The sequence below is a fragment of the Hetaerina americana genome, unplaced genomic scaffold (genome assembly GCF_022747635.1).
Source record: "Hetaerina americana unplaced genomic scaffold, ioHetAmer1.1.p SCAF_6, whole genome shotgun sequence".
Taxonomy (NCBI): Eukaryota; Metazoa; Arthropoda; class Insecta; order Odonata; family Calopterygidae; genus Hetaerina; species Hetaerina americana.
The window spans coordinates 17,709,268-17,853,446 of record NW_027287205.1 but is presented as its reverse complement, the minus strand read 5'-3'; the positions used below and the strand labels follow the sequence as shown (position 1 = coordinate 17,853,446).

The window sequence follows — 144,179 nt, the reverse complement described above, 5'->3', positions numbered from 1 at the left end:
TAGAAGGGAGCACTGGTGTTGGTTGCGGTGACCATTGTACTGGATTCATTCCTGCCCGCGGTCCAGTGCCACCGGTGTCGAATTTGGCGGTGGAACTCCTTCATGGGGATGGGCGATTTTCATTCTCGTCTCCACCGCTTAAAAAAATAAATATTGAAGTAGTGAGTACATAATTTGGGATAAATCGGTATTTCAGGTTAAAGATGTCAATAACAGATCGATACATTCACGAATAGATGATAATTGTATGATATATCACTAAATATCAGAGATTGCCAATGTCTCATATCATTGATTACTCAATGTTTAGTACTTGCTAATCATCATTGTATTAGTAAAATAATTTAAATAATATTATTTTGCTCCCCTTCATACATGCACTGCAAAAACTTCCGATCTGCATGTATTCCGGCGGTATCTTTTTTAAATGCAAGATTTCAGAGGGAAGAGAAGCTGCACTCTTAACCAAAGACCTATTTTTCCTTTTAATGCCCCGTTCATTAACTCTGTCCCCAGGATCGTAATTCTTCTCCTATTTTGCTCTTTTTACGGCAATTTTTCTTAGATAATGGCTGTATTTTTCGTGTTATGGCGTGGTATCCTAGTTTGTAAATCGTTCGGATGCTTGATCAGAGGGTCTCGAGTTCAAACTCCCAAGTGTCGCTGTCTCTGGTCCACCTCATGTAAAAATCCAAGTGCTGAGTTTTCTGGATACCAGAACATGGTGGAAAACCAGGCGGTGGTACAAAGAAAAGAACTGTAGGCTTGAATTGTTTGCACTTTAAGGCATAGTTTGGGATGAAATCTAACCTCACTTGTCAAATCAACCTACGGGTTGATCTCTGTTGCATCTTAAGAGCAAAATATACTTATAATTTATGTCATCCTCTTCCCTCTACCTACACCCATGATGTTTGATTCTAGAATACCAGATTTTCCTGGTCAAACAGAGGTGGCACACTGAGAAACGAACTGGTTCCCCGATCCTGATTTGCGGATTTCACAAGCCGCAGATCGTGAAGCAAGTTGCAACTCTTAACAATGCCGAAATTCTAGTTGATCACTGTGGTAATGTTTTTTATTGAGAATCTCGTCATTTTCGTGCTCGTATAATTTGATTTCATACCATACTCAAAATTCCGCGAACGATTGAGCAGGAGTACGCCATCAAATTTTGCCTTGGACCGAAGAAATCGGATACGGGGACGTTAGGTTGAATCGCCAAGTGTTCAAGAATGAAATCAAGTCACAAACTGCAGTATTTAGGTGGCGCAAGCTATTCAAAGATAGCCGAGAGCTGGACGGCCGTCGATGAGAAGAACCGACGACAGCATGCAACGTGTGCGTGAATTGCTATATGGAGAACGTCGATTAAGTGTGCGCATGATCGTATTGGCATTAATAAGATGATAGTGCTCACCATTATCACTGAAAATTTGGCGATGCGAAAGCTCTACGCTGAACTCTTCCCAAAGGCTTTGACGGAAGACCAAAAGTGGCAAGAAAAAAATAAAAACGGCATCGCGACGATTTCCCAACCCCCTTGCAGTCCCGACTTGGCACCAACAGATTATTTACTTTTTCCAAAAGTGAAATATTCCTCAAAGGACACCAAAATGGGACCCTAAGTGCTGCCAAAGAAGCTTGCACGCGTACCCTTAGGGACCTTCCGGGATCCGCCTACCAGGGAGCCTTGGAGTCGTTGAAAAGCCGCTGGCAAAAAGTGTCGACGCTCAAGGGATGTACTTTGAAGAATTTTGAGGCCTTGTAGCAATATCTGAAATAAATCTATTTTTCTGAGACTTTTCCAGATTTTTTTTACAATCTTTGTATAAAATGCACCCGCACTAGAAAATTCTCTCGCTCCGGAGCTCCTCCCTCACCTCTTCATTTTTTTGTCGACCGGTCAACTGCCCACTTCAACTGACTTGCTCGAGGAGAATTCCTCCAACCCTTGGTTACCCGCCTCCTCTCCCCATCCCTCCTCTGGAGTCCAGGTGAATAATCTCTCAACCAGACTTCTCTTTTTGAAAACCTCATCGTCAGCTAATCAAGTAGAATAACTGCATTTCAGGATTTTTACTTAAATATGTTTGCCCGGATTTGTTACAAGGAGATTTATTTTTATTAATTATTTTCACATGTTTCAGTTAAGATATTTTGAATTTTGGAATTATTCTAATTTGGCGATTTGGAATTCGAAGATCTTTCCTCTTTCTTGTATTTGCCAAACGTTTACTCGTGCCGTTAAATCATTAAATTCGTATCAAAATATGATGTCACGCAGTAAAGGTTGTCTTCTATGGTTGGCATTTGCTTAATATGTACCATAGGCACCAAGTTTAATTCCAAGTTACTCAAAATGAAAATGCCTGTCTCTTTTATCCTCTCGGCCCAGAAATGGCTTTGTAGAGCAACAACATAAGGATGTCCATAAGTAAACACCCCTCAAGAGCACTCTTCTTCCAAATCTCCAAGAAACATAAAATCGCTATTGTCATTATCGACTAGGATAATGTGACGAAAGGGATAAGCTCCACATTGCACGGGTGACTAAGACATTTCGTAATTAGGCATTAGAAATAGTAGTGGTTCTTGGATAACGAAGGTGATTCATCATTGATGGCCAAATCTATCTTTAGACAAGACTCACCGAAGTAGTTTTTACTCAGTCCTGTCGATACTGTGCATCGGATCCGTTATTTACATCTTTAATATATTAGGGGCAGTCAAATGGAAATCGAACACCCGCTACAACGTGACCGTGGAATGGTTCTATTCAAAAGTGATGATAAAAAGCGTTGATACATTTATCCCACTGGAGTACGAGTCGATCAATTCCAGTTTTGTAGAAAGAGGTAGGTCGCTGATGGATCCACCACCGCCCGAATGAAAACAATGTCGACGAATGTCTTCCTGTAGGTCGCCATAGATGTGAAAACACAAGATGAAAGATCCGGGCTGTGCGGAGGATGTTGAAGTGTTTCCCAACCAAATCGCTGAAGCATAGCCTTTGTCAGATTGGTAGTATGGGTGCGAGCATTATCATGCAACAGGATGATCCCGTCCAACAGCATTCCTGGACATTTTGACTTCTGCATCTACATCTATCGACATCTACATTATACCCCGCAAACCGCCGCAAGGGCGTGTGGCGGGGGATGTTAGGTCACCACCTGTAGAAGGGAACAAAACCATATTGCAAAATCAACCTATACCCACAGTGGCGTGTACATTCATGCAAAAATCCGTTCATTTTACACCTATGCAAATACAAATACATGGCGCATCCCAGTTTCAGCACAGTGTCTTCATAGCGCAGCGTATTGATTGTGGCTCCACTCTAGAGGAAGTCAACAAGCAGAGGGCCCCTTCAGTCAAAGAAGAAGGTCATCATCGCTTGACCGGAACTTGTGGGAACAGCTTTGGGTTCCTTTGGCGGGGGAGAATTGGGATTTTTCCATTTCTGGCTTTGCAGTTTGCTCTCGGGCTCGAAATCGCGGCACCACGTATCGTCTTCTGTGAAGATTCGGGACAGAAACGCATAACCGTCCTCGTGGCACCGCTGCAGATGACTCAGGCATGACGCCATTCTGTCAATCTTTTGTCCCTCTTTGATCATGACAGGCACGAAACCACGGCTGATTCCGACCTGATCATGAATTTCTGCCTCCGTGATTCATCGATTTTCCCGTAGAAGGACATCAAATCCGCCCTATTACATCAGGGATAATGAATGGCTTGATGGAATTGTTCTGGATGCGATACACAGCAGACATGCGACGAATTTCGCATACTTAGGTACCCTTAGCCACCAGAAAACGAACCACACCTCTCTGCTCTTCTTTGCTTGCCTCCATTTCCACAGCTGGACGAACACACTCGACCAGTCCGCGCACCAACACGGATATAACCCAGCAACTGCGTGCGCCTGAGAGTTGTCACAATGTAGTTCTCCTACCACAGCAATGGCAGTATGAATACATCAACAGTGTTGCCACCTTTCGTGCGGACTGAGTGTTATGGCGGGTGTTTGATTTAAATTTGACTGCCCCTCATAGCATTGCGAATACCTCATTGAAGCGGGAATTAACACACGTGTCTCGAAATATGAATATTTTCCAATCTCACTGATAAATGCGGGGATAATTTTTTTCTATCCTTTGTTTTTTTAATTTTATTTAAGAATTTCTATCGTTGCAATTTGGCACTTGTCCTGGTGGCAACGATCAAGTCTCGTCACCGGTCACTCTTACAGTGCACATGCATACACATACACAAGAAGAACAGATATGAGACGAAATGCTCGTATATGCAATGATACTTTTAGATTACCGCCCGCACTTTTACCGTCACACAAGGGCTAGGTTCACACCATGCGTACAACATTTCATCCATCGCCGCACTCCGTCCATAATCACGCACTCTTCAATTTCATATATCGTTCAAAATCGCGCACCGTTAACACATCATTCACTTTGGCAATACAACTTCTCATGCCGTGCACATCACATACAAGCAATATTTTTATTAGTATAATAATCACTGATCAATGAATTTATCACCCAGTGGCTGCTTTACATTTATACTTAAAACTCCTAAAATTGAATGGAAAGGGCTCAAACAAACCTCCAGACAGCTGGTTCCATTCAACAATAGTTCTGTTTAAAAAAGGAATATTTTTTCTTTCTTGTTTTTGCATTATTATTTTTATTTTAAAACGGTGGTCGTTTTTTCCCTTAAAGTTTGGTTTTTCTGTCTCTTTCCATAAATCTTCCCACGCTTCGTCATTTTTTTAGTTCCTCTAAGCTAAGAAAAGTGCCCAAACGTAACTTAAACGCTAAACCATTTATAATTGTTTCTCTGGAATGTTCCGAGTCGCATTCTGTGACAGTATCTTCCACAATGTAACTGTTCCATGGGAGAATTCCAGGAAATGCGCAAAAAAATTATTTTATTCTGTACTTTGAGAAATAGGTTCTCTTGTGACTAGGGAATCACTCGCCTCGACGATGAACCGTCGCTCTGAGGGTCATGAATGGAGCACGTTGGGAATTTTGCGTCTTCTTATTGATATAATATCTAATGGGGATTATTTGATGGGGCAAAATAGATATTCATGTATAAATAAATAATTTTTGAAAAAACACAAAAGCCGTGATACGTTTTTAACAGACTTAGTATATACCTGTGTACTTTAATATGATCGTAAAAATCAGAGCATTTCCATTTCTCCGGTTCCTGTTCAAGCGGACGAAATCCGATAAAATACCTACACCCTTGGCACCATATTATTTTGGCGTAAAATTATTTCCTTTTTGTTCTTAATGAAGGGCGTACCAGTAATGGTCAAAGCCACCAATTTATTTAATCTCTTTCATCTACTTTCCCTGCCCTCTTCGATTTCTCTCACCAACATATTCTCTTCCCCAATAAATATACGTATGAGGAATTTCCATATTCTTGGCCAATACGTCCAATTGCAGTATTCCTGCTTAGGTTCAAATCCGAGGGACTCTTGGCAAAATAAATTTGACTCGTACTGCGTGATTTTAAGGGGTACTTGGATCTTCCTCGGGGACCCCAGGTGTAAAGATACGGAAAGAACTGTTCCCCATCATTACCCTGCTTAGTGTGTGGTTTTCACTCGCTGTAGGCATTTGGCCTGCTGAACCCTCACCCATCGAGCAAACTTCAGGTTGTTTATGAGGATATTCTGGGATGGTGTTGAAAGATGCCAGTAAGTTCTCTTCTAATTGGTCCATCAATTAACCTCCACATGAGGACATGGGAAATTATCCATTCCCTTTTTCGTCTGAAACCTGTTCGTCCTTCTGTGTTATCCCCCACTCCTGTGCATATACAGTAATAATGGGATTTCACACTAGTCTGTTTGTAATCAGTTAATTGAAAAAAATAGTTCCAGAATGAACATGTCGAGATGACAAGCTTTCAAGCGGTCATAAAAATTGTTTGCTTTTAACTCCATCATGTTGCCAAAAAAGTTCGTTTTTTTCAACATCATAAACTCTTTTGTCACAAAACCATAACTGTGTTATATCAACCACGGTAATCAACTCGAAGATTGATTTTATGAGTGAGAGTAGAGCTCAATTAATTCTAAGTCCAACGGCGTGTGGAAATCACGCACCATGTGATTCCTTTCCTTGTGGCGCTTATGGTTTCCCATGAAGTTCTGGAACCCGAAAATTCTCACAGCTTGGGTAAAGCTGAGGATACCCAGTGGCGTCACCTGGAGTCGAACCCGAGCTCTACGGTCAGCAGTCAAGAGATCTATCCAATTGACTGACTAAGGTCGGTTTGGTAGGTGATGATAAAATTGACTCAGGAATAAGTCCGGCGTGTGAAATTCACACATCAGCGAATGGGGGCCGGTTCCTTTCCCTGTGCCGGTTATGGTTGCCCTGGAATATCTGGTACCCGAAAAATCACATAGCTTGGGTGGAGCTGCAGGTGCCCAGAGAGACTTGCCCGGGAATCAAACCCGGACCCTCCGTTCAGTAATCCAACGCTCTACCCCAAAATTACCGCGACCCAAAAATGTATTATGTATTGCAAAATAATTATCTTCGATAAAGAGAGACAGTACGCATATTAAAGTATTAAACCTTTTGTAATATTATCTTTTCTCATTAGCGCGTAAATTATTACTCAACTCGAAGATGCAGTGCCCCGCCTGCTGGATTTTTAAAATCCAAATGAATCGGGTTCAACTTGATGGAAGGTTGCGGAAGTCATGATCTATCACCAAATGAAAGGAGGAGTGGGAGGTTTGTCCCTTGGATTTTTCTCAGCGCAGCAGACGAGGGAGAAGGCGGCCTGGAGTGGCTTTATCGGATCCCCGCAAATCCTCGTCGGCCGCCCATGAACATTTAAACGCACCCCTTCTCATTCTCGAAAGGGAGCGGGCCTACATCTCTTATTTAGGGCCCGAAAAACTTTTTACGATGCCGACCGCCCCTGCCGCGGCTCTCCCAGAGAATTGCTTGACGCGTTAAGGCGATCGCCTCCCCTCCCCATCCCCTCATAACCCCTCCCCGCCCCCCTTTCAATCGCTCCGCCCCGGAATCGGCGGGGGATCTCCATGGGAACGTGGGCCACTCTCAGCAAATCTTGCCGCTCCGAAGACGGAGGACGGGATCCCCTTCCAGCCGAGAGTCCGGGGGTCGATAAAGTGGAATCGGAAAGTTTCCTATCCCGAACGTCGATGCATTCTCGTAATTATCATTGGGAAAATATGGAGCTCTGCCCGCTCCCTGGTCACCTTGTGCCTAGATTCGCGATTTCTCTTCGGTTGAGTGCAAGTTTAATTTCAATATTCTAGGTATAGTCTTTCATGCTTTCATGATTTATTATTATTATCATTTAAATCACTTCAAATGAAACTGAACCAATGTCCAGTTTATTTGACCCAGGGAATCGTTTTTGCATACGTTTTGCGTGGGTCGGTCATTCTTCATCAGTCATTCCTGGTGATCTCGTAATTTGAAAAATTTAAGCTATAAAGCGAGCAAATTATTTTATTTTTTCCTGTGAATGGCCTCTAGAATTTCGATGAAATCAGTTTGACCAACCGTCTTCCGGTGTAAGAAATAGATAGGCCTCCTATCTGTGAAAACTCATCGACGGGGGAATGAATATTCACTTGGAAAGCGTCGTTTTGTTTCGCGTTAAATAAACGAATAATTTGAAGAATGCCATTCATGACGCTATTATTGATTGATTTGTGTTTAGGAAGGAACAGCATTTGTGTCAAAGATTCTTACTCTCTTGCAAACAAAATGAAACTAATCATTCGTCTTTAATGACTTTTGTCTCGGATTCTTCCAACAATATTGATCGAAATTATTTCAAATTTTATTGCATTATTTTGGGATAGTGTAACTACAAAAAATCTAGTATGTAAAGTATATTTAGCATTGCCCTAATCTACCGAGTAAATTTTGGCCTTCCAGGTTCGCTAGTAAACAATCAATAATAATATTACCGTAAAGCGTTCAATATTGTGTATGTCACGCTATCGAGTGTCGTATTCCCTGTTGCAATACGGGAAGATTCACTGAGGATACATCTACATAATACCCCGCAAGCCGCCGCAAGGGCGTGTGGCGAGGGGTGTTAGGTCACCAAACGTAAAAAGGAATAATACCACATGCAAAACAACAACATGGAAAATTACACCCACAGCAAACAACAAAGGGTAACAAACGGTGTGATGCTCTTTTATCATGAAGGCGATTAAATATTTCAACATTTGCATATGAACGTTTATTCATTAATATGCAAAGAATGAGCCATGTCTCTCAGACTATTTATTTGCAAATTAATGAGTAAAATAAAATGATTCTATAAATGTTAGAAAATAGTTTCCCATATTAGTTGAACGTAATGAATTTCAATAGCTGCAAAGTTATAATTCCCCAGGAAGAAAATCGAAAATCCACCACGGGTGTGGATTAGGCAAAAAAATACGTTGGTCGTATTTTTAAACGAATCGCTTCCGGTAAACAAGTACGGTTTGCTTATATCTTTCGCACACTTGGCGATGTACGTACAGGTCGCACATGCGTAGTTAGTGTCTACCGCTTGCAAATGAAGTATACCAGCCAATTTTTTGTTTATTTCCCAGTTGAGAATCACTACGCGTTGGATCTCATGGTTAAAGGAATCCATCGGCCTGCGATTCGCGTCAAAAGGCTTGGTCTACATTTACCAAGATACATTTTACTTGGTCTACATTTTTTGGTGCCAAGATATGGTACAGGTATGTCTTCAATATTTGTTTCGTTCACGTTGAGAAATAGATGGAAATAGTAATAACATTTTTTTTTCGACTTTCTGATTTTTTAATTAGCCAAACTTTTCGCATTTTCTGGACGCGCATCTTGTTTTAAGTTAGCTAATTGTCAGTCTCAGTGACGTCGAGGCTTCGTAATAGCCTCGTCATTCCGAGGTCTCTGAGATGTGGCTGTGAGAAATGATGATGATAAAATGGACGGAAATGAATACAATCGAGGAATTCCAAGAAACTGCGGGAGATGCCGCAACAGTAACTTTTAATGGAGTCAATGGAGTTAATATTCATTCAAATGCAACAATTTCAGAGTGTAAAAATAATTCACCTTGACTGGGATTCGAACCCAGATCCCTCAATGTCCGGTCGATTGCTTTAGACAGTTAGGCTATCGATGCGTCTTCAAGTGTCTAAGTTTAAGAGGGTGCCTCGATAGCTGAACTGGCCAAAGCGATAGGCCGGACATCGAGGGATCCGGGTTTGAATCCCGGTCAAGGTGAATGATATTAATACTCTGAAATTGTTACAATCGAAGAATTCCCAGACATGGTAAGGGAAGAGAGATGGCTGTTGGGAGAAATTAGAAGAATGGAGGCGAAGTAGATGCAAGAGTTACCGAGAGACAATCAGATCCTGAAGACAAATAATAGGGGAAAGAATGCTGGGAAATCGAGGTAGGGTGAGGAACAGAATATTCATATTGAATGGAATTACGGGAGGTATAAAGTATGCAGAGCGAAAAAATGAGTTGTTGTATTAAGAATTTTAAGAATAGTTTGTATCCTGTTAGTTTCGGTTTAAGAGTACAATAATATTGTAGTACCAGCATCCATGAAAAACCACCCAAAGCCGGCTGACATTCGCTAATAAGAGTCATACTACGTCTGACCCGAATTTCAACAATATTACCGGGGACTCCGTGTTATCGATTGCAAATTTCACTATATCCATCCAACGGTCCCTATCATTAGTAACTTGAGAGATACAATGGACAAAATAGCTGGAACAACAACCTCCAATTCAGGCGCCGTGTTGAAGTTATCCACGAAGTAATGTTACGTACCCTAGGTCCCGATATGTTGGCACGGTGATAGGGTAATCTCCACATGCTCTCTGTTTTTCTTTGTTCGCCTTTGTTTTCCCATAGGTAATTAACTGTTTAAACATGCGCTATTGTTGACATGCAATTGGGTTACGCAATCATATAAACTCCAGGATAAATATTTACTCATATTGTCAACCACTTAATTACGCTTAGCTTGCGCTTGCCAAAAAACTCTAATGTGAATTATCATTTCATTTGCAAACATTTTCCATGCACCGAAATAAGAAGCTTTTTCACCATGTGAATCAAAGCAAACCTTAGTTACGGCTCCTCGTAAAGTGAATGACGTTTCAACCTCCAGGTATCTGTTTGCACAGCAGTGTGAGTTTTCTTTAGAACAGTTCTATTTCCATCTCAATCAAAAAGATATATTCTCCATTCCACTCTAATTCAAGTAATTATTCATTTTTTTCGTTTGTTCGCCGCTAGTTTATTTTCCTCCTTCCATCAAATGCGAAAATTATGACTGCATGATTTAAAACTGACTTTTGTAGCCCTGGCAGCAATTCTGCCTCCTCTACTAGAAGGAGCATATGGCAGTGGTGTCTCTGAATACGGATTTTCAGGCGAAGCAACCCTACGGCTCGCTACTCCTATTATGCATGTCCTTCCTTAATGCTGGCCTAAACTCTAATATCTCCCGGTGTAGCCCGGTAAGTCAAATATAACTATCTCAGAACACTAGAATCAGATTATTTTGTTTAGTGTTCGTTTTCTGTATAAAATGATATTAAAAAATAATTTATAAATTATTAATAAATAATATTTAAAATGATATATTCCTTGACTTGTATAAGGTCAGTTTATTTCATTAGTGATATCAGCATCGTCTATTAGAGACCACATTTAACATAAATAAGAACGAATAACAGGGAAGGTGGGCCATTTTATTAAAACCACCGGTGAATATATCTAACTTCACGGATATTCCATGATGCACGTATCAAGGAGCAATCGCCATATTGCATAATTAGTTGTTATTAAACTTCTCCTGTTAGATTAATGAATTTTGGCTAAGTATACAAGATTGGACTTAGGATAAGTATACATGTAGATATGTGAACGAGAAATTTTTATGACTAACATGATTAGTGACTCATTGGGCTGATTAAATCGAAGATGTTATGAATCAAAACAGTTCCATTAATATTAACGAAGGTTAACAAAACATTTGCTAACCTTCAAAGTCAACTTTGATGACAAAAACAAGACATTACATCAAAGAATTATACCGAATGAAATTAGAGTCATTACACAGTCTATTTGAGTCACTTAAAAAAAACGGAACTATCCCTTAGTAATATCAATTTTTTCATACTCTCTTTATGGTGGTATCAAAACATACATCTTATGTTTCCAAATATAACAGTATGGTTTAATAAAAAATTATTTGCATCGAGCAGAAAACGTATAATATGTTTACGTATATAAGTTTAATATGAACAGGACCTTAATTGGCCTAAATTAATTTGTTAGCACTGAAGGGGTATCCTTCTACGCTAGTGGACGTTAGGAAAAATTACACTCGAGCGTTAAACTCAACGGGTTTATTATCGAAACGGATTTACAGAGGGCGATCGTACAGCTTGCTTCTTCATTCGCGGCAGACTGACTCTCCCGCCCGACGTCCACCTTTCTCCGTCGTAGCGACGCCGTGTCCCCCTGGTGGTACTTTCCGGAACTCGGAACAAATAAATTCCGCCGTGCGTTCCGTCTGCTCTCCTTGCGCCGCCACATCACCCCCTCTGTAGACTTTAGGCCACTAAAGAACGAAAAAGGAAGGATTAGCGAAAAGAAGTGAGATGCTATGGAACAAAATCTTCCAGGTGCTTTGGGAAATGGACCCTCCTCCCAAAGCGGGTCTCTCTCGGCTCTTCGGCAGGTGCAGCAGTGGTGGTTCTTGGGTGTGTTTTGTCCCGCAGAGATGCGGGTGCTGCGCTGCTCGTCCCGTCGTTCTCCTCAAGAGTGTAGGCAGGTTTTATGCGGTCGATTGAAATTGTTTTCTCACTACCTCGGACGTTGACCACGAAAAATTTTGGCTCTCTTCGGATGACCGGGAAGGGACCCTCGTACGGTGGTTGAAGATTAACCTTTGTCGCGTCGTTTCTCACGAAAACGTGGGATGAGGACGACAGGTCTTGATGCAAGAAGACAGACTTCTTGCCGTGGCGTGACGCAGGAACTGGTCGTATGGTGGAGAAATGTTGCCGTAGCTGCGCGGCGAAATTAAGGTCGTCGTCCGCCGGCCGCTCGCTAGGGACGAAAAACTCTCCTGGTAGACGGAGTGGTTGACCATAAACCATCTCCGCCGGCGACGCCCCAATGTCTGCTTTCCAGGCGGCTCGTATACCGAGCAGCACTACTGGCAGGACGTCCGGCCAACCATCCGACTGGTGGCACATTATGGCTGCCTTCAGTTGGCGGTGGAACCTCTCCACCATGCCATTTGCTGCGGGGTGATAAGCCGTGGTTCTCAGGTGCCTCGAACCGGTGAGCCCCGCCAACTGCTTGAACAGATGAGATTCAAACTGTCGGCCTTGGTCCGTCGTAATCCGGAGTGGAGTGCCGAAGCGAGCCACCCAATTCCGAAATAATTCCTTGGCGACCGTGTCAGCTACTAAAAGAATGTCGTAGTAAGACGAAAAGTATTATGCGCACAGCACTACACTCTTTTAAATCTAAAATGCTAAGCGAATATCTTGAGGAAAATCCAAAGTCATTCTGGTCCTATGTTAGGGAAATACAGGGTAAACGTCCCACTGTTCACTCTTTGAAGACGGAAAATGGAGAAATCATTACAGATAGCGTGAAAAAGGCAAATATTTTAAACCATTTTTTCCAGAGCGTCTACAACAAAAACACAAACGCACCAAACGATCCTCCACACCCACCCGGGGAACACATGAGCGATCTTACACTGACCAAGCAGGGAATAGTACATCTGCTCCGTAGTATCAAAGCACACAAGGCACCTGGTCCGGAAGAAATACCTGCTAGAATATTAAAGGAATTAGCTGACGACATTGCCCCATTTTTACATATTGTTTTTCTAAAATCGATAGAAGAAGGCTCAGTGCCTCGCGACTGGAAGCTAGCCCATATAACTCCCATCTATAAAGGCGGCGATAGGGATAAACCAACCAATTACCGACCCATTTCTTTAACATCGATCTCTTGTAAAATATTGGAACACGTTATTGTCACTAACATTATGAAATTTCTTGATAGTAGGAAAATACTAATCCACAACCAGCACGGATTTAGGAAAAGCAGATCTTGCGAAACACAACTTGGTCTCTTCATTCACGATATACTTAGATCGGGAGAAAACAACACCCAAGTCGATGCAGTATTCCTGGATTTCAAAAAAGCCTTCGACAAAGTCCCACACAATAAATTGTTACACAAACTTAAATACTATGGGATCAATGAGAAAATAATTAATTGGATTAGGGACTTCTTGTCAAACCGCAAACAAATAGTAGTCATAGATGGGTTGTGCTCAACGGAGAGAGATGTTACTTCGGGCGTCCCCCAGGGAAGTGTAATAGGGCCTCTTCTGTTCTTAATATACATAAATGACTTAAGCACACACGTTAGTAGCAATCTAAGGTTATTTGCTGACGACACGGTGATATACAGGGAAATAAGGAGCCAACTAGATCGCGAGCTACTCTCTAGAGACTTAGACAATATCTCGGGATGGTGCAATAAATGGGGATTAACACTTAATATAGATAAATGTGCAGTTTTGAAATTTTGGAATAAAGGAAGCGAGGAACAGGATATAAACTACAAAATAGAGGGTTCAGTATTGACTACGGCAAATCAAGTTAAATATTTGGGGGTTGTTCTAACACCACGCCTTTCATGGGGAGCACATATCAGGACAATATGCGGATCAGCTTTAAAGAAACTTGGCTTCATAAAACGGGTGGTGGGGAAATGTAATGAAAAAGTTAAAGAGAGGTGTTATTTTGCTCTAGTTAGACCTCATTTGGAATATGCCGCAAGTATTTGGGATCCGTGGGAGAAAATTTGGCAAAAAGAATTAGATAAAGTCCAGAAAAAATCCGCTAGATTTGTTAAAAATTGTTATGATAAAAACACAAGTGTGACAGGTCTCTTAGGGGATTTAGGCTGGGAACCACTTGAAGTGCGGAGAGAACAAGCGAGGCTTAGACTTTTAGAAAGGTTCAGAACAAACGAGTTTAAATATGACACTGAAGGAATTATAATGGCCCCACACTACTTAGGTAGATCAGACCACAAAGATAAACTAAGGGAGATAGATTCCAAGACAGATAGGTACAAATACTCATTCTTTCCCCGAACAATCAGTAATCATAATAGCAAGAAACCGAAGTCACTTTAGAAATATTAAAAACTTTGAATTTACAAGTCGGAACAAAATTAAACACTATAGAGATGTTAGGTATACTTTCAGGTGCATGTGTATGTTAGTTGGTAGTTTGAGTGTTTGCATGTGTGTTGGGTGTAAGTGTTCATGCATGAATGTATGCCATGTTTTTTTTTATATATGATTTTGTCGTTATTGCATGCGATTTTTTTTTATTATTTTTCTTTTCTAAATTATGGGTGGTGTCCTAGCACCCCCCACCACACGCCCTTGCGGCGGCTTGCGGGGTATTGAGTAGATGTAGATGTAGATGTCAGCTGATGCGTCCCTAACCGGGAACGCCTCTGGCCATCTTGAAAAACGATCGACACACGTCAGGCAATACCGATATCCCGCGGAAACCGGCAAGGGGCCTACAATGTCGATATGAACATGTTCAAAACGCTGGGTGGGCGGCGCAAAGCCTCCCACAGGGGACACTGTGTGGCGATGAATCTTCGCTCGCTGGCAGACTGACTCTCCCGCCCGACGTCCACCTTTCTCCGTCGTAGCGACGCCGTGTCCCCCTGGTGGTACTTTCCGGAACTCGGAACAAATAAATTCCGCCGTGCGTTCCGTCTGCTCTCCTTGCGCCGCCACAGCACTAATATTGTTTTCTTTATATAGTATATATAGAATGTATAGTATATATAGTGTATAGAATATAGTATTACGAGGGGCATGTTTCTTTTTAGTAAAAAATACATAATGTGAAACATTGCTCACGCGATTTCCGAGAGAGAAGTGGTGGCTTATGAGACTGACAGGGAGTCACTTCCCAGAGGCCGAAGTCTTTGTATTTTGGCAATAATTAGGATATACATGCCGAGAAATATGTTTGCGTCTCGATAAATAATAAATAAAGATTAATAGAACTTCCACAGAGATGCTATTAGAACAGGATACTACGTGCAGAAATATTTCACGACATATATCACGGATATGTAAAGAGACGAATTTCTGAGATATTCTTTGCTCCGATATCCGCGCCAGTCATTTGACCGCGTGAGAATCACGATAGCTCAGCACAGGTCAAGTCAAATTCATGACGTCGACCTTTGACGTTATCATCCGATACCACCTTTCGTTCAAAGGCAACGATCTTCTATTATTGCCAAATCATCACAGAATACCTTCAGGTCATATCGAAAGGAGGTAACGAGTAAGAAGGAAAAACAGAAATAGAAACGCCCAAAGCATATTTAGCAGGGCAAAATATTTCACTTAATTTCCTTCAAGGAATCTAGTGTCTACAATAATTATATTTATATAATTATTTAAATAAAACTGTATGAAGTGTATTTATTCTCGTAATCGCGATCATGTTTTTTCTGGAATTTACTATCCAAGTACTTACCCGTGGTAAAGTAGTAGTGGTTTTAGGGGAGGCGACCGCCATTTGGACCAATTGGGATGGATGGGAATGGAAGGAGGGAAACCCGGTGTCGGCATTAGCCTACTTTTGTTGAATGGCGCCAAGGGGTCCACAGTTTAACATCCCATCCGATGTCCATCCGTCGTACTTACTCAAAGTGCCTCCCAAAAAGCACCTCAAGCAATAAAAATATTTGTCGTCAAACCCGGGCCCTCTCGGTGGGAAGCCTGTACGTTAGACACTGCACCATTCCGATTCCGCAACTTTGACTGAGAAAAATCTCGGTTCCATGATTCGATTGAATTTATACAACCAATGAGAGCTCACGATGGCAAAGCATTCAGCTTCAACAATGGCATCGACCGTTGTTCAGTACGTGTACTGCATTGGAACTATTCGCGACGACTGTAAAATATTTCTGGTGTATTTAAATAGTCATTTTAGTATGAATCGTCTTTGTTCGCTTTTGTTCAGATCCCTCTACAAAAATGAAATTGTTTATCGAGGTCGTTACCTGTCACGCTAATGTGACCAAACAGGTTACTCTTCTATTTAAACACTCATGTAAAAGATTTATCAAGGTCAATATTTATTCATTCTGTAGTTTAATCACACGGCAAGTAATGCGAAAACTTCAGTATTCTATTTAATTTTTCTTACCTTCCCAACATTTTATCGTGTGAAGGAGACTTGAGCACAAATTCATAGGTTCGAGATTATTGGTCGTTCAACTCTGATGCCCTTAAACATTACGACAAGAAAGAAGAAAAACAATGGAACGTCTCTTTTAATAAGCGGTCTTAGAGGTCGTTTAAATGGAGTTACTGAAGTTCACTGAATTTTGACAGATAATGCAGTTGGTCATTGCATTATTGGCATAAGTACGCTAACCTGATTAGCTGATGACTTCCTTTTTTAAAGGGGTTTTGCTTTATAACAAAGGAAGTTAGGTTGTATATATTATTTTCCTTTTGGAAGAAAACGAAGAATTTTTTCAAATATTGTTTCACTTTGGTCTATATATAATCTTGCGACTCAGCAAAAAATAAACTTGCCTATATCTGCAGATATTTTTTGAGGTTATAACTACTTATTATAATAATTTATCATCTACCCTGAGGACGATGTTACGAGTCGGAAATCGAAACATCGGCCAATATGGAACCCCTGACCCGGTGGAAGACCCGGGAAAACTTCATGAAAAAAAATTATAATTACTTAATTGAAAATTTTCATGGAAAAATGACATAAAATTATGAACTCGTTCATTATTCAGATTGGCAACAACCAGGCTTGTTTAAGGGAACGAGAAGAATGAAATAAAAAATGAATGGATTGGTAAAACCCATAGAATTTTCAGTCAAGTGAAAAGACACCACCACATGACTATTACGAGGAACATACGCTCGCCGCCTGTTTGAATAAGTAACAGGATATCTTGGATATTTCTGTTCAAATTTAACAGTTATTTTTATTTCATTCCGCATCGTTTCCCGGTTGTGCGCTTAAGTTTTGAATCGCATAAAGCAGTTTCTGATTTTGGATTTAGTTTAAAGGGGTACGTTCAGTTAAACAAAGCGCTCTTTGGTGCTCTTTGAATTTATTTCTCTTCATCCCATTTGATCCTATCACCCATACATTTAACACTTAGGTTTTTCAATGATTCCCATTATTTCTTCATTCTTATGTGCATTGCTATTAATATACATGTTTAAAGGCAAAGTTTATATTTTATAACACTTTTCTCTTTCACTAATTGAGCTTATGACATCTTTATATTTAGTTTCATTTACTGCATGATTAATCGATTCCCAATAATGTCTTCCCCTTACTTTGGGGCTTCTTGTAACATCGCGTATTACTTATTTTATTGTAAAGGTCAGGTTGAAATTGTTTGGTTTTCTGTAATTTTCCTTGTATATCTTCCTTTCGACGGTTTTCAAACTGTTTTCCGCAGTTTTCCGCAGTATTATTTTTTTCCTTTCCTTCTACACTTAAGTAGACAATTTCTACTTCTTCATCCAACCTGACGTTGGAATTCATTATACGATCATTTAGTTTTTTACCACTACACTTCTGGAGGGGATCGAGATGGTGCGGGGGCTGACGTACTGGCTTCCCACCCTGAGGGCGCGGGTTCAAATCCCGGCGGTGTTGAATATTTTTCAGAGGTATCTCGATCCCTACTTGAGGTGCTTTGTGAGGAGGGCACTTTGAGTGAGTACGCCGTCCGTCGGATGGGACGTTAAACTGCGGACTCCTTGGCGCCTTTCGTAAAATGTAGGCTAATGCCGACGCCGGGTTTCTCTCCACCCTTCACCCTTTCCTGTCCATCCCCTATGGCGCAAATGATCTTAGCTGTCTGTCGCCTCCCCTAAAAACTACTACTACTACTACCACTTCCGGACTAATATCCCCACTCCAACGTCCTTAACGTCGATGTTGTGTGTGTGTTATCTTTCAAATCCCCACCCCCTAAATTCTCACACTTCTGGCCTTACTTAGTTTCACTCATTCTCATATCATAAACATTTTAGTCTGAGTCTAAAAGGACGTTTTTTCTAGCTATATCCAGTTTTTGGTTCTCCAGCCTTCCGCAGGTCAGAATTATGATCCAAAATTACTCACCACGTTTTAATGATATCATTTATAAATTAATCATAACTTGAAGATGGAGATTGGAAGAGTTAACGGAAGCTCCTTTTTTGAATTGGTCCGACCTCAACTTGAATACTGATCGAGTACTTTTATCTTAGGAATTACAACCACATTTAAAATTTTTAACAAAATATAGGATGGAATAAAGACCGGTGCCCTTTCCTGAACACAAACTGATCATCCACTAAGTAATCATTTATCGTACTCTTTATTACTGCGTGAAGAATCAAAGTTATTGTTCTATAGTTCTCACTACTCTAGGGGTCATCAGATCGTATCAGCTCTTCCATCACGTAAATGTTTTAGTCCATGAGGAGGTTTCTTTTCGATAAGTACTGAAAATGAGCACTGAACAAAACATTCTGCTGCAACTCTTCGGGAGTATTACGTAATGTTATCCCGTTGTCGTTCACGTCGTAGAGATGAAACTGTTGAGGTAAATTTTACCACGCCTGTATCTTGATTAGTATTACTCTATCAAGCCCCGCGGTCTACGCCTTCACTCTAAACCGTCACTCATATGAAGAGGGGCTGCTGCCCACTTCGGTAGTGGGAGGCATATTTGTTACCGACTTAAGTAATTCAATTCGACTCTCCAAACCTGTATATCATACCTCCAAAAGTATACCAGAAGGGCGAAAATCTTTGTTTGCGTGTTGGCGAATCATCATGGGCTTCCCCTTCGTCGCTCACAATTCGAGATACAAGGTCGGTACAATAAGTATCGAGACTGGTTCGCTGTAGCCTCAACGGAGCGGTGGATGGGGGTCCGATCGGTCGGCTCGGTAGAAGGGTCCACCACCACTCAGGCGCACTTTAGTTCAGACGCCTCCGGGCATGTATTGAGACAGGAGGAGGATTTTTGTGACGTGTGATAGTTTGTGGCGGCGCCAGCATGGAGCGCACCGTCGAGCAACGCTATCTGGCTCTTGCGCTCCAATAGCTTGAGATGGTTACAACAATCCTGTTTGCGTTGGCTTCTTTAAGGAAAAGTTGAAGGACTGCGGTAAAATAATCGTTTTTCATGTCGTTACTAAAAATCGCGCTAAAAACTAAGATTCAGAAATAGACATATTATTCAACTTCAAGCCGATGCAAATATAAAGAGAGTTCAACCGTCATTGCTCAACTTTAGTACCGGTAAAATAAATACGCTTTTGGATATTTAACAATAGCTCGTTAAATATCGTAGATAAAGTTTGAAATATTCACATTTATAATTAAATCCACTTATGCATACAGTTTTACGCTAAATAAAAATATGTTTTCAAGCAATAACTTCGGGAATAGAAGCAGTAAAAATAGTTCAGATCGACAAGGAGTTCGGAAAGGATGTTTTGTGACGCTCCCTTCCCAAAATTGTATTCTCCAATTGATGATAATTTAGAAATATTGGTGAAAATTCAACTTCCAATAGCGACACTAAACAAGGGACAAGTTAAATGGAGACGTGATTCAACGTTTAAGTTAGCTGTTGGGGGATCCCGAGATAAACCTTTAATCTTGAGTATGAACTACTTTTGCTCTGACAATAGGCTCATTCGTGCTTGTTTTATTCCGTCATTTGAAAGTATTCTTTCGGCGTTCGCTGTAATCTGGATGGCGCGTTAGAGTGAATCAATGTTACGTTTATTCTAATAATTTTACACCAGAGGTTTTATAAGACTGGTAAATTCTTTTCTCTTTGAATCAAAATCTTTTAAATGCAAGCGACTAAGCGATCGAGTAGTCGATACATTCGTTCGCCATGACATTCTCTACAAGAAATTATGACAGCATTGAAAAAGAAGAAGGAAATATTCTTCCCTGAAAGATTCGAAAACTCAAATAGTAGACATAAATGCACCACTTTCATTCCATGTTAATAGTATGGGGACTTCTTATTTATTTTAAATGGGGACTTCTTAATTTATAGGAATATTCGTATTGGGGATTCTTTCGTGCGTAGTTGATTACAAGGGAAAGTCTGAAATAAATGTATTGTCTATGGTCCGTGAGTGGCGCAAAGAATTGAAACATTTAAATGCTAAAAATTCACCAAAAATTGAACCTGAAAACATGTAAATATCGTTGTTAATTGACAGCTAAGATGAAAACGTCATCCATCTTTTATCAAAACCCAAAAAACTTTTCGTACACTTCGGTCACACTTGTAGGACCAGCGCTATAGAATTATACTCACAGAAATCTAAATGTTTTTGAAAAAGGCTTTATTTAGAGGCAATGAATAAAATGACTAATGTAGCTTACTAAATAAATTTTTACTGTCAAATTTTTTCAAGAACTTTGCCTCAAAGGTAAAAGTAAATGAGGTTTTTGAGATTTGCTGTCATCAGTACAGGTCACTCTGCCGCGTATTTGTTGGATTAACTATTTAATCCAAACGCGGTATTTATTTTTGCGAAAAGCTCATAATTCAGATTAAATGGCATTACATGGTGTGATAGGTCAGCAGAACAGTGAAGCAAGAGATTATTTTTGTATGATAACTTGACTATCCGCCTATGTGCAACTCCCTTGGGAAAAGGCGTCATATTCGAGTCCATAGCTCACAATTACATGCATGGGTAAAACCGCTATGGACACACGAATGGGCGCTCTGTATTGTTCCTTATTATTATATGATTCGATAATACTATATATTTTGCTTATAGCCATACTTACAGGACAATTTTGGCCATAACGCAATTACATAGTCTCATAAAAGGGTCAAACCTTTTTCCCAGCCAAGATGGGGTGTACTTGAAGCGTTTTTTTTTAATCATCCGGGATGGGCGATCGCTATTATTGAAGTGATTTCAACGCATGTACCAAATGCATCTCGATGTTGATTTATGGCGTTAAAATAATTTCATCCATCTCTGATACTTACTTGCTGTTAAATAAATAAATAAGTCTAGGGGTGGGCGGACGGCCATTTGCGCCAAGGTTTCTTTTTATTAGTTGCCAGCAAGTATGTCTTCAAATTTTCCCGAGATTCGTTTTCGTTCATACTTTCTAAGTCAAAAGGCAAGTATGATATTCTCTAGTTGAAACTAAAGGACATTGAGTTTTGTTGCGAGTAGATTCCAAAATATTATTTTCCGGGGAAGAGATATGTTGTCGTTACCGATTGGTCAAAAATGTAAAAATTCGGAAAATGATTTTGAAATGGCGAGAGAGATGCAAATATTGGAATGGCGTGAGAAAAACATTAATCTCCGTGTGTTCATTAGTCGTCGTCAATTACACCCGGAAGCAACAGAGACTATATCTACTCAGATTTACTGTAATTGAAAATTTGGACACATTACATCTTTTCCAATTTGAGAAACGTATGGTTGGTTCTATGGCCTTCCAAAGGAGTTCGTTCCCAAAGGTGGGTTCCAGGGGTTAGTAAAATCAAATGCGTACCAAGGTCGATTGCATCAGGTTGGTTCAGGGTTCGTTTTGTGAAATAAATATAATCTTGGGAGATCAATTCTCTTTTCATTGTCTAAACTTCTATCAGATCGAAATTGATTCATGATCAATAATATTAAAGTAGTCTGTCGTAGTAGTAGTAGTGCTTAACGATATCGCCAACAAATGGAGGAGAAGGTAATCTATCAAATACGATCATGTCACTGGCGCATTGTGAAACTGGGCACTACCACGGTGCTAATGAAGTCTTACTTGATTGAAAAGAAGGCGATTTTCATTACTTGCTGCAAATAAATTTTCTAATTATATTTTAGAATACTCGTAACGCGAAATTTAAAAAATGTACCTTTTGCCACATTAATTAATGAATATACAGTGGTAGGTGTCTAATAACCAATAGAACACGTTTAATGTAAGCTTAGAAACACATAAAAAATGCGAAGTATTTTTTTTAATTAAGGCGACATGTTCCCTTGCAAAACAACAAGTTTTCAAATCTGGAGATAAATTGGAGATAATCTGAAGGTATAATATCATTCAAGGAAACATGAGAAGACAAAACGTAATTTTGCAGAAAACCATAATTAAGCATCGATCAGTTAAAAATCATTTTTTTAAATCGGAGATTCTCTCCTTATTTTAAATGATGTTTTCACTGTATAAACGACCATCGGCCCATACTAGTTAATGTTAAGTATCATTTTTTAAGGAGGAATAACGCGAAAATTAGCGTGAAAAGAGAAATTTTAGGAATATCAGGGATTATTCGTCTTAATGGGAGAAAGAATCACCTTAAATTTTAAAAACTGATATCTCGATACTTAAGCTGAACCTCTCCAAATCATCTTACCTCCATGAGTTTTATCAATAAATACGAAACGCTGCGTCTGAGAATTCATATCTAAGGAAAAAAATGTCTTGCTGGATTGATATTGAACATTGAAGCAACTATCGTGTCGGCTGGAGAAAGACTTTCGTCTGAAAGAACGAAAAACAGATATCCATGGCAGGACGCTTAGTTGAAGGGAAGTCTTCCTCGCCGTAGTTATCAACGCTATTGGAGAGTAGTTTCTGATTTTTTAACGAATGAATTCAGTAATGTACATTTTTATGGAGGAAACTCTAAGATCGAACTACAAAATGAGTTTAACTGTAATCATGCTTATTTTCTGCGTCCTTAGGATACTGGTGTAAGTTTTTGGTCAAATCATAGCGCATGTTAACATTTGGTAAAATTTATTAATTCAAGAATTAATCACATAAAATGTCAATATGGCAATTTTGATATTTTTAATATTGTGTCGTTCTTGCCCTATTGGTGTAATGAATACTCTTTGCTGTAAATCTAAAAACATTAGTATGCTCGTAAATGTATTGCTGTGAAAACCTTCAATCAAATAGTTTTAAGCCTATCTGTAAGCAAACTATGAAATTAACTGATTTTCTTTCATTATATTCATTATATACATTCTTTCATCATTTCAATACATACATATTAAATTAGGAGTATTTTCTCATAATACTGTGACAATCCTATAGGATCCTTTTTGGTGGCCAAAGTGCAGTTTTTCATTTCATTATTCTTTACATGATTCTGTGAATGATGAGGAGAGCATTGATATAAATATTATCTGTACAGCAAACAGGCAACCGTTCGTATTGAAGCATCACTCCACTTGCCAACTGCTGATTGCTTGACCTTTGCCCTCTCAGATGAGGTTACTTGCTCTAGGATTTGAATGGCTCTTGCCAGCACTTTATTTTCTATATTAATTCCGATTTTCTTTTATCTCTGAAACATTGTTTGTCTACCTACCTCAAGAACATATTAATATATCAACATATCCTCTTTAATATTCCTCATGGCCTCTTCAAATATCATGAAATAATATAATTATTGAATCACTGAACTAATCTTCTTCCATCTGATTATCTTCATCATAAATTCAAGAGTTGCACAGGTGCCTTTACCTTCAATAGGAATACACAATTTGATCTAACTGTACATAGTGGCAACTCCAACAGCTATGAAAGCAATAACAGAGAAAGCAAACAGATAATCAAATGTGGGATTTACTGTGTTTGATATGAATTACGAGGACCAGAATGTGAACAGATCTAATATTTCTGACTGTGAACTTAAAATAGAAATGTTCATGCCTGTATTAACATACATGTACCTTTATAGGTAGTTAATTACCAGCTTGAAGAGTCTATTAGGTGTCACTCATGCATTATAATATGATATCCTATGGCTGGGAGTTCCTGAAAAGCCTGCTATTTTAAAATCACATTAGAAATTTTGGCAGAGGGTAATCTTTAGGCACTTTCATAGGCAGGAGGGAGATGGCTATTAATATGAGCCTAAGACATCATATCTTTCTGGGCATAGTAGGTAACCAAATCAATTACTTAATTACTATCCAAACAACAAAATGAGAGAGTATATATTTCACACAATATCACTGCTAGATATTGGTACAGAAATTGGGTGAAATGTCACTGATAGTCTATATGTTATGTACATTATTCTATGTGATGTTAAAACTGCAGAACTCATGCCTCCCAGTGATGCATGTGTATTTATATTGAAATTTTCATGCTCATTTCTTGATTTTTGTTATCTCAGTGGGATACAAAAATTCTTTGTTTATAGCTGGTCTAGTAAGATATCAAAAACTCTTTTATTAGGTGAAATACTTTATTTTGGGATATGCAATCTAAAGACTTCATAAACTAGAATTCCTTACATTCCACAACAGCTTAAGAATGCAGGTGAATAGCTCATTTTCTGGGGAATCGGTATTTCAATGATATTCAAAATGTACACTTTTTGAAACTGAGAGAAATCTGCTTTCAATAAACCTCCGAAAGTCATGGATACTGTAAAATCATCCTGATTTAATTGAAGCAAATATTGCACTTTATAATTGCATTTGATGTGGATGTTGTAATCCAGGTGGCTCAGGTTCAATTCCTGGGGATTCCATGGGGCACCCTCAGCTTCACCCAAGCTTAGTGATATTTCCGTCCCAGATCGTCCTGAAAAACCACAGGTGACAAAAGGATATGAACTAGCGCTTCTACCCTGATGCATGATTTAAACATACCATAGGGATCAGTACTAGGTAAGCGTTACCCTCACCTATCAAACTGCTTTTGGTTGATGACTTAGGATTTGGTTCATGTATTGCATTGAATAAATCTCCATTGGTGGGCCATATTTTCAATATTTGTTGCAATTATATCATATGAATAAATTCTTTTTCCTAATTATATGAAGGATGTTCTAATCATATCAATTATAACTGGTATTCCAGAATGTTTTTGTTCCTTTGATGATAACATAATTAGTGGTGCTACCAAAGAGACATTAAAAAAAATTTGAATTTTTTTCCCATTTATGCTGGAAGTAAATGTGAAAAAATATGTTCTCATCTGAATTTTGTGGGATTATCATTGATGAAAAATAATTATAAAAGACAGAAAAACCAATTAAGATAATGCTAGAGTTCCAAATACTGTGATACATAGGAAGTAAAAGCTCTTAATCGGTTTGTAAATGAATGCAATCACTTCATTCAGGATTCTGCAACAACCTTGTATCCCTTATATATATGTTGCTGAGCAAAAATAAAAATTCAAGTAGAAAACTAAATCTGAAAGAATTTTATGTACTAAAAGAATAATAATTTTAATAATTACAGATGCATCAGGCACAGTTCTTTCTCATTTTAGTCAAGAAAAATACTATCACACATATATGAAACTGGGGATGAAAGGCATACTTGCATTTATGCCTAATATTATCAAAGTACGTATTGGTGGTGGTACTAGATTGGTGAAATTTTCTACAGGGTGTGGCAACATAACTTCTTTTTTATAAAGCAAAACCCCTTTCAAATAGGAAGTTATGTTGCCGCACCCTGTACTATCACCAAGATCAGCACCGACCGCGGATCCAGGCAGGCTCAAGCCCAGACCCTTCTGCACACACCACCACGACCCTCCCACTCTCCAGAGGATAATTATCTACAACCACCAAGATTTGCACCAATGCACTACTACCACCATGATCTGCAATGGAAAGTTGGAATATGCTTACAAATGTTAGGTAGAGGGGTTTGCAACCACTTTATCCAGACATAAATTGATTCAGGGTTTGAAAAAAGTTCTTCATTTTAATTTCAGATTGTTAGCCTTTAAATATGGATCTTTGACCCTAAGACATCTGCTTTCAATACCAGTCTAGATCTGTCACAACAATTGACCTTATTTTTAAGAGGTTATTATTTTTAGAATTGAGTATAAGAAATTAGAAATGTTGATGTATGCTGGTAAATGAGGACAAAGTTTTATCTGTGAATTTATCAATAATATTGAATAGAAAGTTAGGCAAGTATAGTAAACATTGTGCACATGACTGATAGACTATTATTAGTCAAAGTTGAGCCAATGAACTTGGTCATAGTTCAGGTATACATGCCAGCAAGCAATTATAGGAAGGAAGAAGTCAATTGGGTAAACGATCAGTTAAGAGGACATAATTGTAGGTGTTCCTGAAGGGAAAATTTGGAATGGTAAAGTGAGAGTAGGTGAAGGAAGTGATGATGGTGAAGTGGAGCCATATGGTTTGGGAGCAAGGAATGGCCATGGAGATAAAGCAATAGATTTCCATGGTTGACAGGGCTTAATCATGGCAAACACTTGGTTTAAACACTGCAAAAAGATTAGGCATGCATGGAAAATGCCTGGGGATTCAGAAAGATGTCGGTTAGACGATATTATGGTTAGGCATAGATTTAGGTACAGAATGATTAATTCGCACAATTTCTCAGGAGCAGATGCAGACTCTGACTATTATTAAGTAATAATAAAGTGCAGTGTTGGATTCAGAAAAATAAAGCAGAGAAGATGAATGCAGAAATGTATTACTGATGCATTGAAAGGTATAACAAGAAAGGAGTATCAACTGTATTTGGGGGAAATCGAAATTAAATAGGGAAAGGAGTTGAAATAAAATAAGGGCAAATAGTAAACGAATATAAGGCAGGAAAAATTTTTGTTGAATCAGAGAAAGTCCAAGAGAGATGGAAGGATTATATAGAAGAGCTGTAGCATAAAGATATTTGGCCAGTAAGTTTAGAAATGGAAAGAGAATATGAGGTATATGAGGATAGCTTAGGTCTAGGCTTATTTGATGGTGAGAAAGAAAGGGCATTAAGGGAAATTAAATCAAATAAGGCTAGGATGGGCAACATTCCCAAAAAGGGAATACTTAAAGGTTTTATAAAACTTGGGAGGAAGATTTTTTTATGAACTAATTCATAGCATGTATCAGGAAGGAATTTGGTCACTAGCATTTCAGATCATATGCTCCCAGCTCCCATCCCAAAAAGGCAAAGGTATCCATATGAGAGGACTACAGAATAATAAGTTTGATTTCACATGCAGCCAAGGTGGTACTTAGTATTATTCTGAAGAGCATGGAGGAGAGGGCAAATGATTACTTAGGGGATGATTAGCCTGGGTTCAGAAAAGGGAGAGATATGCATGGTACCATAGAATTAATAAGGCCATGAATAGAGAGGAACATAAAAGTTTTATCAGGGTATATTTCTTTGCTCTGTAGATTTTAAGAAGGTATTCAATAAATTAAATGAGGTAGAATAAGTGAATACATTTCAGAATGTAAGGATAGATAGAAGGGATGGGCTACTTACCTGCAACCTGTGCATGTGTTAAACTTCTCTGTTGCATACGACTGATGGAAAGTTGGGACAGGATAGTTAGGAAGAGGACTAAAACAGGGATATCCATTATCGCTCATGTTTTTCATCTTACATTTGAGGGAAATGGTGAAAATGGAAACTGGAGGTAAGAATAAAAACTAGCAGAGAAACATATGCAGTAGAACCTTGCTTAGTGAGTAAAGTCCATAATAACCAAAAATTGTGCCCAAAATGACTTTCACAATGGACACATTTTGGCATACTTAGTGATGAGGAGAGGGGAATACCTGGAATGATTGTGTGCTTCCTACTTCAGTTTGTGTGTAGCACTTGCTCAGCTAGCAACTTAATATCACTAGTGATCACACATTTTTCCAAACTTGTGTTCAGACATATTATTTGCGATTTTTTTGTTCAAAGTTCAATAATATTTTGTGAATATTTTAAAAAATCTCCCTGATGAAAAAGCCACAAAGAGAAAGCCATGAGAGAAAAATATAACAGTAGAAATGAAAAGTACGTAACATCATTGAGAAGCAAGAACAAGGTATGAGTGTGAATGCATTGCTTGCCCACAAGCCTCTGAAAAGCAATCTCATGTTGTTATTTTCAGCCAATGAAGTGGGCAATTAGGAAACAATACTCCTGCTTGCTTATCATTCAGAAACTCCACAAGCCTTCAAAGGAGTGAAAAGTCCAGAAGAACTGGCAAAATGTGACGTAGAGGTCATGGGAAACTGTTGCATCATACAATGCAGAAAGTTTTTTTTGCATATGAGCAATCACCTTAATAAATAAATCACCCATTAAATAAATTTATAGTGATATGCATGCTAGATTATATTTAATGATTACGCTGTTGCATGTTTGCAAAATTTTGAAGCATTATATAAAACAAATATCTCCAGGCAGCTTAATAGTAAAAAAGAATAAGGGGTGTATCATAAATAAAACTAACTTTTTTGAATCATTTTTGTTTTTACTAATCAAATTCACATTCCGGGTTGGTTCATATTGCAATAAAAAAAGATGAAGATGATCCATGATCTTAAAACATATATACATAATGTTCTTAAAATAAAACTTGTAGATAATACTTCTTTTTGGCATAGAACCCACTATCATAGTTCGCGATAATTTATATGGAAAAATTTATTTCACTTAATGAGTGGTTTGCTTTGTGAGAAATCCCAGATTGAATTATGCTTATTGTATGAGAAATTACAGAACTCTGCCTTATAAATGCAATTAGCAGCCACCGAAAATGTTCATTGCTAAATAAGATCTTCCAGATATGTCTTAAAGAAGTAATGTGGTAGTTTGAAGTTGGGAAAATGAACACTTAGAAGTTAGGCAAGCAGAGGAAGGAGACATGACTCAACTTCTCATATCTTTGATTAATACCAATCCTCCCTATCTTCAAAGCAGATGGAATATCTAAATTGTATGCTACATCATTTTCATGTTTCACCCTCAAACAAAACTGAGACTGGATAAAGCATTAGTAGGTAGGTAGTTTGGCTGAAGTATTGGGTAGTTATATGAGATGGTATAAGCAAGGGAACTCTCTTCCTGAATGTTCCCCTTTATTTCATATAAATTCAGTCAATTGTTCCAAAAGTATCTCTTGCATTGCACAATGTCTAAAATTTATGTATTCAAATATTCCTACATGTCTTTCAATGGTATTTACTCAGAAGAGACCCGAATTTTACTTTATTAAAGGAAATAATTGCTGAATTGAAATTATTTATTCAAAGAGAACGAACATTCAACAAGAACTCTTTGGACAACACAATAGGGACTGTTCTTCAGAAAAAACTTGTTTATTAAATAATGAAGCACAACTATTGAGTATAATTCATTTTATATGCTTTGAGAAAAACAATATTATTGTTATTATTGGTTATCTACCATTTAGGATGGATTTTGGATGAACACAGACTATATAATTGTATGGTACAATTCATTTACTTGCCTCTCCCAACAAAATGCAACCTAACACTTGGCATCAAAATAAACCCTTCTTTAATTCTGCATATGCACTCCCTCCCTTCACTCTGTCCAACACTCCAATCATACTATGACACCTTCCTTGCTGGCCTTGCTAGGGGCATTTCCGGTCAAATTATGTCTTGGGGATTTGCAGGTTACCATGTGGATGTAGTGTGCAAAGGGTAAATAGTAAACCAGGTAGGCAACAATAATTTTACTTAAATGTTATCTACCAATCAAAGTTTCACAGTTTAGATGCATGTTTGTTTGGAAATACAAAGTAATCACTGTTATATTTCTAAGCACCACCAAAAACTATTGAATATGACACATTCATTCCACCTCACTTCATTCCATCCAACATCTCAATCCTCTTCCTTCCCCTTCCTCCCATGCCTAACATTATCACCTCTATCACAGTCATCACTCTCCATACCCATTCAAAATGCTCTGTATCCATCTTTCCTGCCTCCTTTGGAAGCCTCCCAACAGTCACCTCTCTCCTCCCCATTCAGCATTCCTAGCACTGTTGCATTTGTTTTCCTTTCTGTCCATTCACCTTCTCCATCCTTCTCCACAACAACATTTCAAAAGCCACCAATCTACACCTATAATCCTGCTTCAATAGCCATGTTTCTACAGCACTGTAAAAAACCATGTTCTATATCAAAGTTGTGAGGAGCCATTTCTTTACGTCCCTAATCAATTCCCCTGTCATTAATAACCTCCCCTTGTGAAAGCTTCTTTCCCTAACCCAATTCTTCTTCTTATGTCCCTACAACATTGTCCATTTCAGTCCTAAACACTTTGGAGATAGATAAACTGTTCCATCTGTCCCAGTTACATTGAATACATCTTATTCATTCAGGAAGAAGCGTAATCAACATAGAACAAGCAACGGATATAATATTACTACTCGTAGTAGAGAGAAAAGCAGAACCGACGAACTTCATAATTGTTCAGGTATACATGCCACCGAGCAATCATAAGGAGGAAGAGGTTGACAGGATATATGATCAGTTAGAAGACATTGTCACGTGTGTTCCTGCAGGGAAACATTTGATAGTGATGGGGGATTGGAATGTGACGTTAGGCGAAGGAAGAGATGGTGATGAGGTGAGGGACTCTGGTTTGGGTACAATGGAATGACCGTGGAGAGAAAGCAATGAGTTCTGCAGGAGACAGGCGCTAGTCATCACCAAAACTAGGTTTACACTCCACAAAAGGCATAGGTATACATGGAAAATGCCAGGTGACTCAGAAAGGTATCAGTTAGATTATATTCTGGTTAGGCACAGGTTTAGGAACAGTGTGATCAATTCGAACAGTCTTCCAGGAGCAGATCAGACTCTGATCAAAAGTAATTAATGATGAATTGTAGCATCCCATTCAATAAGATAAGGCAGGGGATGCAGGTGAAGGAATGAAATGTAGAAGCATTAACTCGATTGAGGAAGGAGGAAACTCAGCTGGCTGTAGAGAAAATCATGAGTCAGGGAAAGGAGCTGAGTACGAGCAATTGAGGAAAAATGGGAATACATCATAAAAGGGATATCAAAGGCTGCAAAAGAAACTATAGGAACCATAAATAAAACAAAGGTTATGCGATTTTCTAGAAAGAAAAAGGCTGAGCTAAACATTAAAATAGGAGGGCAAAAACTAGAGAAAGTGGAACAGTTTACACATCTAGGAAGTGTTTTATCCAAAATGGTCGAATTAGTAGGGACATGAGGGGAAGAGTTGTGTTAGGCAAAGAAACTTTCACTAGGATAAGAGAATTGTTGATAGGCGTACGAAGTAAGGATATTCAGAAAAGGCTCGTGAAAACATTGATAAGGAGCATAGTTATATACGGCACGCAAACATGATCATTGAAGCTGGATGATAGCTGTAGATTGGAGGCTTTTGAGATGAGAGTGTGGAGAAGACGAAGTGGACTGAACGGAAGTTCTAGGTATGGTCGGGGAGGAGAGGGGATTGTTGGGAGGAATCATAAAGAGACAGGAAAAATGGATACAAAGCATACTGATTGCCAGTGGGTTGTTGAAGACTGTATGGAGTATATAAATGGAGTGTAAGAGGGTCATATTAAAGAGTAGTGTGTTGGGTTAATTTCATTGGGAGAGACAAGAGAATGGTTTGGTAACTTTTGTCCATCTAAAGCCTATCTAAACATGTGAATTACCTTTAAATATATAATCTATCAAATGTTTTTTTGAAATCTAAGAAACAGGCTAGTACATCCTGACTGTAATTTAAATTTGTCTCTATTAATGACCTCATTACTTCAATCCCATTACATGTACCTCTCTCCTTCCTGAACCCAAACTGATCATCCCCTAAGTAATCATATGCCCTGCTCTCCATCCTTTCGTTCATTATCCTGAGAAACGTTTTGCCTACATGCGAAATCTAACTTATTTTTCTGTTGTCCTCACATGAAATAGCCTTTAGCTTTTTAGGAATAGGACCTAACAATGATCTCACGAAGTCCTCCGGTCAGATTTCTTTCTCATAGATGCTACAAATCAGTCCAAAAAGACTCTTCCGCCTACTTCTTCCTAAACCATAAAGTAGTTCTGTAGGAATGTTATCTACCTCCACGGCCTTATTTGATTTCATCTCCTTAATGCCCTTTCTATTTCATCATCGAGTATGCCTGGACCTAAGCTAAACTCATCTACTTTATATTGTGTTTCTATGTCTAACTTTGCTGACCTAAGTTCTTTACCATGCAGTTCTTTTATATATAGTATTCCTTCTATCTCTCTTGGATCTTTTCTGTTTCAACTAAATATTATTTTACCTGATTTATCTCTAACTGTTCACACAGATTTTGCCTTCTTACTTCCCAATAGTGTTTTACCCATCTTGTTTAGAGCACCAATTTCACATTTCCTCTGCAGACTTTCCACATTCTGCACTCCATCTTCCACCATGCTTCTTTTGCTCTATTTGCTACACGTCTCTTTTTATTATTTGGCTCTTTATACTTACTGCTACCTGACTCAGTATTTACATTCTTTCATTTCCTTCTTTCATCTGTCATGCATTTCAAATGGAAATCCATATCATTCATTCAATCCACGTACGTAAACCATAATCCCCCACCTCATCACCATCTCTTCCACCATGACAAAGTTGTAGTCCATGGGAAGGAAAAAATTTTGTAGGCATGGCATTTAAAATTAGCCCTCTACCTATTTTAGAGCTTTCCTTGGAGGCTACAAATTTCTGACTCTTATAAAATTTCTATCCACATCCAATTATATTAGTGACCAATTAAGAGGAAAGAAGATGGGATAAAACTCTCCCACTCCCTCCTAAGATGAGTGAGTAAACATTTAATACAATGAAAGATTGGTCTCTTTTCCAGGTTGACTCCAGTCCTTTTAATTATTTTTCATTTTCCAACCAACAAAAGACATGGAAAACTATGTCTTTTCAATCACAATTAGGGATAATAGACACGAATTTGCAATTTATAGGAAAGCCACATATACAGACCATATAATTTCTAATGATTCCGCACACCACTTTTCTCACAAACACGCAGCCCTCCACTCCATGATCCACCGCCTCCTACACATCCCCCTTTCCAAAAACTTCAAAATTGAACTCGTGAATATCACTAATATAGCTACCAACAATGGTTTCAACCCCAAACTAGTTGACACATTACTACGGAAAAAACAAAAAGCAATGGCCATAAAAAGCATTTTCGTATCTCAGCTCGCAGTATCTAAAGATTTTAAGTGGTGCTCGATCCCGTTTCTGGGAGATCTTTCATATAGGATTTCCAACTGACTACCCACCTCACTCAAAGCAGCCTTCTACCCACCCATAACCCTCTCCAAACTTCTAGCCAATGGAAAAGACACCCAGGATAGCCTTCTCAAATCAGGCATTTATAAACTGAAATGCGAGGATTGCAACAGCGTTTATGTCGGTCAGACCGGCAGGAATATCAAGTTACGAGTCAAGGAACACGCTAGGTGTCACAAAAATCAGAATAACAACTCTCTCTTCGCCAAGCATTTACTAGAATTCAACCACAGCAGTGACTTTGTCCCAGAGATATTACACACACTCCCAAAAGGATTAAAAATGGACGCTCTCGAGCAATTAGAGATTAGAAGGCACTTGGTGAACCCCAACACGACACTTTGTAATGAGCAATTATTCCCATACCCCTCCCCACTCCTCTCCGAGAAATTAGCCTGGAAATGGTCAAAACAATCCATCAACGCACCTGCGAGCCCCCACCCCCCTCAAATCCTTCCAACCCTCCCCGTCCCCACTCTGTCCTGAGGGTATATATGCTTGCTCTGTCTGTTTTGCAAATTTGTACCTGATGATGCCGCAAGTCGGTGAAACGCGTTGTACCGTATAATAAAATCTGTGGAAAAGTACGAGTCTTTCTTTCTATTTCAATAATGGATATCAATTACTTCCACGAAGTGAAGCCTGAAACAATAGAATATATGTCTTTTTAAGTTTGGGCATTTCAATAGAGTTGACTCGATATATATACATATGTAATATAGATATATATATATATATCTTGAAGAAAATTCTCATGGATGAAACTCACTTTGCTTTTTTGATTCAGGAGGACCTGGAGATGTTACTTCAGTAATGAAACCTCCATTGGGGGGTGAGGAAGAAGCAGGGAATTGGTGGGAGAGAGTTAAAAAGCAGATTCTGTAATCCATGAAATCCAGTAATGGTTTAGATGAAATTTGTTTCATTCATTTAATAAATGGAACAAAGAGTATTTCTTTATGTCATACTGGTACTTGTAGGATATATCACGTCTTATTTTAGCTATTTTAGAACACTGTAAGCCACCGTTTTGGAGTGTGGCAAGGGGTGAATACACACCAGACTAATTTTGACCCAAATATGGCCCTACTGAGGTCGGATAATATTATTCTGGTCCCTCATTGTTCGTGGAAAAAATGACATCTTAAATTTATCTGCTCTTTGCTTAATCTCTCTAATTTTATAAGCATGATCTTGTCTACTGCAGTTCGATTGGGGCCAATAGTGCATTTTCAGCATCACTGTTGAAGAGAGGTCCTTCCAATGTATGCAAGAGATTTAATCTGTAATTTAACCTTCACTCCGTGAGTGATTCCCAGCCCAGCGCCTCTAATATTTTGGATATGCTACTAAGTTTATCATAACAATATTTTACAAATCTAGCTCATCTACGCTGCATGCAGTCAACTTCGACAATCAATCAAACTTCACGACGACCCCATATGCTAGCAGCATATGGGGTCCTCGGGAAGCACGCCTCTCGAAGACAATGCCTCCCGAGAACAACGCCTCCCACCGCATAGTGTGCCCCCGCCCGAGAGAAAGAATTGTGGAGGAGTAGAGACACACGCACGCAATGAGGTAAGCAAAGTAAGGCATAGGAAATGGTTGCCTTTATTACTAATTTCTATAGTATGGCTGTTTTTTGGCATTTGTAAGCAATAGAGTTTTACCATTTCATTGGCAGCATTTCCTGAAAAAAATCCACAAATGAATCGTAAATGTATACAATGCACTGCGTTTAGTTGCATCTCACAATGGTGGTGCTGTAAAAGCTGTACACATTGGGCTATTAGGAAAGCAAGGGGTGCTGTATTTTTTAGTATTTCCTTCAGAGTCACCATGCTAGTCATTTTGCTATTGAATAATGCTAATTTTATATTCGATTTTTTTAAATGTGAGAATTATGATTTTGCAGATTTCCATTATTTTGCTTCTTAAATGGTAATTGCTTTTAATAAATAACATTTACCCTTTCCAAGTAACACTTGCACATTCTTGCTCAATGAGGAGGAGAAAAAAAGGTTTTTCGCTATTAATTCAAGGGTCTCGCGAACGCGCGCCTCTCGAGGACAACGCCTCCCGAGAATAACGCCTCCCACCGCATAGTGTGCCCCCGCCTGAGGGAAAGACTTGTGGAGGGGTAGACACGCACGCACGCAACGCCACCTCTCGCCAGACGGGTGAAACATTCACTCTATCGGTAACTGGTCTGTTAGACACCTATAGAGAGTCGGAAGGTTAACTTCTTGAAGCAATGGAACGGTAAGAGAATATTAGATGTCTTCACGAGTTCGAGAACTTGGAATTCTAATTCTGAACGACTGGTGAAATCATTTCAGCGATTTGTAGGCGAGCCCAATTCTCATTCGACCTAATATTTGTTCTCCTTCATTTTCACAGGTTTTAGTCGAAAGAGCCGACCGAGCATGACTTCACAAGTGATTTGGATGATAAGTTCAGATGAATGAAATCGGAGGTCTCCGTTGGACAACGGTGAGTACATTGTACTCTTTACTAATTGTGCTACTTAATCAAAAGTTTTTATTAAAAAAGTTGCGCGTGTTTAACAAATCTTGGTAGTTGGCTGGGGGCAGGGAAAAGTATGCATTGCGAAACCGATTAACTGATCAGAGGCACACTCCACCTTAAGTGGGATTATCTTTCCCTAGTACTGAACTTAAGTTGATCTCGTCGATTCCTCTCTCCCCCTCCCCATCGGAAAGTAGAGCGGTAGTCACGTGTTTCTAACTAGTGTTTCTCCTAGAGCAGATTTATCTCGATTGCAATTTACTTAGCCCACAAGGGGCACTTATTCTACAATAACAGAATAACTTAAAGCTGATCTGCCAACCAGTAAGATGATTGACTTAATTAATGTGTGCATTTAAAAATTTTTAAATCATTATATGGGCAACCAAGGTGAGGATAATGTTGTACGAAGATATTCTCGGTGGTGCGAAGAATCGGACGTCAGGTTACTGCTTAAAATGCGAGAACAGATGGAAGTAGTTAGGCTCACAATACTCTTCCACCTCGCCGTCAAGTTGGGCCTTGACTGATAATAGGGAAGGGGTGGGGCGATCCCGCATGCCTAATCTCGCTACCCTCGTCTCCGTTTATGAAGCGGTGGGGCCTGCTTATCGGTGTCCGCCTTAACTCCTCGTCCCTCATAAGCCTTTCTTTGTTCGCCATACGATTTTGCAAAAGGGTGCGATGGAGATCAAGTAGGGCATCACGAAGGTTAAATTGAGACAGCACTCTGCCACCCGAGTTGATCTAATTACAAGTTAAGCCCGCCGCAGTTACATCGAATGCTATTTAGACATCAACGGCGAACAATTCGTAATAAATACAAATGTTAAATGTTGAGTCTTTCAAATTATTTGGCAGACTTGGCCGATGTATAGCCGCTCGGTCGAAACACGCCACCAACCCATTCTCTAATTGCCGGGGGGGGGGGAATGACAGTAAGAGGGGCTCGAACCCCAGTCCAAAGGGTCCGACTGCACTCTCGATGATACCCAATTGAGACCCGACCGTGGCGTATCAGGCTGGCACGTGTGCAGGCGAAACCAATCAGATTAATGAGATGCGCCACAGTTCATGCAATATAGCTGCGAGAGTAAAGAGATGGAAAGACGATATGGATGTCTCATACTAGTCATTAACAGATTTAGTATGGGAAAACATGCTTTTGTGCAATAGGGAATAAGAAATCTATAAAATTGATTATATTTACTCCCAGGTATAAGGAAGGAGAAAGTTTGTTCTTTTGATGCCTTAAAGCGATTGTAGACAATGTTGCTTCCAGCGTTAAAGTCTTCTTATATCATCTTTTAGTGCATTTTTAATTTCTTTATCTTAATGCACACAATTCCAATTTATTCCATCACTTTAAAAGATTTCACATGGGGAACGATGTGTAGTTATTAAATGGATTAAAATCAGCCAAAGAAGCATTATTTCCCATCATCGCGTGCAATATAATACCAATTCGGGTGTGTATACTAAGTGGAACCTCGCTACGAAGCACTTCACTGGCGGATATCCCATCGCACGCTTTCCATGACACCAAGGTCGAGCTGTGATGTTTACCCGAGTCTGTGCGATCTCGGGTTAGCTGCTAGGCCAACGAAATAGGCCCGGTCAGCTAGACTCGGTAACGCAAACGCCGATACAGTGGTGTTTAAAGGCCAGGCTATTATTCCTAGACACAAGGTCATGATCATAAATTGGAACGTTACTAAACACGGTTCGGCAAATTTGTATTACGAAGTATGATTTTCGTTTCAATTATACATCGATTTTTATTGAATATTATGGATAAACGGTAACTATTATTTGAATAACCCTAAATATTTTTAGAAATCACATCAAGTGGAACCAATTGTCCTCATGTAATGTCTATTTTTATGTAGCCACTATAACAAGTTCAAGCTACATCCGTGTTAACTGGAATAATTTTTTTATCATCACAGATTGGTTTTTCTAATGGTGAAAATAGCCATGCCATTCATAATGGTAAGAAAAAAATTGGATTATCCAAATTTAAGTAGAGAGAGAGTGGGTGAGGTGGGCGAGTACCCTTTACCAATGTGGGGTTATCATGGATTGCCATCTCCCGATTATATGTGTGATAGGTAATCATTTTAGATGTATTTTGACACTCTGGCCATTATTTAATATTTCTTGAATCACTTCCAATGGAAATGTAGTTTTTCCTACATAATTTCAGTCTGATGCTCTTAATATTTTCTGCCAGCCTGTGCACAGACCTAGAACCCTAATATTCTCCTTCCTCTCCGTTGCTTCCCTGACATTCCCACTGCAGACCCCTTGCCACTTCCTGCCCTCTTCAGATTGAACCAAGCAATTCCCTCCCTTTCGCTGCCATTTGTGCAACTTTATCCTTGATCTTCTCCATTTAATTGTCAAACATGCATAGGAAATCTTCAAATGTACTGCCATGCCTAACCACATGGACTGACTGATATATGTTGGGTCAATGAAGAGGTCTCCTCTGTTGTGGATTGGGTCGGTTTTTCTTCTGAACAGTAACAAAACTTGAGCTATCCTAGGAATTAACCTAACTTTTCAAGCTATCCTACTCAGGAGCTCAAAATAAATCAAGAAATTTGATCCTAATTTTATGCCCAAATTCAAAGTTGGTCATACTGAGCTACCCTACTCCAAAACTATACATAGCCTTGGCATAATCCTGAATGATATCTTGTCATAGAAAAAACTAATTTTGCATAATTCAAATCAAACCAATATGGTATTATACCCACTTAAGGGGAATAAAAAGAGCATGACCTTAAGCTGCAGAGCCTACAAAATGTTTAATGTATTTTTACTCTTTGCAAAGATGAGCAAGATCTCACTCCCTTATTGTCAAAAATCAGTTTGGTTAAATACCTGCAAGCATTTGAAATGACTTCTTAAAACATCTCCTTTTGTTGCCAACAATGAATCTTCCTACCTAATTGATGATTTCCAAAATTATTCAAAAACGTTCTATGATTACTAGAACAGAACCAAGCAACCTTGTATTTCTGACCCACCATCCTTCCATAAGTCATTTACTGTGGCAGCTTTGTAACTAATCCCATTCATTCCAACCTGTGCAAAGAAATCTTGTTCTGTAGAAATTTTAAAATATAAATAATATGATATTTTAGTTTTCCTTAATATTGAAGCGTGCATCAGTATCTCTGTTACTTCCCAAATTACCATTTTTAATCTTATGGTTCATTGATGTCCTTTGTTTGCTCTTTGTGGCTTATTCCAGAGCATGATAAACATTTATTTTATTCAAAGGGATTTTCTCCATTCTTTGTAATACCCATCTCTTTAAGGCCGCTGATCTAAGTTCATAGACTTCAACTCATAGATAATTTGAATAGTCTTCTCCAGTGAAAATAATTCTCTTTCTCCTCTTTCTACTCTTATGTTGGCATATCCTAGGAGTCGTGATAGATTGGAAATCACAAATTGGAGAGAACAACACCTGAAATATGCTGAATGTCCACTGACCAACCTTCATCAATGTGGCCAAAAGAAATTCCTTTTCCACAGTGTAAGTACTTATTATTGGTAATTGGTTGTATATCTAGTTTACATGAATGATTTTTGGAACTGGTTGAAATTGTGGATGGCTGAGATGATTTTGAATTTTCATTAACAAGTCACTACAGCTTTGATGACATAGTGACAGTAATGGCTTCCTGTGTGATTGGTTTTCATAACAAAGTAAAACTCGTTGCCTCTCTGTGTACCAAGGTGACCTTCAATTTCGAGTTCTCTGTCAACACATTGCCCAAATGGTCACTTCAAAACCTCAGATTGCAGTAGATATTGGAAGAGTAAGATGAACCCTCCAGAGAATTGAATTTATTCTAAACAAATTTTTTTAATAATTATTATTATTGTTATTAGCTTGTTTAATGTTTAGAATTTAGGATTGCTCATACAAAAATATGAAAGGCACATCAATAATTGAAAATATGATCGAGTTTAACCCATGCGTACCCAAATGCATATGCCCAAAAAGCTAGTTTGGGCATCAAAATGAATAATTGTTTTTGTAATTACTAATTTTCATTATTGCAAACAAAAGTAACTGAGAAAAGTTGAAAAACGGAAGCTCTTCACTAGAATTTTCAAGAGCTAAAGTTCATATTTCATAGAGGCTTTTAAGTAAAGATTTTAAGGACAGGTATTATGGTATTTTACCTAATTCCAGGATACATTTCTGTGCTCCTGAGGTCTTCTCTCTCTGGTCATAAATACTATTCTAACATAATGATATTTTTAAAGCATACAACCCTAGAGAACTTTTTGTTCCAATACAGTGTTGTAGTGTGCTCAAATATAAAAGGTATTTTAAGAAAGTTTCATGATAGTTTGTGACCATTCATCAGTGAAGACAATTTTATTTTTGAAGACTTGTAAATGAGATTCGTTATTTTTGTGTTGAAAGAAAATCTTGGGGTCATTGTCCCAATTTTGTAAAAATCTGTATCCCAATTGAATTGCATCAATTTTACTGAGCCAATATGTGGTAGGTATCTGTAATCTCTGGATGAGCGACCACCATTTTAACATTTCTAGTTGTTGTTGTTCCAACAAAAATCATGCAAAATGACCTCAGCCTACTACGTTCAACTAATATTCAAGTATACCAGATTCCATTTGCTGTGATCACATGGGGGTTGGCATCAGAGTTAAGCATATGAAAATGAGGGAAAGAAATGTTTGCCAAATTTGCTGAAATTGTGATGTCTCAGTGGAAAGCTTTAATTTTATTTTATTCTGATAATATAACTTAAGTTAAGCATTGAAATAATTCCTTTTATAATCTTGCGTACCAAAGTGACATCAGCTGTAATGAATGATTATCATCCTCGTTTGTTAAAAGTCCCAAGGATTGGTTTGTAGCAGCTCTTTCTTGTTCTCCTACCAATCTCTTCATTATCCTACACAGCTCCTTGCACTGAGATTTCCATCACCTGATTCTCATTGTTCATCCAAGGCCTCTGCTATTCTTCCTTTTTCTATGCATTTTTCAGTAAAGGTCTTAAATAAAGCATCTTGCCTCAGGATATATCAATCAATTTACATTTCTGTAAGTGCCCTCCTCTGTAGGCCTCTCTCTTCACCCACTGTTCAAAGTATTTCATTTGGTACTCTTAACCTTTTTTTTTTGCCATTCTTCTATAGCATCACATCCATTACCCCAAAATCTTCTCTCCTTTACTTCTTCTGTAAGTTCATAGATTCTGCATTTATCTTTCAATGCATCTCTTCCTTTTGTCTAATTTTAAATGGTTTGCCATAGGTACCTGTCTCTTCTGATGGAATACTTCTTTCATTGCATGTGATCTTACCCGTCTAAATAGTCAAATTCTTCCATTTCCTCCTGTGTGTCTTTCCCTGCTCTCATTTAAAGATAGTCTTCCTTGAGATGACTATAAACCATTGACTAATTGGTATTCATTCCCTCAGGAGTTAGACTTGATAATTCCCACCCCACACTGACTGTTAGTGTTCTGGTTGGATCTCCTTTCCTCTCTGCAAGAACATAAAACAATGTCATCCACTAATCCAAAGAATGCTTATCCTTTCGCTGCACATTGTATTTTATTTCTTCCTCAAAATTGTTCAATGCCTTGTCATTGTCTGTGTGAAAGATCAAGGTTGACATCATAAAGGGCCTAAGTCTATATTTTACCTTTTGTTTTACTGTATCTGAATTTACTTAATGCTTACGATGTTACCTACTGCTTAGTCAAGTTCAATTCGGGTAATTGGTTCAAGATCAAAAAGTGAATTATTTCGATGAATTTGCCTTTGAACTAATGATAATAAACTGCAAGTAAAATTGCATTATGATTACGGAAGAACCTTTTTTACTTTCCTTAATTTTCTTTTGTAAGCCATTTATTGACAGAACTAATCTGTGATCACATTAAGTGGAGCCTAATGTGAGTGTGTGTGTGTGTGTGTTTTCTGCCAGTAGTGCAAGTCTATTGCCTTGTCTACACTAGCCATTTAAATGTTACTTTCATTGACCCCTAAGTTGAAGTACTCATGTAAACCCCAATTAAGTATCCAATTAGAACTATTCAATTGCTCCCGGCTCAACCTGATGGAAATTCATTTAATCCAATTAGAACATTAAAATTGTGGGTCCACTTGAAATAATGCCAATTATTCACTTCAAAAGAGAGGGCCATCAATTCTTTCAACTATATGACAGTCCAGTATTTTTTTTTTAAGAATGCTGGTTTTGTGATTAGTTCCTTGTGGTTCTCATGTATTTTAGTGTGCCCAAGTGCAATAAACATTTCAAATGATGACCATAAGAAGAGTTATTTTTCTATGTTTCTTTTAAGTAAAAATATTTATTTAGTAAAATATGTATAATAATACTATCGGAAGTAATAATCTGAATAATGTTAAAAACTCTCCAGTTGCACATAAAGTGTTCTGACTGTAAATAGCTACTTAAATTTATATAAAACTGCTGTAATTAAAAATATTTTCATGAATACAAGAGATTCAGGGCCTTAAGTGGGTGTAGTCATGCAATTAATATGCATCAATTGTTTTTACATTTTTAATGCTTTTAAACTTGGGGGATAGATAGAACCACTGTAATTTAAATATATATTAAAATAAATAATGCATTTAAAAAGGGATTTAATGTAGACAAGGCATATGGGCATGACATAAACTGTATTCAACATCTCAGTATGACTTTTTATGGAGTACAGCATACTAATGAGTCATTGCTATGTTTGAAAAATGTTAAGCTAATTTTATGGTGTGTTTTTTGACTGTTGTCCCCAAAAATAGCTTTGCATGTTAGAAATTCTTGAAGACAAGGAGCTGCCAGTATACTGCATTGCTTAGGCAACCTTGAAAAATTTTTTTTTAAGTCATTTAAAGGTTCCCAAGGCCTAACCATAATGCCTAAACTGTTGTATGCCTAACCTTTTGAAATGGTAAATGCTGACTCTTGAACGTAAGAGTTTTGATGACCATTATAAATGTTGAAAGAAAAAATCATGTCAATTTTGCTAATTAACCGTGAATTCCTATCTGTCATTACATGTGTACACTCACAAAGTTTAGTTGCAAATTAGCTAGGAATTACTGCGATAATTATTATTAGTGATATAACTTTTAGCCTTTAGATAAATCACCAGTTAGGATGCAAGGAATGGGGTTCCAATTTGCACCTGACACTACCTTATAGTGCAATAAATTGATTGATAACATACATTTGATGACACACCTTCATTTAGTTATTCTGTAGAAATGTATTTCAATCTGTAATAATTTTAAATGAGCTTTGCCATCATCAGTAAAATCATTGAGTAGAAGAGAATCCTTAATGCAATTCATAGTCAATCCATCTGATGAACTTGGCTTTTCAGCATTTATTAATTTGTCATAAAATAAGAGAGAATGAAATTTTTCCAATTTAAACTCTATTTAGCGATTGCACACAGCTTGAAGTTAGAGAGTTTTGACAGACCATAAAAAGTTTTGAATTAGTTTCTTTTTTTACTGGACAAAAAAGACCTGAATTTAAAATAAAGCAAAATGAAAAGTAACTCATCAAAAAGAAATTATTCTTTGCCAAACTTTGTTTTTTTATTTTTCCTCAAAAATGGCGTTGTTGGAAAACCACCATAAGGGTCATGAGGGTAAAAAGAAACTAAACATTTCCATCAAAAAATAATTAATATTTCACAACCATGGTTTCGATGCAGCGCATCATCATCAGGTGATTATGATGCAAGCATTGAAACCATGGTCGTGAAATATTAAATCTTTTTTGGTGGAAATGGTAAGTTTCTTCTTGACCTCGTAATGAAGGAATTCAACAAAGTTAAACCTGAAACTGTTATGTTCACCATGAGGATCTTTTAAGTTTTTTTGTTATATGAATAAATATTGTAATGTCATTTTTGTTTACTTATGCTGATAAGCATAGCAAAATTCATAATTTAGAATAATTATAAACAAAGATACAACTCTGCTTAAACATTTTCATTGTTAAAGATTCTAAAGAATTTAGGTAATTCTTCCATTTTCCGGTGAGAGAAATAAATATACTTTTCTCTTGTTATTTGCAAAATGCTGTGAAAGAGGATATAAGAGGATCATAATGTTTTCTGAATAATAAACAAAAGAATATTGTGTAGCTGCTGCATACAAAGCCTCAGCCCATGAAGTATTCTTCGTCCAATTAAAGTACTTGTAGTTCAGTTACCTTTTGTTAAAGCTTCGCAAAGATAGTCGTAGCAAAGAATTAATCCTTAATAACTATAAATTGGAAAAACTAAGAGAGAGAGAGAGTGAACATGCAATGGGGTATATTAGAGAGCACAGTCCCATTAATAGAATGTGTGGGAGTCAGCGTAGATAGTTAGCTAAAATTCACCCGTCACATGAGGACTTAGACCAGTAAACTCAAAGCATCCATGGGAGCAAGAACTCTTGCTCCCTTATTATCTAGGGTAAGCAACCTGTCATCAGTCTCACTGTCATTTGCACCAATTCAACTTGGGTGTTCCCTCCTTGAAACTTGTAACCTCACTCAATAAGAGGATCAGCACAACCCTAACCTCTGCTACATTCATAGTGCTCGTGACTTTCACAGAAATAAAAACTCCATGGCAAGCTGGATACTTTGCCTGTTTCTGTTTGTCTCTTAGAGCAACACAGCAAGGGTCAATACAATATGGAGGTGGAGGGAATGTTTTAGAATTGTGCCACATAGCTATCTATACAAATATTTCGAGGGCAGTTTGAACTTGAACGGGAATTTTCAAGGATTAATTAAGTACACCCAATTTGAATTGAATGCTTGAAGAATGAATTAAACCTCGGATTTTCAAATTGTAGTCAAATCAATAAATAAGGATTTCCAATGGGAGTTAAACCATAAAAAAGGAACCTCATTAGAACATCTTCATCATAAGTAATTTATATGTTCTGATTACCACCTCATTATTAAATGTAAAAAAATAGTCTATACACTTATTGATGAGGGAGAACAATCCTTTACTTCAGTATAATATTTTTATCCTTCAAATAGATTGTAATAAATCAAGCATGGTGTAAATAAAATTTTACATCAAAATTCGAAGTAGAGAGAAAAATACAGACATGAATAATGGGACATATTTAAAAAGAAATTTCCTTTCATGGCGTAACTGACCAAAAGCAAGGCATGACATAAAAATAACTCTCTGTTCATCGTTTCCTAGCTCTTTTTTTATATAAATGGAATAAAGAAACCTTGTTCATTCAGGCAACAAAACAATGTTTCATGAGATATTATACATTTGGCTATAATATGCAATCAATGGACACTGCAAAGAACTAAACATTATTATTTTTTCCTTTTTCAATAACTATTTCATCAAATATAGAGTAATATGCTCAAACGATTTGAAACGCTGGAAATACTCCCATACAGGAATAGGTACACAAAAAACCCTGCACGAATGTTGTCTAGCCATTTATTTAAGGTTACTCAAAACTAGTTATTGGGAATTAGTGGAAATTACGCGAAAGTATTGTGCAAGACATAATTCTGATGAAAACTAGTTTCACTTGCCTCATTTTAGGCAGCCCAATTTTGAGTAATTGATTGGTCAGGAATCACCTATTATGGAAGTTGAGAGAAAATAGGTGATGATTGGAAAAGTAGCATTCCTTTTTGAAATTCTTCTTATGCTACAATTTCAAGAAGTGTGAGGGCTAAGGGATTAACTTCTCCATTTGTGTGTCCCACATAGACAACTTCAATGGAAAATTAGTCATAATTCGAGATTGGAGATATTCCATCACACCTCAAAATAAATATCTTAGAAATGTTTTCTAATTTCAAGAGCAGAATATGACAGAGCTTAGTGTTTTCATTTGATTTTTGCTTCATTTCTGAAATAAACTTTTTCTCCTACTTCACAGTTATAGGCATACATGCATTTCACCTCATTGCTCCTTACAATTTGATTTTTGATTTGTCGGAAATGTAATAGTTCTAGCTAGTAGGTTAATTTTATTTAAAATAAGATGCCAATACCATCAGTTATGCCACAGTATCACACAAACAACTGATTGTCCAGCATCACACCACCTCCAAAATCACGCACCATCGAACATCAGGCACTCTCACAGTCCAACTTCGCACAGCCTGCATCATTTTCAAATCATTACCTCTCACAGTGATTGTAAAGTTTATTACCCAATCCTTTGTCCAGTGGCTGCTGTTCTCCTATTCTAAAAACTCCTGGCATTTGATGTGAAGTGCTCAAACAGCCCTCGTTAGGTGTCTAAATATTAGCCATTGTTACTAATTGGGATTCTATCTCCAAAAAGTGTAAATATTTCCTTATTCTCGGGAACAATTTTCCAGGTAGCACGTTGTCAATTGAGGACTGTCTACTATCAGACAGCACGTTTACCCATACCTCTCAAATGAGTACACATTTGTAACATTTTTTCCTAAGCGAGACATGGAATTTTATTTTTTAAATATAGCACTGGCTCATTGATACGTACATTTTTCTAATTTAATAAGCGTTTTAATGGTCAAAATAATATATTTTGGATTAAGATGACATTAAATGTGATTAGTGAAAAATTATGGATGTTGAAGTTTTTACCAATGGTATTGATTTGTATTATTTGTAATCGTTTGCATGTTGTTTATATGTATAGTTGTGTGTGTGTATGTTTTAATTATATATATTTGCATTACATTGTTCCGCATGTGTGTATTGATTGTGTGTGTTTATAGTAGGTTAAAATGCTGTCACCCTAAATTCTCTGCTGGTACACATAAACAACACCAACATTTCTGGTTGCCAAGAACATCTCGTCCCGCCATTCTTGGGCATCATCCTAAGGGGCATACATAGTTGCATTGAACTGAAAGAGTCATCATTCCTAGTAACAAAGCATTGCTTTTTTATGTAGAAATCTTAATTACTCCACTTCTTCTACATTAGCTCACAGATTCTTCAGTCATTCCATTTCCATTCAACTTCATTCCTTTATAGAACTTTTCACTCCTATTCTTATGATAGGAAATGTTATTAATTTGTCTCTTAGCCTTTCTCCGACTAGACCTGTCTGTCAAGTGCATTAATTTAATGTTTCCCTGACAAGTCTGCCCCTTAATTTCATCAAATTTCTCAGACTAATTTTGTTATCGTCTTCTTAAACTTTCATCCTTAAGAATCCTGGTTTCCAACCTCCATCCATCTACTCTACGATAGCTCAAGTTTCATAATATCAAATGTGAATCTTTCGTTAAAATTGCACAATCATCGCATGTATAATAATGCAGTCAGGCCTTAACTTGTATGACAAATATTTCTAATACATGTTCTGGCTCATGTCACTTACATGTATTAATCCCTTCAGGTTCAAAATATATCTCGTTTTTTGCCTTCCCAACCAATGTATTGAAAAGAGCATTAACATTATTTCCTAATGCTTTTAATATTAGAATTCACTTATTTGTACCGTGTTGATTTTGTAAGAAATATAAAATTCAAGATGTCATTAGGCATTTAGACATTTGAGGAATTGAGTGAAAATTGAATTACCAAATTCATCAAACCTTTTCATTTTCTGTAACGTATGGGGCCTGAAGTTTCAAATGTAATTACTATTCTAATTCCATAGAATCCACAGATTTCTATTATTGTCCCATATAACTGGGGAATTAGGCAGTCGCGTGGAACTGATGAGTCTGGATTAGTGAAATACATATATGGAAGGTTAGTTTGTTCATTTCATTTGTTTTGAGCAAAAAATATATCTTAATGTAGTATTTAATAATGAAATTCTTAATTTTCACACCAATACTTTTCGAGGAGTGTTCACATCGTTTCCTATTTTTGGGAAGATATTTTCAAGCTAGTGCAGAATTTTTGTTTTGCAACAAAGTGGTTCTAACACTGGGAATTATTGATCGTGGATACTGGCAAGGAATTAATATGATAGTTTTGTCAGAATTTATAAACCTCAAGGAAAAAATTTGTTCAGCTTCAGGAGAATTTTCATTAAATTATCTTCAAATATTTAATCGAATAACCTTTTTGGGTGATCATATGATCGGCAACCATACTGCTTCTAGCTTAGGATAATTTCTAGTTAATGAACGTGCACATATGATTTTATCTATATTTTTCCAATTGTTTCTAAATTCATCGGGTATGATGTAATCACATAGGCACACTCTTCATTATTTTGTTGCATTGTACCTTTACAAAGGGCTAATTATGCATTTCGTTTTCACAGATATCTATTCTATCATCCTCTTATCACTATTTATGTCATCTTCTTGTGTATCGTTACCATAGGAGTGTGTCCACATTAAACCAGACCTCTACGAGTTCAACTTGAGGAAAACATGCTATTTCCATTATCTGTCACCTCCTTTCCCATAAAGGTTGTAGTTTGTGTCATATTCCTTAATTTTAAATTGTTTCTCTTCACGAGCACCATACTCTTCCAATCATAAGTCTGTTGTTGCATCTGCCTTCCCAGAGGATTCATTCACAATAGTTTTACCGGGGCATCTTTCTTTTGTATTCCTCTAGCCCATCATGCTTAGAAAGAGTATAAAAAAGTTCTTCCTTAAAAATCTTCATCAACAACATCGCGTAAGATTTATATCTTGACAATGTGACACTAATGGCAAAGAACTTACAGGTGATGACATTTTTCTCAAATAACAAAAAATGCCCACAAATTTATTAAGAAATGATAGTTTTTTTTGCAATTATCTTTTTCATCTCGTTTCTTTCTTCCAGTACATGTGATCACTGCTGGAGGAGATAAGTCAACCCTGATCCAAGAGAATCATCAGTTCATTGTACTGAGTGGGACAATAAGTGTATCGGTGCTTTAACAAATGCAGTGGACATACTTGTTGAACATTGGCCATATTCTGGGAACAGTTGACCCTTGCATCTTACCTTTTCTTTGTAATAATATGAAGACTAACCTTGTTGATTTCAGGTGAAATAAAAATTTTTCTTGCAAACCCTATCCAAAATTTAATTAACAAAGTTTCATCGCTGGACAGAGCCTGGTTTTAATTAATTAGGACTTAAGGAAGTTTTTAATGCATTATTTTGCCTAAAATTCATGAAAATTTAATCCTTCTTCATCATTTCAATTGATTTTTTTTTATTTATGGTTTTTTTGCATAGGAAATTTTTTGATAATTTGAATTCTAGCAATTTATGAATTTTAAAAAATTATTCTAAGTCCAGAGAAAAAAAATCCATGGCCAGGGTTGATTATAAACTATTGTATAAAAAAATAAATATTTAAACTTTTCCAACATCTATATTTTAATGTTTTTTAAGACTCACAATGTACAGTATTTTTATACATTAACAGACTATGAAGCTGTGACAGGAATATTGTCATATGTGGACAAACAGTTCTGACACTCCCATTGTGGTTCCATTTCCATAAGTTCAGCTTTGCCACGAGTAGATTTCATATGCTGTTATCCTGTAAAAGGGGAATAATAAATAAGTGTTACAATTGTTACAGTAAAAAAAGCATTTAAGATAAGATTTTGCATTGGTTTAATTTAAATTAATTTAAATTTTTCATTAATATTTATATTTTTCCAACTTTTGGAAAATGCCGATTCAAATATTGGCCCTGAATATGTTTACTTTACAACAGGAAAGAGATGTAATACATTATCTCCCCTGATGGTAATGTAATAAATATGTAACCTTGTCTTAACAAAAAAAATTTTTAAGTGCCATTAATGCAACAGCTTAGGAGTTATAAAAAGTATTTTAACTTTATTTAATATTTAAGTTGAACTGAGCAATGATCGAATTGCATATAAGAGACCCCATAATTGGACATTATAGTGGTCCTTGAATACCTATTATAAAATAGCTGGCGAAAAAAATGGCAAACAATGTACTTGCCATCCACAAAAACCAATTTGGTTGAACATTATGATATGAATTTATTAACAATTGATTTTAGAAAAATTCAGGAAATCAAAATCTACAAAACTAATTGCAAAGTTCAATTCTACACTAGTATGCCTCTAAAAACTTTTTTCTAAAAATTTTTTTTTTACTTCCTGTGACATCACATGGGAAAGGATTATTGCATTGCAAATATGGAGTTCTGTCATGACTGTAGGTGAATAACTATGAAATATATTGATAAAAATATACTGAGGAGGTAACTTATGAAATCAATACAATCAAAATGTGAAAGCATGCAAACCATGCAAGAAGGGCTTCATCTGGATAAAATCTTTGCCAAGTGAAATATGCATTTAAACAAAGTCCTCAGTTATAAAAAGTTGCTACTGAGATCGATCCTTGCCTAGAAGACTTTAATTACAAAAAATTAATTATCGCATGTCCTGGTGTCCAGAGTATACATAAATATTGATAAATCTACCAATTGCATCAATGGTTCGGCAGTGTGACTACCAATATGAACTAAACACAAAATTTGTCTAACATTGGCAACTAATATAACAATTGGCTATAATTTTTCATCACACTGAAATGTCTGTGCCTGTGCCATTTCTCATCTATTATATATTATTATATACGTAATAATAATTATTTTCATCCCAGAACTCAGTTTCATGAATTTCATTTCAATCAATATTGTAGATGTAACCCACAAAATCCAACTAAGTTGATCTAGGTTTATAAGCAATTGGTTTTAGAACAGGAAATAAAAACATAACGAGTCCAATAGTAAAGTTCAATTTTACACACAGTATAACATAGTAGAATGCCGAAATGTATGATGAAACATTAGAAACATAAGAACCAAACATCTATTTAGCTCCAATCAAAGTCATTTTCAGCATCTTGGAAGTTCTATTTTCACTTAGGTTATCGGTGTCACAATTAACTGTTAATAGCTGGACTGAAATACTTTTGCCAAACCTGCATATGATAACTAAACTTCGTACATAGATATAAACATTAACTAAACTCCAATTGTTTTCCCATTGTACTCAAATAGTATATATCAAGTTCCTTCCTAAGGGATGTTGAATTCAACTGTCAACTCATTCAACAGTGATGAGAAAAGTTTTTCTGTATTGACTGAAAAGTTAACATTTACCCAAGCGTTTCCCCAAATTATTGACGCAGGAGCATACATTCGTTCACTGAATCGTCTACGGATTCAGTAAATATCTACCTTTGACCAGGGAAATCTAATTACTAAAAAAAATTAGCATATCTTTCCTGGCCTTTAAGTCTTTACGTTATTACTGATCTCTGCATACTGCTATAATGGTTCAGGAGCAGCTACCAATGTCGACCAAACTTGCACGACAGTTACCAAACGTTTTCTAATAGATCAGAATGACGTATACCAAATATAAACTCTGGACAAAATGACAACCACACCAGTCCTGGGGCAGGAGAAGTTTATTACAAAGAGATGGTAACAAAATTTAAAAATACATTTAAAGGCAATATTTTTTATATATAACAATAATCTTGCATCAAATACATCCAAATATGACCTTTGACAACAAACATAACAAACAGAATTTTCTGTATATTTTGCTTGTTTCTAAACAAGCAGAATATACAGAAAATTTTACGTAGTTCAATTCAAAGACTTAGAAATGCTCTTCAGATAGTAACAAGTACACAACATCAAATACGCATAAATTATGATTGATTTCATAATGCTCTCTTATTTCCTATTAGTCTCTTCAAATTTTAAATAATGAAGACTATCTCTGCTGAATTTTTCTTCAAAATTTGTATTTTCAAGTAAATTGTCATTCCATTGTCAATTAAACCACCCCACTGTAATTCTGAGAAATGCTATACAAATATCAATAAGGAATTATTTTGACGACCTACGAAATGATCCACCCCAGAACATAAGGGATATTAGCATTCCACTGGTTTCATTATTCAATACTTCGACCACAGAACAAGTAGCTAGGATTAAAATTTGAGCTTAGCTGAGCGCAACTTTATTTACTTACTGAGGGCATTCTTTTTTATCTTGTTCGTAACGTTGTCTACACATTTTTCTCAAGTTTGCATATCAACTTTGAAAAAAAAACAAAAGGAAAAGGCAAAATCGTGTACTGTCACAATGGATAATTGAAAATAATTTGTGTAGTAATAGTATAGAAAATAATTGTAAGTGCTTAAAAAGATATTAACTTTGGCGAATGATTGCGTACGAAGTATATTTAAAGCTCTTTTATAATTAACATAGTACGCCGAGAAAATCATTTTGTACCGGGATATCACCTATTATTATTAATAATAACAAGCCTCGTTTCCTCTCCGTTCTTCCAAAAATCTCCGCTTCAACATGAACGACATTACTATTCCTAGAGAAGCATAAATTAGTATTTAATCCGTCAGAGTATCTTATGCTTCAGTGTAACAACGAATAAATCATCACATGATGGTGCTCATTAACAATTAAGTTGGTGGCAAGTCAAAATATATTCCAAGATATATTCAAATTATTTTTCTTATGCTTTCAATGTTTGGTAGTATCACTCCTAACTCTGACTTTTTTTAAATTATAGGTTACGGTCATGCAAGTATTTAATACAATTAGTAGTACGTGAACTGAAATGCATACTCTGATCAAATGTGATCGACCAATAGAGAATATAAGTGCGGGTTAGGTTGAGAAAAAAGCAACAGTATTCTAAATTCTTGGCGTTAATTTGGTGGAATCGTGGCCATTGCGGAGATGTACGATAACCATTACATTTAAAAAAACATTCCATAAGTCAAATTCCTTTCCATACCCCCCAACCCTAAGGACTGACGCGCACTGGTTAACCATCAAGGCTCGTGCGATGAGAAAAAAACTTGAGTATCAAGTTCAATGACTTCCCAAATTTTTTATGTTCAGTTCCATGCTTATCTGGAGTGGCCATCATTCTTTCAAGACTTTCAGAGAATAGAAGAGCAATTTTAGCATTATTTCAGAGTAAAAATATCACAGTTTAACTGAACTGAATACAAGTTAAAGATGACGTCACACAGAAGAAGAGATGGAAGGTACACACACATCCATGTTGATGTTTCTGACGGAAGGAAATATCAGACTAAGATTCACGAATGAGGAGATGTTATGCTGTTCCAAAATATGGTAATAGTAGCATATCAGTCTAAGAAAAAATTGCTTAATATACTTTGGTTATGTAACACCACCCCCTGCCCATGAGAGACCTGGTAAAACATTGTGTAAATTCTTTAAGGTCACCGGATTGAAAATTTGCTCTCAGCTCAACTGCAATGTGACTGAATTGATGTTAACAGAAGATGAGATTCAATGAGCTGTATCAAGACAGAATGGAAGCTGTTTTGACTTTTCCACACATATACACACGAATTACCACCGAAGCTCTCATCTCAAGGCTTAATGGTAAAACGATGACGCCTAACATGTCAGCGCAATAGCATAGCTAATTGTGAGGTTGTTCCAATTTAATAATCTTTTATGTTGCCTAGTCAGGAGGTTGAGTCAGCCTATGTTGAGTGCGTCCATGAAATACCAAACGAATAAACCAGAGCATAGAAACCTTACACATACTTGACATGCTAAATATCTGCTCGTTAGGGTGACTGCAATACACACAAACTCTAGGAAAAACATACTAAATTCTCTAAAAGAATGAAAAACGTCGTTCAAAAAAACCATAATGCAATATCATATTCCAGTAAATGCTGAAGGCCTAAATCCTCATTGGTAAAGGCTGAAGAGAGAATATTTTTCCTCTTTTGGGATTTAGACATTGTGATGACTCAACCGTTCAAGTTTCCTTTAAAAAATCTACTAAGGTATCGTTTCCTTAGACTAGACTAAATTAAAAACTTGCCTATACAGAAACACACAATTGGTGAATTGAAAACGCCACACGGACACAGAAATAGCAAGGAAAAACCACAACCCAGAGTATGAATGAAAAACTTGCAAACAAAGACTTGGTAGGAGGTAGACGTGCTCTGTGAGGATGTCTCAGGTGCATACTAATGTTAAAAAGGAAAGGCTGGCTAGGGCACATGACATTTGATGGAGGCAACCTTGTAGGTTACATTGTTTCCAAGTATGAAACTCGAACAGGAAGCAAATGTTAATTATTGAAATCAAGTATTATTGGGAAAATTCGATATACAAGGAAAGTGACTGTGGAAGTAATAATGCATGACGTCATTGCCCATTTAAATATCAAATCAATTAAAGTTGGTAACTTATTAGGTAACATTCAGAATACAGCAACATTTTTTATGCGAACTAATAACTTACATTATCGATTAGTGAGAGAAATATAAAGAAAATAAACAGAAGTAAGAATAACTCCGTAGGATTCATGGATAGAAAAAGTAGGACACTGCGAGATCAGTGAATGAAAAGTTTTTGAACAATACAAGTGTATTGGTTCAAAAGAACAGGTAAAGGATCTGGGCCCCCTACACTGACGTGTGAATTTCACACACCGTTTTGCTAAGTAATTAGGTGAGGTCTATCTATCTATCTACTACCTATCAAAGAGACCTTCGGATTGATTACTGTATTTATGGTTTTATAAAAAAAACAAATTGAAAATAACAAGAGTAAACTATAGTTGATTTGGGAGTTAAACGCTCAATTAATAAACAGAATACTTTTTAAGGCATTCAAACGACAATTGTTTCAATACTAATTTTTAGAACGATATAGACGAAATCAAGATATCAACTTTCTTATCACTGGGCGACTTCTTTATTTAAGTCAGGTTACACCCAGAAAGACACGGCAGAACATGACCAGGTCTAAAATACTCTGCACAACAGGATGGCTAATGGAGGAGAAAATCCAATCAAAGATAAGAGTAGAAAATGAGATATCATTCGAAGAAATTCAAACAAATTTCAAGTAATGTGACCAAATTGAGAGAGCATTGAATTAGGAACAATTGAAACGCGAAGTGGTAATAACTATGTCAAATTAAAGAAAAATGTTAGCCACAACATTTCATCAGGATTCTTATTTTCGATTCTTCGCTCATGAATGCCTTCATTTCTACACCTCTGAACCTACTATGCACTTCAGGAAATATTAAAAATCCCGCATAATGTACACTAGTTACAGTTAACCCGGAGATTTGTTTCATAGGCAATGGCAGAGTTCACCCATTAATAAACCCAACGGCATTTGAAATTCAGAAACCACGGTTGGGTGGTCAGTTTCTTTCCCTGTGCCGCCTATGGTTTTCACAGGAAATTCTGCTTCCAGAAAAAGCACAGCTTGTGTGAAGCAGAGGCGTGCGCAGGAACTCGAGTTTGATGCCCTACAACAGCTGGCGGAAGAATATTTTTGGAACATTATGGAAAACTTTGAAAATTGCAAGAAGTACGTAGCACAAGTATTTCTAATTTATGGGTTGGAAATTGATTCAATTTCAAAAATTTTGTTTGCGTAATTTCAAACTATTTTAAAATTAAATATAGATTTAAGAAAATCTAGAAAAACAAACCACAATTAAGAATGCCACAGAGCACGAAAATATGTAGCCTGGCTATGTGACAGCACCAAACCAATTGGGTGCGTATACAAATTTTGGTTGCCTACTTGCACAAGGTGAGACTTTTCCCATTACATTTTTCTGCTTGAATGAGACAAAGAACACATTCAAATTTTTTCAAGAATTCAAAGAGGGTAAAAAAAAGAAACTTTGCACTTCTACATGAGGGAATTCCATAAGGTTGAACCTGAAACTTATGTTTAAGAATTCGAAGTTCCGATGGTGGGTTTTGAATTAGAAAATCTTTCAGGAAACCTGATAGAGTAAAATCTAGTGTGCATTCAGTCACCTTAGGAAAGAGTGAATCAATTGGGAGTGGAGAAAATACTAATTGAAACTACCTTTCAGAAGAGACGAGTCGCCTGAAAATTCGCGAGAGCTTAGGGAGACGATCTCGGCGTCAGCTGTTGACAAAGAACACGGCGGCTTCCATACTTCGATGATCCAAAATGTTCCTCTCCAGGTATTGAGAATTCGACGTTCTTAGGTTAAGGGTGAAAATATTCGCCGAGTCCTCGACATACCAAGGACGAGAAATCGATGAGATGTTCCAAGTTACCGAAGATTCCCACTTGCTCCCAAGCAGGCGTTTATTATGTTATCAGCAAACAGTTGTCGCAAAAGTTTCATTGCTCCATTTGCCTTTTGGCTCAGCTTCAATTAAGCCAACTGAAAGTATAAATTTCTAATATCAGTGTACATACAAAATATTAGCATCTTAAGCTAAATCATATAATTCCACTAAATAACAAAAACTACAAAACTAATTGCAATAAAACCATTCTTCAACGAATTGAAGTTTTTTTTCATTGAATTTACGTAACGCACGGGCGTCAATGCTTGTAATTAAGAAAAAAATTATAAACTTCACATTACGACGACGCCGAAACAAATGAATCACAATATTGCAAATTAATGAGCCTATTAATTACTATCCCAATTGTATAATTTAACGTGTTAATTTGGCGATCTTAAACTAAACTCCGAGGAAAATATTTAGCAAGTCTAGAAATGCCTATTAGTGCTTTAAATATACCATATGTGGATTTACCATTGAAAAGTAGATTTGAATGTTACAAGAGATCCATCCAGTACAGTAGCAGAAAAATAAAATCCTCAATCGACGCAACAAATAAATCGTCTACGCCAAAGAAGTTAAAACTTTACGTTACTTCAGACATCCCGTAATCTGCAGCGCGCGCGCGACACCCATTCCAATCCGAATAGAGGCATTAATGTAGCTAAATATATCATCAAAGTTATGAAAATTCATAGGTGGCTACAATGAAAGCATTTAGAAATACACATGGTTAACTTACCGCGGTAGGCATAAACAGCATCAGGAAATCATCTTTCAGATCAGCTGATTACAGGAGCATTCGTCTTCCCACCTCAAGACGTGAGTCATGAATTGATGAAATCTCAATGCGATGCATTCTTCGGCAGTGAATGCCGTGATCCTAGCAATACGATCGGCAGTTTGAAGCTGAAAAGTCTGCAAGGCATAAAAGAAGTAGAAATTGGCTTGAACAACAATTTTTGCCGATTATTTGTAGGATTTAGCTTTATCGCCCTTAAATTAGTTCAAGAAGTTCAGCAAAAAAGTTCACAAGGTGATACGCAACTTTGCATTAAAGCATTGAAAATGGGTAGACTCGTTCCTGGAACTATTACCTACGGGCTTAATACCGAAGTTTGAGAAGAACGAGTCTAGCACGACAGGAATTCGTCTTCATTTAAACTACTTTTCTCTACAACTGCGTCATCAAACACCTTTAGCTTAACTGAAAAAGGGAAGTCATACCGAAAATAATAAGTTGCAATTAGCCTTCTTACGCATGAGATTCAATTCATAATTGGAGCGTTTTCGCATTGAACATTTACGTTAGTCGCGCAGTCGGTGAAATTTGACAAAAATAATTCCCGAATGAAAAGTTATCAGATTTGCTTATTCCCACACATTTCCACGAAATTCGAGCACACCTACACGGGGAACTTAGTTCTCCCGAGTGAAATTTAAGGCTTGAACAGTACATTCACTTAAATAGAAGAGCACACGCCTTCGGTAATCTCGCGTCAAATGTCACCTTTCCCCATTTCCAATGTTATGTGCCGCGATGGCTTAATTCAGTTACGGCAGTAAGCATAGATGAATTTATTCTCTTAAACGTGAACCAGCATTATTACACTAAGCATAAAATCAAAAAACAAGGTTGCGACAGAGATAAATCGAGTTCAGGGCAAAATTCGACGATGCGGTAAATACGTTTAAAAAATATAATTCGGGTACTGAAGTTATTTGGGAAAATCACCGAGAAATAATACATCGCGCCTCTCACCTGATTTGCTTGATTGAGACAACTGCGATTTTTCGTCACTCTCGCCACGTGCAAGCATTCTTCCTCTATCTTTCGAGCACCTTCAACAACCAGCGCTTGAAGAAGAAATAAGTTCAAATACAGCGAATGTGGAGGGAAGGGGACGCGCGAATGGTTCGGGAAGGGGATTGGTGGGTGAAGATGGGAGAAGGGGGAGGTTTCGAACTGGCGGGGAGAAGGTTGGTGGAAGAGTGAGGGGAATATGTAGGAGAGGTGGGGATGATGAAAGTACGTCGCAGAGACCCGTGAACGCGAAATGGCATGGGCATTAGAGGTGGGCCGGATGATTCAATTTGCTGAATGGAGTCAATTGGATCGCTTCACCTCAATGACTCGTTCTCTTGAGCGATTCCTTCGAGTTACCTTACAGCACTGCGGATTACATACAAAACAAAAAGTATCGATTAATATTAAACAAGCCAGGCAGCGAATAGAAAAAGTAGGATTGACCGAGACCGCTCGACCCCTTAATCGAACCTTCGAATTATCTTTAATTTAAACAGGAAATTATGACAATTGGCCACATTTAATTTCAGGCATACTTTTAATCATTCTTCGGACAGATTAATTGTACGTCAATAATTCTATACACTGCAATACAAGAATAAACAGAAACTTAAGGTGCCAAAATCATAATATATAATTACCACTTGAAGACTTCTTTAACATTTATACCTTTATTAATTGATCATATGCCACGCCCTTATCCTTTTAAATTAAGAAGAGCTATTAAATAAAAACCTCACCCATCCTATTTTATAATGCCTACGAATTTCCGATACGACTTCAACACTTTCCACCTACTATTGTTCCTTAATCAGTAGCTCCAGTGGCAGTAATTAATTAGCCTTGCAAACATGGGAGTTCATGAAATAGTTGGTGCATTACATGCCATTACGCATTATAAATTACATTTTTTCCTATTCACAAAACTACTGGAATAATATGATAGGTGAATCTCCGGTAGCGCCCGTTCGAAATTAGTAGGAATTTGGAAAGGTAGTCACGATATAATTACACTCGATTAAAATCTCTGATATCTTCTTAGAGCACAGATGGCCGCGAGTTCTGTCCAACAAATAATTTTAATTTTGGACATGTCCGCTCACTTTGGTGGTTTGTCGTACATCCGTTTTCAGGAGAAAAGTTCGACGTAGCCGTTAAGAACAACCTAATGTAATGAGCTTCTTCGACGGGGACGAGAAAGCATCCATGGGTGAAAGGCGAAGGCTGTCGGCCGAAGAGGGAGTGGGGAGAGTGAAGGTGCTCCAGTTGAGGGGAAGATTGGGAAGGAGGGCGGAGTTGGCGTTACACGAGAGTTGAAGGCAGAGAGAGATAAAATGAAGAAGGGAGGGTGTCGAAGGGCATAGGGGGCAATACTTGTTAATGGGGCGAGATGAAAACTTTGAGAATGCCTTCAATGTCAGCAGACCTCACCGCAATCACAATGATCTTCGAACAGGGAGAGAGCACTTTTTTTGTCCAAAGAGAGTAATTCCCGGGCATGCATCCGCTGTCTCTCCCTCCCGGTCCGTCCCTGACTTGCGTACGACTAGTTATTCGAATTTTTACACTGTCTCCTTTGTACGAATACACCAGGTACAAAATCCCTCTATCGCGATTATCTGGGCCATTATTAAATGTTCAGACAGGCACTTCGTAATGTGAAAACGATGCCTTTTAGATGGGGTGGACACCTTTTTCACTCAAATCACTCTTTGGTCGTTTCAATTACGACTATTTGTTCGGTCTGAGAGGAGAGCATAATACGAACTCCAACGTATTACGGTCGGAGGGATCACGAATATAAGATTAGAGAGATAGACTGCAAGACTGGCATGTTTAAAATGTCTTTTTTTCCAAGGACGATAAGAGACCAGAATGCTTGTAGTCAAAATCCCCCAGGAGTCAGTTCGACAAAATAAGTATTTAACTACAAGGTAGGGACTGCGCTTGGTTATTTTAGGTTCTCCCCACCCATTTGAAAAACCCCAACCCCCTCATCCCTCACCCTTTCTTCCTGGTGCTGCACCCCCTGTCACTCACCTTTTGGTGGTTCGCAGGGTATTGATGTAGAGGAGTGAGCTGCGTCTGCGATTTTTTCTGTAACGCTAAGAACAGGGACGACAATGGACAGGCGGACGCAGGAGATTCGGGGGGAGGGGGGGTAGCAAGGGCAAGGAGGGCCGTCCTTAAGGGAAGGGAAGGGCAGGTGTGGTGGGGTGATGGGGGTGTATTTTTCTTTTCAATACATTTCCTTAAGGGAGAAAAGGAATGAGGCGCCATGGAGAAATCTTACATAAGATTTACTATTGCACTCTTCTACGCAATCGTTGATGAAACATTCGCCTCTGTTTTACTTAAGCATTCATCAATCTGATAACAAACTTTCGGAATGTTTGCTTCTTTTGCTTGCGATAAGACTAAAATAAAGGAAGCTAGTTATCAATAATGTTACTCAACTTCTTCCGATACAGGCACTTAATGGAAGTGCACGGTAGATAATCGTAGCGGAAAACTCTTTTGTCAAACCCAAATACTTTTCTTTCATATCTCAGTCTCTGATACTATAGCGCCGATAATCACGTAAGATGGAAGGGAGTCATGTCTTATGGATCTTTCCAGGTTGAGTTGGATGGGTAAAAAAGGATAAAATGGCCAAAAGTAATACACAGGGTTAATAATATACTGTATAAGTATGCCCAATTTGAGATATGAATGGGAGGGATGAGGGAATGGAGACGGAGGAAGGGAAAGATAGATAGATAGATAGATAGATAGATAGAGGTATTTATTAGATAGAGGAGGGGAGAGTCTAAAGAAGGGGAGAGAAGGATGGGGGAAGGGATTGAGGAGCAGTTGCAAATCAGAGAGGGAGCTTCATTTGACACCAATTGAAGACTGTACGGATTCGATTGTGATTTGTCGAATAAATGGCAGAATGTTGGGAAATTAGAATGAGCGGGTTGGCAAAGGAGGATTTGGCTAACGGAGTGATGGGCTGTGGGCAACCCACCTCAAGGACCCCAAATTATTATTATATAAACCTCATTGCAATTGTCCTGATGGCAATGGTCACTTCCTCTGCCATGCAACTATGTTTATACTAAGCCTCACTACCGATGTTAAAAGAAATATGAACTGCTTCACACAAAAGAGTGATGTAAATGGTCATAAATCAAGGAATATATGCATTACAAATGTGTAGGAAATTAAGCTTTAAAAGGTGGACCCAAGGGTAAAGGCATACAGTTATTTAATAATGACCATAAATATTAAAATAAATTGAGCCGTGAGATTTCCTGGGCACCAGACCTTCTTGGAAAACTATGGGTGGCAGAGGGAAAGAAGGGTGACCTCCTTTCCCTCTGCCACCTTCACATATGAATTTCAAAGGCCATTTAAGACATTGTAATTGATGGGCTCAACCCTCACCTATCAAACCAACCTTTGGGGTAATAACTTTGATTTTTTTCATCATGGCTTGCATTCCATCATTATAAGACAACCTTAAGGAAACTATAATGTTATATCAATATTATTATGTTATTATTTTTTCTACAATTGACCTTAAAATTTAACCACTTTGCTTTTCCACATAAAAAAACTTTTATTTACGACCTAGGTTTCGTTATGGTATAACATCATCAGAAGAATTTCCACCAAGTGACGCCAGAAACTGTTTTATTTTTCTACAATAGAAAGTCAGTGCGAAAGATATGGTATGAGACTAAAGGTAAACAAAAAATATTTATGTGCTTTTTGAGAAAGACGAAAGCCTAGTTAAATATAAAAATAGGAGTTAATAAAATAGAGCAGATGGCACAGACATAAATAGAAGAATTGCATTAGACAAAGAAGTTTTCACGAGGAGGAGAGAACTGATTGTGACAGGGACATTGAGTGGGGATTTTAAGAAAAGGTTCGTTAAAACTTTGATATGGCATGGTTTTGTGAGGCGCAGAAACAAAATCATTGAAGCAGGATGATAAGTGCAGATTGGAGGCTTTTGAAATGTGGGTGTGGAGAAGGATGGATAAGGTGAAGTGGACATGATTGAAAACAAAAGAGGAAGTTCTAGCCATGGTAGGGGAGGAGAGAAGATTGATTGGAGAAATCATAAAGAGACAGGAAAAATGGATGCAGAATATTTTAATTGGCAATGAGATTTTAAGACTATGATAGAGGGAAGAATATTAGGCAAATGAGTAAGGAGCAGGAATGGGAAAGGGATGTTGAACAGAATTAAGGGAGGAAGGAGGAATGAGGAATTGAAGAGGGACTATTGCAGTGTAGGATGTTGGGTTGTGTTTTGATGGTGAGGCAAGGGAAATATCACTGAAGAGCCTTCATCCATTCAAAACCTAACAACCGGTAGAATTCCAAGTAACAATTATTATGTCTTCATCTTTTATCTTTCATGAACAAAAAGCCAAACATCATTATTTATTTAATTAAGATTGCTTAAAGAGGGTTTAATTTTTGAAAATTGGCCAAACATACAGCCTTGAAAAAATGCATACTTCTCTACTTTTGGTCCTTCGGTGTTTTTTGAGCACATAATTTTCTCTCAAAAACACAAAATACTGACATTCCAGTATATTAAGTACACATTCTATGGGATGGATTTGAAGTCAGCTAGTCATGCATTTAAGTAGACCTAGTGGCAAGTTGGTAATCCCCATTGGATATTTGAAAAGCATTATGCCAAATTCAACACCTTAGTTGCGGGAAACATACAACATACCTAGAATGTGTGCATAGGCAACTGCATGAGATATGTTCTTGTACATTGAACCACCTCTAGTTTCAAGAGCCCAGAGCCCTTTAGGATTATTACACCCTGAACACTTTCTTGCTATGAGAGGGTTAGCAACCAACTCCTTCCACCCCCATACAGGTGCCTCCCTTGATCTTTATGGCTTGTAATCCACCTTTGTGTGATACGTATGACCACTCTCCCAAACTGTCTGCTGCTTTCAGTGAGAAAGTATCATGGCGTTGATAATTAACAAAGTTGCACATGGTATGGTGTCAAATAGATCAGATTATCACAAGAATCATCAAGGTTAATAAGTATATTGTATTTTATACACATTTCAATAAATTTAGGAATTAATTTTCAGAATTCAAAGCCCGACTCAACGAGAGACATCAAATTGTTCCTTGCTTTGGCCAACCTTCGGGACACGAGAAACGAAATGGCACTCAATGGAATTATGAGGGCCCTCTCCTCTTCCTGCATTGCCCCTTAAGCTGCTGAAGAGATGGACAAGGTCTGTTTGTTGGAGGTAATGTGGTACCAATTAGTATAATATTGTATGGAGCAAGAAACATGCAAGAAAATGAAAGCTGGGAGTTTGATATAGATGAAAATTAATTTGTCACAGTAGTTACAACTTTGCAGAGTGGAAGTCACAAGTTTGGTGCCCTGTCCATCATTAAAGGCTTAGGAATAATAATGGAGGTAGTTTCATGATGCCTTCCATATTAGTGTTTTTAAAGTCACACCATTACTCTAGCACAGCTCTAGAGGTCATCATAATGCACACACCCTTCCACCACAGCAAGATAGTGCTTGGGAGGGGCGCTGTAGGTATGCGGAAAATGCACAGGGATTCAAAAAGATATCATTTAGACTATATAATGGGATGAAGCTATAATAATTCAGTCATCCAAGGCGTTGAAAGCATTTCTAAGTGCATTTGAAAGTCGGTTCGATAGGTAAGAGATAAAAATTAACGTAAATAGACAAAAATTGTGGGTTGAGAAACAAACGTGAGAAAGAGAAAAGCTAAGTGAAATAAAAAAATTAAGAGTTCAAAACCCAGAGTAGGCGGAAGACTTTACCTATCTTGGAATTGTTTCGGGCCATAATGGATCATAATTTAATAGGGACATAAGAACTGCTTAGGACAAAGGATCTTTCACGAGGAGGGCATTGAAAACGAAAACATTGGCTCTAGAGAATTAAGTCATTGCTCATTAAATGTTTAATATTTGAGCATGGTTTTGTTTGTTACCAATGTTTATTGGTTGTTTTTAGCAAGACGAACTTTGGAACCGCTAATGTGGATAAGTATGAAAAAGATAAAATAGGCAGGAAGGAAAATAAACAAGAAAGTTCAGGGCATAGAGGGGAGGAAAGGTGACTGTTGAGAGGAACACAAAAGAGACAGCAAAGATGGGTAGGGAGCATCCTGATTGACCATGGTATTTGAAGGCTGTTATTGTAGGAAAGTGCTAGGTAAGCAAAAGAGAAACTTATAGGCATTTTCTACGTTATAACGGGAGGAAGGAAGTAATATTAGCTTAAAATACACGAATCTTTCGATTCTCCGAGTCATTTGAGAGGAATTGGAAGACTTCTTTTGAGTCAGCAGTCCCTAACGTCAAACGTTCACGACTCGTTGATCTCATTCCTAATAACTCCTGTCATCATACTCACTTGAGTAAGGATCACCCATTCCCATGATAAGACCTTTAAATCTGTTTTCTTTGAGAAACCCGTTCGTAGAGGGTGTTGTTTTACAATGAAACTACGATGCAGTTATTTCCTTGGTTGATACATGGCGCTGGTGTCATATTACGTCGTTGTGGATTTTATTCCGTCTTATATATTGTTACGTACTTTTTAGACTGTCTTCCACACCTTTTTTTCAATTATTCATTGCATTCTAATAAACTACTATTTACGGAAATTTCAAATGTCAAATTTCTCTGCAACATATCAATTAGTGTAATTACCTGAGTCAACTTGTGGCACAAAACACACAGTACAATTTAATTACATAGGTATCGTAACAATTCCCTACATACTACAGGTGGAACAAGTTTTTCACTAACCGAGGCAAATAGAGCCAATCTTTCATTACCCGACTTCCACACGTGTATAATATAGTTATTCTACAAATGAAATGAATTTTGATGATTATGAAAGCTATCAATGATTTCATGTGACTCGCAACATGTCCCCGTGAGTTCGTTAGGTAAGAATCTTACTAAGCAACTTACTTACCTCTCGTTCACAGTCGGAAAGTTGAACTGTTTTCCTCCTCTCCAGTCACAGCTGAACAGCGACATCTTCTAGGTAACATTATTCCAGCTAATTTATGGAATAGTTAACAGGCATAGATCACAGAAATTTCAACTTCCTTCGAAGTTGGGAGATCAGGTTCAAAGCAAAATTAGATTCTTTCCCGGGAAGACGCTCCTCCCCACCTTCACCTCCTTGAGGGAGTGGGAGGTCTGTCGGCTTCTCTTAGTTGGAAAACCCTCTCACAGATGGCCCAAAAGATGGGCAGACCACTGACTCAAATACATACTGGCCTGATCCCAACTCCACTGTTCAGCCATCGTCCCAATCGGATTGGTAAAACACCTGAATGCTTCGCACCGTCATGTTTGAAATTCCATGCAAGTTACCCAGAGTGATTTGTTTTTCTTAGAATTATTTCGTACCGGAACAAGGGAAGTGGCTAGCAGTCATTTGGGTAATGGTATACCTGTGAAATGGAAAATGTGTTTTTGAAATGAATAGGACAATGGAATTGGATATTTGGGGTGGCGATTGGGGATTGCCATCAATCGATTTAAAGTGCTTGCAAATTTTGGTTGGTATATCGTGTATGCACAAGACTAAGTTGCAAGATATCGAAAACTGCCGCAAATATTCTTTTGATATGGTTTATGTTTCAGACTTTGTCCAGGATATCCAGAGTCAATCTGCAAGTAAACGTCACAAATAATCCATTTAAAACACCTAGAGGGGCTCTTCCTGTATTTCGCTGCGGAAAGGTCGTGTTGGATGATGTACAGGACATCGCCACATATTTTAGACGAAATGTTAGTATTTTAAGGTGATTTTTAGCGAAAGACCAATCCTTAATTGTGAATATCACTTGAATGAGTATTTGATAACCGACCACATTTTATTTATTTTAACAATAAATTTGCATATCACCGTATTGTATTATAATTGAAAGAGAAGAGAAATCCACTGCACAGACATTCACAAGAAACAATAGCGGTAATAAATTCCGAAATATACATAGCACAACAAAGTTTTAACGTAATTAATACAAAAAGTACAACATCAACTTAGAATTACGGTGTGGTAATGCGAAGAAAAAAGGCGACTCGTTGATTGGCAAGAAGTAATACATTCACAGCCGGAATAAGTTGCGAGCAAATTAACACAAATAAAAGAAACAGCTGATGTCATAGCAGAGGTACTGTCAGCTGAAAATCAATATTTCAATTTAAGTCAACTTGTCTACATCCTCTAGTATTAAGTATATTTTGCATCAAAATAGTAGTGAGATATTTATTATGCCCTAGTAAGTGGTTGTGATGAGCGGAAAAAATCGATATCAGTGCATACAAAATTAGCAAACCTCGTGCAGCATTGAATGGTTGCTTCGTTCTTCAGTTGTATGGGACTGTGAAAGAAATCTGTAATCATGAGTGAAATATATGAAAATGTGAATGCATCTTACTTGCAGTATTTGAACAATAACAAGTAGTTCAAGATGTTATCTATAAAGATTGCATCTTGGTGTGGAAGTAGATTTAAGCCTATCTGCTACATAATCCCCCAGTTTCTATCTAATCAACTTCTGAAATCTCTTCCCTACCCCGTCGGTTCAAAGGCTATTGATGTCCTGTGGGAACTAGATAACATCCATATTTCATGTTTTGTTAAACCAAAGTAAATTGTTTATTGTGCTTGAACATGGCTGAATTCCCCTGGGAATCCTATAATGCCTTTATATCCAATATAAATAAATATCAATAGTCCTTGAACCAGACTCTCAATTTGTTAAGAATTGAAGCGCAAATATAAGTTTGATGTTTGGCCTTGTAAAATGATGTTACAACATTTTTCTCGAATGAGATTCATATAGTTTAGGTCCCACAATATTCTAGTTTAATAACAGCGTTTTGAAGCATTACAGTCATCTTACGAAATGGTAAATTTCAAAATCATTTGCAAATAGCCGACATTTCATAGATGGGATGGCATTAGAAATACCATAGATAAACAGATTAAAGAGAAAAGGGCCTAAATGAGATGAGGTATGCCAGTATTTGGATGGAATAAATTTGAGTGAATGGAATTGATCGTAAATTGATAATTGTCACCCCCTATTAGGCAAGTAACTTGTAATTACACATGTAACTTGAGTAACTCTCCGGAGATTCCTTATGACTAATTTTTTAAAAAAATGTGGTCAACTCTGTCAAAAATCTTGGAGAAATCTGTGTATATAGTGTCAGGTCTGATAACCGCTGTTGCAGCCATAAGGAATTTATCCTTGATAAGGCAGCATTTTTAGGTGCATTTGTACCTGAGTAAAATCGTTTATATATGTTCTAAGCAATTCTTAAATTATGAGAACCGAAGCTAAAACCTCTGCTCACTGTCAAGACTTTTTTTATCAAGAAATACATTTATTTCTTACTTTTCAGAATTATAACTCCGACTTTGGCCTGTCAAGCACAGAATGTGCAGACATTGTTGCATACACCCATATGTTGCAGGAGAAATTGCTTCCTATCATACAGTACACATGGTAACTATTGGATATTTCTTTGTTCCTTGGTGTACAGATTCTGAAATTGCCCTCTTTCCCATTATGAAAGATTCTATTTCAGGTGGGTCGATGCAAAGAATTTTTCCGAGCTTTCCAGGCCATGGTATGCAAAGGCTCTACCATTCCCCCTCAACTTTTACTACCCTGGGAAGTATGAGAAGGATGCTAAAATGATGGTCGAAGCAATGTTTGATGTCAACGACCTGACTTACATAGAGTTTGTTGTAAGTTAGTCACATACTAAATAATTATCTTTTTTATTTACAAGACTAGATAATTTGTTGAACTTTCTGAACTTTGTCTGTCATAATTTGTGAGGTTTTGCTATAGAAGCTAACAGAAACAATAATAGTGATTTCATTAAATAATAATATTTATATTTTACTCACAATAATAAGGCATCATGATACAAGTTATGTATTTTTTACAAGTATATTACATTATGCATGGTTACATGAGGTATGTAAAATAAGCAAACAAAGTAGATTTAGCTCTCTATGTACCCTGTATTCTTCTATACTGTAATATGATTTTTCTGTGCCATGTATTCTTTTATATTATTATGAATTTTCTATAAATTAGGGCCCCTATTTTACTCTGAATGTACAGAACGGTTGAATATCTTTTGAAGAAGCTGGTTCTCTAATGAGCATGCTGTAGTGGAAAAGTGGCTGTATTTCCACAGTTATCCACATCTGACTTTGGTTTATGGGTGTGTGGTGCATCCTTATCTTTTCCTGAACATCAGAAATAAAGTGATGTAAGGAAAAAAATTTTTGAGTTGAAAGACTCAAAATTGTTTATGGATAGTTATAGCAAATACATCAGACAGACTCGCACTGGTCTCACTTTGCTGTCACAGTCTTGTGATAATGAAGTACACAATTATAGGTGCTTCCACTGAAAGTTCTGGTCTCATAATATCCAAGTCAGGTTACTGAGAGTTGTTTGTTAAAAGTGATGGCACTAAAGTCAGATGAGTCAAAGTCAACAATTTCAGTGGAAGAAGTACCAGGTTTAGGTTTCTGTTACTGCATATAACATGGTGGGACCCTCCTGCTACCCTGCAGCGTTGGGTCACATTCCCTACCTGTCTCCTCGGGGAGGAGACCGTTTTATGTTGCATGTCCATGTGGTAGTGGAATTTTGCCTTCCTACTTTTCAACTTGCACGTTATTGGATAAACTTCTTACTACCATTATTTGTTAGATGATAGTACGAGGGTCATCCGGAAAGTAGTACCCGTTCGTGAAATAAAGACACAAAAGTAAATATTAACAAACATAAAAAATTTTATTTGAAAGAGGATACTTTAAACTACTTCTCAACATAATCTCCAAGCAAATTAAGGCATTTGTCATAACGTGTGACAAGTTTCTGTATTCCTGCTGCATAGTCCTTCGGCGCCAGCTCATTGAGATACGCGAGGGACCCATCTTGCACAAATTTTTGCATAATGCAGATGGTGTTTAACAATTTCATGAACAATTGTTCGAGAAACATTGGGAAAATGCTCACAGATGTCATCAATTGTGACGCGCCGATCGTTCCTCACGAATTCGTCAACTGATGAGCTCACCAGTTGGTCTGTAATGACAGACGGTCTCCCCGAACGCTCATCGTCGTGTGTGTTCCCCCTCCCCATGTTGAAGTTGCGACACCACCGCCGAACAGACGACTCGTCCATTACATTGTCTCCATACACCTCCTTTAATTGGCGATGAATATCACATGGGCGAACGTTTCTTGCATTGAGGAATTTAATCACTGCCCTCACTTCACAACTGGCGGCGTTCTCAATTTTTTTAAACATTGTAAACAATCACAGAAACAACACAGGCAATGCTAGCATCACGCAACTTGGCTCAGAGAAGGCAGACAAGCCACTGAAGCTATCTGACCTCGTCCAGCGGCTACTCGCGTCGTCAGCACTTCATGCGGCACGAACGGGTACTACTTTCCGGATGACCCTCGTATATGTATTTGCATGCGTGTCGAATTAAATGATTTTTGCATGAATGTATATGCCACAGTGGGTATAATTTTGCTTGTGATTGTGTTCCTTTTTACGGGTGGTGACCTAACATCCCTTTCCACACGCCTTTGCGGTGGCCTGCGGGGTATTATGTAGATGTGGATATAGTCCCAGAAAACTAGGAATTGTTAAAAGCCTTGAAAATATCTTGGAGAAAACTTGGAATTGAGCAGTTAAACCTGGAATTTTGGAGAATCAATGTTATTCTACAAAAAAGGGATAGTGGACAGCAGAAGGAAAAGTGACATACTTCCATGCTGGCATCTTTTAGTGAGTAATGCAATTTGCAGAAAGATAGAGAATTGTGCATCACATCTGTTTATGATGAAGTGTTGCACTACAGAACAAGTGTCTACCTACCTCAACATTATGACTGTTAATAGTCGGGTACTTATTCTTCAAATAAGAATACCGTGGTAAATGGTATCCACAGTTGGAATGATTTTTTCACTAATACTAGGTGCCTATTGATAAATTCTTGCATCATATTGTTTTTAACAGTTAATCTAGTATTTCCTGACTGACAGCTGCAAAAAAATGCAAAAAGTTGTCTTGGCACAATTACGTTAATTTAGGTACATATTAAAGTCAAAAGCTCTAATGTAAAACAACAAAGCTACAAACGAGGTAACCTCTCTTCAAATAAAGAGATTTTTGTACTTGTGAGTAATCAGATTTTAAAAACAATATCCATTACATAATTATTTACCAATGAATGTATAGGGGAAATGTTAAAATATTTTTGCATGTAAATTTAGCAGTGCTCATAGGGTATGGGTGAAATGGTAAAAATGGCAGCACAAAACCTTAAAAATAAATTTTTCTTCTTTAAAACCTGGAGTCTGAAACTGATTGTTAGCCGCTCAGATCTGTGTGTGTGTATCAACACTAAAGGCAGTGTGTCAATTCCTCTCCACAGCTCTTCAGCAAGGCTGAGGCATGCCTGGGTTCCCTCTCGGTTCGGCTGGGTGATGCAGACTTCTTCTCAGCGCACCCATCGTCCCTGGATGCTGCAGTCTTCGCCTACCTTGCACCGCTCCTCAACGCCCCACTCCCCTCTCCCGCGCTTCAGAACTGCCTAAAGAACTCCACCAACCTAGTCGCCTTCATCCGGCGCATGTCGCGCCAATACTTCCCAGAATGCATTGGTAATGCTACTTCTTGCCGTGTGCACAATTGCAGTGCATGCCAGCCAAATGTTGTTGTGCAATGGCTTCTTCCGTGGGAATTCATACATTGGTGGCAGAATACTCTGCCAGCTTATTCCCATGCAATCAAAAATTGTGTGAGGGGGAGAAGGGATTTCTTTGTGAACATAGGCTCATCAAGTCAATTTACCTTAACTTCTCTTGTTGTAGACGTGCCTATCTCAATGCTCTTAATTGTGGGTCTAGGATTATACCCCACTAATTCCTGCATTAAACTCAAAAGATTATATTATCCTGTTTTCAGTTGAATAATTCATCTTTGTTCCTCCTGTGACTTACAAGATTTCAATTCCTGTACGAGCATGGATGAATATTTTGGGATAGATGTCTTAAAATAATTTTCCTAGCTTCAGCTCCCTATTTCATTATTGTATGCCTTCAAACAATAATATTCATTTAAGAGGCTTATTAATAATGATTATACACCAATGATTTAGTATTTTTCTGTTCGGTCATTCATTCAAATTGATTAATTTGCAAAAAAACTGGTGTTTTCTTGGAAAAAGATCATGGCTATAATTTTGTCAGATTCATTTCAGGGCTAAAATCAAAATTCATGTTTTGTCTGTTGCCATAAGAATGATGTGTATATAAGCAGTGACTGTGGTGAATGGTGGGTACATATCCACCATTCACCTTAGTCACTGCTTTTGTACACATCATTCCTATGGCAACAGACGCAACATGAATTTTGATTTTAGCCATTGCTGGGCATTCCTTAACAGTTACATACTCTTGGAAAATTTTTCACTACAAGGAAGCCTAGAATGTACATATATCGGCTAATGGGGAAACCAGTGAAGAAATGTGCTAACTTGAGATTTATGAAAATTGCTGTTGACAAACACAATTATTTTGAAATCTACTTTTGCTGATGTACCGATTAAATAAATCTTGAGGTTATGGTAATGAGATGTGCATCACAGCCACATGTAAAAAAAATAGTATAAAATGAAAATTAAATGACTGTTTGGACTGTAAAATTAGCAGTATAACTTCATCTGACAGATCTAGTGAAATTCAATGATTTTTCAAATTGTCGCACTTCCTTATACCTGGAGTGGATCACATCTAATAAGTCCAAAAATCTCTAGCCTCTGCTTCAGCTCATCAAAAAATTATCATCCCATTGTTCCTGCAAATACAATAATGTCATCCATTTCATCTGTTGCAGAGTGGTCTAATGCGGCCAAGCCCAGGGTAGACTTGGGCCCATCAGCCAAAGATGCAGATGCAGATTTCCCATACAAGAGAAGAAATCAAATATTTGCTGGTCTGTTTGCAACAGCTGCCATGGCCACATATGCATTTTCAACTGGACTAGTCTCTGTAAGCAGCTTAATTACAGCTTTTGTACAAGATCCTTTATTTGCATTCACAAAGAAAATATATGGAAAATATAAACAAAAAGTCATTTACAATTGCTGGTCATCGGCATATCAACATCTCAGCATTTCTTTTATCTTTATACAGGTGTCAACAAAGAGTGCTGCCAGCACCGAAGACATACCAGATGGCTATCCCGACTTATTTGACCACAACGATGAGGGTGATGATAGTTGAAAATAAATAGGTTTCAAAATGTTACAACAAAATGGGTAGACTCCTCTCCAGAGAGTAAGGAAACATGATAAACTATTACATTGATTACTTACTCTCTGCTGTACCTCCAAAGAAGAAGTGGATGCAGTGCATTAGAATGTATTAATATGAATAAATGCATGTGTGTACACTGTGTTGAACCACTGCTTTGGGGGAACAAGGCGTCCAATCACAGCTCCCTCCCATATCGCCAATTCGTGTCATGCATGGCAATTCTCACCTCCTCCATGAATGAGTCAAAGTTGTGGATGGTTGTCCCACCCAGGACCACGTTTGCCCCACCGAGGCTATTCAGCTGGTGGATGGACAAAGACTCTTCATATGTCACACCTCCCACCACAAACACAATGACATCCTGGGGCCTGCAATAGAGAAATGAGATCTCAGTTCCAATGTACGCAGGTGAATAGCATTATGAACCTAGCCCTAATTTAAAATTAAATCCACATCGCACACACTGCAAGCCAGCCTTTACTTAGTAATCTCTGGTAACTGTGAAGTGTTCAACAATTTTAATCAAAATTATTGGTGAGTTCAGCTTTGGATTTGTGATGATCAATACCAGTGTTGGAATACTGAGGAGAGCCCCTGGTTATATTCACCCTTAGAACACCCTCAGCGTCACGCAAGCTGTGTTATTTTTCAGGTACTAGATCTACCACCAAAGGTGCCACATGGAAGAGAGTCCTACCCTACTGCCAGCATCAAACTAATGTGCCACTTAACTTCAATAACTTTTATCAGAGTTTATTTGATGTCATGGACATTGTTTGAAAGGTGTTTCATGGCAATTATAGGCATTTTTACAAAATGTTAGGATGAAGGTAGAAAAAGAAACTTTGCACTTCCACATAAAGATGCCAGGAACCAGAATGCAAAAAATTACTCTTCACACCCTGGAATCAGCAGTTTTCTTAACATTATGATCTTTGAAACTCATATTAAAGAAACCTATGAAATCTAAAACAGTAAATTATTGCCAAAAGTTGCACGGATGGTTAAGGAGTGCAAACACTGGTATAATATGCATTGCCTGCTACGTGCTTAAATTATGACTTGGGAGTCCTACAATTTGTCCTTCACTGAAAAATTAGTTTATGGTCCCTCACCTTAATTGACTTATTTCTTCATGGTCCATCATCGGCTTAAAATGATACTTGGATATTTTAACAATTTTGATTCATGCCATGTTGCCAAACAGGTCATCACTGAACAGCCAAGCATTCCCATGTAAATAGCAGCTAATTAAATAGTGACTGACTGTTAAGGAATTGAATTCTGAGCTTTGATATAATATATATTTTTTTTAAATAACATATTATAAAACCTTAGGACTAACATCCAGGGCTACCACTTACAGGAGAGGACAACTTTGGAGATTTTAATACTAGAAAAAAGGATGAATTGAGAGACTTTTCATAAATTCATGATTAACAATTAAGTTGGTAGTTAACTATTTAAGGTAGGCTTTGAATGGACACAGACTGAACAATGTTACACTGCCTTCCTTCTTATAAAATCACAACCTAACATCAAACACAACCCTAAATCCAACTTCAATTCCATCCAACTTTCCCATCCTGTTCCTAATCTTACCTCGCTTTCCTAACATTCTTCCCTTTCAGTCTTAAACAACCTAGCCTCAATCAAAATATTCTGCATCCATCTTCCCTGCCTTCTTTGGAATCTCCCAGGAGTCTACTCTCTTCCTCTGCCATGCCTATCACTTCCTCATTTGTTTTCTTTTCTGTCCACTTCACCTATTCCATCCTTGAGCACATCAAAAGCCTCTAAATCTGCATCAATCAGCTCCTTGTGGAAGCTTCTTTGACTTATGCAATTCTTCTTATATCCCTACTACTTAGACCATTTTGGTTCAGAAAACTTACAAGAAAGGTAAACTGTTCCACTTGCTCTTGTTTATGAACTCCTATTTTAATATTTAACTTATCCTATCTCTTTCTTGAAAACCTCAAACCGTATGGTTTGTTTACATTGATTCTTGTCCCATACATCCGCGGCAGTGAGGTCATATTATCGCTTGCCAACCCAGAGGTCATGGGTCAGATTCTCTCCTAGGTGGGTTTTCTTCCATCTTAATCATAGGGGTTTGCAATTGTCTTCAATGTTATGTTCAAGGGTTAGAATGAAGAGGGGAATATCTCAATACCGTCCTAAATAAATAAATACAAACCACAATGATTTTGTAATGCACTCATTAATGATTGGCTCACATGCTAAGGAAAGCTGGATCATTTTGATTGATTAGCAGTAAATATTGATGCATTATTCAATGAAGAAAAAAGCATTATTATTTGCTACAAATTGATTTGCCAAACAATGATGAAATTCCACATGATTGATTGGTATGGAATATGATTTTTTTACATAATGGGGCCATATTTCATCGAATATTACGAACTAATTTCCCTAGGTTTATGAGGGTAAAAAAGAAACTTGACACTTCCACGGTAAAGATTTAATATTTACCGACCATGGTTTCGATGCTGCACATCATCACCAGGTAACATACATCAACATTTTTTCAACTTGTATTGTCTGGCTCCAAGAGGGATAATTAAATGTAGAACACGTGTTTTTTATCCGTCGCTATTTCTAAGAATGGTGGAGTGTTACATTGTGTTATTTATTTAATGATCATTTAATTAATATAAACTTTCACAAATTTTAGCCAGTAACCTTCCAATACATACTCTCCCCTTCCCCTAGACCACTAATAGGCTGCTGCACCAAACTCAACTTATCCCCTCTCCCTTACTCCCCCTACATTCCTCCCTCTCCACTTCCTTACTCCCCTCTTGGAGCCAGACCATATAAGTTGAAAAATATTCATGTATGTTACCTGATGATGATGCGCAGCAACAAAACCATGGTCGTGAAATATTAAATCTCTACTGTTGAAGTGTAAAGTTTCTTTTTTACCCTCCTAATGAAGGAATACCACAAAGTTAAACCTGAAACTGTTCTGTTTTCCTAGTTTGTCAAATAATAATCTAATGAAGTCATAATATCGCAGATTATTGTGTTGTGGAATATTTTTATAAAACTGGCACATTAATGAGTTGAAGTTGATTAAATCTAAGGTCTGCCGCAATTTTCTGGCATTGTTAATATTGCATATGTAAATTTTGATGTTCTTTATTACTTCTGGGAGTCTTTAAATTAAGGTAGATTTTGGATAGATACAGCCTACACAAGGGCAGAACAATACCTTTTCTAGCCTTTCCTAACAAAACACACAATGACATCCCACATTACAATAAGTCCCTCTTCAGTTACAACTTCATTTTATCCAACATACCCACCTTATTCCTTCCACACTTGCCCAAGATTCTCACCTCTATCACAGTCTTCAACATAATAATGTTTGTAGAGAACTCAAAAACAGGGGACAAATCTTTGTGAAACACCTTGAAATGGTTTGATTGATCCCTTAGCCTTCTCTTAAGAATTATCACAACACTGTTTTACAGCCTGTAGCAAGTGGAAAAAAATCAGCAGCATCAACCCCCAGCATTTTCATGTTTAAACACTTTTACAGTCTGTAGCAAGTGGAAAAAAAATCAGCAGCATCAACCCCCAGCATTTTCATGTTTAGAGTATGTGCTATATGAAGATATTGACAAATGATGACTAAAATTCATTTGTCGATGCTATTTCAGCAATGCATTTAAGTCATGGGTTCAGCAGCTCGACACTCAGATTGCATCCAGAAATGGCATTGGTGACATTTATGTAAAGCTTCTGACACCATTTAATACAGCCGATGCCATAATGGCATCCTTTAAGCAAACACAATGGGTGCCATCATTATGGAATAACCACTTAACAGTCAGAAAAATATGGAAAAAGTTAATTTCTTCATTGGTAGAGAAATGAACTGTAATGATAACAATTTCATTATCTGGTCTTGATCAATTTGGGTGAGCTGAGAATATTACAAGATCTTTTTCTTAAATATTTCTTCAAAAAAATTTGAAAAGGAATCCTCACAAATCTCGAAAAACAATGCAAAAAACTTCTATTCAATTTTAGTTCCCAACAGAGAAGTTAAAGAAGGTTGTAAAATTAACATCAAAATTTAAAAAAAAACCTGGTCTAGATAGCATAAGACCGATGTACTTCAGGAACAGTAAAATTATGCCAAATTTCATTGCAACAATTATTAACAGTAGTGTATTGAAAGGGTTAGTAGATTAGATTGTTATAGTCACCCATATCTTTACAGGTGGTGCACCAACTGACCTAAATAGCTATAGACCAATTTCAAGAAAATATATACTTGATATGTTACTTGAGTGATTAGAAATTAGCGCTTTCATTAAATTACCTAGACACAAAAAAATAAATTCTCTAAGCTGATATCAATTCCATAAAGATGAAGAGGAACAAAGGATATCTTGGAGGATTTTGCTGACATAATTAATCATTCACTGGACAAGAAACTACAGGAAATAATTACCTACGTTGATTTATTATTGGTAATCTACTGGTTAAGGTAGGTTTTGGATAGACACAAGCTACTACATGGTACAATGACAATTTCATCACCTCTCCAAACAAAACGCAACCCTAATTCCAACACTTCCACAAGCCCCTCTTCAATTACACACACTACCTTCCTTCCTGAATTCCATCCAACATCCCTAACCTATTCCTTCCCCTTCCTCATAGGTCCAATGTTTTTCTCTACATCACAGTCTTCAACATCCAACTGCCAATCAATATCCTTTGCATCCACCTTTCCTGCCTTCTTTGGATTTCTCCAAAAAATTACCTTTCCTCCCCCACCCTACCTAACATTACCGAATAACCACCATCACCTTCCTCATTTGTTTTCCTTTCTGTCCTCTTCACCTTATCCACACCCACATTTCAAAAGTCTCCAATCTACTCCTGTCATATTGCTTCAATAACTACAGTTCCACATCGTGCCAAACTACACTCCCTTTCAAAGTTTTAACAAGCATTTTCCTGATGTTTTAACTGTAATTTAGTGTAAAATCCTCATTCATCACCCTTGTCATCAATTCCTTCACTCAAACAAGCTGGTATGGCCACATTAAAAGTCAGTTCCCCAAAATTTCACCATTGTAAATGCTGCTGAAGAGTCCCCGTACACAGCATTCAATACGCCTTTGATTTGCGTAGGCATATAGCCTTTCAAAAACTAATATTTAATGACAGCTTGATACTCAATTTTTTCCTTTTTACATAAACCCCTCACAACAACTCACTCAAATAATTGTCAAACATCAACAGAGTCCAAAATGACTGGAAGTTTGGTGAGTACCTTTCAACGCAAGAGTAAACACATTCCCTAACTTTTGTCGAAGAGGGCTGCCATCTACATGCTGATGTTGGAAAGTTTTCGGATCACCCATATACATGTGAATTGATTGACTTTGTGTGTGATGTGGACATTTTTCAATCTGTGGTCCATTATTCCATATTACTGAGGGTAAAAGTTGATATTATATATATTCTATGTAGTAATACTGTTGGTGTTCCTGATTTTTCCCATGTTGTTTTCCATAACTCATAATTTATTGCAAGTAAAAGGAATTACATGCATGCATTTTTGTGTTCAGCTGATACTAATAGAAATTAAGAGTTATCCACTCCACCCCATTTTCAAAACTATTATATTTGGTATTTTTTATCAATAGTTCATTATATATTTCTTAACTTGTTATAAATAATTTACCAAGAAATCCATTCAGATGATGCACTTAACTATTTAATTGTTTTTCAAAAGATATATAATGCATATGAATTTTTTTCTATGGTATACATAGAGGGCATTATCATAAATGTGCACTTTCAGACAAGACTATTGCTTTGAGGGACCAGGATTTGTATGAGGCAATACATATTGTAAACAGTAAGAAGCTGTTTAAAAATTAAAAAATATTGCTATTATTATATGGGAAGCAAATCTCTATAGAAGTCCATACTGTCTTCTGCATGTGGAATGCTGTTATAAATACAAGTGTGAATCACACTAATCAAGTCATACGCCAGTGAAAACCTTTTCAGAGGAAGAACTTCATTGGGTTGCAGTAAAAATTCCTATCAGAACATGCACATGAGCACTGTTTCATTGCACCCAAATATAAAAGATTGCTATTTAATTAAAAAGCCCAAAAATTTTTCCAAGGAAACAATGTAAACAAATGAAAAAAATACTTGTACAGAATTTAGTGAGCAAGCACACTTCTTTGGATAGATTGGAAGGATTTTAATGCATTGGCACATAGTTACTTGACACCTTTTGGTTGTTCATTAAAACAAAGTCCCCCCCAAGGTGGGGGGGGGATTGGCAGATAGGGGGAAGACCATATATGTGCATAATTATTACCTTCTCGTCATTTGGATGTTGCCAAGGTAAGGGTACACATCCTCTCGTAGTCTCCCCTTCAACAGGTCATCTAAGGTCTCTTTCAGGATGGGGGAGTGCTGCGTGAACACATTATCCACACCTTTCAAGCCCTGACAAAAAAAACAAGAAAAATATTAACATATACGACAAAGATCTGGACCTAACTGGGTATGGTGTGCAAATCTGACCTCCTACGGGATATTACCACCCCATGACATATGATGGATGGCCATACATGTATACAACTTTGTTTTGACCCACCAATAATTAAATATGAGAAAATAGCTCTTACTTTTCGAATAGGCCTAAAAATACAATCTTTTAGGAGACCTGTCAAAATAATTTTTTTCCACTTTATAATGGGCAGGGGAGCAGAGGGGTTTGCAAATCCTCCCAGTAGGAAAATCACCACATATTACCTTGATCATGTTTTTTATGCTCTTTGTCGTTTTGGCCACACTCTCCTGTGTCATGGAGACTTCAGAGGGCCTCGTGTGCTGCATTGCATAGTTGACAACCAGGGCCACAGCCTGGAAGGAGACAATCACTGCAGGTTAGAGGATGTTTTTACACAAACAGTAATTGTGTTCAGCAAGGAAACCAAGACTGTTCAGTAAAAGTATCCTCGTGAAATCAAATTATTTAGTCCTGCTTACTCCTTAGTTATTTGGGCCTGCATAATTAATAGATGGGAAACTGGCTAAAAAATAACATTGAAAATAAATACACCAAAAATTGATGGTGATGTAACAAATTCTTCAGATACGCTACAGAGATAGCTGTCAACCTAAAAAATATAGATGGAAAGCATAAATTGAGCTTCTTACGGCCTCTTTTTAGACTGGACTATATTAAATAATATTTCCTTAAGCCATAAAGCATTTTTTACACCACTGTCAAAGTAAAAATCGCAGGGAATATTGAGATTGGTGGGGTGATTTATGGGGAAATTTAATCCCTAGTCAGTGTTCAGACACATTCAAAATATTATGGCATTCACATTAAGACAGGGGTGGGTGGTATTTTACGAATAGGAAATTAATCCCTTTGCCAGGGACCATATTTGGGAACTTACAAATACACACACATATTGGCAAGCCCAAAATGGGGTACAGGGTAGTTTTTCCCTTGCCAGGGACCAGCCCTGGGCTACCTTAACCACTTACGTGTTAACTAGTAAGAGATTTTCAAATAAATTAATCCAGAAGCCAGGGACCAAGTTCAGGGCAAAAATAGACATGCACTCACTTTATAAACATCAAATCAAATAAAAAAATCCGAGTTATAAAAAGAATGACATTCAGTATTAATTCATGGAGTTTGAACCTTCACATATAGGATGAAGGCGACTTTTTGAATTCAGGAAAAAAATATAAATGATCTTATATGCTGACAAAAAAGATAAGTTACAGGTTTCCCATTGTAATCAAAGCATCTGCAATTATAACCTTCCCCATCAGATGGATTGGCAGGAATTTCATTGCTCCTTTGTCTTCTAGTGAAGTCAGAGCATTAAGTTGAATTTCTATGACAAGGATAAATACAAAATCCGGCAATTTTTTACAAGAAGTGCATGTATTTTTCTTCGCAATCTATTTTTCTCATACTCTAAGGCAATTTATACCATCCTGATTTTTTCTACGTTATTAATGCACAAAACTCTGAAGCCTGAAACGATGCGGGATCAATTTATGGTTAATTTAAGACTTCTTTTTATGATACTTCTCATTCAAAAATTCTTTCATAGAATCATCCATACATAGTTACCACCATAGCATGGATCCACCCAAACGATTTGGCAGCCAATGGACTCAGCAAGTAAAAGTATGGTTAGTCACTCACCTTGTATAGGCTGTCGGGGACCCCCTTCTTCTTTAGTAGACCTATCAGTCCACGAATGTCCTCATTGCTGTGCTTGTTGTACTTCAACGCATACAGCATCACAAGTCTTGCTGCATCCTTATCTCTGACTCTCTCCATTGGAATGACCTTGCGAATTCTCTAAAAGTGAGAAATACAGAGCAAAATAATTCTATCTATCACTCAAGACTGAAATAGGTTTCATCTTAGTAGATGTATATTTATCTTCACAAAACATTCAAATTGATATATTAGCCTAAAAGGAAGATAATGGCAAGTCAACAAATTCAGCACTGAATGATCTGATTTTGTTTTGCCTGCGGGACTGAGTTTTTTTAAATCACTTACATGGGTAGTCTGAAATTTTTCAAACCTAACGAATAAACAAGAAATTTTTTCTTAAAATTTATTTTTATTTTTCAACATAGTCTCCTTTTAAGTAGATACAATTTTCCCAGCGATTCTCTTCAACTTTTTAAACCTTCCAAATAGTAGTTGATGTCTTTCTCCACAAAATAGTTGCTTACGTATGCGATAGCCTCCTCATCCGGTGAAAATCTTCATACTCAAGTGACGCTTTAAGGTTAGGAAACAAGAAAAAGTCACTGAGGGCCAGACTAGTGAATACAGTGAAAGGTCAACCAATTTGAAGGGCAGTTCATGAATTTTAGCCATGGTGACCTCTTAAATGTGAGTAGGTGCGTTGTCCTGATGAAAAAGCGCTTTCTTCTTCTCCAAATGCAGTCATTTTTTGCAATTTCTGCCTTCATCTTGTCAAATAATGATTTATAACACTCTCCCATTACTGCTTTACCTTTTTGAAGATAATCGATGAGCACAATTACATGACTGTCCCAAAAAACAGTCACCATCACCTTCCCAGCCAATGGAACCGTCTTCGCTTATTTTGGAGCAGAGTCACCCTTTGCAGTCCACTGTTTTCGCTGTTCTCAGGAGTGTAGGGATGGATCCAAGGTTCAGCTTCAGTTACAAATTGGCCCAAAATCTCTAACTCCTTTTGCTTAAATGCTCAGACTGGGCCTTGGAAATGTTTAATCAAATGCGTTTTTGGTCTGTGCAAGTCAGCAAATGTGGCACCCAATTCACAGATAGCTAATGCCTGTCCAATCATTTTCAAATGCTGAATTTATTGGTTCCCATGATGCTCTCCTTGATTTAAATTGGAGTAATGTTTAAAATTTTTAACTTTTTATCTATCAATTCTCAACTTGCCTGTTTTACAGACAAAATATTAAAATGGTCTGATTCCTCAATTCCCAAACCTATTTGCCATCCCAAATGCTTCCCATGATCCTGGATGAATGAATCTTTAACAACATTCATCAAAGAACATAACCAAATAGTCTCTTTCAATACACAGGGTGTCTCCTACTATGAGGGAGATTTTTCGTCAATGTCCAATGGGCCATAAAAAAAAGACAAGTGAAAATTAAAAATTTATTTTATTACTAAAAGTTAAGTACACTCATGGTTACTTTTTGACATAATCACCTTGACGATTGAGGGATTTGTTGTACCTGTGGACAAGCCTTACAATACCCTCCTTCATAAAATGTTGCCGCCAATGAATTTAAATGAGTCTGGACGCTCTCTTGAAGCTCCTCATTGTTTTGGAAGCCCTGCCCTCCCAGCCAATTCTTCAGCTCAGAGAAAAGATGGAAGTCACTCAGCTCTAGGTCAGAACTGTATGGCGCATAATCAAAAATGCCCAATTTAAATTGCTCAAAGAGTCGTTGGGTTACACCAGCACTGTGAGGATGGGTGTTGACATGGATCAGAACAATATCAGAAGTCCGCATGCCTCTTCCTTTATTTTGAGTGGCTCTCCGCAAACGTCGTAATCCCCAGCTGCACCAACTCAGCAAGCAACACACCTTCTTGCTTCCAAAACACGGTAGCCATAACCTTCCCATTGTTGAAAGTTTGATTTTTTTTGGTTTGCTTGAGGAATTTGTCTGCATCCATTTTTGTGATTTTCGCTTTGTTTCAGGGGTGTCATATTTAATTCACATCTAATCTTTGGTCACGATTGATTTTAAAAAGTATCCTCTTTCAGCGGCATAACGGTCAAGGAAAGTAAAAGCTGAAGTCATTCGGCGAGTTCAGTGGTCGCCAGACAATAATTTTGGGAACCAGCGATCACAAATTTTTTTGTAGCCTATATGTTCCATAACAATTGAGTACAAAGAAGATCTTGAAACTTCCGGAAATTCCACAGACAAAGCACCAATGGTGAACCTATGGTTTTCTCTAACCACTTTGTCAACTCGTTGAACAAGACCATCTCTGGCTTGCATCTTGCAACTTGCATCCTTGATCCCTTCATCATACACATCAGTTCGGCCATCTTTAAATTTTCAACACCATCCCATATAAAGTTTTCTCCACACACTCCATTCATTCTTATATGAATTTTTGCAGCATATTATTCCCTTCTACTTGCAGGAAACAAATAATGCTTCGCAATTTGCATTTGGCAGGAGTATCAATTGAGGCGACCATTTTATATGACTGCTACTAGGCACATAATGACAACATAAGCTCGGCAGTGTCAGAGCATGTGGTGCAGGAGATGCTCTGCTGCCTACTAAGCACACCACCCACCTGTAACTTGTCTGGCGATTATTCTGTGCGATCAGGGGTTGAAAAAAAAACTGCCCTCTTATTTCAAAACTACACAAAGATTTTAGGAATAGTGTTAATTAAGTGAAGGTAATGTGGTAAGAATTTTGAATTCTTGTCTTGAACACGGCCATGACATCTCCATCCAATACTAGTGACCAACATGACACCAATGTCACATCCGTTCGAAATTCCACGTTTCCCAATTCTACTCGCACTAATCAGAAAATAAACAAGGTTATCCCTATTGATGTCACAAAATTTATATTTAAATGTTAGCAGATGGGAGGACAGTTTCCACCTGCCCCTACTCAGGAAAAAGACTCCTTCACCAGCAAGGACAAGAGTGAAGGACCCATCAAAATCCTCTTGAAGCCAATAGAGAGGAACAAAGCGAGTGTCAACAATGATAAAGGATCTCATGAATGAAAAAAATTATCACTTTGACATGAGGTTGTCAGAAAGAGAGAGGGGTTGAAAGGGGCACACAAATAGGAAGGCATGCAAAGAGGCAGCAGCAATCAATTGACTCCCTAGAGAAGGTGTACAAGGGAAACTCTGAGCCTTGCAATTGTCTCTCAATGATCAGCCACACCTGAGAGCTACTTTAGGCAGCCAATGCCTAAGCATGAAATAAAAGTATGTCAAACTGACCTGCAGGTGGTTTGAGTGTTCATACTGGCAGGAAAGGTCTTGCTCCAACTCGGACACCTCGAGGAGACAATGGCGGCCCACCAATGATGATAGCTCACCCATTACTGTCACATGCTTCGAGATAGTGCCTGAAAGTTTCTGCAAAAGAGAACTTCATTTAAGGAAACTAAATCACTCTGGAGAATGGTTGCTCAGCACTTTGATTGAGAATAAACCAATTTTAATGCACCAGATGAATTCAGATAAGACCAAGTGAATGTCCAGCTGGCATAATGTAGAATGTTACACAAATTAAAGGAATGGTTTCTTCAATTACCAGAGTTCTCCATAAATCTCTCAAAAGTGATCATCTTGTTCTATCTATGCATGCATTAATTTAGCATTTAATCTGAATGCATTACTTATGAATTTGTCTTTGCCATCTTTTTTTGGTAGTCGACCATTTAAGATTTAGTTAAGAAGATTTTGGATGGGTGCAGATTTCTAGATAAAACAGCTAGACATCCAAACACTACAATAAGCCCCAATCCAATTCCTCACACTTCTTTCCCCCTTTCATTCCAACCTACATGCCTAAGTCCTATGCTATTCCTTCCTCTCCCTTGTATGACCAACATCTCCCCTCTATCACAGTCTTCAACATCCCATGGCTAATCAAAATGTTGGTTTGTTCTTGTGTCTTGTTCTGACAAGGATGTAGTCAATTTAATATCTTGCACCATTCTCTGGCATATTCTTCTCTGACGTTGCTTGAAGGTCTTTGCCACTACCACATCTTTCTCATTACAGAATTCTTTCTTCGTTCTATTCTGCTTACTTTTCCTAACCCATACTGTCCAATGCTGCTTCACTCTCTGACCACAGCATTCTAGTCTCCCATTATGATTAGATTATCTTTCCATTTTACTGCTCATAGGACCTCTTCCAGTTGTTCATTTGCTTCATGTATATCCTCTTCTGAGAAGTGTACTTTGGCATATAAACCAGCACTGGCACTGTGTCGATAAGCTCTCCCTCTCACTTGATCATCACAATCCTCTCCTTATATTGTCAGCTCAATTAGACTCTTCTTGAGTATGATGCCTATGCCTGCAATCTTCAAGTCGTCCCCTGAATATATCATCCTGTGTCCGTCACTCCATAAGTCATCGGGCCCAGCCAACTTGATCTCACTCACTCTCAGGATGTCTACCCCAGGCCACCCACCTTCATCCAAGCATTTATCAACTTCCAACACATTTCTAATGACCTTGATTTCCATATTCCTACCCAGCACTGGTCCACATTGACTGATGCTCCCATCCCAAAAATCCCCACCCAGAGATCCGATCGGGGGCTCCAAATATTTTCTAGATCATCTGATATTTTCGAAGAAATGGCATCCTCCCACAACAATGTGGCAAAAAGTTATATCATAAACTTGCATGGTCAACTTACCTTGAGTGTTTTAACAGACAGTTAACATGGTATAATAATTTTAAAGGCCAAAATGGGACCTCAAGAAGTTGTATTTTAAAATGTGTTTATCAAAAATCCAGATATTTTTAAGTACAATAATTGTAGTCCCTTGAAGTTTGAAATACTATGGTTTTACTGTGTATCAGAATTCCACAGTAAGTGCTAAGTCTGATTATCCAAAGCATTTTTTTTTATTTTCCATTCTAAACAGAAATTAACATAATTATATCAGAGCAGAACAGACTTTGGTTTGACTCACTGGTGAGCACAGCCTGGAGCTTAAAGGTATACTTGATTTTCACATTAAAAATCAATTCCATATGCATTGGAACATCGCTTAACGGGCACCTCGCACAGCCAATGAATCGCATGAGCAAAATTATTGGTCCCGAAAACGACTCACTTAAAGAGCAACTTTATGCCTAATGAGTGATAAGGAGATGGGGATTCCAAATTCATTGCAAGACTACCACTGCAGTTTGTCTCTAGCACTCGAGCCACTAGCATCTTAGCATCACAGGTGTAAACATATTTTTCCAAATTTGTGTTCAAACATACTATTATTGATTTTTTGTGCAAAGTTCAATAATATTTTTTGAATAGTTTTAAAAATTACCCCGAAGAAAATTCCATAAGAAGTAAGCCATAATAAAATTAAAACAAAAATGAAAAGTAAAACCATTAAAAATTGGGAACAAGGTGTGAGCATGACTGTTCTAATACGCACATTGACAATCAGTCGAAATCAACGATTGACCTTTTCTTCAAGAATACAAGGTCTGTCCAATAAATACACAAACCGAGGCCATAAAAACTTTATTTAGCAAAATTTGGCCAACATCGATTAAGTCCCCTTCAAAGTACCCTCCATTCGTTGCCATGCCCTTATTCCATCTTCTTTTTTACAGTTTAAAGCACCCATAGAATCAAAATAATTAGTTTATCATTTATGATGAACACCTTATTCCTTATTTACTATAAAGCCCTCTGCCAACAATTGTTTTTTCCGATGCTTCAAAATTTTTTAAAACTGTGACACAGCATTATCACAGAATACATTTCTAGTAGATGGTATGACCCATGGTATGAAGCAACAGTTCTTCATGACCTACACATCACATTAAACCTGCTCTCCGGGGCTTTACACTCAATTGAAGGTTCATGGAGTTTCTGAATTTGAAGCAGGCAAGGGTCTAAGTTTCAAACTGTCACTTGCATTTGCACAAAATAGCAGCATGAGACAGCCTTTTGTTGGCACAGATAACCCTCAGAATCTACGAGCTTCTTGAAGTGACTGATGAAGTTCTCTTCTGCCTTTGAGTCAGTGATTACCTTTTCACCATGCCTCACAACACCATGGATGAAAGTTTTTCTCCTAAACTTCTCGAACCATGCACGACTTCCCTAAATACTTCTTCGGCAATTGATGGTCCTGGCATATTCAGTGATGATACATATCAGCAAAAATTACTATCACCTTCTCACAAATGATATTCTCGTTTATAGCATTGCCCTGAATTTCTTTTCGTTTATCCATATTAGAAGCAAGCTTCCAAGATCATTGAGATTACGTAATCTTAGCGTCAATTTTGTTTTCACACCCTTTGAAGTACAGGAATATACCTCGTTAATTTTGTCCTTCTTCCTAAGATTAGTGCAAATCACTGATTTAGACTGATTGCACTTGAATGCTAGGTCAGCCATGCTCACACCTTGTTCTCACTTTTTCATGATTTTATTTTTCATTTCTACAATTACTTTTATTCTCTTACGGCTGTCTTCTTACAGTTTTTCTTTGGAGACATTTTTAAAACTATGCACAAAATATTATTAAACTTTGCACAAAAAAATAACAAATAATGTGTCAGAGCCGTGGGGGTAGATAACATTCCCGTGGAACTTTTAAAATGCTTAGGAAAATGTGGGAGGAAGAGGCTATATGGGCTGATCCATAGTATTTATGAGGAGGGAATCTGGCCGGAAGACTTTGTGAGATCAGTTTTAGTACCTATTCCGAAAAAGGTAAAGGCCACGTCATGTGAGGACTATAGGACAATTAGTTTGATATCCCACGCAGCTAAAGTTGTTCTCAGGATCATAAACAAAAGGATGGAGAGTAGGGCAAATGATTACTTAGGGGATGATCAGTTTGGGTTTAGGAAGGGGAGAGATACGCGTGATGCCATTGCAGTAATGAGATTATTAATCGAGAGGAATATAGAACACAACCAGGAGGTATTTGGCTGTTTCGTAGATTTCGAAAAAGCATTTGATAGAGTGAATTGGGAAAAACTAATGAGTATATTGCAGAAAATAGGAATAGATTGGAGGGAAAGGAGGCTAATCCACAACATGTACATGTCTCAGACTGCATCAGGTGCGGGTGGGAAACGGGGAGTCAGGATGGGCAGTGTTAGGAAGGGGTGTAAGGCAGGGTTGCCCATTATCACCGTTGCTATTCAACCTGTATGCAGAGGAAATGATCAAAGAGGCATGGGAAGAACTCGAGGTAGGAATGAAAGGGGGCAGGGAATTCGTAAAATCAGTTAGGTTTGCTGATGACCAAGCTTTAGTTTGTCAGTCAGCCAAGGAGCTGCAAGCATTGCTGAGTGAATTGGAAATTCAGTGCGACAGGTATGGGATGAGAATCAATATTAATAAAACAAAGGTTATGCGATTTTCTAGAAAGAAAAAGGCCAAGCTTAACATTAAAATAGGAGGGCAAAAACTAGAGCAGGTAGAACAGTTTACGTATCTCGGTAGTGTTTTGGACCAACACGGTCAAAGTAGTAGGGACGTAAGGAGAAGAATTGCACTAGGCAAAGAGGCTTTCACTAGGAGAAGGGAGTTGATGACAGGGACTTTGAGTAAGGATGTTAAGAAAAGACTCGTAAAAACTTTGATATGGAGCATAGCTATGTACGGTGCGGAAACGTGGTCATTGAAGCAGGAGGATAGACGTAGATTGGAGGCTTTTGAAATATGGGTGTGGAGAAGAATGGAGAAGGTGAAATGGACAGAGAAGAAAACAAATGAGGAAGTACTTGGTATGGTGGGCGAAGAGAGGGGTTTGTTGGGAGCAATCCTATGGAGGCAGGAAAAGTGGATGAAGGGGGTGTTGACCAGCAGTGGGATGTTGAAGACTGTGATAGAGGGTAGAATGTTGGGCAAAAGAGGAAAGGGAAGGAACATGATAGGGATGTTGGACGGGATGAAGGGAGGAAGAAAATACTCAGAGATGAAGAGGGACCTGATATAGAGTAGGATGATGGATTTTGTGTTTTGTTAGGAGTAATAAAATATTTGTTTGGTAGTTGTGTCCATCCAAAAACCTACCTTAACCGGTAGATTACCAAAAAAAAATGTGTCAGAACACAAATGTGAAGAATGTGTGACCGACCACTGGTGACAGTAAGATGCCAGTAGAACAAGTGATAAAGACAATCTGAAATAACAGTTGGTCAATCACTCCAGGAATTTCCCTCTCCTCATCACTCATTATGCAAAAAGTCGCTCATTTAGTGAGTTATTTTTGGGCACAACAGTTTGGCTTGTTATGTGAATTACTCGCTGTGTGGGGTGCTCATTTAGCAAGGTTCCACTGTACCTGAAATTACTTGATGGGAATATCCTTAAATGCTATCATCAAAATGTTGTCAAGAGTAATCTGCACTCATTACTTTGACCGTCCACATACTTGAACCTTCATTCTCACACCAATTTTTTTCATGCTAGTCACACCAATCCTAGGTCACACCAATGGACTCAGAACTTAGATTTTCATACATCAAGTGCTTTCTCTTTCTAAGCCGTGCATAAGTTGAAGTGCTCAATTCCATTCCATTCCTCAAACTCTAATGGGTTAAAAATTCTCCCCATATTACCTTAAACTGTGGGTAGTTCTCAACAAAATTCTTCAAGTCTGCAATGCTCTCCAGTTTTTGGTGGTGCTGTGCCTTTGCCTGGAATTTGTTCATCAACTCCTTGACTGTCTGGCCGATCTCTCCAAAGTTCTGATACTGATTCTGGGAAAGGAAGGAATATATTGGGTGATGCTGAGCCATTTAACAGGAGCAAGATGCAGCAGAAGTACAATCTGGTCTCAGATAAATGCTAATATTATAGAGTGCCACTGCATCTCATGCAAGAGAAAAAGTGCTAACCTGACTGGATCTTATAATAACAAAAATAAATTTATTTGTCCCATGATCAAGTTGTTACAAGCCTGCTACACTTGATATAAGACACATCAGATTACAGTCACCAGATAGAGCCGATTGGCAGCATTGAAAACACATCATAAACCATATCAGGTATTATTTAGAAATTCAGCAATAGCATAAAACATGTTACATTTTAACTACCTCAGTAAATTAACTTTGAATGCAGTCACACTTTGAAGAGTCTTGAGCTTAGATGGTAGCTTGTTATATAAATTTCGACCAACACTCGCAATCCTTGTCCGTACATATGAAATCTGCAGCTGATCATTTATGAACAAGACCATGAAAAATGTCCACAAACTGGGCAGTACACCCAGTTTTTTAAAAGGAGGACTGCAGAGAGCATCATGTTTAGAAAAGGTCATCAGCCGAATGGCTCTTTTTTGGACTCTGAACATACTCAAGGCCAAAAAAAGATAATAGGCTAGGTGAGAGTATAATTCCTCAAAGCATAGTGCTATAAGATCATCTACTGAAACAGTGGATCTAATGGGCCTTATTATGAAGCAGGCTGAGCTTAGCTTACTAACTTAAATGTAAATGTGCACATCCCACAAGATCTGAAAATTGATATTGAAATCCCAAAATTGTGTACTTTGTACCTGTGGGATCACCTTGCCATCAACTTCAATAGAAAGTACTCGTACTTTGCCCACTTTATTTTTATTAGCAAAGTATATCAGCAAAGGCGTTTCTATATTCTGATCAAGAAAATTGTTATGACACCAGTAAGTAGGGTGTGACTAACATGTTTACACTTTTTTGTCAAATCCTCAAAAGTAGGTGATGTAAAAATAATATTGGTATCATCTACATTTAACAAGGGGATAGCACCATTTATCTCTTGAAAACTATTCCCAGGGTCATTTATATATGAAAGAAAGCGGGCAGGCCCGAGAACAAACCCTTGAGGAACACCTCGAGTCGGGACCTTACCCAGAGAAACAATTAGCACCATTTACTGAGATAACCACATGTTGTAATCTGTCAAATGGGTAGGATTCAATCCAAGCCATGCCATGCCAAGGTATGCCATGAACCTGTTGAGTTTGGAGTTGAGTTGAACCTGTTGAGTTTTTTGAGTAGTTGGTGGTCAATACAGCCAAAAGCTTTTGTGAAATTAAAGAACATTTCAGCAACTTTCATTTTTTTATCTAGAACATTTATAATTTAACCATTTACAATTCTTGTACATTATAACTCTGTAGAGCTTCTGCAGCACTTTATGTGAATTAAGCTCAGCGTTTTACCAGCCTTCTAGATAGTGATAATTATTCCCAGTTTAAAGGCAAAATTAGAGCACATTTTTAATTCTTGCAGTGCTTCAAGTTGCTAGATACCCTATAGATAAATACTCTAATACAATGTGGAACCAATGATAGAAACATTACAAAATGTAATAACTGACAAAAAGTGTCCACTCACATCTCTGTAAAATTCATCTTGTTCGGCAGACAGCACCACTTCTTGCAGTTCCTTGGAGATGCCTGGCACATCTGACAGATTGACTCGGTTGTTATTGATGGTCAAGAGCTCATGCACCATTGCCTGATAGGTCCACTGCAGGAGGGGATGAGGAGAAAAGAAGACATGCCATGAATGAGATAGCTACATTTTTGAAATGCCTTCCACCTCATGAACACCACAGTAATTGGCCTACACACAGCACCTTCCCTATCTTAATGAATGATTATGAATACTCAAATGAAATAACTGAGTCCAGAGCAATCAGTTGAGTACAGAATCAAATCATCCTCTCCAGGAAAAAAAATACATCTTGGATATTTCCCTGAATGAGGCTATAATATGAAAACTCAGAAGCCCAACTTCTGCACAGTTACCACAATTCCCACAACACTGCACATGTAGTCACATGGAGAAAAAAATCTTTTACTCTGAGATGACTTCCTGCCAAAAGGTCAAAACAAATGCTAACATGAATATATACATCCCTTCCAAATATTAAGTTTTTTGAACAATTTACCTGATGTTTCTGTGATATGCGGTAGCAAAACATTCCCCTGTGTTGAAATTCAAAGTAAAATGAAAGTACTTTTGTCACACCCATGCAGCATTTGAACCACAGAAAAACAAGTGTAGTGGGTGGCAGCTGCTTGGGAATTTGTCCCTTTAATGGACCTTGGTGACACATGCTCCCAAAATGCAGTTTTGCACATCACAAGGTGTCATTTGGGTGCAACGTGGTGGACTCCTTCTTTAAAGAATGTGTTGCGCATTGGATGTCAAAAATAGTGTGAAAATGATTTTATAATTAAAAAAAAGTGGAAAAAACAGTGACAGAAAAAGTGAGCAATTTATGCAAAGGCAATTAACATTTTCTCACACTGCTTAATATTCTTCAAGCCCTTAACAAACTATACAGTCGAGAAGTGATCAGTGTAATTACTTTAATGAACCTGGGTATCATTGTAACAAGTAAAGGTTACAAAATTAGGGTGCCTATATTTAAACGCATTTAAATAAAAATATGTGCAAAAATATCTTCAAAGTAAAGTCCCACACAGTCTAGAAATTGTTTTTTTTTAAGCATGCATAAAATTTTGAAATTTATGTAAGAAAAAAGATACTGAGCTGCTAGGGGAATTCTTACTGGAATTGTACACAACAAATCTAAACACAGACAACACAGTCCTGGTACATACCTGGTTAAGAAGAGGTGTGATGGGGTCCTCTCTTCGATCAACTATTAGCAACAGAGCAGGCACATCTGAGGAGCGAAAGTCAAACAGCTTGTCCTCCTTGATGGTCATGTCCTTTGGTTGAAAACCACCCCAGGAATCAGATAAAAGCAAAATAAATATTAAGGAATGGGCATTTTCTGCATGGGATGTCTGTGCATGGTGTTGTCTGTCTGGGTGCATGTGCGGGCATGTGGGGTAAGGGTGCAAATGTGGTATCGCATGATAGAGGTGCACAAATGGGTGAGCTAGAGAGATAGGCTACACCAGCCAGTGCCTCTTCCTATTCTAAAAATGCCGGAACAATTGAAACTAAGGTCTGGGCTCGAGAGGCGAGAGCTGTCATTTCATAAACTAAATTGTATACAGCATGTGTGACATTCAATTGTATCAGTAAGGAATTATAATTATGGGGGAGGGGCAGTTTCTTCCCCTTCATGCCTTCTGCACTTCTTCAAGATGATCGGGCTGACCCAGAATATATCACACAGCTTGGGTAATGGCCTAGACACATCACCTCGGCTTGAACTACGCAATGACCCTATGCAATGTATGAAAGCCACCCACACACCCATTTGAAGGGCTCAGAAGACAAGGGAGGACTTTGGGCAATTCCATGAAAAGAGTCCAAGCGGAGTGATTTTCTACTTACTACATCTTTGATGCAATGAGGGTTGTGCCTCATGAATACCTACCTTAAGGCCAGACAGCCAATACAGAGTATTACCTGGGGATTATGACACGCTTAAGAGAGAGAATCAGGTGAAAATGGCCCAAACTTTGGATGAACGGCATGTTGGTTTTTCACCAGGACAACATTGGTCATTTGTCCGGCTCATTTGTCTCTCAGAACTCATGAGTTTTTAGCCAAAAACAAGACGCCTGTGTTCCCCACCCAACCAACTCACCAGACTTGGCCCCATGTAACTTTTTCCTGTTCCCCAACTATAAACCCCGCTCACAGGAAAAAGTAGTACGAGGGTCATCCGGAAAGTAGTACCCGTTCGTGCCGCATGAAGTGCTGACGACGCGAGTAGCCGCTGGACGAGGTCAGATAGCTTCAGTGGCTTGTCTGCCTTCTCTGAGCCAAGTTGCGTGACGCTAGCATTGCCTGTGTTGTTTCTGTGATTGTTTACAATGTTTAAAAAAATTGAGAACGCCGCCAGTTGTGAAGTGAGGGCAGTGATTAAATTCCTCAATGCAAGAAACGTTCGCCCATGTGATATTCATCGCCAATTAAAGGAGGTGTATGGAGACAATGTAATGGACGAGTCGTCTGTTCGGCGGTGGTGTCGCAACTTCAACATGGGGAGGGGGAACACACGACGATGAGCGTTCGGAGAGACCGTCTGTCATTACAGACCAACTGGTGAGCTCAGTTGACGAATTCGTGAGGAACGATCGGCGCGTCACAATTGATGACATCTGTGAGCATTTTCCCAATGTTTCTCGAACAATTGTTCATGAAATTGTTAAACACCATCTGCATTATGCAAAAATTTGTGCAAGATGGGTCCCTCGCGTATCTCAATGAGCTGGCGGCGAAGGACTATGCAGCAGGAATACAGAAACTTGTCACACGTTATGACAAATGCCTTAATTTGCTTGTACATTATGTTGAGAAGTAGTTTAAAGTATCCTCTTTCAAATAAAATTTTTTATGTTTGTTAATATTTACTTTTGTGTCTTTATTTCACGAACGGGTACTACTTTCCGGATGACCCTCGTACTTTTAGGGGAGGCAACTGACAGCTTAGGTCATTTGCACCATTAGGGATGGACAGGAAAGGATGAAGCGTGGAGAGAAACCAGATATCAGCATTAGTCTACTCTTAACAAATGGCACAGTTCAAAGGCTCATTCAAATTGCTCTCTACAATGCACCTCAAATAAGGATCAGGATACCACTGAAAAATTTCTGCCTAAACCTAGCTATCAAAGGGAAATGTTTTGCCAGCATTAGAGAGATGGAGAAAAATTTTAGAAGCTTTTGAGCGTTCTGGAAGAAGCATTTTAGAACTGTTTCAAAAAGTGGAAACACCATTGGGATTAGAGTAAATGCTGCGGAGGAGACTACTTTTAAGGGAACCCTGACCAATAATGTGTAATGGAAGTATTTTTTATAGTAATAAAATAGTTAGGGAACAGACCTCACATAAATATTTGGGATTCTAAGCATGAGGACCAAGTTCTTAGAGCAGAACTAGATAGAAAATTTGCCAGGGTCATTGAAGATCATTAACAATAAACAGAAAGCATTGCACTAAAGAATAAAATTTCCTGGTTTTGGAGACACATGATACAAAGATCAAATGCATTACTTAAACCATTGAAATTAAATATGAACCATTTAGGTTTAATGTTGACATTAAAGAGTAAATTATCATTTCATAATTTATTACATTGGTAGAAGGGAATTACAACAAGAAGCTGAGGGAAACTGACCATGGGGCAAACCAATACACCCTAGGAATCATTTCTTCCATTCCTACAATTTATGTTCACAATAATGGAAAATAATACAAGTAGCAGCACAAATTATCTGAAGATAAAATGATACCTAATTACAAAACTCATCCATTCAATTAATCCAGTGCCCTAACACTCCCTGCCATACTCTCTAGTGATGGTCTGTGTGTATTTCTAGATGCTCACCTTAATCTTTTCCGCAAGTCTCCTTGTCATTTCAGATGAGCTCTGGTAACGGATCACAGGACACTTCTTCAAAGAAAGGAGAACGGATGAAATGCCTTGGGTTGCCCTCTGCAGGTGGCTCATGTTCCACATCTGACCTATAAGGAGTATTTGAAGAAGGAAGCCACAAATAATTGATGAGTGCATGAGAACACATGTGCGCACAGTGAAGGCTGAAATTCACACTCACGGTGGACGAACTAAAGAAAAATCTGGGATAGTAAAACTGAGTTCATAGGAAGAGGGGAACATTTAGAATTTTATTTTTATAATTCAAATATTTTGCAGGCTCAAAAGAAAAGAATCAACAATAACACCACTAAATCATTTATCAAAAATGGCTGTATTAACATTAAAAAAACTGCCTTAACACTTTAAACCTTAAAGTTACTTCCTCACAAAACTTAAAAGAATATGTGAAAAACAATGTTCCAATGTATTACATGACCTTTCTCCCTTATTTTCTAATTGGAAATATAAATATTTATTTCCTTAACCTCTTCCTACCATCTGCATCAACTTCTTGAAGAATTTTCAGATTTTGTTAATTTTCTTTTCATTACCTCTCAATCGTTGTAAAGAAATATTAATGTGACTTAATGTGATGAAGAAAAATAAGTCAACAGCTATTTTTATTTCAAGTAAATTTGTTAGAAAAACTTTCTTTGCTAATATTATTCATCAGCAATTCTGAGACACATATGCCTTGTTTCATTGATTACCATCATATAACTGATTTAAATACATGGCTATCATTATTAGCATTCTACTCTTGAAGTTAGGTTTTGAATTGAGACAGACTGAACATTGCTACATTTTGTAGCATTGTCTAACAAGACACATCCTGGCACCCCAGCCTACATTTAACTGCTCTTGAATTCCATATACTTCCTTCCTCCCTTCATTCCATCCAACATTGCCTTATGGAATTTCCACTTTATCCTCGCTTGCCCAACATCCTATAACACAATCTCCAGCATTCCATTGCCAATAAATATGCTCTGCATCCACCTTTCCTGCCCCCTTTGGAACTCTGCCAACAATCTTTTCTCCTCATATGCCATACCTAGCACTTCCTCATTTGTTCGGCCCACTTCACCTTTTTCTCCATGCCCACATTTTAAAAGCCTCCAATCTATGCCTATCATCTTGCTTCAATGACCACATTTCCGTGCCATACAAAACCACACTCCATATAAAAGTTTTCAATAATCTTTTCTTAACACCCTTACTCAACAACATCTTGGTCATCAATGAAACCTTCTTTGTCTAATGCAATTCTTCATCCTATGTCCCCACCACTTTGAATATTTCAATCGAAAACATTTCCAAGTTAGGTCACCTGTTCCACCTGCTCTAGTTTATGACCTATTTTAATGTTCAACTTAACCTTCCTCTTTCCCTAAAACTTCATAACTTTTGTTTTATTCACATTGATTCTTATCCCATTCCTATCAAACTGATTATTTAGTGCTCAGTAATTACTGTATCCCCTTCACGGACTGACTCAACACCAATATTTAAGAGGAGAAATTTAGTATTAAAGTAGTTCTTACTTATGCTATGGTGGGCATGTTTCTGGTGACATGCCATATTTTTCTTCATCTATTGTTTTGCTTGGCTGTTTACCAGTTGTTATAGACTTTACCATGTTAACCCAATTTTAGTGAATGCATGGATCACATTATATGGGATTCAATAAAGTGCTTTCATTCTGGTTGTTTCCATGAGACATTCATATCCTTGAATATGTGGGTCATTCAATAAGTCCTTGGACAAAATATAAAATCATTAATTTTGGTATTTTTTTCAATATAATCTCCTGTTAGATTGATTTACCTTACCATTAGTCAAACTTTTTTAAGCCGTCCAAAGGTACAATTTTGGAAGGTCCTCAAAATAGGTACCTGGGTTAAGACATGACCTCTTCGTATGACCTGGATCATTTTTTGCTGAGCCATTTTTTCAAGTTTGGAAATTTAAAAAATTCTCTGGGGGCCAAATCTCATGAATACCAGTGGATGCTGTAATGATATGAACTTCAATTCCATAATTTTCACCATCAAAATTGCACAGGTGTGCACCCATGCATCGTTTTGATGGAAGAAGACTTTTTCTCTATTTCTTTGTACAACCCATGCAATAATGACCCATAAAATTCTCCATTTTTTGTCTTTTTTTCAAGTGATTGATATAGATGATCCTGCGTGAATTCCAAAAAACTGTAGTCATCCCCTCGATGGCCATTTTTACCTACTTATCCTTCTTTGGAGGCCAATCAACTTTAGAAACTCACTTTAGAGACTGTTCATTTGTCTTTTGATAGTACATATCCGTGTTTCATTCACGGTTATGTGTTGACGCCAAAACTCATCAGGATTTCAATGGAAAAGTGCAAAACTAGCTCCAAATTAGTAGATGTGCCAACTTCATCCAACTCGGGTTCGGTTTCTTATGCTGTTAAGGTTTTTAAATATTGTAGATGTGTTCAATCCTTGCACAAAACTCTACTTCAATTTTTCTAAATAAAAAAAGTTTGACGCTTTAACCAACTATGAAAATGAAGGCTGTTATGTAGCTGAAGCTTGTGCATCAGTCTATTGAGAGAAGATGCTTACCTAAATTCAACGTTTTTTGACACTACAAGCACCATCTCTTGGATTTTCTCAGGAGTTATTGAATGACCCACATACTTTTTTATCTTATGCTCACAATTTACATTTACCCCATGGATAAATGCAAATTGCTACACCATCACTGGGTAAAAATTACAAATATATGGTGTAAAAATAAGTTTGTATCCAGTTGCACTAAAATTATACTGGAAATTGATCTATTATTATTTTTACTCTGAAACTAATTATTACAAGAATTAATACTCCAAACAATTGAGAGAGCAATCATACCTTGGGCAGAGCCAAGGATGTTCAATGAGAACAGATGAGGACTGACAGCAATGTAATCCCCATAAAACTCCTGAACATCCCGAACAACCTCCAGCTCATCCGACTCAGCCAATGTCTTGATGTCAGCCTTAGCAATAATGTTGCTGAAATCTGAAACAATTGAGTCAATGTCAACCAATTTAATGTGCACAACATTACCAAAAGGCCAAAAAAATCAATCCAAAGATGTCATTTACCAAGATCAATACACAAATTAAACAGTGCCACATTCTGTCTCTAACTCCTTCATGCTTCCACTTTACGAAATACATGAGCTCACCATCAATATAATTTCATGCGAACTGCAATTCCAACAGTCTTTAACCAGAAACAGCTCATGTGCAAAAAGTGTTGACTTAAATGGGGAGACCACAAGAATTACCACATATTCCTCAGTTTAAAAGGTGCAAATTTAATTGATTCACATACCCAGAAGTTCAGTAAGCAGTGCTAGGGCTTACTTTGTGCCTTCAAATGTGAATTAAGGCTCAATCTGTCACAAGAGTAAGGTATGGTAAAAAAATGGGATTGCTGAGTTTATTTTCTTTCTTAGATTAATCTTGATTGGCCCATCATTGGGAATAAAGGTAGGAATAAAGGAGTTTATCAAGAGCAATCACTAAATGAGGTCAGTTATTTATATATATTTGTAGAATATTCGTTCCATGAATAGAATATACAAGATGAATTTTAAGTAAGCACCATTTTGAAATTTGGCTGCTGCCGAGTTGCGGTCAGCATTTGCCACATGTGTACCTACATCTGTAAGGAAGCTACAGATGCTATTTCGAAAACATTTGACCGCATTTAAGTTTGCTGGAGAGTATTTACAATGCCTCCACGGATTGAGAATCCTGCTGACTGTGAAATACTACATGGTCACTTGCAATATCAATGGCTCTAAAAATATGCCATTCTAGTTGCAAAGAAAGATATTTATTCTTACCGAGTATACATGAAACTCAAAGGGGCAGACAACATAAGGATGGTAATATCATAGCTCAACGTTTGGTTTACATAATACTCTTGGATTGATCCTGTATACATGTCGCAGGCCAGTTTCCAACGTATGTTTGAATAGACGGGAGATACTGGAGGCCAACATTTCCTCCAATTCGATTTTAAGGACACAAAAGAGGGATACATAACAGGACTGTAATTACTGGCATCAAATTAATCACCAGACTTAAAGATTTCGGTGACCTGACTTTCTCAAATTCTAGCAAGATGGGAAAATGCCAGTGACAGATTGAAGAGGAGAGAAAGCATAAGTGAAATAGATGATGAAAAGTTCCAGGGCAACGTTCAGGTTTTATGTTATCCAGGTGACTTCATTAATTTATGGACTGTTTACAAAATTCAAAACCTCTTGAGCAAGAATTTCAATGGAATGCCAAGTTGACTGATAGAGGGTGGCTCAGGACATAGTTAATGTCACTAATTGGGTTTAATTACTTAAGAAAATTACTTAGTAAACAGATTAGCTGATGACTTTTGGTCAAATGAGTAAATATCACCGGAGCAAATTCGTTTGGGAAGGTGGTCAGGGCCAGACAAGGTTTTGACATAGTTACATAAATGTTTTATATTTTAGTTAATTGAGATTTTTACTGAGTAAATGTGATCCCGAGGGAACTTCTCGGCTAAGCATTAACACTGAGATCTTAGACTAGAGTTCAAGACCAATATATCAGGGGATTGAGATGGTGCGGGGGCTAACGTACTGGCTTCCCACCCAGAGGGCCCAGGTTCAAATCCCGGCGGTGTTGAATATTTTTCAGTGGTATCCCGATCCCTACTTGAGGTGCTTTGTGGAGGGCACTTTGAGGGAGTACTTCGTCCGTCGGATGGGACGTTAAGCTGCAGACCCCTTGGTGCCTTTTGCTAAGAGTAGACTAATGCTGACACTGGGTTTCTGTCCACCCTTCATCCTTTCCTGTCCATCCCTAATGGCACAAATAACCTCAGCTGTCGGTTGCCTCCCCTCAAAACTACTACTACTGAAATATCACTTGGGTCAGAAACAACATTGAACTCAACAGTAAAAGTACATTGTAAAGGTGGATGATGACAATCGGCATTGATCAGTGGTATATCACATTCAATAGATTGCCAATTGACATAAGAAAGAAAAAGATCCTAAACACTTCCGTTCACCTTAGCAAATTGCCCTGAGACAAAAACAAAGAATTGAGTGACTCATTCACAACATAACATGTTGATGAATGCCTAGCTGCGAGAACAACTAAATCAAGGAATGATGAAATGTAGTCAGATTGTAATCACTAAAAATTAATATAATAGAGGCAAAGTACTGCTGCAGGTTCTACATAAACACAACCAAGAATAAGTTTTCTGGAGATAAAGGGTCACATAACAAAGATATGTAGTAATATAATATTTTTTTGCCCAATGACTATACATATCATGTAGGAGTCGTCAAGTAGAAAGAAAAGTTCGATGTTTGATACTACTCTCAACAAAGGGAATGAAGAATAGAATGGAATTATTTAAGTCCAGCAATACATAATATCATTACCACCGAGAGCTTTGTGGTGAATCCCTTCCCTATAGCAGATTGCATTAGGTTGAATCCCAACAATGAATCACAATTTTGAGGCAGGAGCCATGTCTCAGCACGGAAAATTATGTAAGGAAAAAAATGCTCATTCAGTCCCAAATCAATAAGTCTGGTCCAAGATCTCTCATATTTTGATTCGAGGCAGAATAAGTAGACAATGTTGCCAAAATTAATAATTTCTTGAGAATGAACCCTGACAATTTTTGGACTTCTGCTTACTTTCAGAATTATTATGATATCACCTTACCTTGTCTTTTCCATTCCTCTAACTTATTGTAGGGCATATTGAGGTAAGCTCTCTGTTATTTTGTTTTATCAGAAAAAACATGGTAGGTGGTATTGCTAGATATATCACAAATAATAAATTCCATAGGCTGTAGAATTCCAGTGGCTAAGGAATCTAAAACCACTTTAATGGGATGGATATTTCCAGGTGTTAATTTGCTCTAACAGAACATTCACAATTCTGCCAGGCACATAAATGTCAAAAGAAAATGCAATAGCAATAATGACTCCTTGTCACAAACAACAGTCTCAATATGATCACCTGAAGCTGGTTTGCTCACATTCAGTGATAAAACATTGCTACAGTGCAAATTCAATTTATCACTCAACCATTCCTGAATTCGAAGGTATTCTTAGGATATGCTACTCTTCATTCACTAAGGCTCTTCAATCAGCTTTCATCATCATGATTGGATCAAGTGTTTCTTGAATGAGAGCAAAGTTCTCAGCAACAATTGCACTCACAACAGCATGGAAATCTTTCACAGTATCAGAAGAACTAGGAGGGTTATCTTTGCAACATGACTTAGTAGTGAAACATTAATATCTTCTTGCCTCAATCCTATGAATCTGTAAATATCCATCATGTGGTAGACCACAATTACTTGCTAATTGGCAGCGAGCACATGTCACATTCCACCTCCTTTCCATGGAGTACATTATGGCAAACATTACAGCACTTGCACCAAGACAAATAAATTGTCATGTGATGGCTGTAGAATGTAATGTAATGCTTAAGAAAACTTATATTCTCAGGAGAATGGCAAAGAGCAAAAAGTCAGTTTGGTACACAAAAAGGGAGCCACAATTAGGTAAATGTTTTTATAATACACCAAAATACTATTTACCTAATACGGGCTTTGTGAATTGAAAAAATCTATTAATATTAAACTGACTTGATATTTTGTGGTAAAAGTTAACTGGAATGGAAAATGGGAAAATCAACTGTCCAGATATATCAATTTTGAAATTATATTATTTTATAACTAATCAATTCATGCACCAGTATAATGTATCCACAGGCAGTGGACTTGGGGTAATAGAACTAGTTATAACTACAAACAATAATAATGGATTATAAAAATTTTAAGGATTAAAATGGTTAAGTTAGCAATATATTATTATGCCACCAAAGCAGTCTTCATTTTTCACGATAAGTAGACATATTAGGTATCAAAAGGCTATTATTCTAATAGATTTTAGTGAAAACTTTATCTTTTTTATTAATTAATACTTGAAATTAATAAAATTATTATTCAAGATGATGCAAAAGGTTACATTGTACTAACACATTGTTTTCTAATCTTTGCATTACTTACTCTTGAGTCGATTGCATTTAAACGACCTCACCTCAGTGCTTTTGGATAGATGACCTCAGCCATGATATAGTCTTTGTACATGAAGTACAGTAAAATCTGATTAACCAATAAAAATGAACTCTCTCAGTATCAAAGAAGCATAATATTTTACTGGAAGATGAGTAGGTCAGTAAAAGAGCTGCAAATCTTTAGCAAACCCATGTTTTCATTACAGCGATTTTGTAATGTTTCTTAAGAACACAAGTTCAGAGATTGGTACAGGGATTAACAAATCTAGACTGCTTCAAGCCAATCTGCGATGAGCAGATGAAAGTACCAAGTGAGACTGGCTGCATTTGTGTCCTGGTACGACAGGCCATTAGAGAAGATGAAACGCAAACATCTCAAGGGCTTCAAGTGACACTTGAAGCCATGTTTGACTAAACACTGCCCAATGAAGGACATAAACAAGGTGACTACAACAGTAGATTGGGCCAAGCACTGAAAGAGAAGATGCTCTTTTCTTACAGTCTTCGCAGTGAATGTACGTTCCAAACAGTCGGCATAAAAGCTCCACACGATAAATAATGACTTTCAATAAGGATTGATTGGTAAACTATTATGCCGATAAAATTAAGACAATAACTGCAGCAAATAATGAAATTTATCTTAGCGCTGAATTTGGTGATGCCTCTGCCAAATTCAAAAAGAATGCCTATAAAACTCCATTGTTGCACATATACTTGTACAACCAAGGTTAATTATGTGCCAAGTTTACCAATTAATTATTCATCTATGAGTAAGATGGTCAATAATGACTTGAATGCAGTTGTTTTTTTCAAAAACAGGGTGCCTAATATATCTTCAGCAAATCTGAAGAATAATTGGAGAGGAGGTGGAAACTGCTTGGAATGCAAATGGAATCCACCAGTTGGATTTGAATAAAACAGGCTGCAATGCTGTCACAGATGGGATATCAAGTGAATTTGTCTCAGGTCGACTCCCATGAAATATGGCACAGATGGCCTGGGCATCTTAAGAGGTCAAGTATGAAACAACTAAAAAAAGGCATGCCACTGGTATCAATTTTGTAAGTTTACAGGAGAGTAGGTGTAACATGTTTGAAGAGTAACCTAGCAAGGAAGCCACTCAAGACACTACGGAAATAAGCAAAGGACAAACGAGACTTAATCCGCTCAAACTTATATAGCTCAATGCAAGATACATCCCATTCTAGGGCAAGGTACCTGTTTACCCTTACACATGATTATTCACAGAAGATTTTTGGTTATTTCTCTTAAAACTAAAAATAAAACACTACAGTAATTCTGTTATTTTAAGGAATTTGCTGAGGCTTCAGAAGGAATGAAAATTAAGTGCATCAAACCAATAATTGCACAAATTATACAAATAAAAGTTTTGGGCATTTATAGCAAGAAGTGGAATATAACAGCAGACAATTGTTCCGAGTAGTCCAGAGCATAGAATGGTGTGGCTGAGAAGAGGAACAGAAAAAATATGGGGAAAGAATTCTGTATGCTACAGGATGTTTCTGGGAAGAAGCTGCGAAAACTGCCATCTGCCTAAAAAATTGATCATTCATTAAAGCAGCTAGAGTTCCTTCCCATTCATGATGTTTGACTTCTATCAAAGTATCCTTGTAAGTATGCGGTACATCAGTCTTCGTATGGTCATTGAATGAGTCGGTTATCGGTAATAAATCTGGTCTAAACAATTACTGCATAAAGAAGTTTTCTCGGGTCTTCCACCGGGTCAGGGGTTTCATATTGGCAGACGTTTTGATGACAGACTCGTGCATCGTCCTCAGGGTAGATGATTGCCACTCCTCATTTGGCCATCTTATATACATGAGCCCACCAGTCAGGTGACTCGTGATTGGTCCATGGTGGATAAGCCTCCTGATTGGTCGCCATGGCTATGTACTGTGTTCCTTCCTTTTCTAACTTTCATCAGCACCTGTTTCCATGCGTTGCTAAGGGAATAGCCGGTGTCCCTATTGAAATTACGTCTCGCCATTCTTATTTCAATTGCTTCTTTAATTATTCAGTCCTAGTAACCACCAGCATGGGCATGTAACTTTGTCCCATCGAAGTTAATGGAATGATCCATCCTGATGCTGTGATCAACAATGGCTGATTTCTCCAACTGCCCCAGCCATAGGTGTCTTCGGTGTTCTTTCAATCTGGTCTCAATGGTCTCTCCAGTGTAGACACCACCGCAGGCCTTGGTAAATGTCTGGGGTCTTTAGGCCGATTGGGTCCTTAGCTCTGACAAGAAAATACGCTGGGAAAGCACCAGAAATTACTTCATATTTTCAACAAATCCCCATACAATGTCATTTGAAGACTAAAAAGTGAATTTAATGAGAGCCAGTCTTCAACACCCTGTATTTAATCGAGTCAAACACTGCAGTGAAATGTGTGAGTTTCTGTCTACTGGAAGCTTCTATGAGAGTATTGATCATAGTCCTTCTTTGTAACAATGGATATTAAAATACAGTGTAAAACTTAATATTATTATTTATTAACGTTTATCTACTGGTTAAGGTAAGTTTTGAAAGGGCACAAGTGACAATTTCCTTGCCTCTCCTAACAAAACACAACTGATAATCCAACACTACACTAAGCCCTTCTTCAATTTTGAATCCTTTCATCATTCCTCCTTTTATCCAACATCCATAAACTATTCCCTACCCTTCCTTGTTTGCCAAATGGCCTCCCCTTTATCTCAGTTTTTGACATCCCATTGCCAAACTAGTGCTCTGCATTCATCTTTCCTGCCTCCTTTGGATTTCTCCCAACAATCCCTTCTTCTACCCAACAGTGCCCAGTACCACCTTATTTGTTTTCCTTTCAGTCCACTGAACCTTCTCCATCCTTCTCCACACCCACATTTTAAAAGCCTCCAATTCTTCTTCAATGGCCATGTTTCTGTGAAGTACAAAACTATGCTCCATATTTTCATTATCCTTTTCTTTACATGCTTAATCTAAGCCTGTGATCGATTCTCTCCTCCTTGTAAAAGCTTCTTTGCAAAATGCATTTTCTCCAAATTGTTAAAATAGAATGGAAAAAAACTAGATCAAATAAAACTTTAGTGTTGCTTTTTTTCCCGTAGAAAAAATGATTTCCCCATAGAAAAACTAAAACAACTTAATTCTACTTCAATTAACCATTGATAAACTACTTTATTTTTCAAAGGGTATTAGCATATTTATTTTTTCTAGGGTCCGTCATAACTTTTTTCCTGGAACTATTGCTTATACAATAAGTATCATTAGCTGCATTACTGTAGATTAAAGCCACCATAGCCCAGCACATGCAGTCAAATAAAAATTGCATTTCTGAATTTTTCACACAAATTCATTCATTGCTACATTAAGAAAAATGAAAGATTTCTGGGATTTTAAATCAATATCTTATGACAAGAAAATTTTCAGAATTTTTCATTCAATAAGGTTCAGTAATGGATGAAATACAAAATTTGCTGCAGCTGCAATTTCCAGTGGCTACAGAGTTGAACCCAAAATACAAATGATCATTATTCAGATATTATCCCTTGCGGAAGGCTAAAATTTTGAAGAGCGTATCTTCAAAAAGATCCATTGAGAATTCCATTAGATTCCAAGTCAAGTGGTGTCATCACTTTGTTGAAGTGATAAGCAGTCTCAAATGACACAAGTTAACTGAAGTAACAATGTACAAGTATATTGAATTAAAAGGAATGGTTACTCTGGCCGTATGAATATAATTGTAAGAATCAACCCCCGCCATACTCTTTAAGTGGGCAATGGATATAGAGAGGGAAATTGGAGAGGAAAATTAAATAAATAAAAATAAATTAAAAAATAAAATGATAGAGAGGGTTGGAACAGAACAAATGATTAAACCACAATAGCTCTGGCTAAGGTGTACTAAATAGCATTGATCCTTGCTAGTCTTAAGCACTCACACATCCAGGGCTTGCGAGAGATTTCTCCATATGCCAGCGAGGGATTTTTGTTACTTTGGGGGAAGGGGGTGAGGGCAGGAAGAAAGTTTTATGGTCGAAGAAGTACAATGTAAGCCTAATCATTAATGTTGATTTTTTAAGAGGGTTAAATCTGGTGTTTTGCAAAGGAAAATAAGGATTATAAGATTAGGGCATGGTTCATGAGTTTTTTAAAATTTTTCAAATCAATGTTGTGTTAGTGTTGATATTTATGTTCCTAGTCTGTAGCAAGCCATGTGTTCTTTAAATCGTGTAAGAATATTTCTATATGTTGGTCTAATGTACGATTGGTCACATTCGGGACAACTCATCTCGTATACGCCTGATTTTTGGAGTGAATCAATGGGATCTTTTGGGTTTCCTAAAGTTTTGAGTTAGTAGTTATGACGAATATAGGGGTCTCCTTATCAAAGCACCTTACCCTCCTTAGCAAAACACCAGAATTACCCCACTCAAAAAAATCACCATTAATGGCTAGGTTTACATTTGACCATAATCCAAAAAATGGCTTTCCATCCCCCCTTCCCCCCAAAATAACAAAAATCCCCAGCATGACCATTCCCCACACCCTCCCCTTCCACCTGACATTTCCCAACGAATCCTCCCCTCCTACTTATTTTCGTTACAATACACACAGTATATATTAGACCACACACAAGACGGCATCATTCCTTCTCTGAAGAGGACTGCTTGGCAGTTGAAACACTGCGTCAGCTTCTGGGCACCTCCCTTACCTTTCCCCAAGTGCGAGTCACAGGACTAACGTCGGAAGACATCCCACGGTATACCTGTTTAGGTGTGTGAGATTTGCAAGGTTTAAGGCATTTACGTATACCCAAGCAGATGAGCGATTGGCAGGCCACTGGTGCAGGGAGAAATCTCCCACAAGCCCTGGGTGTGAGTGCTGGAGACGAGGAGGCAAGGATCAATGCTATTTAGTACACCTAAGCTAGAGTGCACGTGATTAATTTGCATTTATTTTATTATGTGTGATTGGTGCGAAGAAATCTCTTGCAACGCCTGGATTTGTGAGTTCTTAAGACTAGCAAGAATCAATGCTGTTTAGTACACCTTAGCCAGAGCTGTTTTGGTTTAACCGTTTGTTCTGTTCCAAAGCCCCTCTATAATTTAATTTTTTAATTAATTTTTATGTATTTCTTTTTCCTCTCTAATTTCTCTCACTATATCCTTTGCCCACTATAAGAGTACAGCTGGGGTTGATTCTTCCCATAATACCAGTAGATTCTTTCTCACCAATTTATTACTTTCACTGGCAGTCTACCTTTAAGGTAGGTATTGGATGGACACAGAATGAACATCACTACAATACTAAGCTTGGGCTGACAAAAGATGCCCTCACACCACAATCTACAGTCAACTGTTCTTGAATCCGGCAAACTTCCCTCCTCCCTCAATTTTATCCAACATACCTATAATATGCAACTGGCAAAACAGCATTATGATTTCCTTGAATTACTTGGTCACAGGCTACTATATTACATCATAGAAAAATATATAAAATATGAGCTCATGCATTCCGTATGGAAGAAAGCAATCAAAATAACTGTATTTGCAATGAGACCATTCAAATGTGTCATGGATTATAATAATTTCTAGTATTCTTACATGGATATTTATGATAACGTTTTTGAAAGATATAGGAAACACATTGCGGGCATTGAAGCTCGCTAAGAAAAAGGGACTTCTCTCATTCACACTATGCACATAATATAGCATTGATTATTTAAGTTTTTTTTCCTTGACTTTATCATAACTTCAAACGTTAATCAACCATCGCACATCCTAGTATACTGCTCAGTTGTAGTTCACTTCAGTTAAATTTCCTGCCATTCTTACACTTGGTGTCTTTCATTTGATCATCAATCAATTTGGTGTCTCGTCAATCGTGTAACAAATTACAAATATGCTTGAACCCCACATTTGTCATTAATTGGTTTTGGATTCTCAGCATGAAAATTATTGCAATGTTGATGGCCAAATTTATTATTGAAACTTTGTTCATTAATTAAAGACTATCATTAATTATACGAATCCTGCGGGGGATCGAGATGGTGCGGGGGCTAACGTACTGGCTTCCCACCCTGAGGGCGCAGGTTCAAATCCCTGAGGTGTTGAATATTTTTCAGAGGTATCTCGATCCCTACTTGCATGAGGTGCTTTGTGGAGGGGCACTTTGAGTGAGCACGCCGTCCGTCGGATGGGACGTTAAACTGCGGACCCCGTGGCGCCTTTCGTATAGAGTAGGCTAATGCCGACGCCGGGTTTCTCTCAACCCTTCATCCTATCCTGTCCATCCCCTATGGCGCAAATGACCTTAGCTGTCGGTCGCCTCCCCTAAAAACTACTACTACTACGAGTCCTAAACCACCCACCACATATTTCATATTGTTCTAGGATTTGTTATAATCGCTAAATATCTCTCTATTAACATTCCTAACTCACATTCCCATTACAAATGTTCACCTAACAATCATTTAAAAATTACAAAATGCGTTTATTTTCATATTACGACGTTACTTGCAGTCGACGACTTTGAAGGTGATAACATCCAATTTAATAAAAGCAACAAATAATGGCAATGGAATTCAATGTACATAAAGACCCAGCAGCACACAATAACAAAATTCGGTATCCAGAAAAAAATAATTCAAATTAAATTAAAAACTTCAACACAAGAATGTATGCTCACAAATACTTCTCATCCCTTTTGACATTTACAACACTATACATTTAATACTCACATATGTAATAAGAACCATATTTAGGGTACTTCAATTCCATGGAGAGATGAGCCACATTCTCTTTCGTCGGTCTCAGGAAAGCTATGCATTTAAGGTATTTCATGACCTCCTGCCTATTGGAATCGATTCTTTCGAACAAGTAAACTTCTTTCTGGAGTATTTCAGACTGTCCGTAAACCATGCTAACTATACTAGTCTGAAATGTAAAACATGATCATGAAATAAATTTCTAATCACCTACTTCAACACCAAAAGATGAATTCCTACAGTATCTTTATCCATCAGAAGTGCCTTCATTCCTGGGCCACTTTCCTCCGTCATTTTTGTAATATATAACTTGACAGCCGCAACGACATCCATTTTGTCGGCTAAAGTCAATATACTTCAGTCGAATTGACCATAAAAGGAAATTGCATGAATCAGAAGCTAACAAGATTACTAGTGTTTTATCACTGGACCTCGCATTTTACTTTTAAATCTAAAACGACATACTCTTGTCATTGAAAACCTTTTACAGCAACGGTAGTTATGCACATAGACAATACGATAACGTCAATCAGTTCGAAATACTTGAGATTCTTAAAATCATTTCAATACATCAACCGATGTACATTGAATAAGTTCGCCCCCTTCCCCTTTTCACGGTTTATGTTTCTCAATTGGTCATACTCTACAGTAGCTTTAGATTTCGAGATAATGAAGCACAATGCAATACATTCCAGCGACATCAACTTTTGCTACGTAAAAAATCCGCTGGTAACGCTAGCTGTCAAGACACCAATGACCCCGAAAAGGATATCTTTTATCGTTTCTTTTGGAAACGAATTAAATTACCAAAGAGAGAACCCTGTGTTTATTGCAAATGGACTGGAAAATCCACCGTCGCAGTGGAACTTTATGATGATAAAATTGTATTTCTCGATGGTAGTAAGGAAGAGAAAGATCAGATAGATAGAAGAACTATGAGGCAGCCGGTTCAAATAACAAATGAAATATTTGGGCGAGACGCGATATTTTGGGTATGAGGATACGCAAACAGAATGCTATACTTCTGTTTAATCGATAGAAGGTAAATAATTCTTTTTCTAAATATGATATGCCCGAATGCTCAATTTCTAAATATGACATGCCCAATTAGGATACCAACGGAGTTGAAAAAACAACTTTCGAAAGTTTCTGAGAAACATTGCGTGCATTGCATAGTCGGCACCAATGTCAGTTTTTCCATTTCAGCAATCGGTTGGAAAACTATACCGTTTAAGATTGTCATTTTGCCAATTGACATATAGTGAAAGAGCTAAGTAAATGCAGTATACTGGAAAACTCATTTGTATATTGTATTTAAGAAAACTTGATAAAATGTCGAATTGGTGGATGTTAATTGGGTTGGTGGAATTAATGCATCCAAATTTGCAGGGGCTACTATTTCCCAGGAGAGTGAAATAGACGACCGTTGCCTAGGCCAGCAGCAAGTCGGAGTCCAGACGCATTGAGGGCAATTCGGGCTATTCAAATGATCACCAAAAAGTATTTAAATTCGGTTGAAAAATTTAGTGCGTTTTAAGTATAGCACCAAACAATAATAATAAGTTCTGAACGTGGAAAATGTTGGAGAGAAAAGGAAATTGATAAACATGGAAAGGAACAAAAGCGTTACAAAGCGACTTTGTTGTACTTGGCACAGCCAGTGAGATATGATGGAAAGCACTCAGGATGGTAACAAGATGCAACAACTTCATACTCATGAATGTACTTAAAATTAAGAAAAAATAATTTAAATAAAATTAAGGTCGAAAAATTTATGGTGTTTGTTTCCTCGAATTGCATAGTATGACGATGTACTCAAGGGTCGTACCTTGCCATTCCTGGTCTTTTATGGCGGGTATTCAAATCACGGCTTTCGATGAATCAATTTCGCTCGTCCTGGAAACATTGATGAGGGGTATTGGTGAAATTATAGACGCCCTTCGTCAAAAGTAAGCAAAATTTAATAATACTAAATCATGATTGGGATATTGTTATTCCCTTATTTAAAAAGCTAACTTTTCATTTTCATAAATAAAATTGTTGAATTACTTCCTATAGGACCTATAGCTGACGTGATCATTGTATGGCTCCTTGTCTTTGATCAAGCTGGAGCATCTGGGAAAAACAAACGCCGTTAATACCAATTAATTGGACCATAACTACTGAAATAATGTAAATGAAAGTTTTTATTCACCTTGTAGTTCCCTTGCCTACTAGCAATGTTTCATTGAATTTAACTGGGCAGCTGAACGCACATTATCCGCATCTGAATATTACCTCACAAATGGGGAGGAACAGGAGAGTTTTGCCGAAACATTAAATTAATCCTCATGCAAACAGAGTTCGAAAATTTGCACCATGAAAATAGTACATATACATTGACTTCAATCAAAGTCGCAATGACTACCAAGATTCAGTTTTAACCGCACGCTAGGTCGTTAAGTTCCTTCTTCCGCCAGTAATGTAAACGGAATATATCACTTATTTATTATTGTGCTGGTAATAATCACGGCAGGTTATTGGTGCTAAAACAAATGATGAACTTGAGTCGCATAGGGTGAACAATGAAGTCATGGAATTCGTTTCCACCGGCTAAACGCGTGATAAAATCGTCGGGTCATAATAACCATCACTAAACTTTGTCAGTCGTATGTGATGGGATTCTTTCATGTCTAACCATTGCTTCTGTTCCAATACCATGGTAAAACTAATCTGAATTATCCCCCGAAAGATTAACTTACCATAATGGCATAAAGTATCATAGGATACCGAGAGAAACTTTTGTAGTGATTGTACAATGTCAGTTATGAATATTCTGGATCTCTCGTGAATTTTTGAAGCCACGTGATTGGTAAGCATTTATAATTAAATACGCCTAAGAAAATATTTGGAATGTCACTGTGGATTATCGTGGTAAATGTTTTACGGGCGTAACATTAAGTTACCAGATAATGTAAGAGCGATAGCGTGAAAAATGCACCTTTCGTGGTAATATTTAAGAAAAATGCACATTTTATCGTAATACACAAAGAACACCATCATTATGCCTAAAATATTCCTGGGGGAGAAGTTACGTACAAGTTGCTTTACCATGTTCGTAATTTTTCCAAATCTTACGAACATTTAATTCTTAGTTTTGGTTGAATGATATTTATGGCGAATCTAAGCAGTTGTCTTGATTTTGGGAAAGTGAATGCAGTCGGTTTAATGGATTTGCCTATGGAAAATTGTAAAAATCTTCCTTAAAATTTAGAAAAAAATCATCTCTCTTGAAGCACCGGTTTAACTCTTGGATTAAAAAATTAATGCTTTTTGCCTGTTTGAAAGGTCAGCATTATACAAAAAATACTAGTCAATACCTGCCCCACAGCGTAGGTACGTCTGGAATATGTATGTATCTGAGATATCGCATAGCTGCCCGAGACAATGCTATCTCCGAAGACACGACCTAGATGCCTGAGAGCTTTTTCTATACCCTGAAAAGGGATCTCAAGAGATGTCACGAGACGTCTCTCATTCTGTAGCGTATCAAAGAGTACGTGGAGACAATGGAATCTGGTAGACTATTACAGAAATGCCCTTGATCCTTCTCAAACCGCAATTCGTCTCAATTGTTGAACAAGGTGAGACATTGAGATTTATCATAGACAACGAATCTCTCAATAGTTAGCCTACTTGGCCCGATGCATTTCACAATCTAGCTGTACCACTGTTGAGAAATTTATGGGGTTTTTTGCTGCACAGAAATGCAGCACCTGTCGTTAGAGGAAACTGTTGAGGAAAATTTAATCCTCATCTACTCTGCTTTATTCGTTTTTCAAATTAATTAATGCATCAAACGCAGAGTTTATTTGCCTATTACCAAAAAGTTTTTATTTTTCATGTAACTGCGGTATGATGCAATGCCATTTCACAGCCAAAAGAACATTGTAGGTTGCTTTACTCATGCTCGGGTGCCTTGACCATTTTCTCTACGTTTATCGTGAAACTTTAATGATATGTGCAGAGCAATCGCGGGAAATGTTCCTTCGTGTGCTGATGTTTCCATGGCTGATGCTGAAGAGAGACGTGGGCTTAATATGCCACTTAAAACTTTGTCATGTCCGGAAATTCACCTCTTTATCCGGTACTTCAGGTTACTTCATAATGCCTCTTAAGTTTTGCCATTTAAGGTTCAAAGCTGCTCTTCACTTTGCTGACCAGAGTTTCATATGATGCAATAACTCCATCTGCTGGCTATTTTTTTTTATTTGAAACATACCCTGGACAATGAATTTTAAATTGAATACAATATTCTTGCTCTACACACATTGCAAGTTTTATGTACTAATATTAGTGGTGTTGATTTAGGTGCATATTGAATTTATTTTATTCCTTATTGGTTATGGCATTTTCTGATGCCAATAAAAGATAATTCATGTTATTATGAACTCTCAATTAAATTATGTATCCCCTCCCTGATTACTATAAATTAAAATTTCAGACATTTGGTGAAAATGAATGGGGCACTCTCTCAAGTATTTGGAGGTCTCATGAAAAGGCTTCCTCTAGCATGCCATTACCAAATCTGCAGTGTTCGAACAGATTCTAGGCGGTCAATAAGAAGAAATAAAAAACCACCATCAAATCCAGGTAACTTTTTTCTCATAAATTTATTAGAAAAACATAATCAATGGGTGTTAGCTGGAGAGGAAAAATAGGGATGAAATAAAATTTGGTAGGGAGGAAGCTCTATCTCCACCAAAACCAATGGTTCCATACACAGGCGGGAGGTTCTGTTTGTATTGTGTGCAAGCGTTTTCTTGAAGTGCTTGAAGGTAATTCATATGGCGCACTGGAAAAGGTAATTCATATGGCACAATAAGTGCAAGAAGGCTAATCCACTTCAGAAATGATTGCTGCATATTTTTCAGAAATTTCTTAGTGTTGAGAGTTGTTGGTTTTTTGTTTCCAATGGTTGAGAGCTCCAAGAGGACTCTGATGATCAATCAAAGAGGCATAAAAAGCTTCCAGGATGGGATTTCATGTGTCAGCCTTAGAATAACAATTGCTTTAGTAAAGAACAAGGTCAGAATATCTTAAGATGCTGTCAGCAGCACACAGTTTCCATTTCACCTTCTACATCCAGCTCCAAACCCACAATTCAAAAGCATCTCTACTATGTTTTTCGTCTTTCTTCAATAGCAACATCTTACAAAACTATGCATCAAAATGTTTCCACGCCTTACAAAACCACAAACCATATGAAAGTTTTAACGAGCCTATTCCTAACACCCTTACTCAATGTACCTCTCGTTAATTCCCTCCTCCTTGTGAAAGCTTCTTTTCCCAGTGAAAATTATCCTCCAATGTCCCAACTACTTTGATCATCTTGCTCCAGAACACTTCCGGTATTGGTAAACTGTTCCACCTGCTCTCATTTATGAACTCCAATTTTATCATTAAACTTAGCTTTCCTCATTTTTGAAAACCTCATAATCTTTGTCTTATATACATAGATGTCATTCATTACCTATCGCATGACATTATAATGCAGTAAATGAGTAATGCTTGACATCCCTTGATTAACTGGCTAAATAAATATTGATGATACCCTAGCATACCTGATTTTATGAATTCCCCAATGTCTATTCCTATTTCCAGTTCCAGTATGCCATTGCATTTTATCCTTTCCTCTATTTATTCATTTGAAAGTACTGGTGATAGTGATCACAGTTGCTCAATCTCTGCTTAACCATAATATCCATATGATTTTTTTCTGATTCCTGATGCATTTTCCATGTATACCTATGCCTTTTGTGGTGTTTAAACCAAGTGTTTATAATGATTAAACTCTATTTCCTACTGGGTTAGATCTCTATTCCTTTCTTCCTTCAGTCATTCCTCATGTATGTGCTTGCACATTTGAGTTATTTATTAATCTTGCACAGCATGGACATGTTAAATTTGATAGCATGGATGCGAATAACATATAATATTTGTGATTGATTGTTCATTATTTTCTATTGCTTGGGAAAATCACTAAAGAACTGGATACTCAAACTAGCTTAAATCACTAATGGATTATGTTCAGTTTCCAAGTAGTGAAATATCAGGAAATACCCAAAATGAGTTATAAAAATATCATCTAGGTAGGTATTTTTAAGATAGTTCATGGAGGTAAAATATTTTAAATCTAACTTTAGAGATTATCTTTATTTTACCCAAGCCAGAATGCTATATTTAACAATAACAATATATATTGTCCCTGATGCTTTATAACAAAAATTTTATTCCTTTCACATCAAATAATGATATGTGGTGTACCTCTTCTTGCTCTTAAGTGAACTAGAAAAAACTTAAATTAGTTAGATGACATCATACCTATATATCCCACAACTACGTATACATTTCTTTTTCTTGAGGGGGAACTTTGCAATTGTGACACACAAGCCATTGTAATACAAATTACAAGGTTTGTATAAATAGTATTGGAAAATGTTTTGGGAAAATAATTTATTTCGGATATCGCTACAATATCTTAAAATTCTTCAAAGTACATCCCTTGAGCATCGACTCACTTTTGCCAGTGGCTTTTCCACAACTCAAAGGCTCCCTGATTGTGGTGAATTCTGAAAGGTCCTTAAGGGTATGCTTGCAAGCTTCTTCGACAGCACTTAGGGTCCCCTTGTGGTGTCCTTTGGGTAACGATTTCACTTTTGGGAATAGGGAATAGTCTGCTGGTGCCGTCCGTCAAGACCTTTGGGATGAGTTTAGTGCAGATTTTTCGCATTTCCAAATGTTCAGTGATATTTTATACATTGTCATTTTACCAATAAGATCTGCTATCATGCACACACTCAACCAATGGTCTGAATTCAGCACTTCATGCGTATGTTGTTGTCATCAGTTCTTGGTGTCCATCCAGCGCGGGGCTTGTTCTCCATGCACTCTCAGCCATCTTTGAAAGATTGTGCATCTTAAAAACTGCAGTTTGTGACTTCATGTCATCCATGAACACTTGGTGAATCATGCCCAACGTCTCCATATCCAATTTCCTCAGTCTAATACAAAATTTGATGGCACACCGCTGTTCTATCGTTCAATGCTTATTGTGCTTGCCCCAAGTCACTCGACAGGGGTCCACTAAAAACACTAGTTTGAATTGATGCTGGCATGCGATAGGTTCTTTTGGTGCCTGTTGAAGGTCAGACCCCATACCACCAAGCCTGATTGGTGCGAGCACACTGCAACATACAGACATGTCATGAAAAAATTGTTCCTGATAATTTTTATACAAATTTTGTACTCCAAATTTAATTGAATGCGATGTAGTTTTTTTAATGTTCATTTTGCTTCCTCTGCTGGCATCAAAAAGAACTCAGAAACATATATGTTTGTCAAAGTTTTGATTCTATCTTAGTTGTATAATTGCAATTGCTGCGATTTTAATGAAGTTTTAGTGCAGTTTCTAATGATTTGGTTGTGAACCTGGAACATTTGGTGGCATCTACAAGCTCAAAACCAGCCATGACTACTAACCAATAATTTATAATTTTTTACTTTGGAATTATTATGGTTATCGTGTTTTCATCAGCAAATGTACCATTGACCATTGTTATCCATTATTTTTTGTAGTTTACTTGAGTATCTTATATCCTCCCCCATGTTACAGTAAATGTGATCGCATGTATCTAAGTTATCAATCTGTGATGATATGATCATCTTTTAGACTTGCCTTTTGTTTGTATGTCAACAAACCGATTAGGACCAATTAATTAGTATTTCCATCCAAACTAATGAAAAAGCTTGTGACAATGTTTAAATTGTAGCTGTAGTGTGAATTTCAATGTCCTAACTAACTATTTGCATATTTTCAGGTGTCCAAAACAAATTAAAAGTACTGGAAATGGAGTATCCTGATATCGAGGAACTTCATGATGAGGAAATTAATCTTGAAGAATTTGAATCAGACTTAATGCAAGTGAATGTGTCACATAAGAACTATGAAAGGTGTGTGTATATTTCTGTAAAAATATGTGTATGCCAAAGTAAGACATGTAAATTTAATGTGACCAATTGCAATTTATATCTCATTTAACATGCAATTAAGGTGAAAATAATAATGAAACATATTTTCCAAGAGCCTTAACTTGAACATCATTATTACATCATGGCATGCACAAAGGGCTTTTATGCTCTGATGATTCCTACAGCTGTGCTGGTGGGAGCAATAATAATTGCTACTGTTAGGGCATATAGTTGGAAGGGTAGGGGTACCCAATAGTTTGAAGAGCAAGAGTGGAAGAAAAAAGGTAGTTCTTGCAACTTCTTCCATGAATTAACTACAAACATGTCTGGCTCTAGTGAGGCAGCCATATGGGTGATGGTGTCATAATATTGAAAAAGGCAACAGAAAATCACTTTGATTGATTGTCTCATGAAATATGATTTCAGTGTGAGTTCTGGCAACTGCAGGATTTCACCAGGAATGGAATCATGTCCAGCCACGGGATTTGCAGTGGTTTTTGTCTCATAAAAACCTTAGCAAGACGAAATCGTTAGAAAATGCTCAGAAAAGAACCTAACCAGTTAGAATAGGAATGTAGAATGTTAGAAAGGTTTGAGAACAGGGATATTACAGACTAAAGCAAAAAATTGAGAGAGGAAATATGTAAATAGATATTTTAGGGCTGTGCAAGATGAGAAGGATAGTGAGGATTATGGAAATGATAATTATAGAGTAATAGTTAGGGGTGACAATGACATTAAACAAAAAGGTCAGAAGAAGCATAGTAAAAATGGAGCAAAGTTAAAGTTGGACAAACAAACTCTGTCATTATTCAGGTCTAGATGTCAACAGAAAACCTGAACCACTCCTGGCACATTTTCACCAGCATTTCATAAAACCAAAGCTAAATAATATCCTAGAATTACCTAGAGTATTTGAAACAAGTTTCCGGCTAAAGAGAGAACCATGGATATGTTAGAATGATTAATGTTAACTAAATGTGGTTGGTGTATGGGGTAATCCAGGAGTATTCAAGGGCAAGGTGATGTGAGGAATGAGGAAATGGTCAGGAAATAATAGTGTTGATGGAATGAACTGGTTATGATTAAGAGTATGTGAAAGAGGTGTTTTATGCTGTTTTGATCATGTTGAGAAAGTGCATATGAGAGTTGAATTACCAATCAAACAGATGTGCTATAACTGAGGATCCACACTGCTAATCTTGCCTAATTTCAAGTCACATCCTGTGCATAAAATTATTTATCATGTATGCTTTGTCTCAGAGAAAAGAAAGCTGCTGCAGATTCATTGGCATATGCAATCACCAAGAGCAAGCACTTCAAGCCGCCCAAACTTCCCAATTTACTGATGTGGTCAGAAAAAGAGCAGATTCGGAACCTCCATCAACTAGATGCCATCGAGTGGAGTCCTGAAAAATTGGCGCAGCACTTCCCAGCAACTGCCGAGATTGTCATGGTATGAATGCCACGTCCATAAATCCCTCCCCTGGCTAATGGTCTGAATGGGTTCATGGTGTTTGATTTTAAGTAATAATACGAGGGTCATCCGGAAAGTAGTACCCGTTCGTGAAATAAAGACACAAAAGTAAATATTAACAAACATAAAAAATTTTATTTGAAAGAGGATACTTTAAACTACTTCTCAACATAATCTCCAAGCAAATTAAGGCATTTGTCATAACGTGTGACAAGTTTCTGTATTCCTGCTGCATAGTCCTTCGCCGCCAGCTCATTGAGATACGCGAGGGACCCATCTTGCACAAATTTTTGCATAATGCAGATGGTGTTTAACAATTTCATGAACAATTGTTCGAGAAACATTGGGAAAATGCTCACAGATGTCATCAATTGTGACGCGCCGATCGTTCCTCACGAATTCGTCAACTGAGCTCACCAGTTGGTCTGTAATGACAGACGGTCTCCCCGAACGCTCATCGTCGTGTGTGTTCCCCCTCCCCATGTTGAAGTTGCGACACCACCGCCGAACAGACGACTCGTCCATTACATTGTCTCCATACACCTCCTTTAATTGGCGATGAATATCACATGGGCGAACGTTTCTTGCATTGAGGAATTTAATCACTGCCCTCACTTCACAACTGGCGGCGTTCTCAATTTTTTTAAACATTGTAAACAATCACAGAAACAACACAGGCAATGCTAGCGTCACGCAACTTGGCTCAGAGAAGGCAGACAAGCCACTGAAGCTATCTGACCTCGTCCAGCGGCTACTCGCGTCGTCAGCACTTCATGCGGCACGAACGGGTACTACTTTCCGGATGACCCTCGTATTAATATCATTATTCTACAGAAATGTGTGTGCTTTTAGAATGTTCACTTATTGGTGTATGGGTGATGGGTTGCAAATGAATAAATGTGCAATGCAGCCTTCAATTTATCTTTTTGAGGGTATGGATGAAAAATATGTAAAATTGAGGTTGGAGGCAAAATATGTTAAAAGTTTATTTCCATGTTTTATAAATGGCATATGTTATAGAATTAGCCTCACCCACAACCCACAAACACCTAAGCCTTGATGAAACATCAGTTGGTGCTAAAAGTAATTCTCAGCTGCTTCAATATCGTCCTAACAAACATTACCAAATGTGGGGTATAAACTTCTGGATAGTATGTGACTCGAAAGTGAACTGTGGTGAAGTTTGGGTTTCTATTGCTATAATGAAGCAAAAAATGAAGAAGATAGGTGAGACTTGCAGTAGCATGGACTAAGTTTTGTGGATGTGAAAAAACTTTTAGGCATGGGAAATTATCACATGAAGAGTTCCATGTTGTTGTGGACAACTTTTTCAAAACTCTTGATGAGGCACATTAACTTTTCAAAAGGCATGCATCATTTTTCACTTTGGTATTGAGAAAGAGTAGTAAGAACTAGGATTGAAAGAAATATTATAGAAATAGCAAAATTCTTATCTTAGGGCACAGACAACCAATCAAATTAGAATCTAGTGCTGCTACTATCCAAAAGCAGGACAAAATATATTTCTAAAAAAGAATAGACATGGCACAACTAAAGAAATATGAGATCACAAATAGTAGATATGTTGAATGTAAAGGAGCGACATTGACATCTCGGACATGATTCTTACTTTGATGGAAGGGTTATGATAAAGTTTTGGTAGAAAGTTATTTTTTGTCTGAGTTTGAATGGTTCTCAGTCACAATCTACAAAGAGAATAGTCCAGCAAAACAAATGACTAGGCTTCAATACACATCATTACAGATCATGGAGGCCCTGAGGTATGAATGGCTTAGGAGAAGAGTAATGCAGGTCAGTTGAGTCCGAGGATTAAAAGTTGAACTGAGAAAACTTACATTGCATTATTTGCAGGGGGAAATATGGTCAGAAGAAGGTCTAGCTTCAGAACTGTATCTATAAAATTGGAGAAAGGTGTACTCGGCATTTACCTGGTCCAACATAGGTGTTAGATGAGCAGTCCGAGGTAGGAGTTTGAAAGAAAATGGAAAATTAGAAAGTGACTATGCAGGGCCAACTAAAAGTTATGCAATTTTCCAAATTTCTTTAGGATTTTTTTTGATAGATAAGGGAGGAAGAAAGAGCATAAGCATGATGGATATAATGAAAGGAGTAAAGATATGCTGAATTTAAAGAGGGGCTAGATGTAGTGTTGGAGGTGAGGTTGTTTTGTGGGAGAGGTAAGGGTATTATAGTTTTAATTAATGTTTTCTATGAATGGTTTAATGGTTCTTTGATAAAATTTTCTGTGTTATGCAGCCATCACTCTCATTATTTCGTTCTGTTTTTGGGTGTCCAATCAACTAAATATAAGACTAATATTTGCAGGTATGAACATTAGAAAAAATTGAATAATTATATTATGGACTAGTCTTAAATTTCATATGAAAACTGGGCACCAATTGAAATAGTAGTTTCAAGAAGTGTAGTTAATTAAACAAGGCATGGAACTGCTGTTGAATTGTCATTTAGTGAATTGACATTAAGCCAATTGCTCTGAAGTGAGGTGTACCTCTGTGTCATAGGTCATATACTGTGATTAATTGTCAGTGCTCCATCATTGCAGAAGCTCATCAAGTCTCGTTGGGAGCCAAGAAGTGGTGCTGATATTGAACGCCATGATAGATCTGTACAGAGGAACTGGTCAGATCTCCTCAAGGGAAAGTTCAACCTGGACCCAGAAGTGAAACGTCATTTTCTAACTTTTTCTGCACGACAGATGAATTTTCCTGAAGGTAAGTGTGTGAATTAAGCATAAGAATATATCAATCCTGATTTTCTGTATCGTAATACTTTTTTAATTGTTTTCAAATGGTGAGAAAAAATAGTTTTAAAAATTGTACAAAAATTGTATTGCAGTTAGATGTAAATTAACAGAATAAATGCAGTCCATCCATGTCTTCAGGCAAAGTCTGTTGGATCACTGCCATATACTACCTTGATCAAAAATTTCCCGGAATTTATTCAGAAAATTAAAAATACAAGTTTATTCATCTAAATCTATATTGTCCCCTTCAAAGTAATCCCCATCGACTGCAACACACTTATGCCAGCGCTTGATCCAATCCTCGAAACATTTTTTATATTCGGTTTTCGGTATGTCCATCAGTGCTTCCTGCGATTTTTCCATTACTTCCTCTCGGCTGCTAAAACGCGTTCCCCGTAATGGTTTTTTAACTCGATTGAACAGAAAGAAGTCACAGGGAGCCAAATCAGGTGAATTCGGTGGCTGTTGGATGGTATTTGTTGCATTTTTCGTCAAAAAATTACGAATAATGATAGCACTGTGCGACGGTGCGTTATCATGGTGCAAAATCCACGAGTTTTCTGCCCACATTTCTGGTCTCTTTCGGCGAATTGCTTCACGCAAACGTCTCATAACGCCCAAATAATACTCTTTGTTTACTGTCTGGCCTTCTGGCAAAAATTCATGATGCACTACACCGTTGTAATCCATGAAAACCGTCAGCATTGCCTTCTTTTTTGACTGAAAACGACATGGTTTTTTTGGTCTCGGCTCATTTGGTGAACGCCATTCACTTGCCTGATGTCTGGATTGCGTGTCGTACTCATAAACCCACGTCTCGTCTCCAGTAATGATCCTTTTGATGAATGTGGGATCGGATTCAGCCTCGCAAATCATGTCTTTTGCGACGTCAACACGGTCTCTTTTTTGCATGAAATTGAGGTCTTTTGGCACCAACTTTGCTGCTACACGACGGAAACCCAAATCATTAACCACGGGCATGTCTTGGGCGGATCCATAGGCAATGTTCAAGTCCTCCGCTATTTCTCTGATGGTTAATTTGCGGTTATTGACCAACATTTCTTTTACTTTATCAATTTTTTCACCGACTTTCGATGTCGATGGTCTGCCACTGCGTTCATCATCTTCGATTGACTCACGACCACTTCTGAACCGCTCGTGCCACTGGTAAACGACCGTTTTTTTTAGAGAATCGTTGCCGAAACACTTTTCCAACATTTCCAACGTCCGTGCGCCACTAAATCCGTTTTTTACGCAAAATTTAATACAAGTTCGTTGTTGCAAATTTAAATCCATTTCTGCAATTGTAAAAAATCGCCAACACACACAGAGATAGATGTACTCTAGGCTACGTAACTTTTGCAAATGTCAAGTTATGACACTAAGATTTAAAGGGAATATCAACAACAGATGTACCAATTTAACAAAAAAAACAGAACTCAAATCGGAACGATGGGAGCGCCACACGGTGGTTATTCCGGGAACTTTTTGATCGAGGTAGTATTATGTACTCATATTTATTCAATTGTTTTTGGAATTGTCCTAACTCTTTGTGGGCTGTAAGGGTTTTTGCATGAATGTATACCATGATTTGTTTGTGGATTGTATAAATTTGTGGCTTTTGCATGCGATTTTGTTTTCTTAATAACGGGTAGTGCCCTAACACCCCCTGCCACATGCCCTTGTGGCAGTTTGCAGGGTATTAAGTCGATGTAGAAATATTAAATTTTTATAGTGGGAGCGTAAAGTTTCTTTTTTACCCTCCTAATGAAGGAATTCCACAAAGTTAAACCTGAAAATGTTATACATTTTCAATTTTAAAACTGCAAAAATCCACTTTTTTTTAATAAATCATCATAAAATCTCCAAATTTCCCTGGTTTTAATAAAACTTTGGCAGAACACTCTCAAGAAATAACCTATTGAATAGATATAGTTCAAATTCTGATTCTGAAGAAGATTTATTACTATACGTAATTATTTTAAAGTTTAAAGTGCTGACTTTAAAGCGAAATGGTGAAAACAATGGTAGGATTATTAAAGATGTAAATTAGGTGAATAAATAATTTTTTCCCCTCAAAAAATTAAATTTATTTGAAGAATAGTTTAACCAACATTAAACAAAATTTAGAAGTTAGATATAGAGCCTGAAAAGTAGTCGAAACCATCTCATTTGTTTGTCGCACATTGAGCATCAGCATGATGGATGCTCCATTCACGATGGGCTCTCATCTTGCCTTTTCCTAACATCAAGTTAAGTGAGGAACTGTCTTCTTTGATGATAATAATTAAAATACTTTATTCATTTTGAAAAATGGTTCAACCATATTAAATGTCATCAATATAAATTTACTTAATATATAAACATAAGTTCTTAATTGTGATGAGGATTGTCACAAAAGAATTCATCAAATGAGTGAAATGGGTGAGCAAGTAACCAGGTATATACCCTGTTCTTGAAACTCTGGATACAGTCCAATTTCGACTGAGTAGAGTGATTGTTTGTTAACATTTCATAATGTGAACAAACAGTCATATGTCCACATTATGAAATGTGTTGTAAGTTGATGATAATCTACCATAAGTAGCATTTAGATTTGCTTTACCCCTTGTGGTGTAGTTATGAATGTGAGATCTTAATTGATAAGTTTCTAGATTAACTTTCACATGAATCAAAGCCTTAAAAAAAAAATAAATAAATATATATATATACATATATATATATATATATATATATATATATATATATATATATATATATATAAACTAAATACAGTCATGATTCCATGCGTAATAAAAAAAGGCTTTCAGAAATCACATGGTGATATATTAGAAATAGAGTAAATAGCTCTTTTTTGTAGTTACAGAATTGGTTTAACATGTGGGGAATGACCTCATAATTGAACACCATAATTTAAATGACATTGAAAGAAGGCATGGTAAATTGTTAAACAGTTCTCAATGGAAATGAGAAAGTTGAGCTTTCTTAACATATAAAGAGCTTGACTCAGTTTATTACAGGTCTGACTGATTTGAATCTCCCAGTTAAGTTTTGTATCAATATAAATTCTTAGTTTTTTAGCAGTGTCAATTTCAGTTATTTTTTATTCAAGACTGCATACAATATGCTGTTTTTTTAGTATTTAATGTAAATTATTAATATCAAACCATTCCTGTCTTATTCTTAGCCTGACATAATGAAAGGAGAAACTTTGTAATTCCACATAGATTTATTCGACGGACGACCTAGGTTTCGACGTGGCACGTCATCATCAGGTACATTTTGTAAAGAAGACAGAGAATATATAGTCACACAAATCCCCAATTTGTGTGACTATATATTCTCTGTCTTCTTTACAAAATGTACCTGATGATGACGTGCCACGTCGAAACCTAGGTCGTCCGTCGAATAAATCTATGTGGAATTACAAAGTTTCTCCTTTCATTATGTTATGTCGATTCCATGAAGTCACGCCTGAGACAACGAATTCTTAGCCTGTGTGATTTCTTAATGTGATATTTTCATTAATTCTGTATAAGTATTTTCGAAATTCTTATGGAGTTTCATTTCTGTGTGGCTAAATTATTAACATATTGTCTACATACTAAAGCCATTAGGTTAGTTTTAAATTGCTGAATGCCATAGAATCTATTTAAAATTTCTCCATGCATAAATTAGTAATGACTGTCATAGTGGAAAACCCATTTCCATCATGACTCTAAGAGAGTATTTTTCCATTGTAAGATTGATAGCCAATTTTTAAACAAAACTCTGCAATTTTGGGCACATATTTCATTAATCCTGCCTACAATGCAACAGATTCAGAGTGTAAAAATAATTTACCTTGGGAAGACTCCGTTGTAGGTTAGTGGTGCGGCAACTCCTGCAGTTTCATGGAATTAACCCTGCCTAGGTTATTTTCTTGATAATGTTTACTTCATTGTTTTCTTGAACTTTGAACTCCAGTATTGTTGCATTTTACACTTTGAATTCATACTTATTCATGACCCTTCATAATTTGGTTTTTCACAAACCCAATTCAAATTTAAGACCATGGTAAATCTTCTGCTCTTTCTTTATCTTTATGGGGAAATCTTAATCATTATGGGGGAAACTACTGACAGTAGGGAGGTAATTAAGGGTTTTACACCCTAGTAATTAAAAAATATTTATTTTAAATTCATTCAGGTGGCAAAAGTCATTGCAAGGTCATCCTGAAGGTAACTATAAAAGCAGGATTAGAGAAATGATCTCCAATGAAGTACATACATGTACATGTATATAATCAAGGATTCTGTGCTGCAAGATCTTTTTGTGTTCACGTCCCAACCCTTGCTCTTGGGATTGGAGAGTTGAAAATACATAACAGGGATTCATTAAATAGCAGTTTACCAAATCTATTATATTCAGGAAGTTCTCTCGGGTTTCCCACCGGGTCAGCGTGGTGTGCACCGACGTTTCGACGGCTAACTCTGCCATCGTCTTCAGGGTGAAGTGCAGAGCAATGAATTCGCCATGTATTTATACCCTGTCGTAGGGTCAGGTGTCCTCCGATTGGTCCGATGTGTTCCCAAGTGCCGAGCCGCCCCGGTGACGTCTCGTACTTTCAATTTTTCTCAGCACAGGTCTCCACGTGCTGCTGATCTGGAAGCCAGTGTCCCTGTTGAAGGTATTCTGTCCTTCCAGTCGGATTTCCACGGCTTCCTTCGCCACTCGGTCCCAGTAGCCGTTCGTGTGACAAAGTCTTTTGGTGCTCCCCCAGTCAATCCGATGACCATGCGTGATGCTGTGTTCGGCGACTGCAGACTTCTCAGGGTAATGGAGTCTGATGCATCGCTCATGCTCCGTTAGTCGCTTTTCAATTGTGCGGCCAGTCTCCCCGATGTATACCTGGCCGCACTCACACGGGATCCGGTATACCCCCGGCGCCTTCAAACCCCGTTCGTCTTTTGCCGTGCCAAGGAAGTTCTTCAATTTTCCTTGTGGCTTGTGGATGGTTTCCACTTTATGTTTCCTTAGTATCCTGGAGATCTTATGGGATACCGTGGAAACAAAGGGGATGCTGACCCTGGCAACGGGTTTTTCTCTTTCCTCTCTCTGACGGTCGTTTCTGGTGAAAGCCCTTTTAAGGGCCAAATTGACCTCCCGGCTTGTGTATCCATTCTGAAGGAAAGTATTTTTCAGGTGATGAACTTCTGCCTCCAAACCTTCCTGGTCTGACACGCATTTTGCCCGGTGGATGAGCGTTGAGGGAAACGAGGTGAAAAACGAGGGGTTATGTCAACGCTCATCCACCGGGCAAAATGCGTGTCAGACCAGGAAGGTTTGGAGGCAGAAGTTCATCACCTGAAAAATACTTTCCTTCAGAATGGATACACAAGCCGGGAGGTCAATTTGGCCCTTAAAAGGGCTTTCACCAGAAACGACCGTCAGAGAGAGGAAAGAGAAAAACCCGTTGCCAGGGTCAGCATCCCCTTTGTTTCCACGGTATCCCATAAGATCTCCAGGATACTAAGGAAACATAAAGTGGAAACCATCCACAAGCCACAAGGAAAATTGAAGAACTTCCTTGGCACGGCAAAAGACGAACGGGGTTTGAAGGCGCCGGGGGTATACCGGATCCCGTGTGAGTGCGGCCAGGTATACATCGGGGAGACTGGCCGCACAATTGAAAAGCGACTAACGGAGCATGAGCGATGCATCAGACTCCATTACCCTGAGAAGTCTGCAGTCGCCGAACACAGCATCACGCATGGTCATCGGATTGACTGGGGGAGCACCAAAAGACTTTGTCACACGAACGGCTACTGGGACCGAGTGGCGAAGGAAGCCGTGGAAATCCGACTGGAAGGACAGAATACCTTCAACAGGGACACTGGCTTCCAGATCAGCAGCACGTGGAGACCTGTGCTGAGAAAAATTGAAAGTACGAGACGTCACCGGGGCGGCTCGGCACTTGGGAACACATCGGACCAATCGGAGGACACCTGACCCTACGACAGGGTATAAATACATGGCGAATTCATTGCTCTGCACTTCACCCTGAAGACGATGGCAGAGTTAGCCGTCGAAACGTCGGTGCACACCACGCTGACCCGGTGGGAAACCCGAGAGAACTTCCTGAATACAATACGCCGGGAAAAACTGAGATCCTTCAAATCTATTATAGTTTTACTGTGTTTGAAATTCTACGTGCATCTCCTTCAATTTTAATAATCCTAATTTGCTCCTTCTAAATATTTCATACTTCATATTCGCCAGGGTACTTTTGCTTTCCTCTCCACCTTACCTATTATTATTCATTACCTAATGGTTGGTGACGTAACACCCCCTGCCATGTGCCCTAATTGTGGCTTACATTGTAATATGTAATTTTATTGTTTAATGATTATTATGTTTCAAAATGTCTGCTTTGTTTGCAGGTTCTTCATCTGATATTGAAAAGATAGTTATACACAACAAACCCCGAGGTACCACAGAATTTTCTGATATTGTAAGGTCTTCAAATGAGAAAAGTTCTGGTGGCGATAAACCTTTGGAAGCAAACATTGCAGAACTTGCCCCGCTACACTTAAACAGGAAATCCTCTGATGCAAAAAGTGATTGCTTTGTTATGCCGAGCAGATCTCGTAATTCCCGGGATTTGCTGCCCCTCAAGGAATACAAGGAGAAAGTGTTAAGTGTAATGGATGAGCTAGAGGAGGATGATGAACTTGCAAGGAAATACTATGATCATCTGAAAAAGGGGACAGTGGAGGGAAAGGGGGAAGTGAAGGACTTGCAGATTGGGGAGGGTATTCAAATTGAAGAGAAGCCACTGCAAAGCACCAGCAAAACACTGAAGAAATACAAGAGTGAGGAGGGAAGGCATAATTTATTGCCGCAGGAATTGGTAAGGGTTTTCATTGTCTCCTCTTTGTTAGCTCAAGGTGATGCCATATATCCCACATCAATGAGACCACTGGCAAATACCTTGAATACAAGAGGATTATAAGCATTTTTTTAGCATTTTTGTGGCTTTTTTCAATTTGCCACACTCCTAGAATAATCTCCATTATTCCCCCACAATATATTGTAAGGGTTAGGGACTGGAGTTGTCAAGGTATTCAGCAATGTGATGTATGCATATAGAAAGCAGCCGAGAAAATGGAGATTCAATTAATTTGTTACTGTTTTTGAATTCTCAAATCTTAAGCAAATTTGTCGGAAATGCTTGCTGCATATTAATCAATGTGGTCCATCTAATGATAAACACGGAGTGGTCATCAATCATTTATTCCTTGAAAACTGGGGAAAAAATTAGTAATTATTGCTTGTTTTCTATATCTCTTCCATTTTTTATTTGCATCTATATGATTCTTGCAGAAGTGATAGCTAATTTTTCTGTTATTATATTCCATGCAGTGTACTTCTAGTATCTTGAATATATTGTTCCATTCAGTGTTGTTAGAGGCCTTCTCTAAGTCTGTAAATGCTGCATGTAATGGCTTATTCTTTTATCCTTCCTTCTATTCTTAGACTAATTGTTCAAGTATTTTTGATGCATGAGACATCAGGCTCAATGTTGTATTTTCTTCACATTTATCTGTTCATGATTTCTTCAGTATTGCATTCATCACACTCATCTCAAAGTCCACTGTTAGTTTTCCATTTTCATTAAGTCATCAGAATTGCCACTGTTTTTGTAAACTGGTATCTTTTCAGATATTTTTAAGGGGAGGGGAATACATGTTGAGTGAGTGATTCAATCATGAGATATAATAGAGGTATCTTAATAAGATCGAAACAATAGTAGAGGGCTTTCGCAGGAATTGCAATGATATTCTTTGCTTTGGCTCAGTGCAGGGGTTACAAAAAATTATATTAGATCATTTAAATTTGGTATTGACATGGATCCTAAATGAGTGTGTCTCCTACTAATTTTGCTTGATCTATGCTTAGGTTATTTTTAAAAACAAATGGTTCCATAAAAGGTTTCAGTTTTATTTATATCTCACCTTCTGTGAAACAACAAATCCCATGAAAAATATAGCTGTCCATTTTGTTGTCAGAGACAGACTTAAAGGGATTATTCTAATATTTTTGGACTATCCAAAAATCGGGGCAATAAACTGTACAAGATTTCCACATAGAATATGTAAAATGTAACTCATGGAAAGATATGGAGAAAAATATGACTTTCCTTATAATTAAAAAAATTCAGAGGCATTAACCTTTAAATGTGCTCATCCAAAATATATTTTTCTTCCAGGATGTTTACTTGAAAGCAGAACAGTACAAAATGAAGATAAAAATACCAAAAGAAAAATTTGATTCGTCAGCCATTTATAAGGTGAAGGACTGTTTTTATGATGCAGATGGAAAATTTTTGTACAGAGTCCCTGGAATGAGTTGAGTAATTAAAATGATTCTTTTAGCAATATCTGAATTTAATTTTCCAATTGGTGAATTTTCTTGTGGTTGGAGAAATCATCAACTGTATTAGTTTATAAACTTAATAGTTATAGATATAAAGTATTTCCCGGTCCATAAGATAATTTTTTCAGGCGTGGACAATTGTAGCCTTTATTTCAAACTTTATTAATGACACTGTTTTGAGCCAGTAGTCAGCAATAGAGCTTTAATTAAAGTTGATTCTCTTTCTGAATGATTTCAATGAGCTTCACAATTTCAATGGTTTATTTAACACAAGCGATAAATAAATATGTAAGGACTGTTTACAAAATTCAAAACCTCTTGAGCAAGAATTTCAATGGAATGCCAAGTTGACTGATAGAGGGTGGCTCAGGACATAGTTAATGTCACTAATTGGGTTTAATTACTTAAGAAAATTACTTAGTAAACAGATTAGCTGATGACTTTTGGTCAAATGAGTAAATATCACCGGAGCAAATTCGTTTGGGAAGGTGGTCAGGGCCAGACAAGGTTTTGACATAGTTACATAAATGTTTTATATTTTAGTTAATTGAGATTTTTACTGAGTAAATGTGATCCCGAGGGAACTTCTCGGCTAAGCATTAACACTGAGATCTTAGACTAGAGTTCAAGACCAATATATCAGGGGATTGAGATGGTGCGGGGGCTAACGTACTGGCTTCCCACCCAGAGGGCCCAGGTTCAAATCCCGGCGGTGTTGAATATTTTTCAGTGGTATCCCGATCCCTACTTGAGGTGCTTTGTGGAGGGCACTTTGAGGGAGTACTTCGTCCGTCGGATGGGACGTTAAGCTGCAGACCCCTTGGTGCCTTTTGCTAAGAGTAGACTAATGCTGACACTGGGTTTCTGTCCACCCTTCATCCTTTCCTGTCCATCCCTAATGGCACAAATAACCTCAGCTGTCGGTTGCCTCCCCTCAAAACTACTACTACTGAAATATCACTTGGGTCAGAAACAACATTGAACTCAACAGTAAAAGTACATTGTAAAGGTGGATGATGACAATCGGCATTGATCAGTGGTATATCACATTCAATAGATTGCCAATTGACATAAGAAAGAAAAAGATCCTAAACACTTCCGTTCACCTTAGCAAATTGCCCTGAGACAAAAACAAAGAATTGAGTGACTCATTCACAACATAACATGTTGATGAATGCCTAGCTGCGAGAACAACTAAATCAAGGAATGATGAAATGTAGTCAGATTGTAATCACTAAAAATTAATATAATAGAGGCAAAGTACTGCTGCAGGTTCTACATAAACACAACCAAGAATAAGTTTTCTGGAGATAAAGGGTCACATAACAAAGATATGTAGTAATATAATATTTTTTTGCCCAATGACTATACATATCATGTAGGAGTCGTCAAGTAGAAAGAAAAGTTCGATGTTTGATACTACTCTCAACAAAGGGAATGAAGAATAGAATGGAATTATTTAAGTCCAGCAATACATAATATCATTACCACCGAGAGCTTTGTGGTGAATCCCTTCCCTATAGCAGATTGCATTAGGTTGAATCCCAACAATGAATCACAATTTTGAGGCAGGAGCCATGTCTCAGCACGGAAAATTATGTAAGGAAAAAAATGCTCATTCAGTCCCAAATCAATAAGTCTGGTCCAAGATCTCTCATATTTTGATTCGAGGCAGAATAAGTAGACAATGTTGCCAAAATTAATAATTTCTTGAGAATGAACCCTGACAATTTTTGGACTTCTGCTTACTTTCAGAATTATTATGATATCACCTTACCTTGTCTTTTCCATTCCTCTAACTTATTGTAGGGCATATTGAGGTAAGCTCTCTGTTATTTTGTTTTATCAGAAAAAACATGGTAGGTGGTATTGCTAGATATATCACAAATAATAAATTCCATAGGCTGTAGAATTCCAGTGGCTAAGGAATCTAAAACCACTTTAATGGGATGGATATTTCCAGGTGTTAATTTGCTCTAACAGAACATTCACAATTCTGCCAGGCACATAAATGTCAAAAGAAAATGCAATAGCAATAATGACTCCTTGTCACAAACAACAGTCTCAATATGATCACCTGAAGCTGGTTTGCTTACATTCAGTGATAAAACATTGCTACAGTGCAAATTCAATTTATCACTCAACCATTCCTGAATTCGAAGGTATTCTTAGGATATGCTACTCTTCATTCACTAAGGCTCTTCAATCAGCTTTCATCATCATGATTGGATCAAGTGTTTCTTGAATGAGAGCAAAGTTCTCAGCAACAATTGCACTCACAACAGCATGGAAATCTTTCACAGTATCAGAAGAACTAGGAGGGTTATCTTTGCAACATGACTTAGTAGTGAAACATTAACATCTTCTTGCCTCAATCCTATGAATCTGTAAATATCCATCATGTGGTAGACCACAATTAATTGCTAATTGGCAGCGAGCACATGTCACATTCCACCTCCTTTCCATGGAGTACATTATGGCAAACATTACAGCACGTGCACCAAGACAAATAAATCGTCATGTGATGGCTGTAGAATGTAATGTAATGCTTAAGAAAACTTATATTCTCAGGAGAATGGCAAAGAGCAAAAGTCAGTTTGGTACACAAAAAGGGAGCCACAATTAGGTAACATGTTTTTATAATACACCAAAATACTATTTACCTAATACGGGCTTTGTGAATTGAAAAAATCTATTAATATTAAACTGACTTGATATTTTGTGGTAAAAGTTAACTGGAATGGAAAATGGGAAAATCAACTGTCCAGATATATCAATTTTGAAATTATATTATTTTATAACTAATCAATTTATGCACCAGTATAATGTATCCACAGGCAGTGGACTTGGGGTAATAGAACTAGTTATAACTACAAACAATAATAATGGATTATAAAAATTTTAAGGATTAAAATGGTTAAGTTAGCAATATATTATTATGCCACCAAAGCAGTCTTCATTTTTCATCAACCCTGATATAAAGCCTGCTCAACGGAAGCACACAGAGTCGCCACCACCAAAATAAATTTGGGTTAGTGCCAGTGCTGAAAAAATTATGGTGGCCATGTTCTGGTACTGCGACAGAGTACTCACTCATCCCCACAAGCTGCCGCAAGGGCATGTGGCGGTGTTAGGACACCAGCCGTAATTTAGAAAAGAAAAAAATCCACAAGCAATAACCACAAATTCATGCATCCACAAAAAAACATGGCAATCATTCATGCAAGAACACATACACATGCAAACACTCAAACTACCAACTAACAAACACATGCACCTGAAGGTATGCCTAATATCTTTGCAATGGTCAATTTTGTTCGGACTTGTAAATTTAATGTTTTTAATACTTCTAAAGCGACTTCGGTTTCTTACTAATATGATTTCCGATTGTTCGGGGAAAGAATGAGTATTTGTATCTATCTGTACTGGAATCTATCTTCCTTATTGTATCTTTGTGGTCTGATCTACCTAAGTAATGTGGGGCCATTATAATTCAATTCATTGGGTCCTTAAGGGCACTATGGTGACAGGTTCACCCCTTTCACCAAGACAAAGCACCAGTGCACTGAAGTAATTTCTCATGCTCCCTACTCACCTTACCTGGCTCCTAATGACTTTTGGATGTTTCCAACAATGAAAGACACTCTTTGTGGCCGTACATTCACTAGCTGTGGCGCTATTGCGTGAGCAATTTTCCAGTGGTCAAAACAGACTTTTAAAGAAGCATTTGCAGCAGCCATGGTATCATGTTGTTGATGTTGTAGAAAATGTGTATAGCTGCAGAAAGATTGTGTCGATAAATGCTGCGAGTTTCATAGTTTTCAGGTGATTAGTTAAAAAAAAATAGGTGGTATCACTTGAATGCACCTTATAGAATCAACTTCACTATGGAAATAGGAAATCATTTCATTAACTATCCTGACTTAATGATTCAACTTATATATTTGATATTTATCACAAACCCATCATCACAGATGAAATTATACCAGTAGATTTATGCCACTCCATCCAGCATAAGAGAGTACCCTTCATGTGCTAATGAACAGGTTGATATAAACCCCATTTAATGAATCAAACTTTAAAAAAGAATTTAATTCGATGAAACGTATGGTCATAATGACTGAATGCCAAACAAAAGTCATTGACCACCTTCTTTATAAAGCCTATAATAGATAAGCAGTGTATTATGTTGTCAACCTTGCCCCAGATCAAATATCCAAAAAATGTTTCAGACTACTATTTTTAGGCAATATTTCATGCACCGTTTCATCATGCTTCCCCAGAGAAAGATAAAGGATAGATTAATACAATCCCTCAACCCTACATACTCCATTATTCCCACTCAAATAAGCTGCAATTATTCACTCCATTTGTGATAATTGACCCGTAAAATACATAACAAAGCATCAGTTTGAGAGTGAGTGTGCACCACAAGTGCTTTGAGATTGTCCAGCATTCCAGGAATAATGTCCAATTGGCTATTGAGCAAGTACTTCCCTCCCATTCTCCTTTCCACTACAACACGTATGCCATTAAATGAACTTGATTCTAAGAAATGGGTATACGAGGATTTTGCTGTTTCCTTCCCATTCCCCCCTAACTCTCTTGGGCCTCCTTTCCCCGGTCAGGTCTTATTTTCCTCCCCATTAAGGCTGTGTCTTTAGTTGAGAATCTGACCGCAGTGGAGCCTTTTCAAGAGAAAAATTTTGTATGTTTTGACAATTTTGTGTTATGTGCAAAACCATTTTCCTCTGAAACCCCCTAATCCAACCCAACAGTTGTCAAATCCCAAAATACCTCCTTATGCCCCCATACCTTTGCCCCATGACCAAAATGAATATATTTAAAGTAAAAGCTTGAAAATGTACCAGAAGATGATACTATGTATTGAAACCCTGGTTGTAAGAGTAAACATAAAGTGGAATTAACTAAGTTACAATTTTTCTTTCCGTAATAGATAAGGTCAGTTAAGCCAAGCCTGAAGTTACCGATTTTAGGTAGATAACTGATAATAACAACATAAACCAAAAAAACTTCCATGTATAATTGCCTCGTAGAAACTTTTTCCTGTAAAACTTCCACCTCTAGAGATGCAGGAGTGTCAAATTAAAGAAAAAATATCTATCATTTTCAAATTGAAAGTATTCTTTCAAATAAATTTCAGAGTAACAAAATTACAATTACTTTTTTCATCTGTTTTTCTTCTGGTCTATGGACATGTGGAATGGAAACTAGTTTGGCCAATAGGGGGTAGATATGTTGGTCTCACAAAATGGCAGTACATGGAATGGTCAGACCTTGTGTTGTCTCTCATGCAAAATGGTAAAATATCGCAGGATAATATAATATTGTGATATTTGTGCTTGTGTGCATCATTTTAAGTCCTTGAACCAAAATACCCACCTTTCTAAGCGCTCTGTGATAGCAGAGATATTTATTGAAAGTGCTTTCTCTGTTGCACGAAGACACTTCGCCTTGCCAATATAGCAGCCGATATTGAACTTTAAAAATCTGAAATAAGTGCTCTTGAAGTAAACAACAGAGCTTTTTCGCCAGCTCAGCTGAATAAACCTGTCTCCTATGTTGATGCCCTAGATACTAGGACCAAAAAAAAATCAACTAGTTGATTGCTCATTGGTATCCATTAAGCGGGAAGAGGTACTGTAATACTGAATTGTAAGTTTCCACTAGTAAGATGTTAGTCTTGCAAATAAAGAAGTAAAGAGACTGCTTCGGAGACAGGTTTCCGTCAAAGTCAAAGCTTCCTGCAGCATCTCGAATTCAGCAAGCTGATGTGGATGGCTTCCAAAAAGTTCCTCTGTTGGAAAAACAAAATTTTGTTTGGCCGTAACTCAGTCAAGCTCATAGTCCAACTTCTCCGTTATCCTTCGTCATGTCCTTCTGTATGTGGGATGTGTTAATCGTGACACCTGGGGCTATCGTCAAGTATTTAACCGAGAATTTCCCTAAAGGTGGCTTTTCCTGCAGTAATTTACGTACAGGTGAGAAATATCGCTCTTTGCTCCTCTTAATCTAAGGGACGAACTTTTTAATGCCGAATTCTGGCTGGGTGTCTCCGTGGGTAATGTTTTTCTTCAAGAAAACAATACAGTGGGTGTGAATAAAGTAGACAAGAACCTTATCTCAACAGGCAAATTGATCTCAAGTGCCAACGAGGATAGTCCATTTCGTATAACTGTGAAAACAGGCTCATATATTACCAGATCTAAATCCAGGTGACTGGGAACAGAAGTTAGTTTTCTCAACATTGTTTTTGAGAGTCCAGCCTTATCTAAAAGCATACATGAGTGGATGCAGAGTTATTATGTGAAGAGCAATTGTAAACTGGCTAAATGGAATGCAATAAATAATATGGAATGAAAAGGTGGCACCCTGCTAAAGAATCAATTTATAGTCATTTCTACCTACTTGCTGTGTAATTTCTTAAGTAAACTCCGTATTATCACTATTGCCACCATCATCAGTACAAAACTATTTTACCCAGCATTGGTGATTATCTGCCATATTTTGAATATTTATATCCAAATCCAAAGATGCAGGGATCAAGTTCTAAATAAGTGTGTGCTAGTATGTATGTGTATTATATATATATATATATATATATATATATATATATATATACACATACATACATATATATACATACACATATACATACATATATATATGTATATATATATATATATATATATATATATATGTCCACAAAGATACATATATATATATATATCTTTGTGGACATTATCATTATGCTATGGATAAGTTCACTCGTTTTGATCCATAGCAATTTTTTCATTCACTTTTTTCACCACCTAAAGCAATTTACTTCGACCTTTCTGCTGCATGTAGTGGTATGCTACCTGCTATACTAAATCATTTCTCATAGCTTCATGGTGCCATTGGCTTCCATAATTGTTTTCATTATTATGAAAAAGATTGGTGCCTTAAAGAGGCAATTAAGCAATTATTTCCATAGATAAACAAAATTTACATTTGCACACAATTTTAGACACACACAAAAAAAAGAAAATAGAAATCAACACAGTGCTTCAGCAAGGAAGAAGGGGTGGACAGGGTTTTTGGCGCCCATGAATTATGAATCTTTTACCATTTCCAAAGCAGTTAACAGAATTCTAACTCATTTTTTGCATATTTCTTACTTCTGCTCATTGAAAAAAATGATGAAGACATTTAACATGGCAGATGATCTTATTGTTCAAGGTTAACTAAATAAGTGATTGTGAAAATTAATTAAGAGGTAAAATATCATTGCTCCAGCGCAGGGGTCACCAGCACGCAGATCCCTTCCACCATGTGAAGATCATCTATGGGAGGGATGGATCTCATGAATATAAAATATTGAATCGGTGACCCAGCAAATATAATGAGCAGTAACAACTTCTGCTTTTTACACCAGTAAACAATTGCGTTCCCTGGTTAAATTGTTAAATCATACATGATGGGGTAAATAAAATATTAGGGATTGTTAGCATATAGTTAGTTACAAGTAAACATTTCCTGTCTACATGAAGTCTGTGTCCAATGTTTACTCTTTCCCTTTCATTACACAATTCAAATTACATTCAAGAATAGTCATGTGGCAATTTGATACTTAGGAAATGTTATTACACAATAAATATTAAAAACATGAGTTAAAACCGAAGTCAGTGGGTTTGCTGATTTGTACACAAATAGTGATCTGCAATGGCCTTGTGCTGGTCCCACTATGGTAAAAACAAGCATACTTCAAGTTCAGAGGTCTTCCACTCTTTATGGAACCCTTTTTACAAAAAATATAAAACTTATGTCACTCTCCTCCATTATCTCCCCTGTAGACATTCTTCAGTGTCACCATCGTTACCACTTATAATGCTTACATAGGTGTCCCTCTTGCTCCATGGAAAAACCAGCTGGTTCACGACTGATGCTTCTACGATTCAGTCACATGACATTCATCCTTCTTTGAACCGCAACAAACCACGAGCATACATTATTCACATTCTTTGTCATACGTCTCACCCAGTTGATGAATTTTAATGGGTGTTAAAGACCACAAATGGAGAAAACAGATATAGCACACTTGACAATAACACCTTAAGTAATGTACACACATGCTTCTCACACCAGGGAAAGCTTTAGGAACCCTGTAGATTATACAGCCCAGCTGCATTGTCTTGCATTCATAGAGGGGCTCCAGATACATTTTAACGTAAATCATATCCTTCTACCTACTCCCAAACCTGAGAAAAACATTGGATTACCTTAAAGCTTGATTACACCAGGCACATTTATATTACAACCTCTTACGCCAAACGCATGAAATTAAACATTTGCAATTAAAGTCATTTGTGAGGGAAAATAGTGATTTTATTTCATTCTTAAAAGGGGAAAGTTTTTCAAGCAATCGCATTGATGAAATCAAAAAATCTTAACATGGTGCTCAATAATAACACTCATTTCAAACTTTTATACAAATAAGCTCAGATTTCAAAAATTATCTTTTCATGATTATAAGTTTCTCCACAAATTGTTTTAAGCACATTTTCATTTCTCCAATAAGAACACAAAAGGATTCAAAACAAATATCCAATGGTGAGAGAATCACCTTTTAATCTATGATGAAATCAGTTTCCAGAGTTCAGATAGCAAGAAATAGCCATTAGCTTAGAGAAAAACAAATTCCAAGGACGTGTACATATTTTATATGCTGTGATTACAATTTACTATTTTCTCTTACCAATGGAAATCCGATTATATTTGATTTCAAAGTAGCTGCTTGTACAAAATATATCTTTAAAAGGCATTGCATTGAGGAAATTTAAAGGCAATGTTGGCAGTAAAAACAATTAGCTTCATTTAAACTCATTCACCATTTCTTTGAGCTTTTCAATATTTGCTCCAGAAAACATTGAAACCTAGAAAAAATGATAAAAATATTATTAACCTCAAGAGATTTAATTACAGAGATAGGTCACACAAAAAGTTTGCTGAAAGTAATCATACCTTTTCACTTTTCTTCAGGAAAATGAATGTTGGTACAGAAACAATTGCATATTCTGATGCAATTTCATGACATTCATCCACATCAACTTTAAGGAATACAACATTAGGATGTTCTTTTGCTAGACTCTGTAAAAGAGAGAAAAAGAAGATACATTAGATAACATGCAATCCACCATATCCCTTTCTAAGTCAACTGCAAATATGGATTGTGGTCAATTCAGTGCTTCTTCATCATCAAACGTATAGGTCTGTCAAACTTCTGCATTGGTAACTGATCATTTCATAGTATAGCGAAATCTCTCTCAATGACCAAGACAAATTAATTATAAGGGCAGAAAATAATCTGTAGGTATTCTGTGGGGGCCATGACAAACCGCACACCGCTGGTAGAGTTCAACTGTCGGCAGTATGATACCATTTGGAATGAGTCTCACCACCTGGAGAAATTACAAACACGTCCCTACCAACCAGTATTACCCCACCGGAAGTGAGTCTGTCTAAAGCTATTACAAACAGGTTTCGGACAGATTGATACCACATTATTGGGATGGAGGACACCCCAGGACCTTGCCTTTGTCACTTTGCCTGAGTATATTTTTGTTATGGCAGCAGGGTGTTTATAATAGTGATCTTCACCCGGCATATTATAGCCATTAATTTTGGGCTTAGGATGGCATTAAAAACTATTATTTTGCTTTGAAAACAACCAGAGCGGCTGAGAGAAAACAAGTGAAGTGAAATTACCAATATTGGTTCTTCATATAAGTATCACATAAGAACTACACCGAACTTATCTTTTATATCAATGCAATGTAATTAATAATTTTGTTAAGCGATACCTGTGTAATATGTAGCATATATTTAGTTTATTTCAACACTGAGCTCTTTAACTTTTTATTGTATACACTTTGCTTTCATTCACGTTTATCGTTTAAGCAAAATTGGAGAAGTAAAGCATGACAAAAAATGTTTATGCATCAATAAATCCACGGAAGAACATACATACTCTAATTATTACCCTTTCATGTTTATGCTATTGTAAAAAGATAAAATCCCTTTTCCCATATTACATGAGGCAATGAAGAATTTGCATGACACTTCTGTGTCTGTGATTTCTTAGGTAATATATCTTTGGTTCACAATTGTGTAGTGCAACATTTATTGCTTTAACCGATTTGTACTCATCAAGTATTTTAATTCATTAGCAAAGACATTCAAGAAGACAATTGAAATAATATCTCGCTGAAAATGAGAAAAATGGTGATGAGGTGTGGGACTATACTGTAGGACGAGGAATGATCACGGGGAGAAAGCTATTGAGTGCTGCAGGAGACGGGTTAGTCATCACCAACTCTTGATTTAGACACCACAAAAGGCATAGGTATTCATGGAAAATGCCAGGTGACTCAGAAAGGTATCAGTTAGATTTTCTGGTCAGACCCAGGTTTAGGAATAGTGTGATCAATTCACATAGCCTCCCCGGAGTGGATGTGGACACTGACCACTATTTAGTCGTCATGAAATGTAGCGTCAGTTTCAAAAAGATAAGGCAGGGGCGGCGGGTAAGGAAATGGAATGTAGAAGTATTAAATGGATTGGCAAGGAAGGAGTATTAGCAGGCTGTAGAGAAAATCATGGATGGTGGTTAAGAGCTTAGTAATATTGAAGAAAAATGAGAATTTATCAAGGGATGTCGAAAGCCACAAAAGACACTATAGGTACCGTTAATGGGACAAAAAAAACCATGGACAACGGATGAGATGATTTCAAAGATGGACGAGAGAAAAAAAACAAGAATGTAAACACAGTGATACTGCACATTTCCTAGATCTATTGGTTATTGCAGTTAAAAAGTGTATGTTCTGAAAAAAGCATGCGAATCGTTTAAAATGGATGTATTAACTGCGTGTAGGCAGCGGGCAGATAATGTGCCAATGGATTTGACGAACGGTGGAGTGTAAAAGAAGTTGACAAAATGCAAGCATGAGGTTGAAGGAAGTGTGAATGTCAAAACTGCAATAGGCTTTAATTTAAATGATTAAAAAACGTTCATACGGTGGGCTGAAAGTGTGACAAGGATGTACAGATATTGTGCACACCGCAACATTTGATGTTCACTATTTTTCAAAGTAATTTCAACAGGGTTTAGTAAATAATAACCACTAATAATATGCAATGGTGAGGGGGTGTATACTTGTTTACATTTATACGGGAGGGGAAGGCAAACAAGTTGCTAGGTTTCATGGTGTGCAATGCATGAACTTGGCCGTGAACTATATGCGGCATTTTCCGGTCTTTAACATTTACCGCGACTAATTTACGACTTACGCCGCTGATGCCGGAACACAATTATTACGTACCTCGTGGACCGCCAGAAATAGGAACGTTAATTTCAATTAATAGCAGACAGCCGATCGGCAGTAAAATATTAGACTTACTTAGGTAATTGCACAACACCCAGCTGATTATAAGAGAGGTATCACAGTTTCCAATTTTCTTACCTATCCGGGAGATGATGGAATCCAATATTAAAATTACACTACATACATCACTCAAATTATAGGGCTCGCTTAAAACGGCTCATTTTACCTCTGGCCCTCCTCCCACAACACCAAACCTTTAAGAGTGCGATTATCACTGATGAAATTCGGGGAAGATTAAAAATGGAAACACCAGAATATTCGAACTGCGTCATGGATAATCACCGAATCAAAAATTAACCAGGAACTATAAAAGCCGCAATCGCCGATACTATTTTCATCAGCCTTTTTTGCCAACACTATCCTTCCTTTCGTAGCATAGGCGCATTGTTATCTCTAGCGATTATGCTCATAAGGTAACTTATCCTTGATTCCCCTATCATTAAAATTACAAGGGGTACAATCCTGTTTCTAGAAAATATCGTAAATTGTTTCTTTACATTTATTTTGTATCCATTTTGACCAAGATTTGGGCAGTATTTCGAGCATTGTATTCATATCTTTGATAACCCACCAGGGTCACAATATCACCTAAAACCCCAATAAAGTGTATCAGTCTTAAATTTATCTTTCTAACTTTAGTCTTATCAGTCGTCGTCTCTGTAGTCCATTCAATACATACGTTAAATAGACATGGCGAAAGTGGACACACTTATCATACTCCTTTTCTGATCTTCGCTTCTTTCTCTTCCCTATACTTCGATCAAAGTGCTTGACTAAGACAGCCTAAATATTTAATTAAACATCTTGCTATTACATAGAACGAAACCTCTTGGTTCAGTAAGACGACGACTAATACCGCTTAAAATATATCACGCCAACAGTATATCTCTCTCCTTTTGTGAATGTACATAAATTTTAATCGATGATTCTGTCCGCAATGAATTCGGAATAATCGATGACTGGAATAGGAACGAAGCGCGTTTGTCTTTCGGGGAAGTTTCTGGAACACAAAACTTTCATTGAACAACGTAACAACTCGGTGGGTGTACCGCTACTGGGATAAATAAACACGGATAGGTGGAGAATTGTATTGACGAAAACAACGGGCAAGTTTTTCACATCAACTGACCTCAAATTGTGGTCCAATAACTTTGCACGGCCCGCACCATGTTGCCGAAAAGTCTACTACCACCAAAGAGTCACCTGCTTCCTTCAACTTGGCGTCGAAATCACTCTATAACACAAAGTAGAAATAAGACAATAGCTTCCCCCAGTAAGGAAAAACAATGAAAGCAACGATGCAAATCTCCTATAAGATGTACTTAGAAGTGTCAAATTACATACCTTGCTTTCTACGTGGACAGCCATGAATGGTTCGTCTTTATTAGAGTTCGGCTAAATCGAATGTACTTGCCGCAATTTTCCACCAGGCCGGGTTTACGCGTAGCTAATGTGTAAAACCACTGCAGGACGCCCACCCGAATTTCTCAAATGACTGCCGATGCGCTCAGTTCGCCAAGTGAGATGTCGAGACACCTTTCTCATAGTCTTACGCAATCGGTGCTGCTGGTTGGCGGGTGTAGCTCGCCCGCGCAACGCCAGGAGGGGGATGTTCGAATGGAAGGAGAATGAGGGGAGGAAGTCAGCACTGCCAAACTACTCGCATTAACCCGCAAAGAAGACGCGCGGCCAATTACGATTTTCTCTGCTAGCGGCACTTTGCGAACGGCCGTCTTATTTCTTTTCATTGTTTCATTTACAGTGCTTCTCTTTGTACCCATATTTTGCAAGCAAAATCAATACATATTTATTTATATTCCAATAATTGTGAGCACATTTCCCACGCTTTGTATAAGACGACTAAATAAGGTAATAGTTCCATATTCGCCCATAGACGCATGGGCGACTCTCGAACCACGACTGTCTGCGAAGTCAAATAAATCAAGAGGAAATGCACTTGTTCGATCTTTTACTAAATGTCCTTGTAGAACTGGAGTAGTTTCTATTCCATATCAGAGTTAGATCTACATTCGTCATTAATAATAATAAGGGAAGTTATGAGGTTGGGAAGATAAATATCTCTTGTGTAAACAGGAAATTTTCAACCTATGGCAAAAGTAATAACTCCAGCGACTCATTTTCCGCGTTAGTTAATACTTGTGAGGAAGGTGACTCAGAGAGATCGGGAAAAGATCACTCGCGGAAATACCGTATGAACGCAACTGAATACACTCACTGTTGACCTTAATATTATTACTTCACTTTAACGTGCTCAGTGGAATGGAACATAGCCAATGCCTTTAGCAAACGTCACCTACCCAGAAATGACGACCAGCCAGGAAAATATTTAGGAAGTCATTCCTTCCGTTCTGGTGATCTGGTCAGTCGTGGCAAAAGAATTGTTATTCAAGTAAAAGATATTTCCTTAATTGCCGACACAGATCGATGAAAACTACCGATTGAGGTGTCGGCAATTAAGGAAATATCGCCTATTATATAATCGTTGAAGAGCACACAAATATAAAGAAATTGCGTCGTGGTTTTCCTGGAGGGGTATAATTAAAACGACCTTGAGTAAGGTATAATACATTAACGGTAATGTAATGGCTTTAGACTGTCCCACGTCACACGCCCCGTCACGGTTTGAAGGGTAAGACGTTGCTGTAAGACCGCCATATGGTCCTTTTAAAATTCATCCGTTATTGCTGCAGGGCCTTCCCGATGGACAACATGGAGAGGTTTGTGTGTTCTGATGACCCCTAAAGTTCAGCTGACGGGAGCAATGGTATAAACTCGTAGGTTCGTATACTATACCCCTATCCATAGATCGACGGGTAGGAACCAGTCCGTACGGCGTCTGCGACGACGTCTGACACCACTGAAATGACCATTGAGTGATGATATCGTTCAAAACACTGCTGAGAAAGGCAATGGAAAGACTTCCCAAGGGTCTCAAGATTTTCATAAGGACACCTTAATGGAAATGGGTCCTGACAATTACGGGACTTTACCCAATCGGCCGTGTATCCTGCCCGGCATCGGGGGAGGCAAGGCTTTCGAGGTCATCATCTCACGAAATCCTTACAAAGCAAAAACTACGGCGTCAGCAGCTACACAGAATACGCAGAAAACGACCAAATTAGTTAGAATACGAACTTGGAATGTTGGGACAATGGTGATGGCAGAAATATTAGAGAATACAAAGCAAGAGACGGAGGGAGGACACAAAGATGTTTACAGGGCTGTGAGAGGTGAGATGG

General features: G+C 37.6%; 4 protein-coding genes and 2 long non-coding RNA genes across 7 annotated transcripts; 3 read left to right on the top strand and 3 right to left on the bottom strand.

The window, feature by feature from the left end:
• Positions 1 to 35,534: 35,534 nt before the first annotated feature.
• LOC139695436 (uncharacterized) lies at positions 35,535 to 48,887 on the top strand. Its single transcript, XR_011702318.1, has 4 exons — positions 35,535 to 35,571; positions 35,710 to 35,802; positions 39,277 to 39,388; positions 48,660 to 48,887. It is a non-coding gene; the product is annotated as an uncharacterized lncRNA (long non-coding RNA).
• Positions 48,888 to 49,197: 310 nt separating this feature from the next.
• On the bottom strand, positions 49,198 to 65,028 carry LOC139695127 (uncharacterized). Of its 2 annotated transcripts, XR_011702275.1 has the most exons (5): positions 64,817 to 65,028; positions 57,760 to 58,170; positions 56,740 to 56,915; positions 55,762 to 56,089; positions 49,198 to 49,371 (listed from the first exon to the last, which is right to left on the bottom strand). It is a non-coding gene; the product is annotated as an uncharacterized lncRNA (long non-coding RNA). The 2 variants fall into 2 exon arrangements; XR_011702274.1 differs by lacking the exon at positions 57,760 to 58,170.
• A 120-nt stretch (positions 65,029 to 65,148) lies between these two features.
• On the top strand, positions 65,149 to 72,367 carry LOC139694957 (metaxin-1). Its single transcript, XM_071593490.1, has 7 exons — positions 65,149 to 65,411; positions 65,497 to 65,643; positions 67,270 to 67,373; positions 67,456 to 67,618; positions 70,349 to 70,577; positions 71,812 to 71,966; positions 72,111 to 72,367. The coding sequence occupies exons 1-7, from the start codon at positions 65,331 to 65,333 to the stop codon at positions 72,198 to 72,200; spliced, it is 969 nt and encodes a 322-aa protein (XP_071449591.1). The 5' UTR covers positions 65,149 to 65,330; the 3' UTR covers positions 72,201 to 72,367.
• A 38-nt stretch (positions 72,368 to 72,405) lies between these two features.
• Positions 72,406 to 109,401, bottom strand: Vps45 (vacuolar protein sorting 45). Its single transcript, XM_071593488.1, has 13 exons — positions 109,248 to 109,401; positions 109,023 to 109,137; positions 108,756 to 108,951; positions 97,780 to 97,929; positions 94,835 to 94,971; positions 92,144 to 92,254; positions 90,906 to 91,040; positions 89,142 to 89,282; positions 83,800 to 83,937; positions 80,485 to 80,643; positions 79,062 to 79,172; positions 78,622 to 78,752; positions 72,406 to 72,601 (listed from the first exon to the last, which is right to left on the bottom strand). The coding sequence occupies exons 2-13, from the start codon at positions 109,113 to 109,115 to the stop codon at positions 72,409 to 72,411; spliced, it is 1,695 nt and encodes a 564-aa protein (XP_071449589.1). The 5' UTR covers positions 109,116 to 109,137; positions 109,248 to 109,401; the 3' UTR covers positions 72,406 to 72,408.
• A 1,949-nt stretch (positions 109,402 to 111,350) lies between these two features.
• Positions 111,351 to 129,467, top strand: LOC139695101 (uncharacterized). Its single transcript, XM_071593730.1, has 7 exons — positions 111,351 to 111,633; positions 113,266 to 113,414; positions 116,642 to 116,774; positions 118,056 to 118,248; positions 120,854 to 121,022; positions 127,477 to 127,946; positions 129,306 to 129,467. Exons 2-7 carry the CDS (start codon positions 113,279 to 113,281, stop codon positions 129,447 to 129,449), a joined length of 1,245 nt encoding a protein of 414 aa, XP_071449831.1. The 5' UTR covers positions 111,351 to 111,633; positions 113,266 to 113,278; the 3' UTR covers positions 129,450 to 129,467.
• A 7,549-nt stretch (positions 129,468 to 137,016) lies between these two features.
• On the bottom strand, positions 137,017 to 142,470 carry LOC139695180 (thioredoxin-like). The gene is made up of 4 exons (XM_071593853.1): positions 142,264 to 142,470; positions 142,049 to 142,153; positions 138,497 to 138,622; positions 137,017 to 138,408 (listed from the first exon to the last, which is right to left on the bottom strand). The coding sequence occupies exons 1-4, from the start codon at positions 142,285 to 142,287 to the stop codon at positions 138,346 to 138,348; spliced, it is 318 nt and encodes a 105-aa protein (XP_071449954.1). The 5' UTR covers positions 142,288 to 142,470; the 3' UTR covers positions 137,017 to 138,345.
• Positions 142,471 to 144,179: the final 1,709 nt, after the last annotated feature.

Excerpts from the sequence above, each read along its gene's own strand:
- LOC139695180 (XM_071593853.1), bottom strand. The coding sequence starts at position 142,287 with ATGGCTGTCCACGTAGAAAGCAAG. Across the intron at positions 142,154-142,263 it reads CTGTCCACGTAGAAAGCAAG|AGTGATTTCGACGCCAAGTT; the intron begins GTATGTAATTTG and ends TTTGTGTTATAG. Across the intron at positions 138,409-138,496 it reads TCCTGAAGAAAAGTGAAAAG|GTTTCAATGTTTTCTGGAGC; the intron begins GTATGATTACTT and ends CATTTTTTCTAG.
- Vps45 (XM_071593488.1), bottom strand. The coding sequence starts at position 109,115 with ATGGATGTCGTTGCGGCTGTCAAGTTATATATTACAAAAATGACGGAG. Across the intron at positions 94,972-97,779 it reads CATCCTTGGCTCTGCCCAAG|GTCAGATGTGGAACATGAGC; the intron begins GTATGATTGCTC and ends TACTCCTTATAG. Across the intron at positions 83,938-89,141 it reads AGAACTACCCACAGTTTAAG|AAACTTTCAGGCACTATCTC; the intron begins GTAATATGGGGA and ends TCTCTTTTGCAG.
- LOC139695101 (XM_071593730.1), top strand. The coding sequence starts at position 113,279 with ATGAATGGGGCACTCTCTCAAGTATTTGGAGGTCTCATGAAAAGGCTT. Across the intron at positions 113,415-116,641 it reads AAAACCACCATCAAATCCAG|GTGTCCAAAACAAATTAAAA; the intron begins GTAACTTTTTTC and ends GCATATTTTCAG. Across the intron at positions 118,249-120,853 it reads CAACTGCCGAGATTGTCATG|AAGCTCATCAAGTCTCGTTG; the intron begins GTATGAATGCCA and ends CCATCATTGCAG.
- LOC139694957 (XM_071593490.1), top strand. The coding sequence starts at position 65,331 with ATGAATAGGACAATGGAATTGGATATTTGGGGTGGCGATTGGGGATTG. Across the intron at positions 70,578-71,811 it reads ATACTTCCCAGAATGCATTG|AGTGGTCTAATGCGGCCAAG; the intron begins GTAATGCTACTT and ends CATCTGTTGCAG. Across the intron at positions 71,967-72,110 it reads TTTCAACTGGACTAGTCTCT|GTGTCAACAAAGAGTGCTGC; the intron begins GTAAGCAGCTTA and ends ATCTTTATACAG.